At 50.5% G+C, this 143392-nt stretch overlaps 1 protein-coding gene across 1 annotated transcript in view; it reads right to left on the bottom strand.

The window, feature by feature from the left end:
- Positions 1-141665: 141665 nt before the first annotated feature.
- The window catches only part of LOC122235261, a 2021-nt gene continuing 294 nt past the window's right edge, over positions 141666-143392 (bottom strand). Inside the window, exons 1-2 of the mRNA XM_042973939.1 lie at positions 143248-143392; positions 141666-142660 (exon numbers count right to left, since the gene is read on the bottom strand). The exon at positions 143248-143392 is cut by the window's right edge and continues 294 nt beyond it. Of these exons, the coding sequence (XP_042829873.1) occupies positions 141666-142660; positions 143248-143392 (1140 nt within the window). The remainder of the gene's footprint in view (positions 142661-143247) is intronic.

Here is a 143392-nt window from a genome sequence, read left to right as displayed (position 1 = left end):
GATGACAAAGACCTAGTTTGTGAAACGGGTTAAAGAAGGTCCCAGGCCCAAGAACTCCTTACAATTTACCTTTTTAAAAAAAAAAAATTTTTAACGTTTATTCATTTTTGAGAGACAGAGAGAGACAGAGTGTGAGCAGGGGAGGGGCAGGGAGAGAGAGGGAGACAGAATCCGAAGCAGGCTCCAGGCTCTGAGCTGTCAGGACAGAGCCTGATGTGGGGCTCGAACTCATGAACCGTGAGATCACGACCTGAGTGGAAGTTGGACGTCCAACCGACTGAACCACCCAGGTACCCCTACTTTTTTTTTTAAGTCAACTCTACCCCCAATGTGGGGCTCGAACTCATGACCCCAAGATCAAGAATCACATCCTCCGCTGGCTGAGCCAGTCAGGCGTCCCTACAGTTTACCTCTTGTTGTCACTATTGCCAACCACGCAAACAAAGATGGAGGGAGGGCTGCAGCAGGAATGAGAAGAAAGTCTGTCATTCCTGTCATTCTAGGAGACCAAGGCCTAACCTGCCTGCCCTAGGAAACTCGGTGAGCAAACTCGGCAGGCAAGGCTGACGCCGTAATTTGTGGGGCTTAGTGCGAAGTGAAAATGCAGGGCCCTTTGTTTAAGAAGCCCCCAAAAAGTGCTGTTACAGTTATTAAAGCATAAATCTTTCTCCTTTAAAAACGTCTTCTTTTTTTATGTTTATTTTTGAGAGAAAGAGAGGGACAGAGCATGATCAGGAGAGGGGCAGAGAGAGAGACACACACAGAATCTAAAGCAGGCTCCATCCAGGCTCCTAGCTGTCAGCCCAGAGCCCAACGCGGGGCTCGCTCGAACCGGCCAATAGCGAGATCGTGACCTAAGCCGAAGTCAGACGCTCAGGTGAATGAACCACCTAGGCGCCCAAAAAATGTTTTCTTACCTGTAAAATACACTACGAGTGGGGCACCTGGGTGGCTCAGTCAGCTGAGTGTCTGACTTTGGCTCAGGTCATGATCTCGCTGTTCGTGAGTTCAGGCCCGGCATGGGGCTCTGTGCCGTCAGCGTGGATCCCGCTTCGGATCCTCTGTCCCCTCTCTCTCTGCCCCTCTCTGCTCTCTCTCTCTCAAAAATAAATAAACATTAAAAAAACCCACCACAATACGAATAACAGTGATACATGAATAACAACAAAACCGTACAAATTGCAAAACTATCTTTTTGGCGGCACGATTTTCTGCACTAAAATAAATAATACTTTATTAATGTGATATCATGGTTGACCATATTTTCTGGCTCACTTTTCTGCAAATTCATTTATTAGGTCATCAGAATTTATACTTGTAGCTACTTCATTTTCAATCAAAATAAATTGAACGTGACATCAGTCACCCTTGGCAAATGTGAGGTTGCAGGTAACTTTGGTAATTTTTAATTTTGAAAAGGATCTTTCTGCTGCTACAACTGTTACCAGATCTCTTTAGAGTCTTTATGGGACTCTGACAACATCGGGATACATTTCTGATGAATTATTTCAAAATATATTATGTTTTGAAGTTCAAAAATTTCAATATATCGAGAGCTGCGTCTCACAGAACATTTTTTCCAAAAAAATTTAACTATACAAATCAGTTTCGTCTAAGTCTGAATTTAATTTGAAATGTAAATTTATACAAAGGCATTTTAATATTTTCTCTGACATTTCCTGCAACTCGTGGAGGTCATAGAAGAAATTAAAAGTGGCTTCATGATTTATATGTAATTCAAAATGCTTGTTTATGCATTGTATTATTGTACCTTCAATTACAAGGAAAAATTAATTTTAAACTTGTCTTTGCTAATAATTGGTTCATCCGAAACTTCCTATGAAAATTGCGCTCTTTTCTGTTGAGTTTGATGATCTTTAAATTTAATTTCTGTTCCTAAGCCTGTGGATATCTGTCACACAGTGTGGCAGGGGTCTTCAAAACCTGAGGTTCTAGGGGCGTCTGGGTGGCTCAGTTGGTTGAGCATCTGACTTTGGCTCGGTACATGATCTCGCTGTTTATGGGTTCAAGTTCCAAGTTGGGCTGTCTGCTGTCAGCGCAGAGCTTGCTTCGGATCCTCTGTGTCCCTCTCTGCCCCATCCCCCTGTCTCTCTCTCTCTCTCCCTCTCTCTCAAGAACAAAAAAAAAATTCAAAGCCCGAGGTTCTAAACTCATGCAAAACCTCTAACTCCCTGATACGCTTTAGCGCAACGTCCACGGGTGCGCTTTTAGTTTCTACAAATTTATCGTCAACGTTTACCGTCTGAGCTCAGGCAGTTCCTGCCCAGGAGCTCAGGCTGGAGACCCAACATTTGTGCAGACGCCGCAGGGAAGAGGACCACACGTTGACGAGCACGCTGGCTTTCCACCGAGGGTCCCAGCGCCAAGTCCCGTGTGGAGCTCCTCTCTTCCTCCATGCAGCTGCCATCGGGATGACCGGTCTGGGCCTTGGGGCCCTGCTGCCCCCGGGACTACGTGTGCCCCGGTTTGCTAGGGAATCCCTCGGGTTGTGCTGTCTGCAGAGCCCGGAGCTGGCAGCCAGCCAGCGTCATCACCCAGCGTTGTTTCGGCCGCTGCTTGGGAAACCCAAGTTCAGAGATCAAGTTATTGAGGATTTCAAGACGGAGACAGCAGAACATTAGATCAAGCAGGGGGCCCCCCGTGGGAGCGGCCCTGGGCTACCGCCCAAGCTGTCCGAAGGCTCCAGGCTCTGCTTCAGCGGGTGCAAAACCCCCCATCTTGGTTTGGGTTCCCCTCAGAGCACAGGCCCCCCCCCCCCCCAGGCCAGGATGTAGGTGCGGGTTGTTATTTGTGCCGGAAGCACAGCGATGGTCGGTGGGGAAGTGAGAAAAGGGAAGTGGGGAAAGCCAGTTAAGGTCTGTTCCGGGGTGGATTACCCTGCGGGCCGCGGAGGCCCTCTGAAGGACTACGTAGAAGACACTGGAATATCTTCCTCCTGCGGAGAGGCCAGGAAGCTGAGCTATTTATCTTTCAATTCCCATTTCTCAGTGGTTGAGGGTGGTTCTGCACTTCCGAGGCATTAACCCTCGGCCCGCCGCCCTCCCTCCCCAGCCCAGCCCAAGGATGCCCCCTGGCATCTGGCAGAGAAACACAGGAAGCCACAGGGCCTGTGGGAAGTGCCTGCAGGTGGCTTCCCCCGATCAGCTAGGGGAGGTGGCTACCCAGTGCCTTTTCCCCCAGCTGTCCCACTCCTGCTCCCTCCACACTCGCACCCGGACCGCGTGGGCCTTTTCATTTATCCTTAACGCCGTAATTAGTGCTTAATTTCCTCCTTACATTAGTATTGCGAGTGCGTCCAACAACTTTATTTTCCTGCTTTATTTATACTGGTGAAAAGGCACTTAGAAGCAAATTATGCTTGCCTCCATATATCTCTCTACCTGTTTATCTCTGTGTTTATGGGGTGCCTATCACCATGGTATCTGGGCATTTAGACAGTCCCATTAGATCAAATTCATTACCTGAGAGAGGAAGGAAACCACAGTCCTCCGGCCCACGCGAAAGGCTCTCGGCTGCACACAGCGGGCTCAGGCTCAGGGAGACCCGCCAACCCCGGGGCCTTTTGTTTTCCAGCTCCAGGAGAGGAATCTTTTTGACAAAGAAGCGAATCCCCTCCTGGAGCTGGGCATGGAGAGCCTACGAGGTAGTTTGGAAGGTCTCTCCGAGGGTGGGTCTCAATATGTCGGGCATTTAAAATTTGAAATGATTTCAATTTCATTGCTCTCCAAATATCAAATTGAGCCCATTTTTCACAAATGCAGCTTTGCGCTCCGAGCGGCTCCACTCGAAGATTCCAGATGTTAACTCCTTCTTTCTCACTCGCCCTGGAGTTACAGAAGGTGCCCAGCTCAAACTGCACCAGGCAGCTCTTTGTGTCCCGGCCCCAGCGGCTGCTTTAAGGTCCCAGGTCCCCGTGCCAGCTGGGCTTTAGGACGGAGGCCCCCACTGCTCGAGCCTGCTGTCCTGTCCTGCTCTTCTCTTCCTTCTGGCCCCTGCCTTCTACCCTCGGCCTCCCTCTGAGTTCAAGGCCTGACCTTGCCCCTTGGACAATAGTGACTGCTATGACTCTTCCTCACCACAGCTGGGATTCTGTCTCACGGCTGCTGTGGCCCATCCTGACCAAACGCCCTGTCAACCCAGGATTCTCAGGGTCTCCCACTGTGGGCGTTTCTTCCTGGGGAGCTCACACAGGCACAGATGGGAACATCCAAATACCATTATAGGTGAGGATATACAGGTAAAGAAACACTTGCATTTAAATTTCTTTTTTAACAGTTTTCTTCATTTTTGAGAGACAAGCAGGGGAGGAGCAGAGAGAGAGGGCGACACAGAATCCGAAGCAGGCTCTAGGCTCTGAGCTGTCAGCACAGAGCCCGACTCGGGGCTCGAACCCAGGAACCATGAGATCATGACCTGAGCCGAACTCAAGACGCTCAACTGACTGAGCCATCCAGGTGCCCCTAGAAACACTTGCATGTTAAAATGACAAAAGTAATTTTAAAAAGATTTAAAAAACTTTTTAGTAAGTAGTACATGTTAAGTATATATATATATATTTTTTTTTTAAATTTTTTTAATGTTTATTTTTGGGGGCATGCGAGTGGGGGAGGGGCAGAGAGAGGGGAACAGAAGATCTCAAGTGGGCTCTGTGCTGACATCAGAGATCCTGATGTGGGGCTCGAACTCACGAAGCGCGAGATCATGAACTGAGCCCACATGAACTGAGAGAGAGAGGCAGAGAGAGAGAGAATCCCAAGCAGGCTCTGAGCTGTCAGCGGGGCTCCAACCCACAAACCGTGAGATCACGACCTGAGCAGAAATCAAGAGTCGGAGGCTTAACTGCCTGAGCCCCCCAGGCACCCCTACCGTGGTGCACATCTTATCAAACTCTCACCTCTGCAAATATATACATATAAACACATTTATTTCAACAGAATTAGGAGCTGCCATAGGAATTAATTCAGAAACTGCTCTATTCGCTTAGCAGTGGATTGTATTTTCCTAGATAAAAATAGATCTATGTTGAGTTAATGGTTACCCAGTGTTCTGTTGTATGAAAACGTTATCATTTATTAAACGTACCTCCTATGGTTCATTTGAAGTCGTTTGCAAGTTTCCACTATTATAAACTACATTGTGATGAGCTCACCTGGGTCAGGTATTCTACCTCCACTTTCGAGAAAGTCTTGACAGCTTTTGGCTTGTGGCCGAATTGCCCTCCAGAAAGTTTTCGCGGGTTTACCCTTTCCAGAGAGTGAAGGGAAGTACGTGTGGACAGCAGACGCCCTTTGACTCCACCAGTCCCTGTAACCCCTTCCTGACGACCTCCGTGACCGGCCTCTGCAAGCCAGACCAGCCGCAGGCACGATGGGGTGCTCCCCTCCTCCTGGCCCCCCGTGCTGTCACTCACCTGTGTGGGTCGCTGGCCTGCAAAGGGTCCCTGACACAGGGAAGTTCGCCTGGGATAGCTCCTTTCTGGCGCCCTGTAAATTCCTTTCCACCTCTGGCTCTGTTCCTGGGATTCCTTCCCAGAACCACTTGCCCCCACCCCTGCATGTCCCCACTTTGTTTTTTTTAATTTTTGAAGTTCATTTATTTATTTTGAAAGAGAGCGCGAGAGAGCACGAGCAGGAGAGGGGCAGAGAGAGAGGGAGAGAAAGAATCCCAAGCAGACTCCACACCATCAATATGAAAAGCCCGATGCGGGGCTTTGTCCCGACCTGAGCTGAAATCAAGAGTCGGACACTCAACCGACTGAGCCACCCAGGGGCTCCTGCGTGTACCCACTTTGAATGCCGCCTCCTCCATGGAGCCTTCCCTGATTCCAGACAAGAGCAGTCCCTCCGGCCTGAGTCTTGGGAACTCCTTTTCACAGACATTGGTGAGGCTGTGTTACTCCTGCTCCTAGTATGAGCTATCTCTTAAGGTGACACTGCATTTCATTTACCAAAGGCAAATATCACTGTGACCGTGTAGTTTCCAAGCCCCAGCCCTCCAAGAGGCCACATGGAAGACATCCTGGGCAGGAAGGAGGTGGGTGTCTGACCAGACAATGAAGAGGCAACAGAAGGAGTACTTCTAAGGTCCATATGGAACCTTCTATATTCTCCCCACACCACATACAGGACTCACCCCAGATGAAGCAGAATTTCTAGGAGTCAAGGGAGCCCAGACTTTGCAGTGACCGTGACTGTTGTGATATTGTGATTTATAAGAACAAATATATACTTGGCCTTCAACCTTGGAGTTCCTAGAACCCTTGAAGAATCTGGAGGTGAGAGCCTGAAAGGTGTCTTTTTGTTATGTTAATGAAGCGACTTTTGGAAACCTCAGGTTGGGGGCTGGTTGCCAGGGGAACCAACCCAGGGATTAGGGGGTTGAAACTTTCTGTCTACCCTCCCTGATGGGGGCGGGGGGAGCTGGAGGTTGAATCAGTCACCAATCACCAATGCGATGATTCCATCAATCGCGCCTATGTAACGAAGCCTCCATAAAAACCCAAAAGGATGAGCTTGTGGGTTGGTGAACACACAGAGACTTGGGAGAGGCAGCTCCGCACCCCTTTCCCAAACCCTGCCCTCTGCGTCTCTTCCCATCTGGCTGTTCCTGAGGTTTATCCTTTTATAATAAACTCATGATCTACTAAGTAAAATCTTTCCCCGAGCTCTGTGAGCTGCTGTAGCAAATTCATCAAACCCAAGAAAGGAGGGGGTCGCGGGAACCTCTGACTGATAGCCGGTTAGTCAGACGGTGACAGTCTGGACTAGGTGGGACTGGCATGTGCAGGGGTGGGTGCGTGCGATCTTGTAGGACTGAGGCCTCACCCTATGGGATCTGCCACCGTCTCTGGGTAGATGGTGTCAGAACTGACCAGAGGGCGTCCAGAGAGTTGCCTGCTGTTGGTGGGGGGAGCACCCCCCCTACTCCCTACACACATCGGAATTGGGTTCAGGAACCCAAAACACCCGCCATTCCGAATGACTCCGGGACAGTGAGGACTTCTGAGATGGGAGGCTGGGCCTCCGCCAGCACATTGGAGTCCAAAGGCTGGGGCGTTGGTGATGTCAGAGCTGTGACGACAGTTACTGTTACTACTCTTACCACTGCTATCCCAGCCGTGACTATTACTTCCTACTGAGCCTTTGCATGGGGGGGGGGGGGGGGGGGCGTGAAGGAGGGGCAGTTCGGAGGTCCTAACTGCTGTGACTCAAGGTACCCAGAAGCATCTTTCTTCCATTCTGGGCAGTGGCTCAGGCATCCCGTTTTCCCAGACACTCTTAGCGGCCCCCTCCATGCTTCTAGGCTGTGACGTCTCTAAAGATGAGAATTGCATTTTGTGTCTTACTGGGCCTGGTGTTCCAACAGGTGGAGCCCCACGACTGGCTAATAGTAAATGTTAATGAGCTATCATCGGCGCCGCTGTGCTTGACCGCTTATCCCCACACTACCTCGTGCAGTCCACACAGCAGCAGCAGGAAGGTACGCCGATGACTATGCTCGTTTGAAAACTGAGGCTACTGAGGCTCAGAGGGGGTGAGGGACTTGCCCGGGATCCACAGCAGAATCAGGTGGAATCCAGAATCAAGACTGCATCCTGCTGATGCTCAGCAACCACTGTATGAGTTCAGTAGAGCCTGCTGTCACAATGTACCACACATTTAGTGGCTTAAAACCCCACAAATTTATCACCTCACAGCTCTGGAGGTCAAAGTCCTGCATGAACCTTGTGGCCCTAGAATCGAGGTGCTGGTTCCTTCCGGAAGCTCCAAGGGGCAATCTGCTCTTTGCTCCTTCCAGCTTCTAGAGGCTGCCGGTTTTCCTTGGCTCATGGCTGCACTGCTCCAACCTCTGCTGCTGTGGTCACAGCCCTTCGCCTCCCGCTACTCTGACCTCCCGCCCCCCTCTTCGACGGACCCTTGTGATTACACTGGGCTCACTCGTATAAGCCGGGATGACGTCCCCAACGCAAGACCCCTAACTTCATCACACCCGCAAAATCCCTTTTGCCATATAAGATACCACTTCCAAGTTCTGAGAACCAGGATGCAGATACTTTGGGGGGGGGGTCCACTATTTGGTCAACTACAGCCACTCCCTGTGCCCACCTCCCTTATAAATGGTGATGGGATGAATTAATGAAGGGATGAGTGGTATGGGACAGTGTGCCCTTAGTCTGGGTGCTCCCAAAAGCAGACAAGGAATTAGGCACAAGTGGTTCACTGGGAGGTGATCCCAGGAGACCCCAGCAGGGCGGTGGGGAGGTGAGACAAGGAAGGGGAAAAAGCCAGCGAACGTGTATAGACGAGCTGGCTGTCCCTGTGGGCAACTGGGGCTCGATCCTGTTGGGGAACCTCTTGGGAACTGTTCAGAACCCATCTCGGAATCATCCCACTGAGGGTGGCTATATTCATGCCCTAGGGCTGCTGTGACAGAGTACCACAGACTGGGTGGCTTCCAACACAAACAGGCTGCTCACAGTTCTGGAGGTGGGAAGTCTTTTGTTTTTTTTTTTCTTTTCTTAATGTTTCTGTTTATTTATTTATTTTGGTGGGGGAGGGGCAGAGAGAGAGGGAGCCACAGAATCCGAAGCAGGCTCCAGGCTCTGAGCGGTCAGCACAGATCCCGACGCCGGGCTCGAACCCACAAACTGCGAGATCATGACGTCAGCAGAAGTTGGACGCTCAAGGGGCTGAGCCACCCGGGGGCCCCGGAGGTTGGAAGTCTGAAACCGAGGTGTCGGCAGGGTCGCTTCCTTCTGGAGACTCTGGGGGAGAATCCGTTCCATGCCTCTTTCCTAGCCTCTGGTGGCTGCCAGTAATCCTGGGCGTTCCTTGGCTCGTTGATGCGTCCCTCCAAAATCTCTGTCTCCGCCTTCGTGTCCCCTTCTCTTCTCTGTGTCTTCTCCCCTTGTTTTCTAAGGGCACTTGTCATTGGGTTTAAGGTCCATTTGAATAATCCAGGATGATTTTGAGATCCCTAACTTGATTATGTCTACAAAGACCCCTTTCCCAAATAAAGTCGAATTCACGGCTTCAGGGTGGACACATCTTCTGGGGGCAAGCATTCAATGCACTGCCAATGTGAAGCTGAAGTATTTATCCATAAATTCTCAACCCTTGCTGGCGAGGGTTGACCCTCATGATGTCAGAGCCTAGCACTGAGCCTTGCTCTCTACGGAGCTAGCTCCCGTGCATCTACAGAAAGCCCCAGACAGGGAGGCAGAGAGGAAGAGGCAGGCACTCGCGGTGAGAAGCAGTCGGCAGGCTCAGGCACTGTCCACCGAGGCTGTGGGTAAGCCCAGAGGTGGGCCCAAGGGACACGACATGCGGCATCATATGGGGATGTGTAGAATCTGTCTCAGAGGGGTGGATGACAGAGAGCCTTCCTGCGTCCCAATATTTGTCCCCCCTCTTCCTCCCGCCCCTTAGGTACCCTGGCCTGGCCTCAGCCTTTAGGGTAGATGAATCAGCAGGAAAAACTCTTGTTTGTCCAGAAAGTCCGAGAACGATCGAGACCCAGGGTGTTTCACTGCCCCTCCCACACCAGCAGGCCCGGAGTCTGGCTTCGAAGCAGCCTAGCCGGTGAGGCTGTACATCTTTCTGAGCAAGCCAAGCGGAAAGAGGGGCGGGGTGGGGGCGGGGGTTGGGGGGGGAGAAGTAATTAGTTTGATGAATCTTCTTTTTAAGTCATTCTCTACATGGGGCTCTCACGGCGTTATAGGCTCAGTGATGCATTTCCTAAGTTTTATGAATCCTTAAACATGGGCCATTTTTCAAAAGAGAAAGGTGAAAGTAATCATGTGTCGGCACAAACCCTAGGCGTCCCCGGTCTGGAACAAGGACACCCAATGAGGCCCCCAGGCCACAGAGGGCTTTGGAGAGTCCAGATGAGGTTTAAGTCATCTTGCTGCCCACCTTGGTGCCAGAAATGATGTGCGGTCAATACCCTCCCATGCACTCCACGAGCTTCTTCTGCATGGACGCCTGGTGCCGGGACCCGGGGCTGGGGATAGAAGTCCGATGCAGTGCTGTCCCGCAGAAGCCCACAGCCTGCTCAGATGTGTGGCTTGGGACTGTGTTTCCGTGGGGAAGTCCGTGCCAGTAGACCTCCTTGCTAGGCTGGGCGGCGACACCTGCCATGCCGCCTGTGGTGGACTGCAAAAAATGCACCCCAAATCCTTCCCTGCCCTCCCACGCTGACCTTGGACTTGGTCATCGACTTGCTCTGGCAAGTCAGGTAAGCTGAGGCTTAAAAAGCGCTCACATAATGGTGCTTGTCCACTTACTGCTCTTGGAATCTTCAGCCACCCTGAGAACAAGCCCAGGCCACCGGCTGGAGGATGAGAGCCGAGGTCCACTTAGCCCCTTGATCCAGGTGACAGCCAGCCCTCAGAAGCAAAACTTCCCGGGTGACCGAAGGGCCGAGGGCCGGGGATAGGAAGCGGTCCATAAAGGAAACGCCACCAAGCAGATCCCCACTGGGGGTATCTGGAGCCCAATCCTACGGGGGACACTGCGGGGAGTCGTTTCACTCTTTGAGGACTTCCTGGAGAAATGTCAAGTCGCCACCAGCCTGGCCCAGGTGGGGGCCAGTAGGCTCTGGAGGCCAGAGAAAGCCCGAAGGCCGAGAGTCACGGAGTCTGGCACGTACTAGGTGCTCAGTAAACACACATTCTCTCTTATCCCTCATTCGGTGGGAGGGCGCCTACTGAGTGAGCCAAACAGACGGTGGTGGTTTTAAGGTTTTAAGGTTGTTTGGGGATGCTTGGTCCCACAGCAAAAGCTAACTGACACAGTGTCTCAGCTTTTGGTGGTCCCCGTGAGGAGCCCCCACCCAGCTCCCGGTGGGGCTCCTCGTGATTTATTGTCAGGCTGATGCCCGGCCCTACGACAGTTCCCGACTTTGATGCTGATGTTCTGCCGGCACAACCAAGGTCTGTTTCCACTCCCCTGGGGGGCTTTTTGACGATGGGACTAACGAACGGAACTCAAAAAGCTCTGATCTCCTTGTTTCTCGTTTGAGGTCCGTCTCCAGATCACAAGTTTGTTTTAATGCATGAGGCGGCCTCCCCGGGGGTTGAGTGTAACGCAAGCAAATAGAGCAGACCCCTGCCCTGGGAGGGAGCTGGGTTTTGGGCCCGCGCGCAGGCTGAGCGGCTTCCCCTCTTGCTGGGCTTATGGACGTTATCCCTCAGCTGGCCCCACCTGGCATGTTCTAGACTCCCATGTCTGTTCTCCATCTCTATGTGCTGCCAGCCTGTAAACCACGAGGTGATCCCCCATTGGAGCCATCCAATAAGAGGAATCCTGGAACGGTAGGCTGTACAAAGAAAATGACCCATTTCATCCTCACTTATGCTGAGACACTGGCGTGTGGGGGTCCTAAAAGTGATGGCTCCTTTGCCCCCCTTTCCTTCAGTGACTACAACCTGTCTCTTTCACCTTGACCTTAGGCTGTCCACAGAACCACCAGCCCCCCGAATGCCCATTTCTTGGCTGAGGCCGGACTGGCAATAAGGGCCAGAGGGTCTTTGTGGGCAAGGCTGACCTGCCCGTTGGATAAGGTGGGGTGGCACCTGGTCCAGTAGCAGGGGCAGAGAGTGGTCCCGGCTATGTCTGCTGGGCAGACACATTTACCTCTGAGCGTCCCATGAGGAAGCACAGAGCTGGTTGGCAAGCACTGGCCTGGAGCCCGGAGCACTGGCCCTGCCCATAAAAGGCTGGTGAGTTCGAGCCCCGCATCCGGCTCTGTGCTGACAGCTCAGAGCCTGGAGCCTGCTTCGGATTCTGTCTCTCTGTCTCTCTCTCTCAAAAATTGAATAAACACTAAAAAAAAAAAAAAAAAAAGACCTTTCCTGCCAGATTGGATCACAGACACCAAAACAAAAAAGGTGAGGGTGAAGGAATGTGTGTGAGAACGTGCCGTGTATGTGGGTAATTTGTATGCTGTGCACAGATGTATTTAGGTGTGCACATGCATTTATGTGTGCATGTATGTTTGCACGTGTATTTGTGCACATATGTGCACGCACACGTGTCCCCATGCACGCTATGACATGTCTGGAGCCGAGAGAAGATCAATTGGGGGCTCCAGTCAGAACTCTCTAGGCCTAGGTAAAATCCGGAGGGTGGGGTCCTTGAGAGTTATGGAGTAATCCGTTTCCCCCTCAAGTCACAAGCAGGGGCCGCTTCCTTCTGATCACCCCACCTTGGTCCTTCCCACCTCCACCTTTGCCATGCTGGTCGGGGGTGGGGGAACCCACGTGCCAGCATCTCCATTGCCATCAACATCACCTGTCCCCACCGCCCCAGCCGAACTGCCACATCCTGGGGTTACCCAACCTGCCTCCTATCCCAAATACCCTACTTGCATTCACATCCTTATCTCGGGCTACCTTTGCCCGGCGGGGGGGGGGCGGGGGGGAGGGTGGTGGCAAACGAGGTGAGTGAACTATCTGATGAGTCAGGGCAAATCCGGGTCCAGGGGGCTCAGCCCCGTTTGGGTCCCCTCTGAGAAAAAGCACATCATCTCAGCTCTGTATGGTCTTCAGTTCTGCCTGGAGCCGAGTGGGTCAGATCAACGCTGGGGTGAACGTCAGCAAGACAATTGTTGTGACAGATCTCGAGCCACATCTGCCGAGATAGCCTTTTCCGTAATAAAGAACATCTCGGGCCTCACCTTTTGGACTTCCGCGTCTATTTCTCAATCGGTCGGGAGGAGAAGAAAAGAGCGTTATGAATTGACCCTCCGGAACCGCCAACATTTATCACGTATTCCCACAACCAAAAAGTGCCAGGGATATAACAGGGACTCATTGGCATTTGTTGAAGGGAAAAGAGTGACAGAGCAAGGTTCAAACCTATGTCTGTCTTCCTCCAAGGCCGCATCACTTTCCCTCCATCCTGTCCGACAGGGGACGGCTGGAGAGAGATGGGGGGGGGGTGGCGCAAAAGGAGTAGCGAAATGGCCCTGGACACCGGGCTCTTCTGCCCGTCTGCAGAAAGAACGTTCTCTGTGGGCCACAGCCCTGGGGCGAGGTCAGCAGTTCTGCCCCAGGGAAGCCAGGGCTTGGCCGGGGAGCGCAAATCCCTGCGCATTATCTTGCCAGTCTTGTCTAATCACAGCCCTGTGTGTTTTGACTGAGAAGCTCTACCTGCCTCTCGGGATTGATGTGAAGATTAATGCCTGTTTAGCAAATTACAGCTTCCCCATCACCTCCTGCTCCTGGGAGAGAAGGAGCCTTAGAAACGGCAAATAAAAACAAACCTCGCCGCTCGTGTCAAGGCTTGGCCACAGCAACGACAGCTGGGCCCAAGTCGACGGAGCGGAGCGTGGGGGCTTAGCAAAGCGAGGTGAGGTCTGGGCCCCCCAAAGCGAAGGCTCAGGGAATGCCAAGCCCACCCTCAGGCTCCGGGGCGCGCAGGGGCTGAGGGAGAGCATGGAATGAGGCAGGACGGTTCTGGAAAGACCGCCAAGGGCAGTTTGCGGCAGGGGCCTGTCTCCTCTAAAGGCCGCAGCGGGGTGAGTGAGAGCATTCCTGTCCCCACTCTCCTTTCTTCTCCGAAACTCAGAGGGAGAATCCAGAGGCTTATGGTGACTCTGCTCAGTTTGGGGTTCCCTGGGAAGTGGATGTGGAGGTTGGGGCGAGTGGAAGGTCAGCTGATCACGTGTGAGCAGGGCAGAGAGAGAGAGAGAGAGAGAGAGAGAGAGAAGGTCTGAGGGTAGGGAAGCGGCAGCAGGGTGTGGGGGTCGCCCTGTGCAGATGTCCCCGGCATTGCCAGGTTGGGCGCGTGCCAGCTGCGAGCTCGGGTGACCTCTGGCCAGAGGGCTCGCTCGAGGCCGCACGCAGGCTAGGCTCTCAGCCAGAGACCACAGGAGTTGGAAGATAATGACTCAGCTCCCTGGCCCCCCGAGGTGGCTTTCTTGGTAACGCTCCCTTCCCTTCCCCTCCTCACCTCCAATACTCCACTCCATTTCCTCCAAATAAACCACTTCTGCTCACGTTTTGGTCTCCGGTCTGCTTCTGAGGGAGCCCAAAGTAGGTCAGAATGGAAAGGAAGAAAGGGGGAGTCTGGAAAACACCCGAGGGGGAGCGTATACAAACCTGGTGGCTACCGCTTACACAGAAGAAAAAAGAGTGTTATGTTCACGTCCATCACGTTTTAAAAAAAAAAAAAAAAAAGAAACCTCCCGACTCCACCTTCTCTCCCTTCTGAACAGTCTGTTTTTCTAGAACAGCAACAACGTGCTAACAGAACTCAGCTGTCTGTGAGTGCAAAGATTTCCTGATGATAGGAGGCCCGCCTGGCTCTGCCCTCTTCAGCCCTGCCCTGCCTGGCCCTGCCTGGAAAGCGTCTCTGGCCCTGGGCTGGGCCCGGGACGGGGGTGGGCACCCGTGGACTGGGGAGACAGAACCTTCCCTATGATTCAGGTCCCCCCTCGCCCCCTCCACCCCTCTCACGGACATGTCGGGCGGTGATCTGGGATCTTCAGATTCCTTACACAAGAGGAGCCCTCCCGGGTGCATGGTCCTTGGCCATCTGAAGGACAGATTTTAAGGAGCCACCATCAGGACTGACTAGAGGGTGCTTTGAGGGGGCTGGTCTGGGCAGAGGGATGGGCAAGGAGAAGCTCCTGGGCTTCAGGGAGCACTCTGGGTGAAGCTGGGCAATTCAGCCTGTTTCCAGTGGTCTCCATTCTGCCTCCTCACCACAGGTCAAAGGTGAGACAGGGAGCCTGAGCAGGTGCTCCTCGGCAGGGGCCCTGAGGGACGAGGTGGAAAGGGCCATGGAGGGAGGGATGGGGCAACGGTGACTCCTGGGTGTGCCAGGGCTGTGCCATGTAACTCACAAGTTAACCTTGTGAACGGGGACCCGTTATTCCCATTTCACAGATGAGGAAACTGAGTCATTCAACCAAGGCCAACAAAACCAAGAGATGAAAAAGCCAGGTCTTGAACCCAGGTCTTCCTGGCTTCTGAGCCCAGGCCCATGCTTTGTGGGGTTTTTTTTTTGTTTTTGTTTTTTAAGTTCATTTATTTATTTTGAGAGAGAGAGAGAGAGAGCGAACTGGGAAGGGGCAGAGAGAGAACAGAGAGACTCCCAAGCAGCCTCCACGCTGTCAGCATGGAGCCCCACGCGGGTTTTTTTTTTTTTTTGGCCTGAGCCAAAATCAAGAGTCAGACGCTTAACTGACTGAGCCACCCAGGTGCCCCCATGCCCTTGCTTTTTGCACAAAATCTTACGCTGCCCCTCTGGGGGTCTGAAGAGCCAGATACCAAGTCCTGCGTGGACTCCGGGGGAGCTACAAATTGCCTCCCATCTTGGAAGCTCAGTGTCCTCGTCTGTAAAGGACTGAGCAGGACTTCCCGAAGTCTTCTGCTTCCAACCCTGGATGTACAGAAGATTCTGTGGGCTAGCCGATAAATGGCGTGGTGGTGGGCTAGAGGCCCAGGCCCAAGGGTGGGCGGGGCATTATTTCCAGGGACTTGAGACCGTTGGTTTCTGATGGATCAGCCTGTTCTATTTGGGATTCCCACTCCCCCCAAGGTCCCCCAATCCCGGAAGCATCTACATCAGCTGTCTGTGAGGCTGACTCTTATCCGACCAGGTTCTGGGCACATGGCTACTCCAGTTATCTATTTCTGCCTAATAAATCACTCCAATCCTGAGTGGCTTAAAACAACTGTTTTACTATATTTTATAATTTCATGGGTCAGGAATTCGGGTGGGGTTTGACTGCACACCTTTTCTCCTCAATTCATTGAGGGAGGTCTCGTTGGTATTCAGCCAACAGATGGATTGTTCTGGAGGCTTCACTCAGATATGTAGAAGTTTGGTGAGGCTGGCCAGCAGGCTAGGCTCAGAGTGGTCTTTCCTGTATGTGGTCTCAGAGTACTTGTATTCTCATGTGATGGCCCAGGGCTCCAAAAGTGAATGTTCCAGAGAACCGAGAAGTTGGTTAAAGCAGTCACAAGCCTGTCCAAATTCAGGGGGAGGCCAGAAATCCCACCTCTCATTGGAAAGAGTGTCAAAGAATGAAGGCCATGTTCTAAAAGCGTTGCAATGGCCCGGCTGTCCAAGTTTGCCCTCAGCCCTCCAAGCCCCCACTCCTTCTTCTATACTCCTTCTCCTCTACCCCCGGCCACACTCCAACCAGCGAGGCAGTCAATGCTCACCTCTCTCAGGAATGATCTGAAACCCTCATTCATCATAATTGTCGGAGTCCTCACGTGTTACTCCCCTGAGGGACATTTTCACTTGAAAACCTGTGGCCTGAGAATGGAGTGGCATAACCAAAGGAATGCATTGCTAATGGTGGAATTTCAGGCATTTACCACAGGCCAGTGGGGGATATATTTTTCGGCCAAGGGACTTTCCTGGTGCAGACAGCTGGCTGTTCAGTCTACTCTGAGCCCATAAACACCAAACTGTGATCACTGGGGCTCAGAAGGCAGCTTGGACAGTAGCTTCCACACAGTGGTTCCCCAGCCTTTACTGTGAATCAGTACCCAGATGATGCAGAAGGGGAGACGGTGATATTTCTGGGCCACTCTGGTGGCCAGCTCAGACTTACACAGATTTAGTGCTCTGCGGTGTAAAGGGGCAAGAATCAAGGGACTGGTGTGTACAGAACTCAAGTTTGCTTGAAAGTTAAAATATTTATGTAGCATTGGCTCCCTCAGAGCATCTCACCTTCTTTTCCTCGTTATTTTATTTCTTAGCACTAACCTGTATGTTAGAAACAAGGTATGTGTCAAAAACAGATTCTAGAATAATGATTTGATGTAGAATGAGGCAGGGGGAAAAACTTGCACAATTCCTGCTACACACACACACACACACACACACACACACACACACACATTTTCTCTCTTCCTGTATCACACCAGAACTTCGTTTATCTTATTAGTTTTCTTTGATTGGTTTAGCCTGATATCAGGATAAAGTGGATGTGGCCAGTCTATTTCAGTTTTTCAGATAAATTTCAGAAATTTCCACACCAGTTTCTTTTAACATCCCTCCCTTCCTGCCCCCAGTATTTTTAACCCAAAACTCATAGTCCTTAGTTTCCAGGGGAGAGGTAAAGAGACATCTGGGAAGTTTTGAAAGGAGGCACCAAAGACATCATGGGTAACTTTTTTTCTTTTTTTAAAGATAGAGGGAGAGAGAGAGAATCCCAAGCAGGTTCCACGCTGTCAGCTCCGAGCCTGATGCGGGGCTCAAACTCACGAACCATGAGATCATCATGACCTGAGCTGTACCAAGAGCCAGACGCGTAACCGACTGAGCCACCCAGGCGTCCCAACATCATGGGTAACTTTAAGTGAGCACTTACTATGTGCAGGCACTGTTCTGGGTGTGTTTCATGTTTTGACTCCATTTAACTGTCACAACGGCCCGGAGGAAAGTGCCAGAATTATCCCTACCTGACAGGTGAGGATTCTGAGGCATGGAGAAGTCAAGTAAACATACCAAAGACACAGAACAGGAAGTGGCAGAGGGGAGATTTGAACCCAGGCCTTCTATTTCTAGTGCCTCTTAATCCACGGGACCACATATTGGTTCTGGTCCTCTGCCTTTGGCCTATACTTCTGGGATAAACTCAGGTCAAATTTAGGCCAAGGTTGATCTCAAATAGGTGAGGGGGCCTTGTGTTGTGTGGTGAGGAAGAAGTAACTAAGTAAAGCTGGTTTGGTGAGTATGGCCAAGGGTGGCTCTCCTTTTGAAGGGTGAGGGGCTCTGGGCTGCTGGGAAAATAAAACTAAGGCCCTTTGTCGCAAAACTCAGGCCAGGAGTTTGGATGGTGACGACAGTGACCTTTGCTCGGGTCTCTTTAGCCTTTATACCTGGTGGACCCTGTAGCCATAAGGGAAGCTCCATCGGCCTCATTTTGTAGATCAAATGCTTCTAGGAACACTTCTCCCAAGCTACACAAAGGCTGCCCATGTCATCAACCCTGGAAGGGCCGGAGCCCGGGTACAGGCCCATGCTCTGTGGTTTAGCAAAGAAGAGTTTCTGCCCGGACTTCATTTTGCAAACAGTGTTGGTTGTTCAGTTGAGAGCTATTGGCAGGAGCCAGGAAATGGTCCCGGCTTTGCTGTAACTTGCTGTGGGATTTTGGGCATCTCACTTATCTCTGAGTTTCTGTTTCTTCATCTAGAAACTTCCATTATTTGATCTCCAAGATCCCACCAGACCTGAAATCTTATGATTCCTAGATGAATCATAAAGGCGAGTCAAGGGGCGCCCGAGTGGCTCAGGCGATTAAGCGTTTGCCTCCTGATTTCTGCCCAGGTCATGACCTCACAGCAGTGAGATCGAGCCCCTTGTCAGCCCAGCGCGGAGCCTGCTTGAGATTCTCTCCCTCTCCCTCTGCTCCCCCATCTCTAAAAAAATAAAAACACAAATAAATAAAGGTGAGTCAACAAAACCTCTCAAGTCCCAGGATCAAGTTAAGCTGGAGAGAATAAGAGCATACAGGGAAGAAGTCGACCTACGATAGACAGTTTGGAAACAGGACAGGTAGATGAAGTTGTGGTATTTCCAGTCTGTGCAACATTGTACCCACCAAAATGCCTCTCTGTTTTTATGAGAGTATGAGTCAAAACTCCTTTAATGGGGACGAATCTCTCATTGCATGATGATTTCCATCCAGAAAGATTTCAATGCAAACCCTCTTGGGAAAGACAATTATTTCATTGACTTAAATTTACACTAAGGTGTAAATGACTGACATGAGATTTATTCCAAAGAGTAGGTTTCAAAGGATGGAAGCCTGGGGCTAGAGCCCTGAAGACAGAGAGAAGAAAGACCACCACCAAGAGCAGGGGGCTACAAAAGAGTTCAATAACGCGATTAATCTGCAGTCCAACGTGGCCTTATCTACCACAGTCCCCCCACCCCCCCCACCCCCTTCCCCCTTCTGACGCAGGAGGAGCCGCGTTGGTGAGATTTCTGGTTTCAAGAACCAGAGGAGACGCCGATCAAGCTGAGGTGCTGGGGAGGTACCCGGAGAAGCTGTGTCTGCCAAGCCTGCCTCGCGCCCAGGTAACCAGCCAGAAAGACGACCTTGTTTCCTCAAGGGCTGGGGAGGGAGACACGGTGCCCAGCTGGCCCGGAGCCCGAGGCAGAGGGGCACACGGAGGGAGGCCAGGACGTGCTGAGCTGGCAGGCTGGGCGCTGCCCGCGCACAGCCCCGCGTACATTTTGTGCCTTCAACGTCCTCACCTTGTAGGAAAGTGCCTGTGTTCTAACCGGCTGTCCCTGTGTGTGATGTTTCACATGATTTACTAAAGGGGGAGAACATTTGTTTCTTAACACAGACGTCCAGGAGAGCCTCTGTGATGAATGGCAGAGGATTCGGCAGGGAGGCTGCTGGGAGCCCTGGTCCTGGTGGCGGCCACAATGCTCTGGGCCTCGAAGAGGGACGGAAGAAGGGGCCGGAGCCCAGGCGCCCCTGAGGGGAGACAGAGCCAAGGCTGGAGGAGGGACCGGGCCACTTGCGCTTGTCCCCATGCCCTGTCGGTCCAGATTCAAGCGGGGGACCCCCACCACTGGCGGGTCACAGAGATCCCTAGCAAGCCAGGGGCCAGGGTGGCCCGAGGGCACGGGCGGGAATCAGACCACAGGGCCTAACTGAGCGAGCCGCTCCAGCTGTGTTTCTGTTTTCTCACTTACCAGGCAGGGATCATTCCTGCCGTTGTGAGGCCTGGCGTGCCGATCACGTCGAGCACTCAGTACGCAGCGAGCGCGCAAGGGCTGAGAGCCGCAGCCACGAAGTCTCCTCGCCCACAGAAGGTCACGTGCTTCGGGATCGCGTGGTATACGTTACCCCCTCTGCCCTCCTCCTCCTCCCTTCCTCGGCCCCTGCCCCACCCCCTTGGCTTCTATTCCTCACCTTTTTTTCCCTCTGCACCCACTCGGAAACCCTGGCTTTGCCGCGTCTCCTGGCTGAGCCCCGGGGTGACGGCCCTCACCCAGCCCCGGGCGGCACACAGGGTGCTGGGACGGTTTCCAGGCAACACTGGCCTTTTGGGAGCCTGTGGCCGGCGGGCGGGGCTCTGGAGGGGTCCGGAGGCTGAGGTTTGATATGAGCCTTCTGCCAGTGCAGCTGTCAGAACCAGGGCTGGGGAACATCCAGACGGGAGGGCGAGCGTGGCCGGACCCCAAGCTCCAGACGCTTCCAGTCTCGGCGGCAGCGGCCGCGGCAGGTGCCGGGACGGCCAGGCCGCCGGGCAGGCGGCAGGGACCCACAAAACCTGGCTGCCTGAGGGGTGTGCCGCTGGGGATATAGAAGGGCGGGGGGCAGCAGGGCCCCAGGCCCCATGAGAGGAGCTCAAGACTCTGAAGGGTTCTGAAGGCACGCGGAAACCGAGTTGGCCCTCCAGTCCCTTTGGAAGTAGCTGGGGGATGATGTGGGCAGCACAAACACAGAACTCCCTTCAGGAGCTCGTGTCCGAGGCAGGAACTTGGTCGTGAAGACTCGTTTCCAGAGAACTGGGCTCAAGGTAGGAGAGACAGAGCTGGCCCCTGCCTCACCCAGGGGGGATGGCACCACGTAAGGGCAAGAGCTTGCTGACGGCCTGTCGGACGGAGGCGGACCTCTCAGTAAAGCCAGTCGCTGGCACAGCTCCAGGTGCACAATGCACGCTTAATAAATAAGCATCCACACCGGCACCGCGGGGAATTTCTCGAGAAGCACTGTGGTGATGTCACCTTTACCAGCAGACAATCCCACGGTTTTTAGTTTGTTCCCCAACCCCGAGGCCATGAAGTGCTCTAGCGCTCTGGCTTGGGAACTCCACGGACAAAGCAGAAAAACCTGGGCTTCCGTGGAGCAGAATTTGCCCATCCTGGATTATGTGGTTAGGCTTGCAGAACGAAAGGAGGATTCTTCCGTGGCAAGATCATTTCATATGAAAACAATAGCTCAAGTTTATGGTATTCGCGGTAACCACAGACACGTCACTTCTCCCCATACCCTCTCTCCACACACCTATAAACACACACACACACACACACACGCACGCACGTACGTATAAATATACTAATATTGAAGCACACATGCATATACATACACACACATAAACACACATGTGTATAAACACACACACAAATACACACATGCAAATATATACACATATACACATACACACGTGTAGAAACACATATATCAACACACACATATATAAATAGACACGCATATGGGGCGCCTGGGTGGCTCAGGCAGTTAAGCATCTGACTCTTGGTTTTGGCTCAGGTCATGATCTCACGGTTCGGGCCCCGTGCCTGGCTCTGCGCTGATGGGGCGGGGCCTGCTTGGGATTCTCTCTCTCTCCCCGTGTCTCTGCCTCTCCACTCTCTCTCTCTCTCTCTCTCAAAATGAATAAATAAACTAAAAAAATATATACACACATAAAAATGCACACCTACATGTAAATACACACATAGACACACACAAACACATGCATATATAAATCCACATGTATATACACATATACACGTATAAAAACACACATGTAAACGCATGTAAACACACACTCACAAACACACACACAGAAACGCATATACACACACCCAAACACCAAACACAAGTACGAACTCACAGAAAGGCACACAGAAACGCAGACACACAGATTCAGAGACACGCACGAACACAATACCACCCACATCTCTATGAAAATGTAGAGTCTTGGTTTGGAGAAGGAAAGCCGACTAACACAACCTGCTCTCTAGGAAGTAACTGTGGTTGGAGCCTCTCACTGGTACTGGGTCAAAAACTCTCAGCCCGGGGGCACCTGGGTGGCTCAGTGGCTCACTTGGTTGAGCATCCGCCCCCTGATTTTGGCTCATGTCGCGATCCCAGGGTCCTGGGATCGAGCCCTGCGTTGGGCTCCATGCTGAGCGTGGAGCTTGCTTGAGATTCTCTCTCTTTCAGGGCGCCTGTGTGGCTCAGTCGGTCGAACGTCTGACTCTTGATGTTGGCTCAGGTCATGCATGGTCTTACAGTCATGGGATTGAGCCCCCTGTCAGGTTCCACACTGAGTGTGGAGCCTGCTTGGGGTTCTCTCTCTCCCCCCGCCCCCGCCCTTCCTTGCTCTTTCTCAAAATAAATAAATAAATAAACTTAAAAAAGAAAATATTCTCTCTCTTCCTCTGCCCCCTCCCCTGCTCATGCTCTCTCTTTAAAATAAAAACAAAACCACCAACTCTCAGTCCAGTTCCGGCAGCTTCCAGCTCTTTTCTGGATTCCATGGGATAAAGGAAAGAGAGATGTTGGGGCGCCTGGGTGGCTCAGTCGGTTGAGCGTCCGACTTCGGCTCAGGTCATGATCTCCCGGCTTGTGAGTTCGAGCCCCACATCGGGTTCCGTGCTGACAGCTCAGAGCCTGGGGCCTGCCTCGGATTCTGTGTCTCCCTCTCTCTCTGCCCCTAACCCACTCGCATTCCGTCTCTGTCTCTCTCAAAAATAAAGAAAAACGATAAAAAAAATTTAAAAAAAAAAAAAAAAAAGGAAAAAGAGATGAGTCTCACTGGCCCTGCCTGGCTCTTCATTCCAAGACTTCAGAGGTAGTGGGCTGTTGGCAGAGGTGAGCTGGTGTGCTGACTGCAATAATTTACAATAAAAATAAACTCTTGCTACCGCACTGGCAAAAGAGAAGACTCTATCAGGACCAGTGTTTCTGTTGAACGGGGAAAAATGCAGCTGCCTCTGAGGCACTTCCATTTTGGGGATGGGAAAGGAATTGTACCACTCAGGGTTCAGTGCAAGAAACAGAAACTTCTCCAGGGGCACCTGGCTGGTTCAGGTGGTGGAGCCTGCGGCTCTGGATCTCAAGGTCGTGAGTTTGAGTCCCACGTTGGGTGTAGAGATTCCTTAAAAAAAAAAAAATTAAAACTTGGGGTGCCTGGGTGGCTCAGTCCGGTTAAGGGTCCAATTCTTGATTTTGGCTCAGGTCAGCAGGGAAGTTGGTGCTTACGGGATCATCCGAAGGTGTGTTCATTCCCTGAAACCACCAAACCAAATGACCACAGACTGAGTGACTTAAAACAACAGACGTGGATTCTCTGCACCATTCTGGAGGCCAGGACTCTGAAATCAAGGTGGGGCCATGCTCCCTCTGGAGGCTCTATGGGAGAATCCTTTGCCGCTCCCAGCTTCTGCTGGCTGCCGGCTTTCTTTGGGACTGCCTCACTCCACCCTGCCTCTGTCTTCACATGGCTTTCTCCTCTCTGTGTTTTCTCCCCATGTGTCTGCCATACGGGCTCCTGTCGTTGGGTTTAGCGCCCACCTAGGTAATCCAGGATGATCTCATCTCAGGATCTTAACTCGATCACATCTGCAAAGACCCTTTGGCCAAATAAGGTCCCAGGCACAGCTTCCAGGGGTTAGGACGCGGCTGTGGCTTTTGGGAGACCACCATTCAACCCACTCCCGAAGGGCTGTTGTGAAAACTCTGGTCTGGGTCTCCAGGAACGACTCCCAGAACCCTGCGGGATCACCAACGGAGACAGCGTGTTTACAAACCCACAGCCGTGAGTCTGGAATTGGGAAGTGAGATCCACTGCTCCAGCAACTGTCTCTGGACACTGACAAAACCAGTGAGCGGACACGGGAATGCTGCTCCAGAAAATTCTGTTTCTTGAGCCCATCAGTTGCCAGGCAGACTTGACTCCACAGAGCAGGTGGCTGTGGTGAGATCTTGATTGTTGTGCAGCTAGCCCTCACTCATTTAATTTCTAGGATAACCTGCCAATTTTCATTTGAGGAGCCACCCTGTATCGGCCATCGTCGGCTGCGTAACTATCCCCAAACTTCACGACGTCAAACAAATAACAACTCGTTGGTTTTTATGGTTCCGTGAGTTGACCAGGCTCAGCAGGGTGATTCTTCTGCTCCTCCTGGTGTCTGGGACATATTGCTGGGTGCTGGCTGGGAGATCAGCTGGGGATATTGGCCACAGCTCCTTGATTCTCCCCCACAAGGGGCCTCTCCACATGGCTTCTTGGGCTTCATGACAGCATTCCATGAGAGTGTGTCCCAAGTATGCACAAGCAGGGTCCACAGATTTCCTTAAGACCCAGCCTTGAAATTTACAGTGTTACGTCTACCATGGTTTTTTTTTGGCCAAAACGAGGCACAAGGCTGGCCTCGATTTGAGGGCACGGGAAACGGACTGTACGTCTCAGTGGGAGGAGTGGCAAAGAATCTGTGACTACCAGCGATTCACTACTCCCCCTGATCTGTTCTCAAGCCACGTGGTTCTGGTGGAGGTGACATCCCTACTTGGAGTGGCCCGTGACTCATGCCTGGCCTGTCAGAACACCTTTTCCCCAGCATCGGGGATTGGATGCGGGATGGCCACGTGATCCAAGCAGGCCAAAGTGGCAATCAGACTCACTCTGGGGGCTTGCTAGAGCTCTCAGGACAATATCGTCTTTACTTCCCATGCCGCACTTGAACCAGAGTGAATAGGAGGAGATACTGCCGCCATCTTGCTGTCACCAGGGAGTCTCAGAAGGAAGCCAGAGCCAGGAGGAGAGAGAGGGAGAAACTGGGTCCAGATGACACTGTTCACTTCCTGAACACAGCAAAGCTTCGTCTGACTTGGACAGCTTATGGGCATCCCCGAACTGATCCTGCCACCAGGAAAATGTGCCAGGGAAGTAGGTTGGGGCTCCACCTGTCCTTGCTCAGGTGGAGTCTGACCAGCTGTGTGGTCATTTACTAGGAAGCGGGTACACATACAGTGCCGTGACCTGTTCCTATAGGCTGGGTCATGTCCCACTCTGTCCTTGAGCGTTCCAGTGGGCGCTCTGCGTGCGGAGTTCACTCTGAGGCACACGCGATGATATCCTTGTGGCAGGGTCAGCCAAACTTCTGGGGGGATCGGGCACCACAGTCCTCTGAAAGTGGGGAGTTGACAGAGGACCAAATGAAATTCCAGATTAGCCTTGTGCCTACCAGGGCACGGAACCTGTAACCTTGAACCATATATCTTAATGTTTCCAAGATCTCTATGTTAATTAAGGGCCCCTCTGGTGTAGATTTAGGTAGCCATTTCTAGAGTGTAGGTTCCTGATTTAGGCTTTTCTTTTCAAGTTTATTTATTTTATTTTTGAGAGAGAGAGAGAGAGAGAGAGAGAGAGAGAGAGAGAAACAGAGAGAGAATGAATCCCAGACAGGCTCTGTGCTGTCAGCCCAGAGCCCGATGAGGGTCTCGAGCCCACGAACTGTGGGATCTTGACCTGATTAGGTTTTTCTAATTGCTAACTACTGCCCCTATAGTAAATATACTTACACACACACACACACACACACACACACACACACACACCACTCTGCACATATACAGATGTTTTAGAGTGAATTGTCTCACAAATAATATAACACCAGTCTGGTTTTTGTAACAAGCTCACTTTCTCCTTGAGTGCACTGAGTAGGAAAGGAGATGACTAACAATGAACTCTGAGCCAATGCCGGGAGGCTCTGCGATGTGAGGGACCCCCAATCTGGGATCCATGGAGAGGTGCCAGGGTATCCAGGAACCCTCCGAATCATAAGGAAACCTAATTGTATCGCTGCACATGTACATTTGGGGTGTGGAGGCAGGGAGAATGTGGCAGCTTCTATCAGATTCTTGGATTTTCCGGAGACCCAAAGGCGTTTAGAATCTCTGAACTAGGCACGGTCGGGGAGAGGAGGTATAAAGAAACAATTTGCCTGGAGACAGCCTGGGGAAACTTGAGCAGTTTCCTGGTACAGTCAGATCGAAAGGTCTACGACTCGTGTTCTGCAAAGAAGATTGCAAAATAATCATGGAAGGTCAGAGAGCGGGTTCAACCTGGAGCTTTTCAGAAGCAATGGCGTTTTTGGAATATTTTTATTTTTCATTTTTAAAAGTTTTAAATTGTAGGAAAAACCACATACTGTAAAATTTACCGTCGTAACCATTTTTTAATGTCACTTTTGACTGCCTTGTGTCTTTATTTATTTATTTACTATTTATTTTCTAATGTTTGAGAGAGAGCAAGCACCCGAGCAGGGGAAGGGCAGGGAGAGCCGGAGACACAGAATCGGAAGCACGCTCCAGGCTCTGAGCTGTCAGCACAGAGCCCGACCTGGGGCTCGAACCCACGAACTGTGAGATCATGACCTGAGCCGAGGCTGGAGGCTTAACCAACTGAGCCACCCAGGAGCCCCCCATCTTAACCCCCCCGCTACCATCACAGCCCTTGGCAACCACCCTTTTACTTTCTGTCTGTAGGAATTTTCCTACTCTCGGAGACCTCATATAAGTGGAGTCATGCCGTATTTGTTCTTTCATAGCTGGCCTATTTCACTTAGCAGAATGCTTTTAAGGCTTATCCGTTGTTGTAGCACGTCTCAGAAGTTTCTTCCTTTCGAAGGTTGAATAATATTCCCTTGTGCAGGTGACCACATTTTGTTTACCATTCATTCAACCATCGATGGACACTTAGGTCGCTTCTGCTTCTTGGCTGCTGTGAATGAGACTGCTGTGAACACGGGTGTGAGAAATATCCCTTTGAGTCTCTGCTTTCAATTCTTTTGGATAAATACCCAGAAGTGGAATTTCTGGATCATATGGTAGTTCTATTTTTAATTTTTTGAGGAACCATCATACTGTTTCCAGAGTAGTAGAAGCAGTCGTGTTTTTAGCTGAACCCAGAGCAGGGTCACTCAGAGAGAGTAAGGTGCGGAAATTCTGGTCTTTTTAAAAATAGCTTTTCTTTCTTTCTTTCTTTCTTTCTTTCTCTTTCTTTCTTTTCTTTCTTTCTTTCTTTTTCTTTCTTCCTTCCTTCCTTCCTTCCTTTTTATTTTTATTTCTTTTTCGTATGTGAAGGCAGTACGGGGTAGCGTTTGGGGGCAGGTACAGAGAGTTGGATTCTAATTTCCCTCCACGACCGACCAGCTGGTTCCGTGACAATGTCTTTCCTCCGTTATCTACTCAGCTATGAAGTGGGTAATAGCAGTGCTCAGCTCACGGGACTGTCCTAAAAATTACATAGGATCACGTATAGGTCGCCAAGGATAGAGCCCCAGGGGAGACGGTTCTCTTGTTCGGGAAAACATTTCCCTGTTTTCACGAAGAAGGCTCGGAGCCAGGCAGCGTCCAGAGCGGAGAGGTTGGGACAAAGGGTGATAACTTGCCTGGGAACAAAGTAATAAGAATTGTGAGTTTTCCACAGGCAGGCTGAGGCTCCCCCATGCTGGCCTAGGAGAATTGAAGGGAGAAAGGCCCCGGGAAGGAGGGGAAGGAAACCCCCAAATGGTGCCCCCCAGGCGGCTGAGAAGAGAGAAGGCCACGCATGGCTGCCTAGTGAGGGGAGACGGCTAGGAAATTGTAGGACCTTTCATCTGAAATTGCTCATGATGTAATTACCTCCCATCACTTCTAAACCTTCCATAAAAGGATGCTGCGTTCCATACGCAAGGGGGACGTGCAATCATGTTTTTTTTTTTTTTTTTTTTTAACAAGCATGTATTCGGGGCCGACCGTGTGCCAGACACTGGTACGATCGCTTCCCAGATATTGACCCTCGGAAGAACCAGATGAGACAACGGGGGCCCGGGGCAGTTAAGTGACTCCTGCAAGGCGTCCGGGTGGCTCGGCGGGAGGGCTGGGATCCCAGGGCAGGCCTCCTGGCTCCAGAGTCCCCACTCGAAGGTCCTCTGCTGATTCCGCCTTTCCAGACGGGGAGGCAGGAGCATGACGGATGAGAAGGAGGTGCTGCGGGGGGTAGAGGCAGCGGCAGCCAGGGAAGGGAGATGATGTGGAGGCCACGCATGTTCGGAAATCGTCTGGCGCGGGCTTCAGACACGGGGGCCCACCCAGATATGAAGGAGGAGAACTTGGGGCTATGTGATTACACGGGTGGGCCTGTTGGTCAGCACCGCCTTCCCCGGTCTTCTGATGACCCTGTCCCCTTCGAGCTGAACACCTTTGGCAACAAGGTCAGCATTCAGCTTCCCGCTCCCGCCGGGGTGCCTGGAAGGCTCCCTCGGCCACGTCTCTCTCCAGACCCCATAGCTGACGCCTCCAGGAGTGGGACCGCCCCCCGGACAGCCAGGAGAACTTCCCCACAGTCCAAGTGAGTCCTGGGCCCTCCCCGAGGGCAGGGGAGGCAGACCTCTCCCCAAGCCCACCCTTCACAAGTGTGGTTGCTGAGGTGCCCGACCGCCCTGCCTCCCCCCATCTTGATGCCCGTGGAGGGGCTTTGGAGTCAGGTGTGGTGTGGGCATCAGAGACTCTCAGCAGGGCTCACGTCCTGAACTGGTGCTTGTGTATGTGTGATGGAGAAAGAGAGACAGAGACAGACAGAGAGAAGGTACAGCATCACACATCACATCACATCCCTCCTCTCGGTCAAGGTCTCTCTTTGGACAATTCTTCACAGATTGCTTCCCTTCCCGGAGGTTCTATTGTGTGTGTCTCTTCTGCCTGTCTCCCCACCTCCAAAATGACAAAAGAAAACAAAGGAGGTGAAAAGGAAAAGCAAGAGAAAGAGGCAAAAGGAAGAGACAGGGAAAGAAGAACCCCTTCCCTCCCCTCGGTCAAGGTCAATACCCTTGACTTTCTGGGCGGTTCCGGCCGTTGCTGCCTCCAGCCTTTATCGTCTCGTCTCTCTGATGGTTCAAGTCCCCAGAACAAGGTCTGGGGCACCTTTCTGGGGCACAAGTGGGCAGCCAGCAGGCAGCAAAGAACTCAAGAGAGGAACAAGGAAGTATTTTGATGCTTTGAATATTTGATTTCAGAACAGACCGATGGTCAGGTAAACACTGTAAGTGTTCGCGAGTGGGCGGAGTAACCAAGTTCTAGAGAACACTTCCTGTACACTCCATGGGCCCGTTCTCTGTCTCCTCACTCAGTCCTCGTACCCGCCTCGCAAAGATTAATTTCTTGTCAACAGTCAGCCGGAAGATCTCAGGAGTGTGTGCTCTCGAAACGAGTTGTTTTTCATCTGAAAACTGGGGACTTTTGCTTGAAAAACAAAGGCCTACGTCACAGATGTGGCAATGGGGTGTGGGCATGTGAGGCGAGGCGTGGGGGGGTTCTTCTGGAAGACAGTAACTCTGAGGAAGAGCCCCTCTGCTACAGCGGACCTCTGCCCAGCACGCAGAGCACACGGATACCCACCCCCCCGCCAAATGCAGAGACCCCTGGGTAGAATCTTCAGGGGGGCAGGCCCTCTTTAGGCCTGCTTTGGATCCTCTGCCCCTCCCCTGCTTGCTCTCTCTCTCTCTCCCTCTGCATTAGTTATGGCGCACGCAGGCTGTGTAATCATCAACAGGCCTCCAATACGTGCTGATAGGGAAAGATCTCACCGTTTGAGGGGCATTCCTTCCCCAGTACCTCCAGCCAGCCTGAAGTGCCCGGGAGCATCTCCTTGGCCAGAGATCACGCTCACGCAGAAACATGCAGAGAGAAGCAGGCTTTGGGCGACAAGTCTGCAAGTGCGTCTCAGGGTGGGTGGGGGTGACGCAGGGAGCGTGAGCGAGCACGACAGCACCTGCTGTGGCCCCGTATTCGTGTATTCAAAAAATTTAAATGTACACGTATTATAGATGTGCTTGGAAAAATTCTAGGGATGTGGGCCCGGAGACCTAGGGCGTAGGTCGCCAAGAGGCACTTGTCACCTTGAACCCTTCTGCAGTATTTGTTTGCATTAAAAACAAACAAACAGACGCACGTATGACTGAAATAATCAAAAAACCGATTAATCATTTGAAAACTGCTCTCTGTACAGCTACCAAAGCCCCGACCTCAGTTTCTGCTTTCCTGGAGTCTCTTTTAGGATCAAACAATAATTCCTTGCATGTCTTATGTGCTGTCTGTCACCAAGCACATCACAAGTCACCCGACACGTGCAACGGAAGCCGAGCCCTGTGACAACCCAGGGAAGTGGCAATGAAGTTCCACCTTTTGAGAGGGGGGAACTAAGACTTAAAGAACATAACTTCGATTTGCTCAAGGTCAAACAAGAGTGTGGTTCCATGAGTGGAATCAGAATTTGAACCAGGACCACCTGCGTGGCTCAGTCGGTTATTAAGCGTCCGACTTCGGCTCGGGTCATGATCTCACGGTTTGTGGGTTTGAGCCCCGAGTCGGGCTCTGCAGTGCGCATGGAGTGTGCTTGGGATTCTCTCTCTCCCTCTGCTCCTCCCCAACTTGTGCTTGCCCGCTCTCTCTAAAAAAAAAAAAAAAAAAAAAAAAATTAGAAAGCAAGAAATATATGTTGAAGTCTGAACCCCTTAGTACCTCAGAATGTCATTTAGAGACGGGGTCTTTACAGAGGTAATCCAGTTAAAATGAGGTCATGAGGGTGGGACACACAGGGACAACGCCACATGAGGATGAAGGCCAAGATCAAGGTGACGCTTCCGCAAACCAAGGAACACCAAAAATTGCCCGCAAACCACTAGAACCTAGGAGAGAGACCTAGAACAGCTTCTCCCTAGTAGCCCTTAGAAGGGAGCAATCCTGCCGACACCTTGATGTTAGTCGCCCCGTCCCCAGAACCGGGAGACGGCACATTTCTACTGTTTCTTCGTTCACCGCACAGAGATCAAGATCTAGAACATCACCACCCTCTCAGATGGTTCCTTCCTGCCTCTCAGTCCACAAGTAACTGCTTTTCTGATTTCTGTTACCGTAGGTTACTTTAGCCTGGTTTTGGACTTCGCCCACATTCGGCATGGGAGAATTGTCTACTTCCTTTTTGTTTCTCGTTTGAGAGAAAGAGAGAGAGAGGGGGGGGGGGGGAGCGAGCGCGGGGGAGGGGCAGGGAGAGTGGGAGAGACAATCCCAACCAGGGTCTGCGCCATCCGCTCAGACACAGGGCTCGATCTCATGACCCCGGGGATCGTGAGCTCCGAAATCAAGTCGGACGCTTAACGGGCTGAGCCACCCAGGCGCCCCTGTCCATTCTGCTTCTGCTGAACGTCTGACTTGTCCCTAGTAACCAGTAGCATATGAAATTCAGTTGTTCCATATCCGTACCTGCGCTTAGTATTAGTTTGGATTTGTCTGGATGTATTAGTCATTCTGGTGGACATAGTGGTTTGAATTTACATTTCCCGGATGACCAATGCTGTGGAGACCTTTTCCCGCACTCACTGACTTCTCCTTCCTTTTGATTAGCACCGCATCCCCCCCCCCCCACACACACACTTACCTCTCTCTTCAAGCCCCTCCTTTTCTTATTTAAGTCACCCAAGCACAGGGAGAGGGGGCCCCCTTGGAGCTTAGCAAAGCCAAGCGCGTTCCCTTTTGCCTGTGTCTGTGTTCTGTCACAGTCTCGAAGTGCCACGAATGTCGAATGTCGCTGCCCCTACACAGATGGGCCCCAGCAGGGTCGCTGTGCGTGCGTATAAGGAATGCGGTTTTCTGTATGCTGGCCTTGCCTGGTCTGCCTACCTTGCAGAATGATTTTCCATTACATAAGACTCTGCAAAAGGCCTTGAGTTGCCGAGAGGAAAGGCACCGCATAAAATGCAAACTAACAAAAGCATTGATATCAAAGAATGGGGGAAATCCATCATGCCCCTGTCACTGGAAGAGGCCCATTATCTGATGGCTGCTGGCAGACTCGTCCCCACCTAACCTAAAAGGCAAGATCTGCAGGCTATAAACAGCTTCCTGGCCCCCAGCCTGGCCAAACACTCAATAATTTGCCTATCAATTAAGCCCAAGGAGAGGGGGAGAAAGGGTGTGAGCTAGAGAGACGGAGAAAGGCAGGCAGTTGAGCAGAAACTGCTGGTTGGTCGCAAACCCTCTTGGATTAACCTTATCCTAGGCTCTTCCTAAGGACTCATTTAGAAGTGTTCAGTTTGCGCGTCCATGAAATGGGCCTAATTGAACTGAAGAGCACTTAGCTCATGCTTTGCGGAGATGATAAAGATCAATTGCATAAAAAGCACAAAACGGCGGTTGGCAGTTGCCGAAGGAAGCAAGGGGCCAAAACCCAAATGCTCAGGTCAGATTTCACAGTGGGGCCAAGGCCAGCATAAGGAGCCTGTGATTTTGGAGGGATGGCCGTGGGGGTGTGTGAGCCTGGGGAGCAGGTGAGATCGATGGCCTCCCTAACTTCCAACCTGCTAAACAAACCCAAATCTAATTCAAATGTCTGCCCAGTTGGGAGGCAAATCTTTACCGTTCTAACCCAATCAATGGTAATCCGCCAGAAACTGGTTTTGGGGGTGGGGGTGGGGGTGGGCTCCCTTATTCCTGGGAAGGCAAGTCTGGAAACACCCCTGATATTCTGCAGGCCTAACCCGGTACAGCGGGACTTTTTCCTCACTGGTTAGTGCCCTGCTGTTGTTGAATGTTTTGAATATGATCTGTGGCTGGGACAGTTCTTCGCTAGTAGCAGGGTCAAGACGATCACAGAGAAGAGGGGCCTTGAAGAACCATCTCGGGGACCTCCCTGTCTGGGGGCTTTCTGCCAATCGCAGCCAAGAGCATCCTGAGGAAGCAGCTGCCTAGAGATGATTTTAGAACCAGAGCAGTTGAAAAGTCCCCCCAACTGAGGGCAGTTGGAACAGTAAGGCCTACCTGTCTTAAACCACCCGTCAGAGTCTATGCACAACAGGGTGCGGGCATGAACTGGTGAACAGAGCCCCCCCACTCCCCGGGGTTTGCCCGCTCCTGGCCCAAGGCATCTCAGGGCACGTGCGTGAGCTAGGGGTGGGGGCCCCTTCTCCCCTATCAAGAAGAGACCACTAGAAAAGCAGAGCTCTCAGTTTGGGTTTGGTGGAGAAACCGAAGACACAGAGATCCTGCTGGAGGGGGGACGGGGGGGGGGGCAGGGCCAGAGCACACGCGGGGGGGGGGGGGGGGCTCCGACGCAAGGAGAATAAACCAAGACTGAGACCATTCCGCAAGCACTCTACGTCGCCCTAACAGCCACAACCATGCGGAAGCTTTCAGTTCATACAGCACGTTTAACTCCTCGGTGTTCACGGATACGCACTGGCTCACAGCCTGCTAGGGTTTCAGAGGCCCGAGTAATGACCTTAGATGGGGAGATAGATACTCAGAGGGGTCGAGTTACTTCCTCTGTGTCACACAGCTAGGGAATGGCAGAGACGGGGCTCGAAACTGGGGTGCAGGGCTTGACATCCGACTCCCCTTCTGCTCCCCATGGGGCTGCGGGGCAGGGGCAGGAGGGCCATGGGAGGCGGGCGTTGGGAAAGTTATGGTCTTGGACTGGCTGACCAAATGGAGCTCACGAAGGGTGAATAAGTCCTAGAAGACACAAGAGGGAGTCTCAGAGGTTGGCCTCCTATTTCTGAAGGTGCTTCCTTCCCTTGTTCCTGGACTCTGGGCTGTAAGGAGACAGCACTTGGAAGGAGACAAGTACGGGGTAACTGCACATGTCACTTGTCTCCACCCGAGTCTTTATTTTGACTCAGAGCCAACCTTGACTTAAGGCTCAGCGTTCTTGGTGTACCCCAGAGAGACTCTGCTGGCTCCCAACGCATGTGTAGGCCATGCGGGTTGTAACAATGGATTTGCAGGAAGGTGGGGGAGAGGCTTACACTGCACATCCGGGGTGGGGGGCAACTTTAACACGGATACAGTGTGACGGGTACCCCTGGCACAATCCACTGCAGAAGAAATACAGATTCTCATCATAAACAGTCTCAGCAGACATTGTCAGGGCCCTGCCCACAACTCCTTAGCCACCCTAGAGGCCACCTACAGGCGGCTCCTGGACACAGTGACTGTCCTGGGTTGGTCACTGGTACAGAGTAGGGCAAAAGTGCTGGGAGCTTAACATCCTAGGATCAACTCTTTTTAAAAAAAAATTTTTTTTAATGTTTATTCATTTTTGAGAGACAGAGAGAGACAGAGCATGAGTGGGGAAGGGGCAGAGAGAGAGGGAGACACAGAATCCGAAACAGGCTCCAGGCTCTGAGCTGTCAGCACAGAGCCAGACGCGGGGCTCGAACCCACAAACTGCAAGATCATGACCTGAGCCGAAGCCAGACGCTCAACCGACGGAGCCACCCAGGCGCCCCAACTCTTTTTTTTTTTAATGTTTATTTATTTTAGAGGGAAAGAGAGAGAGAGAGAGCAAGCAGGGGAGGAGCAGAGAGAGGCGGACAGAGGATCCAAAGCAGGCTCTGCTCTAAGAGCTGAGAGCCCGACGTAGGGCTTGAACTCACAAACCATGATCATGACCTGCACCGAAGTTGGTCGCTCAACCGACTGAGCCACCTAGGCGCCCCCCCAGGATCAACTCTTTTTTTTTTTTTTTTTTAATTTTTTTTTTTTCAACGTTTTTTATTTATTTTTGGGACAGAGAGAGACAGAGCATGAACGGGGGAGGGGCAGAGAGAGAGGGAGACACAGAATCGGAAACAGGCTCCAGGCTCCGAGCCATCAGCCCAGAGCCCGACGCGGGGCTCGAACTCACAGACCGCGAGATCGTGACCTGGCTGAAGTCAGACGCTTAACCGACTGCGCCACCCAGGCGCCCCATAGGATCAACTCTTGATTGATGAGGGAAGGAAGTTAGTGCATAAATAGCATAGCTTCACTGTTCTTGGGTCAACAACTCTGGAGAAGGACCCCCCTCCCCCCCAGAGTCTCCTGGGGGCTCTGGCACAATCAAGCTGCAGATGCCCACCTGCTCCTCCACACGCCCCTTATTTATGTGTTTCCTTCCCCTGCCTGTGTCTCTTCCCCAGCCCCTGACTGCGCTTCTTGGGGTCACCTCCCCAAAGCACCTACACCCAAGTCTTTGTGTTAGGCTCTGCTTTTAGGGGAGACTGAGACTAAGACAGTTTCCAGGTCCTCCCTTCGCCTGACAACTGCCAACAGCACCTTCCCCCCCATCACCTCCCCGGCCCACAGAGCACCCCTCCCTAGCCCCAGTCATCTTAGGTGCAGCTTCTTCTCTCCTGGATCTCACCCCCCAGCCGAAGTCCCCTGTTGACAGCAATCCTGCCCTGCCCGGTTCTCTCCACCACCCCCATCCACCACCATCACAAGGGCAGAATTTCCCTCGAAACTTAAGGAAATGGGGAAGTCTACCCTCAGATCTCCCTCTCATCGCAAGGAAGGAGTCTAGACGTTCCCCTTCCTTTTCCTTTTTTAAGTTTATTTATTTATTTTGGGGGGGAGGGGCAGAAAGAGAGAGTGGGACAGAGAGAATCCCAAGCAGGCTCCACACTGTCAGTGCAGAGCCCAGCTCAGGGCTCAATCTCACAAGCCGTGAGATCATGAGCTGAGCCAAAATCAAGGGTCGGACGTTTAACCAACTGAGCCACCCAGGTATCCCTAGACCTTCCTCTCCCTTAAACCTGGGTGAGCTCTGTGACTTCTTTGACCAATAAAATATGGCGGAAGGAACACTGCACCTTAAGAGCCTGGCAGGTTCCACTTCCTGTCTCTTGGAATACTCACTCTTAGAGCTGCCACGAAAGAAGTCCCCCCGCCCCCAGACACACTGTGTGGAGAGGCCCTGAGGTGGCGTGAACAGGGAGAGCAGCCCTGGAAGCCTAGCCTTGTGGACTTTCCTGCCAAGGCACCAGACGTGGTCCACCTTGACCCTCTAGACCAGTCAAGTTGCTAGCAAATACCACTGAGCGATCGCAGCAGATGCCGTGAGAAGCAAAAGAATCACCCCGTTGAGCCCTGCCCAAATTCTGACCCCCCAAGTTGTGAGCTGTGATAAAAGAGTCTTCTTTTGAAGCCACTAGATCTGGGGGCGGGGGGGTCACTTATTATGTAGCAATAGATGCCTGGAACAGCAGGCATGGAAGAAATTGATACTGAATGAAAGAGAAGAGGAAGGGAGGGGAGGACAGGGTGCAGAGAGGAGAGGGGGAGGAAAGAAAAGGCAGTGCCTGGCCATGCGCGTGAGGCTGTAACGGGGCTGATTAAGTGGCAGAGACTTGCAATGCTCATGCCCCCATTTTGAGAAGAGCCAGGTTCCTTTTGCATAAGCTACCACCTGTTTTGTGTCATTGACCTCTGTTATCCTGTTAGCATTGATTAGATCAGGAATCCGCACCCTGGGAAAGACAGAAGGTGCCCTGGCTTGAGAGATCTGTCCAGCCCGAGCAAGGCCAGCGGGCCCATGCCGCGTGGCGAAAAGCCCAATGGATCAGATCGGCTCTGGGGCAGGTTTCCAACTCTGGACACCCTTGAGAGGGAGTGCTGGGAGCCAAGAGAAGCTGGGTCTCAGGGATGGAGGCAGCCCCAGAGTCTGGAGCAGCCAAGGACGTGGCCAGATGACAAGTCTGGCTCTGGCTGCTGACATTTCCAGAACCAAGGCGGGAGCTTTTGCTCACGCTCAGCCCCCCAGGGGCTTCTGTAACCCCCAGCACCTGTGCTAGCCTCATTGTGTCTCTGTGCTGATAACTTGGGAGAGCCTAAGAGGATGACAAAATCAAGTGAGCAGCACGTCTGCCTGCATATGCTTCAGAAGTGCACTTGTAGGTTTCCTCTTAGAAAAGACACTTTCTTTACAATTTCCCCTGGGGTGGGGCAAAGAGCTGGCCACTGTTGTTAATTGAAGACAGTGGTTTCAAAATATTTCTAAGCCTCATAGCCTTTGTTTCAAACAGAATGTTAGTGAGAAGCCAATGAGGTAAATCACATAAAAGCCACGAGGCTCTGGTTTGGGTGGGGGAAGGGACGCAGGGGCACAGAGCCTAATCACAGGTACCCTTGGCTTTGAGGGGGCCCCAGGGGGTTCCTAAGACTCTGTGGGGTTCAAAGGCAGAGAAGAGTACCCTGAATGAAACTGGGATTCCTGGATTCTAGGCCCATCTCTGCCACTAGCTCTATGACTCAATCTCTCTGAGCCTTAGCTTTCTCAATTAAATGGGGATTGCACCCATTAGGATGCTCTCGGCAGAGGATCCAACAAAAAGTAATTTAAGCAATAAGGGTATATTAATATCTCATATACAACAAGAAACTCAGAGGCAGGTGGTCTCCAGTTCAGTGGCCGAAGAGGTCATCAAAGACCCAGGCTCTTTCTACCTTTCTGTGCTGTCATCTCCTCATGGTCACAAAATAGCTGCTGCTGCTCCAATACCTCATATCCTTATAGCGGCTTTCAAAGGCAGAAAGAACACGGATGGGTGAGGGTGGCGGCAATCTCCTTAGGCATTTCTCTTTCTTCGGGAAGAAAAACATTTCTTTTCGTCAACTAAAAGGGCTGAAGGACTCTCGGAACCAATGTTGTGCTCTAAGGTCTTGGGCATTGCGGTTTGCCTCACACAGATGAGTATATTACTACTGGCTGAGAACCATCGCTTTCCTTAGTGATACTGACTCTGCCCCTGAGGGCCAGGCTGAGGGAGAGAAGCTGGAACTCAAGCTGAGAATGTAACCCGCAGCCCTGGTTCTATTCCTCACAGGCAACCAGGAATCTGAGCCATCAGATGTACGTATCTAATCTAATCTCCTCCTCAACGTGCTGCACGTTGATTATCTAATTGCGTGCAGGATGTGTGTGTGTTTGGCCTGCTCCTAAACTAGCTTCATCGCGGCATCGTCCATCCTGAATTGTAAATGTGGAGACATGAGGGGCCACGTCCATACAGTTCGGTCCACACTGCGTCTGCCCCAGCGCTCAGGCACACCAGCCCTTAATAAATACTTCTACTGAGTAGTGAATGCCAGGGGCTTCCTTGCTGAGACATCGAGAAATACTAGAAAAGCTGTGGACACTTCTGAGCACTGATTTTTTTTTTTTTTTTTTACCCCACCCCCGGCCCCAAGACATCAGTCTCCAATTTGTGAATCCAACCTGTTTTGGAGTGGTTTAAGAAAACAGGGGCACCTGGGTGACTTAGTCGGTTGCGTGTCCGGCTCTTGATTTTTCAGCCCAGGTCAGGATTTCACGGTTTATGAGATGGAGCCCCACGTCGGGCTCTGTGCGGAGCCCGCTTGGGATTTTCTCTCTCCCTCTCTCTGCCCCTCCCCTGCTCACGCACTCGCACGCGCGCTCTCCCACTCTCAAAAATAACGAAATAAAATCTTCAAAAAAGCGAAATACATATTTAAAGAAAACAATACTTACAGTTCTTGCAACTTCTTATGACAGAGGACACAAGTATTGGACCCTGATCATACCTGTGAGAACACATTGAGGAACACAGTGGTTATCAATGGGGGGACGTGGGAATTCACAGCTGATTAAGGTTTTATAGAGGATCTGGGGTGGGATTTTAGGCTGGTGCAAGTTGACCTAAGCCAGTTTGGTCTTGCAAAAACGATTAGGCTCTTTTTGGAAAATCTCTGTAGCCTTAAGTAGTTAGAGGTGGGTGAGGGCATAGCGTCCCTCCCCCACCGTGCCACCAGGTTACCATGAAACGAAGTCCTCAGCCAAGTTCGGAGCAAGCTGAGCAAAGCAGTCATATCACTTGTTCTGGAAATCCCGTGACGTTCCCGCCCTCTTTTTAAGAGCTCCAACTGCGCCAGCCTCTGCCTCGCAGAAAAGCCTGCCTGAGGCAACTACGAGGGGATTCCTGCGGGCGGGCTTCTCTAACCTTCTGGTCGAACTCCAGGGGCGCAAAGTCCACCAAATCCGCGGCTGGATTCGCGCAGGATCACTTAGGAATCAAGCCCGCGTGCCATTCCTACCAGAACAAACCGCAGGGCGGGCCAGATTTTCCACCTCTGCACCTGCACCGGCTGGAGCCCCGCTCCTGTTCGCAGCCGATACACCCCTCTCGAAAGCCACTACTTTGACGAGCGCGAACTCATTCCTAACGCGCTTTATGCTAACGAACAAAACCTCTGGGGCTGATCGAAGCACAGGTCACGGTGTGCGCCCGAGAGTGTGGACTTGTGATAAAATGCTAACTGGCCGTTTCCTAAATGCGTGTCCCCAATTAGGCCCACCGCCGTCTCCTAAAGCGATGAAACCTAACACTTAGCTACCTACCTACCAAATGAGCCACGCGGAATTGGCTTTACATTACGCCCCACATAACGACCATGCGTTTCCTGCTCCTGTTGACACAAATAAAACAGAAAGCACCTACGACAATTTAGCACCCCCTGTGGTGAAGTTTGGAAGCGCCCAATTAGAGAGGGGGAAAAAATGCTCCTGGTTCAGCCAGCCAGCCAGCTCTTTACGGATTACAGAGTGTTTTATAGCAAGACAACAGTGGCCCGAAGGAGGGGCTTCCTGACCCTTCCACCTCAATTAGGGCACTTCGGCTTCCTTGTAAACTTGCACTGGCCCCACCAGATTGGAAGGCCGTTAACACTTTGTAAACCTCTGTGATGGCTGCTGCATCTGAGGGACGGCAGGAAGAACAGGAGGAGGGAGGGGAGGAGGGAGGAAAGGAGGGATGGGGAGGGTGGGGAGAGAGACGGGAGGAGGCTGGCAGGAAGGATGGGAGGAGATGCTGCAGGAAAGGAGGCCAGGCTGGCCTCTGGGGAGGCAGGAATCCTGAGGAATGCCCCTGTCGTGCTCCCGGGAGGCAGGATGTTTGTGGACTGCTGTGCTCAGAAGCACTTACACCCTCCGCTGCGGAGATACCGTCTGAAGCTTGCCCTCAGCTGTCAGCCCTTCGCCTAGGCTGACGGAACCACCGTGCCCAGGGTCATGCCAGCTTCTGGAGCAGCACCCCCTGCCAGGGGCTGATCCACGCAAGGCTCGTCCCTCCAAGCCCAACTCAGAACTGCTCTGAACAGGCACCCGAGCTCCAGAGCTCCCCGTGGGGTCAGCTGAGGCTTCGGTCAGTCGGGCTAGCATTGCAGTTCAGTCTTTGCCTCTGCCCGCTTCTGCTTCCAGTTCCTTCCTCCTCTGGGTACTGATCCTAGGAGTGCTCCCCCCGCCCCCCCCCCCCAATTCCCTGCGTGCCAGTCTCTGTCTCAGCGTCTGCTGCTCCGGAAAACCCACCTGCAGCATCAGGGGGTGGGTCACTCTGCCCACCTGAGATTGTGGAGCTGGGACCGAGCAATACTGCCACTGGAGCCCAGGACCCCCGAGGGGGGAGAAAAGGGGGCAATAACCAGCTTTAACGACCAGCCAGCACAGCTCCACCTGCCTCTCCCTGTTTCCCACCACTTCCCCCCACCACCCCCCCCCCGTCCCCCGCCCGCGGGCCGGTTCTGCAGGCATTAGACTTAGGTTTCTGGCTGTGTGCGTTCTCAAATCTTCCTTTTCCCTGTGAGCACAGCCTCCCACATCCTGTGGGTCTGCCGGCTTAGAACCCGAGGGGGCAGGGAACAGAGGAGAAGGCAGACACAGAGGGGGAGGGGCAGGCAAGAAGAGTGTGCCTGTGTCTAATATGTAAAGAATGGTCCCTCTTACATGCAAAATGTGACAACTGACCCCCCAAACAGCTCCCTCCTGCCCAGAAAGTGTTAATCCACCTCGCAGGGGGGAGGCTGGCCTCCCCACAGGCTATTTCCCTGGGCCTGCCTGGCTGGGGATCAGGCCCATTGTTAATAAGTAATGACAGCCCAGCTCCTCCGTGGATTCCCCTGGGGTTTTGTGTCAGAAACGTCTTCCCTCGCTGCCGCTCGAGCTGACAGGCTCCGGCTCCCGGCAGGCAGCTGTGAACACAGGCTAGCCTCCGCCAGGATGCCCCACGTCATGGGGCCCAGAGCCCCAGGGCAACAGAGAGGGCGATCCGCCCATCCCTACTCCCCTCTCAGGTGAGCATGACCTCAGCTGCCTGCAGGGACGGCGGCGGTGGCCTGGCCGCTGGGACCCTCGTGGCCTCCTTCCACAAGGGGCGGGGACGTGCCCTGGTGAGTGGTGAATTCCCAAAGCCCTCAGCCTGCGGGAGACAGCTGATCGCCTCAGTCCCTGCCTCCGCTCCGTGGGGAATTGGCTCACGAGGGTTGTTGTTGCTGTTGACGACACTGTTTTCAAGCCGCTCCACGCACAGTGTGTTTCAGGTGGCCTTGCTTACTAGCAGGAAGTTCTCTCTTGTGTCTGACTTAAGGAACAAGCACGTTTGGCACTTCGCGTTTGCCCAGGAAGAGCTCACGAACTAAAGCATTCTGGAACCTTAGGGAGAAAAAGAAAATGTTGGTTCCACCTTGCCAGCGCTAGGTCCTGTTTTGAAATATAGGCTTTATTATTATTCAGGTGTGGTGAGGCCAACAGATCAGGAGGGGACCGCCATAGAGAAGAGAATTGGTCGTGCTTACAAATCTCAAGAGGAGGAGGCTCGCCAGGCCCCGGGGGCTGCACGGGGTGGCACTAGGGTCTGTTAGGAGGCTGAGGGAGGGGGGGATCCCGTGGGCAAGAGCCTTTCATGTAGTTTCCGAGGGAAGGAGCGGGCGAGGCGGGGTAAGCAGGTTTGGGGCTGGCTAGTTAGAATAATCTCAGTGGGCTCTGGGGCACAGAGGGGTCCCTAGTTGTCTGATTAGGGTAGGTGGATGGCTCCCAGGAACGTGACAGCCTGATAGAGGAGGTGGTTAGGGGTGTGGGGTCTGCGCTGGTTGGTTTGCATTTGAAAGGTGCACTCCAGGGCGAGTTGTCTACCATCTCCAGAAATTGGCTAATCCTGGGCCAGGGAGTCCCTTCCTTCCAGGTCAGCACGGCCCCAGATATCAAAGCATCAGAACACAGGAAATAAAAGGCATGACTGACACGGGTTCATGGTTTATACTGCTTGGAATAACGTTCGGTTCATTTGAAATCCATTTATGTCACCTTCCCAGCAGCATTATTAGGAACAAGAGAAAAGAGGAACGACGCAAATGTCCACCAGCAGAAGAATGCTTAAGCAAACAATGGGCTCACCATAGTATAGCGTAATATACAGCAAATAAAAAGAACGACATGCCAGAGCGCCTGGGTGGCTCAGTCGGTCAAGCATCTGACTCTTGATCTCGGCTCAGGTCATGATCTCACTGTTTGTGCGATCCAGCCCCACGTTGGGCTCTGCGCTGACAGTATGGAGCCTGCTTGGGATTCTCTCTCTCTCTCTCTCTCTCTCTCTCACACTCGCTCGCTCTTGCTCTCTGCCCCTCCCCCACTCCCTCTCTCTCTCAAAATAAACATTTAAAACAAAAAAAGAAAGACGTGCCTATGTGCACTGATATCTACTGTTCGTGGAGATGTGCTACAATTTTAAATGGCAGGATGATTCACATACACAATACGATCCCATTTGTGTCAAAGCGAAAGGACTGACAACAAATCTTTATGTGGTATATGCACACACATGCGCACAGATGAATAGGAAGACGTGTGCGGAAGAATCCACACCCGGGAGCTAGAAGTTGTTACCTCTGGGAGGTGTTGCAGGTTGGGTTCCCAGGGAGGCAGGTGCTGAGATGGAGTTGGGAGCGCCAAGGGTGTACTGGGAGGAGCACCCGGCAAGGGAGAAGGGCAGAAGCGGGACTGGGCAGGGGGAGCCGGCAGGTGGCAATGCAGCTCTGAAAAGTCTCTGGGAGCCCAGAGCAAAGGGTGCCATTGGGGGAGGGCTTGCGTTCCCGGGGAAACGGGGAAACGTCCAGCCCCGAGTGCCACGGTCTTGCTCAGCTGTTGGCTGGGTGGGCGGTGGAGAGGGGGTGTGGGGGGGCTGTCGACTGTGGGGGGTGGAGGGGGAGGAGGGGATCAGAGCAGCTCAGGCACGCATCAGCCACGGAGGACATGGAGTGTGGGGAGGAGGAGATGACAGAGAAACTTTTACTTTCCTAGCCCTTGACTTTGTACTGGAGACTGTATGCCTCTGTGTAAGTTATAAACAGAGGGACTGACGAATATTCTAACTGGCTCGCGCCTGTGACTCCTCCCCCTCAAGGCAAGTCCTCGCTTGCCCTCAACAGCTGCAGTGGCCCAGGGACCCACCCAGCTGCAGCTTTTACCCAGTTTCTTTTCGTCTGGCTTTAGCTAAGAAGACCATATGCTCGTATGCGCTTTCTCCGTTTCCGACGATGCTGTCCCAATATTAACGTTCCTTTCTAGGAACGGGATTGTGGCGCTTTGCAGATTCGGTGTGTCCAGTGCGATACTAATGCTGCGGACAGACGAAGCAAGAGCTTAGGTCCTCCCAGGGGAGATGGAGAGTCACATTTGCAGCTGCACGCTTTTTAGGGCGGCCTGTGCTCCTTGCCGAACGAGAAGTTCAAGTAAGGGGCCTTAGCATCCAGAGGAGGGGGGCATGGTTGTGACCATCTCAAGCATGGTTCACATCAAGGCAAGTTTCTTAGAGGGGTGGCGTTTGGACTTGGCCTTGAAAGATGGAGAAGGAAGGGAAGAGAATTCCAGTCAAAGGGAACAGCATCAATAATAAAAGAGGCAATGTGCAGTGTATTTATAGGCTCCAACATAATTCAAAAGTCCCAAAGTCAGATGGCCTTCAGACAAGTCCCAGTCCCGTGTCTCCCGTGTCTCCCAGGGTATCTTGCCACACGGCCCTGCGTGGTGTTGGCTTCATTGCCAAATTCCAAACAATGGCTCCCCTCCAGCTGTAGATTGCTTACAAAATGGCTGCCACCCTTCCAGACCTCACATCCTCACACTGGCCAGGGGAAAAGGGACTCACTCCTTCCGATAGCTACCAAGGAGGGTGCCGTTAGCCTCACTTTCCCATAAGGCTCCAGCACATGCTTCCTGACATCTCACTGGCTCTACTTGGGTTACATACCTATCCCTAGAGCAATCACTAAGGTCAGGGTAGACTTCTAGGCCCTGCAAGGACTTGATTGGAGATAGTTTCAGGTTAAAGACAACAATGCCAATTCCTGTGGTGGCAAAAGGGCATCAGAATTTACCATTTACTCCTAAGGCTAGAACAGGAGTCGAGATACAGATGTAGCGAAAGCCTTCAAAAGCATCGTTAGAGGGAAAGACAGGACAACACAGAGATCTATAATTTTTTTTTTCCTGCTACACTTTAATTGCCCTTCTCTGGCATGCGCCGCATAAATTAAGAGCTAGTTAATGCTGTAATGCGTAAAACAATTTCATGCATCTTAAATATTGCACTTGTACTTTAATTCCACATTAAGTGGTCCCCTGAAATTTTTAAATTTACAAAGTCACTGCCGTGCTACATGAAAAAGGTGCTAATTAAGTGTTAATCAGTAGCCAGATAACCTTCCCTGAACCCTGCCCAAGGTCTCCAAAATGACCCATTGCCAGAGCATGTGATGTGATGGCCACAGAACAGAGAACGAAGACACAGACGTGAAATGGTTTCTTAGCCACATCCCAGCCAATTAAGGCAGATTTGCCTATTATGCCGTTCTAATTAAATGACATCTACTATAGTGGACACGAGGCTAATAATAATAATAATATTTAATGCTGGCAGAGCTTTCCATATTCAAAACACTAGCTAATTAACAAGTGGGCATCCCTTCCTGGGCAAGGAGAGGGCTTCTTTCGGGTGGTCCTGCTAGAAATCTGAAGGCACGCACAAGGATGGATACGAGAAAAGTGGTTCCTCCCTTTAAGGGACTCACCATCTTATAGACGAGCGGTACTCAGAGTGTGGTCTGTGGCCCATGCTAGTCCACAGTAAGATAAGCGTAAGAGTAGCCATTCTGAAACCTTGAAAGCAACTTGACCTTGTAACATCCAGGCCGGTGATGAGTGGACTCTTATTGAACAGGAAATTAAACACACACACACACACACGCACACACACACACACACACACACCCCACACGCACATTTTTCACCACAGATGGTCTGAGAAGCACTGTCACAGACCTATTGGTGTAGAATAAGGGGATATGGATTTAGCTGCATTCCCACGAATAAAAGAGAAGAGGCTTAGCAGCATGCTATCTCACACCTCTATATTAGTCTGCTTGGAATGTTCCGCACCCCCAGCTCTTCCACGTTCTGTTCAACCTCTCTTTCACACACGTCAAGGCATCTCCGTTCCCGGACCGTCCCGCGAGGACACTACTTCCTTCGGGAAGGCTTCGCTGTGCCCCCTCCCCTCTCCCCTGCAACGGAGCCGCCCTGCCGTCCTCCTCCCTCAGCCGGGTTATTTCACTTTCCACGTGGCACCGACTATGTTGCTTTGCCTGATGGGACTGACCGGTCCTTGAAGGTAGGGCTGATGCTCTATGGCTTTGAATTCCTAGCACAGGGCACGTACTACATGCTCACTGAAGGTTTACAGATTCAGTTTTCAGAAAATGGTGGAGGGACCCCAGAGGGGGAGGGGCTCAGTCGAATAAGCGTCCAACTCTTGATCTTGGCTCAGGTCATGATCTCGTGGTTTGTGAGCACGAGCCGCTCATCAGGCTCTGTGCTGACAGTGCGGAGCCTGCTTGGGACTCTCTCTCTCTCCCTCTCTCTGCCCGCTCCCTCTCTCTCAAAACAAACTTTTTAAACAAATTGTGCGTAAAATACACATGACATGAAATTTGCCATTTTAACCATTTTGAAGCGTACAGCTCGGTGACATTAAGCGCTTTCACATGGTTGTGCAACTGTCACCACCATCTCCAGAACTTTTTTCATCTTGCCAAACTGAAACTCTGTCATTAAACACAAACTCCCCATTCTTCCCTCCCCACCCAGGCCCTGGTGACCCCCATTCTACTTCCCATCTCTATGAATTTGACTACTTTAAGTACCTAATATGAGTGAAATTATATAACATTTATCTCTTTGTGATCAGCCTATTTCACTTAGCATGTCTTCAAGGTTCATCCATGCTATAGCAAGTGAATTCAGAAGTGAATTCAATGGTTTTTATTTTTTTTTATGTTCATTTATTTTTGAGAGACACAGAGACAGAGCGCGAGCAGGGGAGGGGCAGAAAGAGAGGGAGACACAGAATCCGAGGCAGGCTCCAGGCTCCGAGCTGTCAGCACAGAGCCCGACGCGGGGCTCGAACTCACAAGCTCTGAGATCATGACCTGAGCTGAAGTTGGATGCTTAACCGACTGAGCCACCCAGGCGCCCCAAATTCAATGTTTTTTAAGTTTATTTATGTTTTTAGTAATCTCTATACCCAATGTGGGACTCGAAGCCACAACCCCGAGATCAAGAGTCGCACACTCCTCCAACTGATCCAGACAGGCACCCCGTGAACCCAGTTTTAAAATCCTCCCATTATTATACGGTTTTGCAATGAGCAGGGAGGGCATCCCCCCTCCCCACCATCCCATTCTGCTTGTAGTTGAAGCAGAGCCGAGCAGAGAGAGGAAAGGGGTGATGGTGATCCAGGAGGTGGCAGCAGAAAACAAAGGGTCCCCGTGCTCCAGCAGAGTTCCTGGGCACCCATTCTGGCCCGTTTGCTCAGGTTCCTGGCCCAGCTATTTAGCCTCTTGAAAGTTGGAGTTCCCAAATCTGGACAGTAAGCCCAGCAAGGAACAGTCCCGAGAGGCCTTCTGACAATGGGCAGTGGAGTGTAAATGACAGTAGGAATGGATTCGAAGTCCTAGCTGTAGTTCTACCAGTACCCGCTGAGTGACCTTGGGCAATTCACCTAACCTCTCTGAGCCCGGTCTGTAAAATTGGGAAGATACTGCAGTGTACCTTTCTTTTCTTTAAAAAAAAAAAAGTTTACTTTTTATTTTGAGAGATAGAGAGGGGCACGGGGACTGGCAGAGACAGAGAGAAGGAGAGAGAGAGAATCCCAAGCAGGCTCCCAGCTGTCAGCACAGAACCCGATGCGGGGCTTGAACCCACGAATCGTGAGATCATGACCTGAGCCAAAGTCAGATGCTTAACCGACTGAGCCACCCCGGCACCGCAATACAGTGTACCTTACAGGGTCGTTGAGGGGATCTGATGAGATAACGCATATAAACCACTCGGTAAACTTTAAAGAAGTGCATGTGCCAGCTATGGGTATTTTTATTACCAGTACAAAGGCCGCAATAAAGAAGACGGTAAGGCTCGCTGTGCACGCTTCCTGCTGAGGATGTGAAAGATAGCTAGGGCGTGATTCGGCCTTCGTCTTTGGAGCATTTCGGATTTCATTCTTTTTTCTTTCCTCCTCCCTCTAAACCTTTGCCTTAAGAATGCGAGGGCCACCGCGCTGCCAATGCGAGAAAGAAATAGGCACCACGGAATTCACGAGGGCATCAGCAGGCGCGGGTGGGAAGCGTGAGCCGTGCAGCGGGTCGCGCGCTCATAACAAAACGCCAAGGGGCAGAGGCTTACCTTGGAGGAGCCCACGGCGGGCTTGAACCCATGAGCCATGAGATCAGGACCTGAGCGGAAAAGTCAGACGCTTAACCGACGGAGCCACCCAGGCGCCCCTCTGCTCCTTCTCTACTCACCTCTGTCCCCCTTTGCAGTTTGGGTAACCATGACCTCCTCCTGTTCCTTTGGTCCAGGGTGGTAACAAGTCGGGTGCTAACAGTTTCTGCTTCTTGGCTAACCCTGTGGTTACCCTACACCCACATCTCTGTTGATGGGCCCTTTGTACATAAATACTTCTCAAACTATCCTAATTGCTTCCTGTTGAGACCCTGCCTGATCCACGTGCCTGTGGTCAGGGCCATTCTAAGCAGGGTAATTGTCGCTGCCCGATGTCCCGCAGCCCCCCTCCTGCCTAGCTCTTCTCATTTTGGGCCGTGGTTGAAGGAAACAAAGGAGTCGGGCTACATCCAAGAACACGAGAGTTGAGGGTGGGGAAATGTCCTGGATGTTGGGAGAGACCGGGCTGAGCTTTTTGGGTGAGATCCCTGGGCCTGGGGGGGGGGGGGTGGGGTGGGGAAAGGCGGTGGTAGGGTGGAGGGGAGCGAGGGAAGCACAGAAAAATCTCTTTTTAGGAATGCTGTTTGTCTGTGGGAACACACACCTCGCCCCTTGTGGCCTCCAGGGAGGCGTTTATTGGCCCCCATTAAAGTGGAGCCTGACCTCACCAGTCTCTTTCCGTTCCAGGCAGATCAGAGGCCTTCGGCTTTTCTGGAACATCGAAGTGCGACAGCCACCACATTCCCTTCTTCAAGAACCTGCTTAGCCCCCCTTCCCAGAGATGCTGCTTCTCAGTCCCCTCTAAGGGGCCCCGAGGGCACGAGACCCTCCCCTCGGCCACAGGGGTAAGGGTAAGGGAGGGGCACCTGACCCAACCAGACCAATTAGAAGCCCTCCCAGGAACTTGGCCGGGGCGGGGGGCGCACCTAGGCAGTTCCAGGCAGTCTCCGTGGGCTACTTGAACGCTGTGCGCCAGGCACAGTTGTGGGCTCAGGGGAGGGCGGGGTGAACGCAGCGAGGAGGGTCACCCGAAGCAGCCACCTTCCACCTTGGGCACAGAGCAGCACCGGGAGCTGGGAAGGAAGAAGGTCCTCCTCGGAGGAAAGCAGCCATCAGAGAGCTCAGAGCCTCCGACACGGAGCGGGAGAGAAGAGGGCTGCCAAGGTGCCTGCCGACCCCCCAGTTGCCGGTTCCCTTCCCCAGAGGCCGGCCGCGCTTCCTGCCCTTGAATCTCCGAGGTAGCCTCCTGTTCTTCCCATAAATTCTCCCTTTTTACTGGAGCTCGCGCAAGTGGGCTTCTGTTTTGTGCCGCTAGACCGTCCCTGCCCGAGGCGCACCACGTGATACAATTAGCTCACGGTCCCTCAGGGGCAATTTATCCTTTCTGCAGACTGTCTGCCATAAATTTCGAATCTCCACCTGGCTTCCCCTTGCCGACCAGTGAGTGTCCTTCTGGGTTCACTTTTGTTCTCGCGGGCCGCCAATGAGCTCGTGTCACCGGATCCGATGGCCTCTCCGTGCCCCGTCCCCTCTTGTCTCCTCACTGTTCCACATGGCTGACCGCCCCCTTCCTCCCCCACACTCCGCCCCACGTGGCTTCCCTGCCACCCCTCTCCCCTGCGTCTCTCTCTTCCTCCCTCTCCTGGTCTTCATTTGTCTCCTTGTCTGGCTTTCCTGGCGCCTCGAGTGCCCCACTTTGTTTGCCCCGTCAGCCTCTTCTGAACGTTCTTTCTGGCTCTCTTGGCAACCCCCCCCCCCCTTACTGTGCTTTTTATCATCACCTGTCTCCAGACGCAGGTTTGCACCTCGGCCCCCGGTTCCGTCCCAGCTGCTGGAAGCCGCACGTGGGCCCCCCCACCAGCCCTCCGACTTTGTGAGCCCCGCAGTGGTCTCCGTACTTGCCCTCCCGGCCTGACCCTCTTCTTGTGTTCCCTAGTTTGGTTAATGAGGCAGAAAAGTTTCTGTGCCCTTCATCCGTGACTCTCGGAGCCGGGAAATTTTGGCAGGGAATTTTGGCCAGGCTCCGCGTCGCTTTGCCAGGAAATACCCACCTTGGGCCTCACTCAAGTCGTGATTCCAATTCCTCTGACTTTCTCCTTGCTGCTCACATTAGAACGAGTTACAGGAGCTCCTTGGAGCTAAGGTGCTCCCTGTCTCTCACACTCAGGTCCGGCCTGAGGCCCGTGAAGGAAGGGAGCCCCATGTAGCCGCTGTGTTATCCACACCGAGGAGGCTGCTCTGTCGGCCTTTGCCCCCCGGCCCTGAGGGATTCATTCCCTGGTGGGCATCAGTTAGAGACCTTCCATTCGGTGGCCTGGGAGAGCAACGTGAGGAAGGCCCCGTATGCTGACACCGTCAGTTCTGAGCTCAGCTCACTGCCTTCACCTCGCGACCGCAGATCTCAGATGACAATTCACAAGGCCACGTGTCCCTCTCTGGCACTGCCAGAGTGACCCCACTCCCCGCCGGCCACAACATAAGGACCCGTGCAGAAGGAAATGTGTTTCCTTGGGGGTGTCGCGGTCAGGGAAAGACGGGTGGGTATTCCCGAAGGACAGGCGGCTCTCCTCTCTAGAAGTGATTCAGGGCCCCACGTGCCTTCCATCTTGTTGCTCTGACGGGTTCGTTGGTACCAAGGTGTGGAAGGGGAAGGAACTCATGGGAGGCTTCTATGGGCCAGACCCGGCTGTGACATCCACCCTTTCTGTTCGCATGCCATGGGCCAGAACGAGGTCGCCTAGCCACACCTGGGAAACATAGGCAGAACCAGTTAGGGAAGCGATTAACTCACTTCTGACCCAGGGCCTGACACACTGAGCACAGTAAACCATTGGTCTCAAGGCAGCATCGGCCGTTGCAGAGAGAGATTCTGAGGGACTGGGGCACAGACCAGGACTATCTTGGGGCAAGAAGGTGGAGGGTGGAGGTCTACCGGGAAGAAGCAGGGCTGGACCTCTGAGGAGGCCCCCCAAATCAGAGAGGTGTGCCTGAATTTGAGGTTACGACGGTCTCTGGCAGGACCCCCGCCTTCCACCCTCTTTCCCCAGAGGCCTTCCCACCAAGATAGTCCTGGTCTGTGCCCCAACTCCTGCTACACGTAAGCCCTTGCATGGAGACCCTCTGAGCGTCAACCCGGCCTGCTCCTGGCACAGCTACTCGACTTCCAGCGAGGGCCGGTCACCCCAGTCCCTGTGCTGCTGCGCCCCATAGCTGGGCAGTGACTGAGGAGACAGCCTCTGAGACAAGAAAGAGACAACCCAAGGCTCTGATGCTCACAACAAGAGACTCATCTATAAAAAGAAGTAATGGATCAGATAATCGAGTGACTGTGTCGTCCAACTCAGTAACCACTCGTCACGTGTGACTATTTACATTTAGTAGATTAAAATTAAATAAAATACAAAATTTAGCTCCTCGGTCACGCCAGCTATGTTCCAAGTGCTTAATAGCGACATGTGTCTGGTGGCCACTGTACTGGACAGCGAAGATGTGGAACATTGCCAGCATCGCAGAAAGTTCTATTGGGCAGAGCTGATCTGAAAGGTGCCTCACAGCGCTGGCGCCCCATGACTTGAGGAAAAACAATGCCCAGTAAAAATGTAACGTTTGGTTAGCCCGAGCACTAGACAGGGAGAGAGGGACGTAAGAAGGCTAGAGGAGAAGCAGAGGAAGGCACAGAGGAAACATCTAGAAAGGAGAAATGCCCAGATGCAAGACGCAGGGCGTCACAGACACTGGGGGTTGTTTACAAGATCAGAAGAGACTCAGGTGTCTCAAGCAAAAGGGGTTTGGTTGTGAGGCAGCAGAGGTCTGGAATTGAATAGATGGTGGGCTCTGAGGGGGTCCTAGGAATCTCTCTACCTCTCTCTTGTTCTGCTTCTCTCTGTTCACCAGCCATTCTCTGCTGTTCACAACTTAACCAGCCCCGGGAAGACTGACACTGCCTTCTGTCCACGCCTGAGTGGCTCAGATTCTCTGTGTAGCTAAGTGAAACATGGCCCAGTAGGGAGAACGGGACGGGCCAACTCGTCTTTCCTCACCAGACCACACGATGGCCATGGTTCCCAGATCAGCCTCTGATTGGCTGCTCCTGGGTCAGGGGCCCTTTCTCGCCCAATCGGCTGCAGTCGGTAGAATGGAGTGGGATGGACTACATGGAAAAGAATATGGCTACCCAGAGGGCAGGACGTGAAGGGTGGACAGGTTCCCTAAGAGGGGAACATGGGGGTGCAGACATAATGAAGCTTGGCTGGCCAGGATAAAAGGGAACCACATACCCATCAAAGATGAGTAGATAAGGGGGCCCCTCCACCCTTCCTTCCCCTAACAGACATTGTGCACCTATTATGGGTATCATTCTGTACTCAGCAGAACAGGAAAGGCCCAAATGAAACAGAAATAGAAATAGTGTTGCCTCTCCAATCCAGGCTCTTCTAGTTAGCTGTGTGACCTTGGGCAAATTACTTCCCTTCTCTGTGCCTCAGTTTTGCCGAAGATGATAACAGCACCTCCTTCATGGGGTTGTCGTGAGCTGCTTGGAACAGTGGCAGGCAACGTAGTGAGCATTATGTAAATATGGCTACGACTATTATCAGCCTGCGGGAGTTTATGGTCCTGTGTGGACCGCAGATGAGTAAATCAAATTGTAATGACACGTGATGAGTGCGATAACCAAGGTCGGGGAGAGACGTGCCTGGGTTCGAGGGCTAGGCAGTCCGTTCAGGCTTATAAAGAAAAAGCAGCAGCCTCTTTGGCTCTACCCCAATTTCTGCTACCCGGAAGGATCCGCTTTTGACTCTCTGATCTATTTATTTCTTCTCGTATTTACCTTCATACTTCTAAAGAATGTGCTTGTGCTGTTATTTCTTGATCTATTAATCCGAGACATTATCCATCTGTTATGGGTTGAATTCTGTCCTTCCAAAGGATGCTGAGGTCCTAACCACCGCCCCCCTCCCCGTACCTGTGAAAGTGACCTTGTTTGGAAATGGGGCCTTTGCAAGGTGATCGAGTTAAGATGAGGTCATTGGGGTGGGCCCTAATCCAATATGACTGATGTCCTGAGGAAAAGGGGAAATTCAGACCCAGACACAGACACGCACGCAGGGAGAACACCACGGGAAGATTGAAATTATGCCTGCCACAAGCCAAGGAGTACCAGAAGCTGGGAAAGAAGCCTGGAACAGATCCTTCCCTAGTGTCTTCGGAGGGAGCACGGCCCTGCCGATACCTCCATCGCAGACTTCTAGCTTCCAGAACTGTGAGACAGTACATCCTTGTTGTTTAAACCACCCGATCTGTGGTACCTTATGATGGAAGCCCTAGAAAACAAACCCATCATTGATTGTTTTTACTTGAAAGTCAAATTTGACTCCCCCTCTCCAAACCTGTACTGTCTCTTGCCTCTATTATCCTAGTAAAATTATATCACAATTTTTTTTGTTAAATCAATATACAGTGTTGATAAGTATGTAAATGTATTCACTGCCATGTCGTGTAGTGTGCTTAGAATACCCGTCCCTTACCGTACAAAGTTTTGTTTTCCTTACGGTTAATATTTATCTCTCACCCCCTTTTGGTTTGTTCAGCTTCTGGATGCATTCCGATAACCGTCCCCCCACCTAGCTTCTTTGCTTTTTTTCTTTGAGACCCTGTTCCCGAATCCTGCACGCCGCTGCTGTGGTCAGCCTGGGTTCCGCTCCGGGCCTGTGGCCCAGCGATCCCCCTGGGATCTCCGCTCACCATCCAGGTGAGAATTCTTGCCTCTCTCCAATATGTGAGATTTCCAGTTTTCTGAATCCCGCGCTTTCCATGTCTATCGTCATTTTTTCTTTGGTAGCTGTCTATTGCTGCATAACAGATCACCCCAAAACTTCGTGGCTTAAGACGACAATCATCACTTAACTCCCTTTCCAGTAAAGCCCCGCCTGCTTTCGGCATGGCGCCCTTGCAGCCAGCTGAGCATGGTGTCCTGAGTCTAGAGCCCTGTGCATTCAATCTCCCCCAAGAGAGAGTGAGCTCCTAGGCTCCGCCAGGGCGGGAGATGGCGGATGGGCGTGAGGTCACCTGGCTGGGAGAGGTGGAAGTGTCTAATTGCTTCTTTCTTTTTTTCTTTTATTTGTTTGTTTGTTTGTTTGTTTGTTTTAGAGAGAGAGTGAGCACTAATGAGGGAGAGGGGCCGAAGGGGAGAGAGAGAGAGAGAAAGAGAGAGAGAGAGAATCTCAGGCAAACTCCACACTCAGCATGGGACCTGACACGGAGTTTGATCCCATAGGAGGACCCTGGGATCATGACCTGAGCCGACATCCAGAGTCAGATGCTCAACTGACTGAGCCACAAGGCACCCCTCGAACAGACATGCCAACAGTCCTGTTTTCAGCCCATCTGTACCTTCCGCAGTACGTGGGGCCTCTGATTCCTTAGCCTTTCTTGGGTTCTGCTGTCTGAATCACCTTGATTCTTGCAGCTTCTACCTCCATAGGCACTGAGCTTCCAGCATTTTCTGGTCTGCTAAGTCAGTTACCTTTCGTCCGTTTTCTTTCTGGCATCCAAGATGTTGACGACGTCTTTCTTTTTTAAAAAAAATTTACTTATTTTGAGAGAGAGAGAGCACCAGTTGGGGAGGGGCAGAGAGAGAGGGAGAATTCCAAGCAGGCTCCGTGCCGTCAGCTCAGAGCCCGACACAGAGCTCAAACCCGTGAACTGTGAGCCCGTGACCTGAGCCGAGATCAAGAGTCGGATGCTCGACCAACTGAGCCACCCAGGTGCCCTGACAACCTCTTTCAACGGCTATATTTTCTTCTTTCTCTCTTTTTGTCCCTGTGGATTTAGATCTTTTTTTTTTTTTTTTTTTTTAAATCCTGTTACTGTTGTTTTCTTAGTGGTTTGGGGGGAGACAGTGGAGACACTGTGCCCAGTGAAACGAGTGCTCCAGCAGAAACCGTGGCCTGTATTTCTTAGGTACTCTCTCTACAATAAATACTTACAGATTTCTGCCGAATCTTAAACTGGCGGGATGACAGTGGTGAGATAGTCAATTTTGAGGAGACATCTGAGGTGGACTGCCAGTCTCCACCAACCCTCTCTAGGATCCCTGCACCCTCACATCTTTCCCCTTGCTTGGAAAAAGTTCCCTGCTTCCTACCTCTGCCTTAGCATTCGGGGGCCCCGGGAGAGTCATTTGATGAGTGACTCATTCACTCACGCCTTTGTTTCTTTGTGTTTCGTTTCGTTTTGTTTTTAAACTAAGCTTTAGGCCCAACGTGGGGCTTGAACTCAAGACCCTGAGATCAAGAGTCGCATGGTCTACCGACTGAGCCAGCCGGGTGCCCCTCACGCCTTTGTTTTTAGTACTTCACTTCCTGTTGGCTTGAAGATACGAAGAAGCATCCAGGACCTCCCAGAGCAGCCCACGGACAGGTTGGCGGAACGCCCCTTCTGGAGAGGCCGTTTGTTTGCGGACCTGCGTGTGCCTGTGGTGGGCGGGTTATATGGAGGGGGAGGTAATTCAAGTTGAGAGGGAGAGGGACAGGTCAGGCAGGGAAAGGAGAGAGACTGAATCACAACACTGTGTTCAGGAACCCAAATTAGCAAAATTTGGGAGTTCCTAGGGAAGGCTGTGGTCAAGCAGCTAGAGCCAGCTTTTTTAGAAAAATTTATTTATTTTGAGAGAGAGAGAGAGAGAGAGAGAGAGAGTGTGAGCAGAGGATGGGTAGAGAGAGAGAGGGAGAGAGAGAATTCCAAGTGGGTTACACACTGCCAGCTCTAGGCCCGATGTGGGGCTCGAACTCACGTACCGTGAGATCACAACCTGAGCCGAAACCCAGTCGGAAGCTTAACCAATTGAGCCACCCAGGCCCCCTATAGCCAACACTTTGCTACACAGAGGAAGCAGTGGAGAAAACAGCAAAGGTGGAGTCGTGGAGCGTGAACACGGCCTTGGCTCCCGCTGCTGCCCACACCCTGACCCGTTGTTGAGGGTTGAGGCACCAGGGGAAGGGTTAGTAATTGGCCCGACGGCCTTCTGGCTGCTCAAGGGCAGCCCGGATGGGGGCAGGGGACTGAGTTAAGGGACCAGGTGCCAGCAAAGCCTCCTTTTGAGAATGCAGCTTGAAATCCTCAGTACAGCTGGAACCCGGCTCCCTGGGCTAATAAACACCCAGCACTTACCTCCTACTTGTGCAGCAGGATGTGTGTCTGTGTGTGTGTGTGTGTGTGTGTGTGTGTGTGTGTGGTGGGGGGAGGGGTTGGTAAGCGGTTCATTTTTTTTTTCTTTTCATTTTTCTCTTGGCGTGCACAGATCTTAAATGTGCCGGAATGGCTCAGTTGGTTAAGGGTCCGACTCCTGGTTTTGGCTCAGGTCACGATCTCGTGGTTTGTGAGTTCGAGCCCCCACATTGGGCTCTGTGCTGACAGTAGGGAGTCTGCTTGAGATTCTTTCTTTCCCTCTCTCTGTCCCTCCCCCAACTCTCTCTCAAAATAAATAAATAAACTTAAACAAAAACAAAAAGCAAAAAATCATACAGCTCGGTAAATTTGTGTGTACGTGTGTTATATATATATATATATATATATATATATATATATGACCATCACCCAGATGGAGCTATACAACAATTACAGCACCAGCTCCAGAAGGTTCTGTCACACTCTCTTGTCAACACCCGCGGAAGCAACCACTCTTCTGACGTCTAGCGCTATCGATTAGTTTTGCCTGTCCATGAACTTCTCATAAATGGAATCCAACAGCATTTACCCTTTTGTGTCTGGCTTCTTTTACTCCTCATAATGTCTGTAAGATTCGTTCCTGCTACTGAGGCCTCAACAGTTTGTTCTTTTATACTGCTGCGTAGTATTCCGTAGCGTGACTACACAATTTGTCCGTCCTTGCGTTGACGGGGATGTGCGGTTTTAGTGGACTCATTCACAACTTCGCCAGAGTACTGACACAGAGGCCCCCAGTGCCCCAGCAGTGTCTTAGGGTGGCAGGGTCCTTCCCTCGGAACCTCACCACACTTGCTGCGGGAGAAGTGGCCAGAAGATGAGGCCGTGGGTTCCTCGCCTGGGACAGCGACTTGTGTCTTAGATTCCCCCACCCGAGTTTCTTCTGCAGCTAACCGCAGAGAGGCCCCCATCGCATATCAGGCCGATGACCAGGAACAACAAAAGCAGGAAAAGCCCCAGGGACGGGATTCCGAGCAGCTGACACGGCTTTAACCTCCTCACCCTGCCATTGTGAGGCCAGCCGGGACTGCGCTGTACTTAGTCCAGGCCTGCAGGCCCTTTATGAGATCTGCCTGCGGAGCAGGGGCCCCAGACAAAGGCCAGAGTTCTGCTGAGCTTATTGAAAGGAGAAAGAGCCCATTGATATGCGTGGGAGTCCCTCTGCCCCCCCCCCCCCCCGTCACCCTCCCTCCCTCCTTCCCTCCCCCTGGCCGGGGTGGAGGTCAGCTCAGCACAGAGCAGGCTTTGGGCAGGGCTGGACCAACTCTGAGGCAGCGACCCCTCCCAGGATCCACTTTCCTAGAGCGCTGGGTCTGACCTGCACCCCGCCCCAGACTCCCCCCACCCCACGCTGGCTGTGAGAAAACAAGAGGAAGTTCCCTATCCCTGCCTCAGGCAGTGGGGTCTGCCTTCTACCAGACTCCTTGGAGGCCCCTGCCTCCTCCTGGGTGTTGATACCCTTCAACGAGCCCCCATTCAAGTTTGGCCTTGGTTCCAGCCTTGAACTTGTTGTGCCTTCTGCCGGGGAATGCCTTTCCCCTGCTCTTTGCTAGTCTGCCTCTTCCTGTCATTCACATCTCCACTCAAATGGCTCCAGAGAGGCCTTCCCTGGTCACCCTGTGGCTCAAGAGGTACCTCTGGGACACATCGTCTGTTCCATTTTCTCCATAGCATTGCTCGACTGTCTACTTTGGTGTTTATGTGATTATGAACTGCTCCCTCCATTAGGCATATAAACTTGCTATGGGCTGAATGCCCATGTGTCCATCCCCAGTCCCGCCAATTCCTATGTTGAAGCCCTAAGCCCCAATGTGGTGATATTTGGAGGTGGAGCCCTTGGGAGGTAATCAGGTTTAGCTGAGGTCATGAGGGTGGAGTCTCCACAATGAGATTAGTGCCCTTGTAAGAAGAGACACCAGAGAGATGCTCTCTCTTGGCCGTGGGAGGGCCCAGCAAGAAGATGGCCATATGCAATTCAAGAAGAGAGCTCTCACTAGAAACCAAATTCACTGGAAACTTGAACTTGGACTTCCCGGGCTCCAGAACCATGAGGAACAAATGTGTCTTTGCCTCAGGTCACATCTGTGGGTTCAAGCCCCACACGGGGCTCTGTGCTGACAGCTCAGAGCCTGGAGCCTGCTTCAGATTCTGTCTCCCTCTCTCTCTGCCCCTCACATTCTGTCTCTGTCTCTCAAAAATAAATATAAAAAAATAAAATAGCAACAGTCTTTTTTCTTAATGCTTCAAAGTTTCTGTGTGTCATGAATTCAGACAAGGTATAGCAGGGGCACCTTGTCACCCTTCTAGAATGACTGGGATCTCTTTTGGGAAGACTCCAAAGGCTGGTGGTGAAATCGGCCGAAGGTCTGTGCACTTCCCTGAGACCCAGTTGTACTGTCAGCCTGAACACCTACGATGCGGCTTCCCCAGGGGCTCTCTCCACATGAACTAGCTTGGGCTGCCTCACAGCATGGCTGCTGAGTTCAAAGTGGGAACATCCCAAGACGGTAGAATAAAATGGTGTCACCTTTCACGATGTGGGCTTTGAAATCAAATAGTGTTACTTCTGCTATAGTTACACACCCACCGGGATTCAAGGAGAGAGCACAGGGGGTGCCTGGTGGCTCAGTTGACTCAAGCGTTGGACTTCTGATTTCAGCTCAGGTCATGATCTCACTGTTTGTGGGATCGAGCCCTGCTGTCACCTTGGAGCCTGCTTGGGATTCTCTCTCCCTCTCTCTCTGCCTCTCCCCGTCTCTCTCTTGTGTGTGCTCTCTCTCTCTCTGAAAATAAATATATATAAAACTGAAAAAAAAAAATGGGGGAGAGAACATAGACCCCCCCCCACCCTTGATGGGGGAAGTCTCAAAATCACATCGTAAGAAGAGCTTAGGTTAGGATGTCTTGTGGTGGCCATATTTGGAAAACAGAATCTGCCACAGCACTGAGTAAATATTTGTTGATTAATGGCCACTTTGTGCTCTCAACTTCTTTCTCCACCTCCGTGCTTCGTTACTTTACCAATTACATGACTCGGGAAAACTTACTGTATCAGTAGGTTCTTCAGAGAAATCAAACTAACAGGATACAAATATATATGTATGTGTATATATATGTGTGTATATATACATATATATGTATGTACATACATATATATACATATATATGTATGTACATACATATATATACATATATATACATATATATGTATATATACATATATATGTATGTATATATACACACACACATATACATATTATATATATGTGTGTGTGTGTATATATATATATATACACATATGTATAATACACACGCACACATGAAGACATTTATTTTAAGGAATTGACACATACAATTCTGGAGGCTGGCAAGTCTGAAACTTGTAGGGCCAGAAACTCAGGCAAGAGTTGATGTCACAGCCCGCAGTTTGAAATTCACAGGGCAGGCCAACAAACTGGAAACTCAGACAGGAGTTCACGTTGTAGTCTTGACATTGAAATCTTTAGGACGGGCCAGCAGGGTGGACGCTCAGATAGGATTTCTATGTTACGGTCTTGAGGCAGAATCCCTCATCAGAATCCATGCTCCTGTGTAATCCCCTCCCCTTGAGTGTAGGTAGGACCTGTTGACTCACGTTTAATGAACGGAAATAGAATACAGAATTAGGCTATAGAAAGACTTGGTTTCCATCTTGCCCACCCTCTCTTGCTTTCTTGCTCAATCGCTCTGAGGGAAGCCAGCTGCCATGTCACGAGCTGCTTCTGGGGAGGCCTATGTGGTGAGGAAATGTCTCCAGCCAACGGCCGGTGAGGACCTGAGGCCACTAACAGCCACGTGAGTGAGCTTAGAATTCCCCCACCCACCCACTCCCAGTAAAGCCTGTGACTCTGGTCAACGTCTTGACCACAGCCTCACTGGAGACCCTAACTAGAGGTACCCAGTTAAGCTACACCTGGATTCCTGACCTGCAGAGACTATGACATAATAAACCTGTGTTGTCTGGGGCACCTGGGTGGCTCAGTCGGTTAAGCATCCGATTTTGGCTCAGGTCACAATCTCGCGGTCTGTGAGTTCGAGCCCCACGTCGGGCTCTGTGCTGACAGCTTGGAGCCTGGAGCCTGTTTCAGATTCTGTGTCTCCCTCTCTGCCCCTCCCCTGCTCATACTCTGTCTCTGTCTCTGTCTCTCTCTCAAAAATAAATAAACATTAAAAAAAATAGGGGCGCCTGCATGGCTCAGTCGGTTAAGCGTCTGACTTCAGCTCAGGTCATGATCTCGCAGCTTGTGGGTTCCAGCCCCACATCAGGCTCTGTGCTGACAGCTCAGAGCCTGGAGCCTGCTTCTGATTCTGTCTCCCTATCTCTCTGCTCCTCCCCTGTTCACTCTCTCTCTCTCAAAAAATTAATAAACATTAAAAAAATTTTTTTTTAGTAATAAACATGGGTTGTTTTCAGCCTCTAATTTGTGGAGGTAATTTGTTATGCAGCAATAGATAACTAACACATTATATGGGTGATAAGTGCCTAGCACACTCCTTGGCATACAGTAGGTGCTCCATAAATGCAACTGGAATCTGATTCTTTAAAAAAAAATTTTTTTTTTTAATTTTTAAGTAATCTCCACACCCAACATGGGGCTCAAACTCACAACCCTGAGACCAAGATTTGCACACTCTACCGATTAAGCCAGCCACACGCCCCTGGAATCTGATTGCAACTGAGCTGTGGCCTCAAGTGAAAGTTCTTCCCGAGCAATTTGCACCTTCACAGAAAACCCCATTCCAAAGGCATTTTGTCATGGAATTTTCCAGCAAGCTAATGGGAGGGAGATTGCTTTTGAGACCACTTGAGGTGGTCCTCAGTTTTGATTCCAGGCAAGGTAGCTTTTCTCTCCCTCTTGTGGAAGAAACTACTAGCTGAGGGTGTCTCTGATGCAGGGGGCCCGGCACCTGCCTCAGGATAAGAATCTATATTGACAACAACAAATACCTACAGAGAAGGCTCTAGAGATACAGTGGGGAGCAAAAGCCCAGTGTCCCTGATTTCAGAGCCGTTACAGGCTCTGAAGAAGCCTGTAGAAGAGGCTAGTAAATAATGCTGCCAATGCAAATATAATTACAAGCAGACACCAGTACTCTGCAGGGAAGGAATCTGTAAACTAAGAAACTGACCTAGACTAGAGGGCTCAGGGGAATTTCTTGGAGGTAGGGGGACACATAAGCTGAGATATAAGGACAAATGGGCACGAACTAGATGAAGAGGGGAAGGGAAAAGCATTGCAGACGGAAGGAGCAGCATGTGCAAATGTCCTGCGCTGGCAGGTAATATGGCGTACTTGAGAACTGATAAAAGATTGGTGTGTGACTGGAGGACAGACAGAGAGGGGGACAGGGTGAGAGAGGGGCCGGGGTGGTCTGGCCTTGTACTAAGTAAGTTGGGGTGAGGGTTTGGATCTCTATTCGGAAAACAATAGGAAGCCATTGGAGAGTATGAGTGGGGATGTGCAGCAGCTGGGACCAGAGAGAAAGCTGTGCAGGTGAGAGACGGGAGGCCTCAAGCTGATGTAGAAGCGGCCCCCCCTCCTTCCCAGTGGAGACGAAAGCCCAAAAGCATGAGCTAATGGAGGTGATATAAACAGATCTAGGGTCAAGTTCTGGATGTGCTTCTTACCAGCTGTGTGACCCGTGGCAAGTTTCTAAACCTCTCTGTGTTTCAGCCTCCTCATATGGCAAGTCCTACCTTTCGGGAGTCTGGGGCAGATCACGTGAGAGAGGCCTGGCCAGTGCCAGGCCTAGAGCAGGACAGTGTGCTGCCCTCCCACCCCCCAGGTCCTGTGCGCCCCCGCAGACGTGCGATAAAATTCTGACCAAGATGATTTACTTTTTGCCACAACCGACACAGTGTGCCACAGAAGACAAGAAAGCAGCGGGACGGATGAAATTTGTCATTGATAAGGAAGTTCGCAAGCCGGGAAAAACGTCAGGCAGATAAGGTAGAGCATATGGGCGAACACAGAGAGAGAGAGGTGGAAGGAACGAGAGATTCCTAATATTCATGAGGCACTAAATATACAAGAGGCATGGAATATTCATGAGGCACTAAATATATTTCAGGCACCTGAGGCACTAAATATTCATAATAAACTAAATATACATGAGGCATATGAGGCACTCAATATTCAGCCACCCATTGGTAGCTCTCATTCTGGCCCCATGTGTCCCGTGCCCAAGAAATGCAAATAGCCTCCCCGGCCGCTCCTCAGGCTAATTGAAGACGCACAGCCGTGGCCAGACACGCTGTTTCTGCGCCTCTCTGATAGAGCATGCGTGCGCGGTTGGCCCCAGGCACCTTCCAGACTTCTGTGCACCTCAGGCCTCCACCGTGGTCTCGTACCCACGCAACCAGTGGGGAAGGCCGACGGGGGCGGCGGAGAGAGACAGAGCATTGCCTGCACTCAAGCAGTGCGGTCCTTCTGTCCGCTTGGACCCTGTCCTCAGTATGTGAACCTACCCCATCTCTCTCTCTCTCTCTCTTTGCTCCTCACTGTGTGTGTTTCCAGTTGCTTTGCCACACCGCCTGATTGAAGCTCTTTATCTTGGTTCGTGAGCCTTTCTTCCCTGTGATCTGGGGACAGCTTGCTTGGAAGTGTCCTCGGGGGCCACGGCTGCCTGGAGGTGAGTTCCCACCCGGCAACTGAGTAACGACGGCCGCGTGAAACTGTCCCGGCTCCGTGTCAGACGGAACGTTGTTCTGAGCAGGGCAGGCATGGAGGTTAGAGGCTTGGGAGGGAGGTGGGGTGTGCATCGAGCCCGCTCTCCGGAAACCACGATTCTCCGCCATGGGGGAGCGCTTACCGATGCAAAACGCGCCGAGGGTTGAAGAGCGGTAGCCGGAGGGGCCTTGAAGACCCCCCCCCCCCCCCCGGCAACTGGCGTAGGGAACTACTTGTGCCCACTGTGGGCTTGTTTCCTGTCGTAGGAGATTTCTAATCCCTTCAAGGATGTTACCAAGGATTCCCAAATTGGAAAACGGACCCGAAACACCAAGAGGTTAAGAATCACTGGGGCGGGTGCCTCTATTTACTTATTCTCTTGTTTCTCTTTATTATTTGCCTCTATTTATTATTATTTGTCTGTTTATTTCCTTTTGGGATTTTTAAAAAGCTTTTTAAAGTTTATTTATGTATTTTGAGAGAGAGAGGGAGGGGCAGAGAAAGGAGAGAGAGATTCCCAAGCAGGCTCTGTGCTGTCAGCGCGGAGCCCAACGTGGGGCTCGAGCTCATGAACCGCGACATCATGACCTGAGCTGAAATCAAGAATCTGACGCTCGGGGGCGCCTGGGTGGCTCAGTCGGTTAAGCGTCTGACTTCAGCTCAGGTCATGATCTCACGGTTCATGAGCTCGAGTCCCACGTCGGGCTCTGTGCAGACAGCTCAGAGCCTGGAGCCTGCTTCGGATTCTGTGTCTCCTTCTCTCTCTGCCCCTCCTCTGCTCACTCTCTGTCTCTGTCTCTCTCTCACTCTTTCAAAAAATAAACATTAAAAATAAAAAAAAAAGAAGCTGACGCTTAACCAACTGAGCCACCCAGGCGCCCCGATGGGCCGCTATTTAGACTAACATGGCCGTCTATCATCTATTGTGACAGAGGGAAAACAACTTCACCTCCTGGTTACAACCAATCAGTCACACGGCCCCAGTCAGCCTCAGCGGGCCAGGAAGTGCAGTTCCCCCACGTGCCTGGAAGGTGGGCAGCCGGAAACATCCAGCGGACATCTCTGATTTGACTTCCAGAGCGCCTTCGCCCGTGCGTTCAAAACCTCAAGGGCACAGAAGGGTTTGGCGATGAGGGAGTCCACGCTGGGCTGTAAGGCCCGGACCCCTGAGACCACGTTCAGAAGACCCTCCGAGGTTCTCGGACACCACAAACGTCCCTGCAGACTTCCTTCTGTGTCTTCCGCCTCCACCAAGGCATTTATCCCAGGCACAGTGGAGACGGTGGCTGATGGTTATCAAAAAAGACAGTCTCTGTCTTCTGGAGTGACACGGGCCGTGGCCAGAGGGGAAGAAAGGTTCTGGGGAGAAAGGTGACGAACGGAAGGACGGCCAGGCAGCCGCGTCACCTTGGCACGACCTTTCCAATTCAACTCGGTGATAGGTAAGCACTTTGGGCTTTTTCAACAGCATTTCTGTTGCCTCCTAATTGGTGGTTTGCAAGTCAAGAAGTTTAGGTGGAGAGAGAGCTAAAGGTAAAGGTGAGAGGAGAGAGGGGCTTCTCGTTTTCTAGAATGAGCAATTAGTAATCCTTCACTGGAAAGCAGGGGTGCCTTTCAAGGTGGAAACATTCCCCTGAGCAGTCATCCGTGACTGGATGCACTCCTATTACGCTTGACGCAAACACACACCCAGCTTGCTTTCGCAGGTGGCTCCTGTGGCTTCGGGCCAATAGCCCTTTCTCTCCAACCCCCACTGAGTCCTGGACCAATGATACTCTACAAACCCCTTTCGGAGGCTTTGCCCACTTGCCCAAGCCTGTTCCGGCATGTTCTGTTTCATCTACGGCCTTGCTAAAGAACACTGTGAAGGCAGAAGTTGCCAGATCCTTGGGAGTGTCCCGGGTTTCTGCCCCCTGGGGAGGGGAAGAGTGCCAGCCTGGAGAGCCGGCTCCAGTCAGATGGAAGGGGAGAGAGTTGGTTTTCTAGGAGGTCGCCGAAATGTTAGCCCCTGAGCTTGGGAATCACTGAGACTTGGGTCCGAGTTCCAGCTCCTGTGCTGCTATCTGTGCGACCTGGGGCTCGTTATATGTCACCTCCCCTGCGCCCCCGCCCCCCGAGCCTGTTTTCTCACACTGTGAGTAAGAGAAACTTTTCCGTATCGCGTTCTTTCAAGAATAAATGAAGCCATGTGTGCTAAGTGCTTATTAGCACTTTGCCCAGCACGTAGGAAGTGCCCATTAAATGGCATGATTATAAACAAATATTGGAGTAATTAGATGAAAGTTAAACCCTAAGGAGGTCTTCAGCACAAGCTTAAATTTGAAGCTAGACCCCTCAGCACCTGCCACCAGGAGAACTGATTCCCCTGGGCACCTAGAACGTAGCTGGCTTTGACAGACATTATCTAGCTCCTCACGAGAGCCTGGAATGAATGTGCAGGTAGTCTAGCACAACATCTTTTTTTTTTTGTAATGTTTTTATTTATTATTTTTGAAAGAGAGAGAGACGGAGTGCAAGCGGAGGAAGGGCAGGGAGAGAGCGAGACACAGCACCCGAAGCAGGCTCCACGCTCTGAGCTGTCCGCACAGAGTCTGACGCGGGGCTCGAACTGATGAACCGTGAGATCATGACCTGAGCCGAAGTCGGACGCTTAACCGACTGAGCCACCGGGCGCCCCAATCCGTCACAACATTTTCAACAACCCTGTGGATTGTGGAAGGAACTTCAAAACAGCCAGCGGGCGTCTCCTGGTCTGTTTCTAGACCTAGGAGGGTTTTCTGACCTCAGCTTGTTTTAGACCCGTGTCCTAGGAGGATCCTGGCAGTCCCCAGTCAGCCCTTGGGCCTAGGTACCCAATCACCTGGAGATTTTCTCTTGTGGCATCTGCTATTTGTGCTGGTTAAGGTGACATTCAGTTGCAAGTAACAATGACCCAAAGTCACGGTGGCCTGAACAAGATAGTTTATCTGTTTCATACACAGAGGTCCAGGAGAATGAAGTCAGGGCTGGTGTGGTGGCCCTGTTCCACTTTGTCCTCAGCTCTCCAGGTTCCTGTTATCTTGTCATTCAGCTGTGTGTAGTCTCCATTTCCAAGGTCACTTCTTGGTCCAAGATGGCTGCTCCGGCAGTGCCAGCTTTCATGTCCACATTCCGGCCAGCGGAATGTAGAAAATGGGGCAAAGGACACGTGTTGGCTGTATTCGAAGGAAGGCTCCTGGAAATTCGTCACATGGCTTTTCCCATTACATCTCCGTGGAGTCGTGAGGCCACACCTGGCTGCCAGGAGGCATGGAGAAGTGGCTGGTCTGCAAGGGAAGGAAAATCGAAGGAGATCCGCAGAGTAGAAGTGAGAGGTGTGTGCCTCTGTTTGGAAAGTCTCATTTGGGGTTTCAGTTTTCTAGACTTAGTTTGTAACTTGCAACCAAAGAACAACTGAGACGATCATTGTCAAGATTGTTTCCCTCAGCCTGCACTAATGGAATTGCCTACAACAATGCCTAAGAATCAAGTGGAGGTGGTTGTTTAAAATATTGATTTTTTTCTGGGGCACCTGGGTGGCTCAGTCGGTTAAGCGTCTGACTTCGGCTCAGGTCATGATCTCTCGGTTTGTGGGTTCGAGCCCCGCGTCGGGCTCTGTGCTGACAGCTCGGAGCCTGGAGCTTGCTTTGGATTCTGTGTCTCCCTCCGTCTCTGCTCCTCCCCCACTCAAGCTCTGTCTGTCTCTCCCTCTCAAAGATAAATAAACATTAAAAAATTTTTTTAATAAAATAAATATTGATTTTTTTTTTTCCTGATCTTATCCCTCAGAAATTCCAATTCCTTGAATCTGGAGTAGGGTCAGGGCTGTGTTTTTAGCAAACCTCTCTCCCACCCTCACCCACCCTGTTGTGGGAAATCCAAGGACTACAGTGTGAGAAAATACTGGTTTACAACCAATTCAGAAGGGTGTCAGTTACCATTGTTATATAACAACCAGCCCCAAATTTGGTGGCTTAATACGGTAACCATTTTATTTTGCTCACAGATTTTGTGGGTCAAGAATTTGAAAGGTTATAATAAGGACAGCTTATCTCTGCTCCATAATGTCTGGGCCCTCAACTGGGAAGACTCGAAGGCTGGGGGCTGGAACCATCTGGAAGCTCCCTCAGTCACCCGTTTAGGGGTTGATGTTGGCTGTTGGCTGGGACCTCAGTAGGGTCTACTGAGTGGAACACGAACACGTGGGCTTGCCCATGTGTCTTGGGCTCGCTCATGGCGTTATTACTGGGTTCCAAGAGGGAGAGACCCAAGAGAGAACCCTGAGGGCATTTGCTGGCCTTTAACGACCAAGCCTCAGAAGTCAGACAGTGTTACTTCTGCTGTAGTCACAGGTCAGCAGATTCAAGTTGTGGGGGGGAACATATATCCCACTCCACCTTACATTGTAGAAGGGCTTCTGGGATGAATGGGGGTTGTTGTCGTAGCCATCTTTGGAAAATATCATCTTCCACATGATTGAAACCCGTGCATCTACAGAGGGACCTTCAGAAATGGCAGGCAGGCACGCTTCTGGTCCCCACTCGGCCAGACCCAAATCTTTCCCTCCTCCCAACTGTTTTATGTGAGGTCCTTTATTATCAGCCAAGATTCTGCCTTTCCCCCACGTCCTGACCTGGAAGAAGCCTGAGGCTAGGGGAATGAGGCCAACCTTTTCACATATGGCTCCACCTGGTGCTCAGGCCTCCAAGAGGCACCTGTGCTGTCCTGGTCCTGTGGTACCCTTGGCCTTGCAGAATCCTGTGTGGGAGTCTCGGGAGCGAGCTGATCCAGGCGTGGAAAAAGCCTCTCACCGGGATTCCATATGGGGTGTTTCAAGGAACTCCACTCAGGATGTAAAAAAGTCATCTGTCAAGTGGCTCTCTTTGGCCAGCTGAGAACAATTGCCAAGTTTCCTCCCCCTAAATTGCACAGAAGGTGCAGAAGAATTCTTTTTTTCTTTCTTTTTCATTTTAATAGTAACTTGAACGGTGCCCTGGGATGTGATTTTTCACGAGGGGAACACTCCCGTTGAAACAATAGTGCCGATTCCTGGGGACTCTGTGCACTCTGGCTGAGAACGTCCTCGGACGTGTGGCATTTTGACAGCAGGGCTGGCTTGGCTGGTTTCCTACCCAGGCCCATGCTGGCAGGCTTGGCAAAGCCCTGCCGAGCTGAAGGATGGTCCCCCTGTACTAGCCAAACTCCCCCTGACCTACTGGATGCCATTCCTTTGGTTAATATCAAGGAGTAACCTCAGGCTAATCTCAGAGACCTTCATCTGATGCTCTCATCTTCCAGATGAGGGAGCAGAGGCCAGAAAGCCAAAGTGAGCCATCTAAAGCTACGTGGCTAGCCAAACCTTGAATCCCAAACAATATTTTCCTTCCTTCCTTCCTTCCTTCCTTCCTTCCTTCCTTCCTTCTCTGTCTCTTTTTCTTTCATTCTCTCTTTCTCTCTCTCTCTCTCTTTCTTTCTTTCTTTCATCTCTATACCCAATATGGGACTCAAACTCACAACCCCGAGCTCAAGAGTCACACACTCTCCTGACTGAGCCAGCCAGGCACCTGCCCCCCAAAACAATTTCTGACTCCTCCTAGGGCTCTTTGATGAAAGGGGGCCTTGAAAGGGGGGGCACTTCTCCCATCTTGCTAATGAGTGAAATGTCTCTCTCACCCTCTCTAAACCATTCCTTCCTTTGCTGTGTATACCACCGTCTGGATTTGCTGTTCCCATCAACAGATGGAACAGACGTTTATTTGAGCTGATGTATGCATTAAGCTTCCTCTGGAATGAATTTGCTGCTGGTGGCTGTCCTGGTTCAAGCTGTCACTCAAATAACGCGTGACTCTTAGATCTGGGCTTTTCCCCTAATAAACTCATCAATGGTGCTGTTAGGAACCCTTGGGTTTCTTTTTTAATGCTGCCATCCAAAAGTCTCCAGTGTGTTACAGAGGGCAGGACTAGCTCATTGACACCATCCAGAGCAGTTTTAACCAAACCTGCACATTTGGGAGCACTTCTCCCAGGGAGAGGTAGCATCTATGCCTTTGCCCCTTGAATCTGAGATGGCCTTGTAACTCACTTCTAACCAACAGAATGCAGTGGAAGTGACAGTGAATGACTTCCCAGGCTAGGCGAGCCAAGGCCATGAAGCTTCCACCTAAGTCTCCCTCTTGAGACCCTCGCTGTCTGGATGTCACCTCCAGGGACATTTTACTCTCAGAACCCAGCCACAACGCTGGGAGAACCCAAGCCACATGGGAGGCGTCCCATACATACATAGCATGCCCAGCACCAACGACCTCAGGTAGAAAACAAAAGTGGGGCTTACACCAAGTCCCTAGGTGAACTCCCCTGAGGTCCCCCTGTGACAAAACGGAACGAGAACACTGGAGCTGGGCTGTGGCTTCGCACCTTCTGTTCCCTCCACCTGGAATGCCCCTCCCTACTCCTCTGCCTGGCCAACTGCTAGCTACCCATTGCCCAAGACTGATTCAGTTACCAGCTTCTCTTCGGGGGTGGGTGGGATGCTTTCCTGACGTCCTCCCACTGCACACACTCGTGTGTGCTCACACTGACACACCCAGAGGCTGGGGGGAGACAAGTCCCTTTTGTGGACTCCATACTGGGCTATGCCCGCCCCTATTGTAGCACTCACCGTAATGTATTGCAATTGTCTGCCCAATTAGGCTGGGGGTTTCTGGAGGTTGGGATTACCCATTCCCTCTCTTTTGGGGCTCAGCTTAACCTCCCTGCACTATGGCAGATTGAACCCTGTGTCTGCTTCTCCTGTTTTGGCTTGCACCGCTTTTGTGGTTAACAAGGGATGGTAGAGCCCTTTCCGGAATCTTCTCCGGGGATCTCAAACTGAAGACCAGACCCCAGGAGGGTGTGCACTCCACGCCAAGAGGCTAGCCCCACCTTCCATCCTGGCCCAGAAAGGTGCGGCAGCAGGAGATGGGCAGGGTAAAAGAAGGCCCTGTGGGGCCTGATCTGTCTAGAAAGTGTCACTGGCCTTTCCCACACTGAGTCGTGTCACAGAAATTGTTGCCGACAGGGGTCAGGTGGTCTAACACTGAATTTGGAGGGCGGGGATCAGTGTGAATGGTGCCTTGCACTGAGGAGGGGCCCAGAAGGCCCCCGGGCTAATGAGGGCGGCCAGGCATTGTGATTGGCCTGAAGATCACTTGGGGGCATGGGGGGGGGGGCGCTGGGAGAGGTCTTAGCCCGAGGGGGAAGAATGCCCACGTCAGGGAAGGCAGGCTGAGGGGCCCTTCGGTAACTCTGCAAAGGCTGTCAATCAGGGGAAGCTGGCGGTGAGAGAGCGGGCCACCAGATACAAAAGGGGACGTGTTTGATGAGCTCTGGGGGCTGGGCTGGACTAGAGGGAGGCTGAGCCAGAGTCGCTGGGAGCCTGTGATTCACAGGAGGCACCAGGGTTTTAACTGGGGACGTTTTAGGTCCAGGCATGGGTTTATTGTAGGGTGTCTCTCCTGGTGAAATTGTCAAAAGGAAACTGACTTGTCAATGATGTCCGTGCCAGACCCTTGGGCCTGCCTTGGTTATTCGAGGAGGCACTTAGTCACAAAGGCAGTGCTCAGATGATGACATTGTGTGTGCTGGAGAGACTTTGCCGTGGGAGGGGGCGGGGGGGAGGGCGGTTGGCCGTGCCGGTTTTATTGTGCAAAGGATTCAGGACAGGCTAGGTGCTGAATAAATATTTGATCACTTACGCATATGGCGCCAGTGCTCCAAATTGTGTTTTTAAAATAAAACCCCAACATTCTATTTCCTAACTTTGAAGATTAATTTAAATTACTTGAACGTAGTCAATCTAGAAAATATTTGGAATATATGGATTAAAGTACCGAATGGTGGGGGAGACTCCTTTTCCCACTGAAAGTCGGTCATTGCCAGCCTTATGGTATATTTAGCTTCCGTGTTTTTTAGTCTACATGTTTTAAAATATAATTGTGATCAACTGTACACACAATTTGGTAATTTGCTCTTTTCTTGCTCAACGTGGTGATACAAGCATTTTTCATGTTATTGCAAACTCCTGGTAAACATCATTTTTAATGGCTACGTAATATGGATTGTATTTTCAATTTTCATTAAATTTCTGTTTTATCTTCAGTCTGATTGCTTCGAGGGGCCTAATTTCTGCCAGTCCTAATCTGCTTATCTGTTTATCAGGAGTCACGTTTCCACCATGGCTATCCCCTTTTCTGAGAGGGAGGCGGGGTTCGAGAAAAAGGGTTCCAAATGAGACAAACGCGGCATTTTCATGGGGTCACTGGCAAGCCAGAGACACTGTCAGGGCCGGACCACCATGGGCCCTGAGTGTCCCGCGGTCAGTCTCAACTTCAAACATTTTGTCTTGTTGTGTCCATAAGCACACTGGTTCTAACAGAGACCACGTGGCCCACATTGGATGAAAAAATATGGTCCCCACACGTACGGGCACATTGTGATAATAAAGTAAAGGTTGGGTAAAGTGTGACGGAAAGGAATTATGGCGTCCAGGTGTCGGTGGGGGGGGGGGGTGGTGGTGGAGGCAGGGAAGTTGTGTACAAAATATTTAACCTCCAACTTCTATAGGTGATGAATACGTCTGTCCAACACCAGTGAATGTATCCAATCTCCCTTCTGAAAAGAGGAAAGAAATCACGACTCCTTCAAACAGATAAATGGTACTGGGTGTTTAATTCATTAAGGGACATCCCTCCCCCAAACGTGTGTGTGTGTGTGTGTGTGTATACAGTTCTTTTTTTTTAATGTTTATTTATTTTTGAGAAGGGGGGAGGGAGGGGCAGAGAAAGAGGGAGACACAGAATCCGAAGCAGGCTCCAGGCTCTGAGCTGTCAGCACAGAGCCCGACACGGGGCTCGAACCCACCGACCGTGGGATCATGACCCGAGACGAAGTCGAATGCTCAGCAGAGCCACCCAGGTGCCCCATCACATGCACAGAGTCTTGTAACCACTACCACAATCAAGACACAGAACATCTCCGTCACCCCAAACACCTGCTTTGGGCTCCTCACTTGTAGTCAAGCTCTACCTGCCCCCCTCGCCCCCAATGTCTGGCAACCACCGCTCCATTCCCCATCACTGTAGTGTCATCTTTTCTAGAACCTCATACAAATGGAATCATGCAGCACGTAAGTTGTTCAAGACTGGCTTCTTCCATTCAACGTCATGCTTTTGAGAGTCATCCAAATTGAGTATGTTAATGGTTTATTTCTTTTTATGGCTGACTGGTTTTCCCTGGATGGGTACACCACCCTTTGTCTAACTTCATTCACTCATTGATGGATGTGTCCAAGTTTGGGGTGATTGTAATTTTTTTAAATGTTTTATTTATTTTTGAGGGAGAGAGAGCAGGATCAGGGGAAGGACAGAGAGAGAGAAGGAGACACAGAATCCGAAGCGGGCTCCAGGCTCTGAGCTGTCAGCACAGAGCCTGACGCGGGGCTCGAACTCACTAACTGCGAGATCATGACCTGAGCCGAAGTCGGACGCTTAACCAATTGAGCCACCCGGGCGCCCAGTTCGGGGTAATTGTAAATAATACTGTTATAAACTTTCTTAGACAGGTTTTTGCATGAACCTACGCTTTCATTTAATAACAGGCATGGGATTGCTGGGTCACATGGAAATTGTACATTCATCTTTGTAAGAAACTGCTGAACCGTTTCTCAGAGGTTCATTCCCACTAGCGACATGTCAGGGTTCCACGCGCCCCGCGTCCTCGCCAGCACTTGATACGGTGAGTGTTTTTTTATTTTAGCCATTCTGATAGGTGTGCAGTGTGTATCTCATCGTTTCCCTCATGGCTAATGATGTTGAACATCGCTTTTGGTTTATGTGCCATCTATTATCCTCTCTGGTGGAGTGCCCACGCCTTTTGACCGTCTTTCATTGGGCTGTTAGTTTTCTTACTGTTGGGTTTTGAGAACTCTTTACACATTTTATAGACAAGTCTTTGGTTGGATACACGATTTGCAAACATTTTCTCCAGTCTGTAGGTTGCTTCTTCATCCTCCTAATTGTGCTTTCACAGAACAAAAGTTTTCCATTTGGGTCAAGTTCAATTCAACGATTTTTCTTTCATAGGTTATACTTTTGGTCTCATGTCTAAGAACTCTGCTGAATCCGAGGGCATAAAGAATTTCTATGTTTTACACTGTGCACTTAGACCTGTGATCCATTCTGAGTTAGTTTTTGTATAAGGGGTGAGGTTTAGGTTGAGATTTATGGGATTTTTTTTGCTTCAGACGTCCAATTACTCCAACACCATTTGAATTGCCCTGTACCTTCATCAAAAAAAAAACAAAAAAAAAAACAAAAAAAAAAAAAACGATTGGCCACACTTTGATGGGTCTATGTGTGGACTCTCTATTCTATTCCATCGATTTATAGGCCTATCCCTCCACCAATATCACACTGTCATACTGTAGTAAGTCTTAAAATCAAGTAGTGTAATTCTTCCAATTTTCTTCTTTTTCAAAACTGTTCTGGCTATCCTAGTTCCTTTGCTTTTCCACATACAGTTTCGAATCGGCTTGTCTATACCTACAAGAAATCCTGCTGCGGTGTCAATTAGAATTGTGTTAACCATATCGATCGATTTGGGAGGAGACTGGCATCCTGGCCATGTGCAGTCTTCTAATCCATGAACGTGGTATGCCTCTTCCCCACCTTGCTTAGTTTGTTTGATTGATTTAAGAATTTTCCCTCCCCTCTGGGTGAAAGCACATCTCAACATGTTGGCCTTCAAGATGAAAAGAGCACTATCTGGCATGGATTCTTTCCTTTTACCCAGACACATCCTACTTCCTTCAAACCCGGTAGACACGACTTGACATTCACTGGCAATTTTACACCTTGGGGGAAGGGGAAGAAGAGAGTCTTACGAGACCCATTTGTGCATCTGTTAGAGAATCGTGTTTTGGTGTATACACGGGTGTCCTCACGTACACGCATGTGCACATCTGTGGGCATCCAGGATGCCCACATGTATGTATACACACATACATATGTGGGTTTCTGCCCTACGCACACATATGCATACATAGGTGTCTCTCTACATGCACACACGGCCCCGCACAGGCAGCCTCCGCCCTCCTCCCCACTTTGAGCGGTCACGTGATGCCAGGCTGAGAAGAAGGAAGGCTGCTTGCCTCACATTCCGAGAGCTGGTGGAAACGTGACCTTGAAAGAAACAACACAAATGCACATATAGAGAGCTCCTTAGCAACTGCTTGCTGGAAAAAAGAAAGGCATCGGGGAAAAGAGCCAGGAAACAAGAAAGAAGGGGAAAAAACGGTGAGAGAAAATAAGCATGACCCTGTAAGAGAGGCAGCTGGACCCCATAGGGTTCTTGAGAGGCTTTCTCAGACTCCTGAAAGGGAAGGGGAGAGAAATGGGTGACACTTTTAGTCCTCAGGCTGGGACAGTGAGCCACGGTGACGTAAACTGAGTCAGGAAGGGAAGGAAATGCCACAGCTCGTGTGGCCACTATATTAACACAGTGCTGGCATTACCTCTAACAATCTCGGCAATCCCGGGAGTTGGTGTCGTTAGCCCCATTTTACAGAAACAGGCCAGGAGAGGTTAAGGAACCTGCCCAAAGTCTCAGGAAAGGGCAGAGTTCGGCTACAAACCTGAACTGCCACCCTCCAGGTTCCTCCCTCTGTGGCTGGATACGTTTATCATGAAGCACTCGGGCTGTGAAATGGCCGAGGTGGTTACTTCGGGCTGTTTCATGAGCCATCCGGAAAGCCCTGCGGAATCACAGGACCCCCCCGGGCAACAGACACGCTCGAGGCTATACCTCCCTCTCAACAGCTGACAAAACCCAAGTGCAGAGGGATGGCCACACGGCCTGCCAACAGCCAGGTGGACCTAGAAGCCAGTTTGCTCACCTTCCAGCTTCCACGACATCACCAGCGGTCTCAGGTCACTGAGGTTTGAGAGCCCAGCACGCGGCCAGGCAGCCCTGGAGAATTCTCAGTAATCCTTGCACGATGGGGCCTGGATGGTTTGGATGGGAAGCACGAGTTAGTGGCATGGCCCAGGACCTACGCCTTCTCGGCGCATTCTCCCACGCTGAATCAGCTGAGGAAGTCTTTGAATATGCAGAAGCTAAGGAGTCAGAGGGCAGGAGAACTAGTTGTTGAGGCAGGAGGCCGTTGGAGTCATACTGCCTGGGTGCAAGCCCCAACTTCCTAATTAAGACCTTGTGCAATGAATTCGCTTCTCCGTGCCTCAGTTTCCTTATCCGTGAAATGGGGATATGTATTAGAGTTCTCCAGAGAAACAGGATATATCTTATATGATACAGATATCCTATTGGTGTGTGTGTAATACATACTGGTGAGTGTATAATTCCTATTAGTACATATATTGATACATGTATGTGGATGTGGATATATATATATACATATATATATATATATAACTGACACACATTAGAGCAATTACCTAGAGCAGCCCATCAAAACATCTACGAGTATGCTGATGAAGAAGTGTGTATACATAGAAGCGTCTGGGTGGCTCAGTCGGTTAAGCGTCCGACTTCGAGTCAGGTCACGATCTCACGGTTTGTGGGTTCGAGCTCTGCATCAGTCTCTGCACTGACAGCTCAGAGCCTGGAGTCTGCTTCGGATTCTGTGTCTCCCTCTCTCTCTGCCCCTCCCCCCCTTTCTTTCTCTTTCAAAAATAAATGAATATTAAAAAAATTTTTAAAAGAAGTGTATATATGTATATGTGTGTGTGTATATATATATATATATATATATGGAGAGAGAGAGAGAGAGAAAGAAATATTATAAGGAATTGGGAGGTGCCTGGGTGGCTCAGTCAGTTAAGCATCAGACTCTTGATTTCAGCTCAGGTCATAATCTCATGATTCATGACGTAGAGTCCCAAGTCGGGCTCTGCACTGTGTCAGTGCAGAGCCTGCTGGGAATTCTCTCTCCCCCTCTCTCTGCCCCTACCCCACTCGTGCTCTCTCTCTCTCTCAAAATAAATAAACTTAAAAAAAAAAAAGGAATTGGGTCACATGATTATGGAGGCTGAGAAGTTCCAAGATCTGCAGTCAGCAAGCTGGGAAGCCAGGAGAGCCCGTGGTGCAGTCCTAGTCTAAGTCTGAAGGCCCGAGAGCGAGGAGAGCTGATGCTGTAAGTTTCACTCTGAGGGCAGGAAACCAATGTCCCAGTTCAACAAGCAGGCAGGCCAAAGTTTCTTCAAACTCAGACTTTTGGTTTTATTCATATCTTCAACTGATTGGATGAGGCCCACCCACACCGGGGAGGGCAGTTTGCTTACTCAGTCTACCAATTCAATTGTTAGTCTCATCCAGAAACATCCTCCCAGACACACACAGAATAATGTCTGGGCACCCCACGGCCCAGTCAGGTTGCCACATTCAATTAACCATCACAGAATGCTAATAGCCAAAGGATCGTCTTGGGAAATAAATGAGGCATGTAAGGCATCTGGAATAATTGCTGGCATATGATAGGTATTTCACAAGCGTGAGGGAAAATGACGTTGATCAGCACTGATGACGGCGGTGACGAGGGTGGTACTCGATGTCAGGCCAGGCCTCTCAGCCTTCCAATAAGTGACTTAGGGAGTGGCCGGGAATGGTCAGTGTTCTATGGGTGACATCCAGAGTTCATTACAGAAGCTGGAGGCTCTCTTTCTTGGAAAGACAGATGGATGGAAACAACTCCTAGCGTCCGAACGACACAGAGCCGTCGTGGTCCACCGTTGACTCCTTCAGGAAGATTGTGTCGGGGCTTCCTTACCCCTGAGGACACAGCACAGCTTCCTTCACCCTCCCGGCTCAGTAGCTATGCGATCTACCCACTGCCCAGGATGAACAGAGCCACCCATCAAAGCAATTACCCAGAGCAGCCCGTCAAAACACCTACGAGAATGCGGATGCCGAGGCCCGTCTCGGGCCCATCCCAAGTGCACGCACACGTTCCCATCATGGCCGCTCACCCCTGCGCCCCAGGCATCAGGCCCACTTGCCGCCGCAGGCCCCAGACACGGGAGCTCAGACATCAGAGGCAAAGCAGCCCTGCCCCTCTTGCCTCCTTCCGAGCCACCGCCTTCTGGGCTGTTTTCCCGAAGCTCTTCTCCCACAACAGCCGAGTGGGCTAACCTCTACCCTCCTGCCCCCCCCCCACTCTCATTCCACCCGTGAGGAGATCCCCGCAAGTAGCTATTTTCGCCTGAGAGGAGAATTTCTCCAATAGAAGCTGTCAGCAGCCGGGGTGGCTGTGAGAGGCCCCGCCAATGTTTTCATGTCTCGCACACAACCCCATCTGGCGCTGGCTCACTATAAATCACCTCAGCGGAGAGAGAGGCCGGGAATATGCTGAATCATCTAATTGGCCACGAAAGACAGTGATAGAATGATTACCTTCCCCCCTCAGCCGCACAGAAGCCGGCCGCCCGCCGAGGACGCCCAATTGTCTTTCGTTTTCATGTTAATCAGGATCTTCCGGCCTTGGCCAAGGACGGGGCTGACACACACGGGCCTGTCTGCAACCCAGCCGTCCAGCCCTCCTCAGGACAAGGCCTTCTGTTCTGGCCGCTCGGCCCCTGCACCCTGGGGGGGGGGGGGGGGGGGACTCGGGCGACCCCCTCCGGAAAATTCAGCCTTGCCACCACAGGGGGCTTTGAGAGTCTCCCGTGAAGGCCACGTTTTCAATAGACCTACAATTCAGTGCAATTACAGGATCCCTGCCCTGTTCCGGATTTGTCCCGATTCTGTTCCGCACGCAACAGCCCTCGTCCTACCCCAAAGTCACATTTCTGAGGTTTAGACGGGAGCTGGAGAGCTATTTAGAGGCTTGTGCTCTGTACACAGCGGCTTTTCTCCTGGGTCCTTGGTTTTTGTTTTCCTTGGCACGGTGTGTTCACCGAGACCAGGCTAGCAAAACTAGCCGGGAAAGCAGGCCAAGAATCCTATGGAGGAAGGTTGCCTTCCTGCGCCCCGAACGCTTGCCCCTCACCCCGTAACATGAAGAAGCCGCCGGGAGTCCCTCCTTTCTCTACCCCAGCTGCTGCGACAAAAACAAAAACAAAACAAAACAAAACAAAAGAAAACAAACCCCAAAAAGCAAACCTACTATAACCTCCGGCAGAGCCTGTTTACCTGGAGGAGACTTCAAGTCGTTCAGGGACAAGGCTGGGGTTTGTGGGGAGAAGGGAAGGTCTTTGCAGGGTTGCTGGAGAAGCCTTCGGCTCAGGAAAAGTCTGTGTTGATTAGCGCCCTCATGGTTTTTAGCGCCCGCCCCTCGCCCCCAGCAGGAGAGCTCTGCTGTGGAAGAATGATGCCCCAGAGCTGAGAAACTTGCCTCTTTGCCGCCCTCCATTTTGTAAAAAAACAGAAAACAACCGGGAAGATGTGTCTGGCCCGATAATGATAACGATGGAATTAATGCTGAGCTGAGGGGACCCGCTTTCTGCTTTGCCTCAGGCCGTCAGCTTTTCCTGTAGTCATTAATCCTTGGGAAGTGCTTAAGTGGAGGCCATGAATTAGCTCCCCTGGCCTCACTGAAGCCACCAAACTAGGATCGTGGCCCTGTGTTTTGCCCCTGGAGTTGGTGGTTGTCTGGACCCTGGGCCCAGTGACTGCCGAAGGCCTGTGTCTGCTCTAAGTTCTGTGACCCCTGTGGGCCTGGGTCGTGCCACAGGCCTGCGTTCACCAGGGGCCTGGGTCTCCTTGAGTCTTTGGTATAGGCCCTGCAATCACCATGAGCTTCTGGAGGGGAAAGGAATCACTAGAAGGGGGGGGGGGGGCATTGCTTTTGTAAAGGCAGAAGTGAGTTTAAAAGGGATTTTTAAAAGCTTTGGGAAGACCATGAAAAATTGTCCCATAATAAAATGCTTCAGCAAGAAGAGAGAAGGACAGGGGCGCCTGGGTGGCTCTCGGTAGGTTGAGCCTCTGACTTCGGCTCAGGTCATGATCTTGCTGTTCATGAGTTCGAGCCCCTCATCGGGTTCGCTGCTGTCAGCCTGTCAGCGCAGAGCCCACTTCAAATCCTCTGTTCCCCTCTCTCTGCCCCTCCCCCGCTGGCACGCTCCCAAAAATAAATAAATATTAAAAAAAAAAAAAAAAAAAGGAAGAAGGGGCGCCTGGGTGGCTCCATCGGTTGAGCATGCGACTTCAGCTCAGGTCATGATCTCGCAGTCCGTGAGTTCGAGCCCCGCATCGGACTGTGTGCTGACGGCTCAGAGCCTGGAGCCTGCTTTGGATTCTGTGTCTCCCCCTCTGCTCCTCCCCCGCTCATGCTCTGTCTCTCTCTCTCTGTCAAAAATAAAATAAACGTTAAAAAAAATTGTTTTTTTAATTAAAAAAAAAAAGAAGAAGAAGAGAGAAGGATACATTTTGTCTTTTGAAAAATCAGTTCTTTGAGGACCTCCGAATGCGACTATATTTGGAGCTAGGGGCCTTTAAAGGGCTGATGAAGTTCAGATGAGGCCCTTAGCGTTGGCCCCAATCCAATATGACTAGTGTCCTTAGAAGAGGAGGAAATTTGGACACAGACAGGTACAGAGGGAGGACCCCTTGAGGACACAGTGGGAAGGCAGCCATCTGCAAGCCAAGGAGAAAGGCTTCAGAAGAAATCAACTCTGCCAACACCTTGATCTTGGACTTCTATCTTCTGGAGCTTTGAGAGGGTACATTACAAGGATTGACTTTCAAGATGGCTCTGTCACATGACTGGCAAGGTGGCACTGGGTGTTGGCTAGCAGCTCAGCTGGGGCCGTGGTCTGGGAGCCTTGGTTCCTCTCCGTAAGGTGCTTGAATTTCTTCACAGCGCGATAGCTGCGTTCCCAGAGCGAATGTCCCAAGAAAGAAGGCAAGAGTCCCTTACATATTTACGACCTAGCCTCAGAAGTCCTAGAGCATCACTTCTGCCACACTCTGTTGGTCAAGGCAGTAACAAAAGCCCACCCTGGTTCAAGGTTGAGGGTCACAGACTTCACCTATCGACACAAGAGTGGCAAGGATCTAGAAAAGCACATAGGACAGGAGGTATTGTTGTGGCTGTCTTTGGAAAATACCTCCTGCTGCAACGGAGTTTGGTATTAGTCAGAGAAGGGCTGAGTCTAGAATTGATGAAACTAAGCTCAAACTATACATCTATAAAGAGAAGTAAGTTCTCATAATTCCTGATGCTCCTGGGACCCCTATCCTTGACTCTGTTTCTCTGGTGTAGGTGATTCTTTTTCACTGAATATACTCCTCCAAATGCATCAGTATTACTGTGGTTTGACCGTGCAAAAGGTGGACTCCCCATTCCATCAGTTAGGATGCCCGACTGCAAACAAAAGTCCCAGTCGATGGCACGGGGAGGGGGAGTGTTGGTCTTAAAGGCATAAAAGCCTTTTAAACTAACTGGAGGAGTGAATTCCTAATGGCAGAAGGTCGGGCATCAGGCCCGGGGAGCACATGAGCATATGAGAACTTCAGAGCCACACCCCGAACTCACAAGGCCCACCCTGCTTATCCTGAATATGTGGATTCCCCAGTGTTCTCAGCTCTTCAGATCTATTCTACTAGGATCTTGCTGCTCAGAAATCAGAGAAGTTATGGAGCCTGTGCAAAGAATTCTCTCTCCCCCATAGAAGAGTCTGGGATCTCAGTAGGGGATTTCCAGAGGTTGAAGGGGTAGCCGTTCTTCCTCCAAGAACCATTTCTTAGAATAACCACCTCCCTGCCCACACCCCATTGTGTAGCAACCCTGCAGTTTGGGTGGGTTTGAACTCATCCCTACCTCAAGGGTTTAAGCCAATCACAGCGATTCCATCTCTCGTCATTAGCCGGTGATGATAATATCAAAGAGACTCTCCAGACTCTTGAGGGAAGGAAATGCTTTTTTGTCTTTCCTTGGATGTGACTGAGGAAGCATGCAGCCCTAGTTTCTGTCAGCGACCATCTAAGGGAGGTCAACCTGAGCATAGAACCAATTCTTCGAGAAGGGCAAAACTGAGAGAGGTACAGGGAAATGAGCCAGAACCTCAAGAGAATCATGCCTGAAACCCAGAAGACTTGTACTGCACGATGTAAGATCAACACACGAAAATCAGTTGTATTTCTGTATACAAATTGTGAACAATCCAAAAAAGAAATTAAGAAAACAATGACATTTATGATAGTATAAAAAAGAATAAAATACTTAAAAATAGGTTTGACCAGGGGCACCTGCGTGGCTCAATCGGTTAAGTGTCCAACATCAGCTCAGGTCATGATCTTGCAGTCTGTGAGTTCAAGCCCCAGGTTGGGCTCTGTGCTGACAGCTCAGAGCCTGGAGCCTGCTTCGGATTCTGTGTCTCCCTCTCTATCTCTGCCCCTCCCCGCTCACACTCTCTTTCTCTCTCAAAAATAAATAAACATTAAAAAAAAAATAGATTTAACCAAAGAGGTGCAAGATTTGTATACTACAAAACAAATGGAAAGGCATCCCATATTCATGGCTTGGAGGACTTAATATCGTTAAAATCGGGCTGCCTGGGTGGCTCAGTCGGTTAAGCATCTGACTCTTGATTTTGGCTCAGGTCATGATCTCACAGTTTGCCAGATCAAGCCCTGCATCAGGCTCTGTGCTGCCAGTGCAGGGCCTGTTTGGGATCCTCTCTCCCTCTCTTTTTGCCCCCTCTCACCCCTCCACTTTCTCAAAATAAATAAATAAATTTTAAATATAACTATATACATATGGCAATGCTCTCCAAAGCAGTCTACAGACTCAATACAATCTTTATCAACATCCCCGATGTCCTTTTTCCAAACTGAAAAAGCAGATGCTGAAATTTGTGTGGAATTGCAAGGGACCCCAAATAGCCCAAATGATCTTGAAAAAGAAGAACAGGGATGCCTGGGTGGCTCAGTCGGTTAAGCATCCAGCTCTTGGTTTCAGCTCAGGTCATGATCTCATGGTTTGTGAGTCAGCCCTGCATCAGGCTCTGTGCTGACAGTGCAGAGCCTGCTTGGGATTCTCTCTCTCTCCCTCTCTCTCTGCCCTGTCCCCACATTCTCTTGCTCTCTCTCTTCGTCTTTCTCAAAAATAAAAAAGACAGAAAGAAAGAAAAAGAAAGAAAGAAAGAAAGAAAGAAAGAAAGAAAGAGAAAGAAAGGAAGGAAGGAAGAAAGAGGAGAACAAAGTTGGGGGACCCACACTTTGCAATTTCAAAACTTACTATAAAGCTATAGTAATCAAAACAATATAATATAGGCATAAGGATAGACATATGGATCAATAGAATAGAATCGGGAGTCCGGAAACAAACCCACGCATCTATGGTCAATTGATTTTTGACAAAGGTGCCAAGGCCACTTGATAGGAAATGAATAGTCTCTTCAACAAATGGTGCTGGGACAGCTGGATAGGCACACACACACACACAAAATGAAGCTGAGGGGCGCCTGGGTGGCTCAGTCAGTTAAGTGTCCGACTCTTGATTCTGGCTCAGGTCACGATCTCACGGGGCCCTGTCGGGCTCTGGGCTGATCGTGGAGCCTGCTTGGGATTCTTTCTCTCTCCCTCTCTCTCTGCCCCTGCCCTGCTCGATTTCTCTCTCTCTCTCTCTCTTGAAATAAATAAATAAACGTTAAAAAAAAATGAAGTTGAATCCCTCCTTCAGACCATACACAAAAATTAATTAAAAACGGATCAAAGACTTAAATCCTGAGTCATGTACGCCAACATTTCAAGGCACAGTCTACTTGCCTTTACTCACTCCTTATCCTGACCATTTGCCCTTTAGATTTCCCTGAAAAGAGGGGGTTTGAAAAGCCAGTACTCCACAAGGCTGGCACACCAACTCCTTTCATATCTTACAGCACTGGAATAACATTTTATTTATTGCCATTGTTTAAAAAAAAATTTTTTTTTAAATCACAGTCTTTGAAAAGGGATTTTATTAAGAATCTCATTATGGTGTCCCTTGCCCTCATCCCACATCAGATTATTAACACAGCCTTTGTGGACTGAGGCTGTGGGCGACGGGCCATCTTCTCAGCAGGGCTGTGCTAATCTTCACCGCTAATCCACATACCTGCTAAACCTCAGCAAGCCCAAAGAAAAGATTTCTGCAGCGAGGCACTTAAAGAGAGGTTCGGGCTTCCAGGAACTCCTTCCCATGGCTCAACTCTCAGCAGGGCCCTTATCAGAATGTGCCGGGTGAGATCATCACCATTTAAAACTAAACTGCCCACGTCAAACTAAGTGAACAACAACACCACGAGTGTGGCCTGGCCCTCTGCTCGTGCTCCTCATTTGCTTGAAATATGTGGGCGTTTGCTCGTCCCGTGAATCAGGGGCCCCCGTGTCTGATCCAGGCGGCGGGCAAAACGTGGGCAAAGACAACTGGCTCTGCACGTGCAAAAGAAGGCAGCCGGACTCCTACCTCCCAGCAGGTACAGAAGTTAACTCGAAGTGAAAAAAGTTCCACGAGGCCAAAGAAACCTTCGGTAGGAGAGTCAGGACCCTCAACGGGCACCAAGTGCCGGAAGTCCCAGGCTCACACAGCTGCCTGAGGCCTGGCAGAGGGAGCTGGGCAAAACCCGTGGTCCTCCCCACCAAATAGGACTCTCCGGCATGGTCTTCCACCCAGCCACGTGGACCCTTCTACAAACGTTCCATACATTTCCACACCGCCTGGACTTCGTTCTGGCTTGTCTCTCTGTTTTAAACACCAGGCTCAAATTCAAGACCAAGTGAAGGGGCGCCTGGGTGGCTCAGTCAGTTAAGCGTCCGACTTCAGCTCAGGTCATGGTCTCATGGCTCATGAGTTCGAGCCCCGTGTCGGGCTCTGCACTGACAATGCGGAGCCTGCTTCAGATTCTGTCTCTCCCTCTCTGTCTGCCCCTTCTCCTCCTCAAGAATAAATGAACGTTAAAACACGCACACACACGCACACACACACACACGTTAAAATTTCTACCTCTTCTTCCATGAATCTGATTAAGATGTCCTCATCAGAAATCCTTGCTCCGCTCCCAGGCCCCATATGGCATTTTCCTTCTAGCTCTGGTGTGGCTCTGTACCTACCATTGCCCTCTGTTTTCCGGGCTGGTCTTAAGTTCAAAAATATTGGCACATTGTCTCCATACACCATGTAAACGTTTTAGAAATTCCAGTATTTCAGCATCGAAACTACATCTCTCACATTATTTCTCATAATTGGAAGTGACCCTGTAATCTTCTATTTGGGCCCCACTCCCCATTTTTGGCTTGTAAAGTATGATCACTGTGGTTAGGCCACTTATTTCATCCTGCTTTGATTATAATTATACACTTCTTTGTCTCCTCACTAGATTGTGACCTCCTTAGAGAGACATACTGTATTGATTAGGATTAAATGTGGCTCAAAGCAACAGAGACTCAAAATTGCAGTAGCTTCAATGTGATAGAGGTTTCTTTCTCATTTGTGAAGGTCCAGAGGTCGGCAGTTCATCATGGGAACGGCTACTGTCCTAAGAAGACCTCAGGGACCGAGGCTTCTTCCGGTTTACCATTCCACCATTCCTAAGGTGAAACCCTGTACTCATGGCCCAGAATGGTGGCTAGAGCTCCAGTCATTACGTCTACCTTCCAGGCAGCAAGAGATGAAGAATAAAAAGAGAAATGGTCAAATAGCAACTATCTGTTTACAAAGGCTGCTGGAGGGATGCCTGGGTGGCTCAGTGAGTTAAGCATCCAACTTTGGCTCAGGTCATGACCTCGTGGTTCATGAGGTCGAGCCCTGCATCGGGCTCAGTGCTGACAGCTCAGAGCCTGGAGCCTGCTTCAGATTCTGTGACTCCCTCTGTCTTTCCCCCTTCCCCTTTCTCTCTCTCTCTCTCTCTGTCTCAAAAATAAACATTAACAAAAAATTAAGGTAAAATAAAATAGAATAAAAGGGTTCCTGGAAGCAGCCATGTGATGCTTTCACTTATAGCCCAATAGCCTAATTTTAATCATGTGGCCATACCTACCTGCAAAGGAGGCTGGGAAATGTAGTGCCTAGCTTAAAGTCAGAGTTTGATTACCATGTTAGAAGAAGAGGCAGTATATTGGGAAATAGTCTCTGCCAGAGACGGTCTCGTGCATCTCAATATTCTTTTTTTTTTTAATTTTTTTTTTAACGTTTATTCATTTTTGAGAGAGAGAGACGGAGTGCGAGTGGGGGCGGGGCAGAGAGAGAGGGAGACACAGAATCCGAAGCAGGCTCCAGGCTCTGAGCTGTCAGCACAGGGCCCGACGCGGGGCTCGAACCCACGAACCGTGAGATCATGACCTGAGCCAAAGTCGGCCGCTCAACCGACTGAACCACCCAGGCACCCCAGCATCTCAATATTCTAAATGACCCCAGCATAATGCCTGACGCGGAGCATCAAGGAATGAGAGATAGGCTAGCATACGATTGCAGAGTTCATTAAAATATCCAAAGTGTCTTTCAACAACATCATTATCTCACTTGATTTCTACAAGGAGAAAAGGCTCTCCTAACCAAACTAATACTGTAAATACGATCATAGCGGAATGAAGGCTTTTAAAAGTCATAAGCACACTGTATGCAAACGAAATCACTATTAATTATAAATGAGACTTAGCTGGTCAGCAAGACAGGTTCCTCAGCTGGCGACTACACCTGAACATGAAATTCAAAACAAACAAACAAAAGCTCTTATTCAACAGGCCACTTCCTAAACCTACCGAAATAAGTACAATTTGCAGTATTGAATATCCAACTTTTTTTTTAGTTTAGTCATTGATTTACAGAGAGAGTGCACGAGCAGAGGAGGGGCAGAGAGAGAGGGACAGAGAGAGAATCCCCGGCAGGCTCCTTGCTGTCAGCTGTCAGCACAGAGCCTGACACAGGGCTCTAGCTCGCAAACTGCGAGATTGTAACCTGAGCCCAGATCAGGAGTCAGACGCTTAACCGACTGAGCCACCCGGCGCCCCCTGAATATCAAACTTTCTACTGTTTATACATTTCCACAATTTTCAGAGCGGTCCATGAGTTCGAGCCCCGCCCCAAATTCTTTGATACCCCTCCCATCAAGATTTGGGGTCTGAACGGGCTGGTGACTCCTTCAACCAGGAGGGTATGGCACCTGTGACAGTGTGTGACTTCTGTGCTAGGTCAGAAAGGTCCGTGTGGCTTCTACCTGGGTCTCTTGGGACAGTTGCTGGGGGGAAAACCAGTTGCCACATAAAATGTCCAACCACCCCAAGACTGCCATGCTGGGGTCGCACTCCAGGTGACAGCTTGTCCCTGCCCCGGCTCCCGACGTGTGAGCGAAGACCTGCCTCGAGGTGGTCTCGGTACATACAACGAGGAGCGAAAGGATGGCCTGGCTGAGCCCTGCGCCAATTCTTGACCCACAGATCTGTGAGCTTAATAAAATGGGTATTGTTTCGTGCCACACGCTCGGGGGTGGCTAACGTAGCGGGTAATGTCGTTAAGTGGGCACACGGCACTCACACACACGAGGACTTGCGTTTAAATCCTTGCTCTGCCCCGTGCTAGCAGGCGTGACCCAGGCCGAGTTGACTGATCTTTCGGGACCTTAGTCCCCCAAGTGGGGACGACGCTACATCTTTCCCAGCACCGGCGCCAGGATGTGGTGACCTGACCCCGCAAAGCGCCTGGCACGCGGCAGGTGCCCTGTAAGGTCCCGTCCTGGGTTTTCAATGAATGTCAAACATTCATGAGTCTCCATTTTGCTCCAGAACACATGCTCTTTGGCTTGCTCCAGGATGGCCCCATTCAAGTGCTAAGATTTGGCTGAAAGGCCGCAGACGCTATTAAAGGAGACTGGATCATTCGATTCGTGGCAGCCTGTCCTCACAGCCTCACGACCCCCTAATCTTCGCGCTGGCAGGCCGCCCTCGCTGAGCCACGGTGGACGTCAGTGGCGGTAAACCCTGGGCCACGTGTGGTTCGGCTCTGATCTGGTAAACACAAGTCTTGCCAAACCTGAAACTCAAGTCATGGGTGAGCGGTGAGCTCTGGGTCACGTTCTGGTTTTCCTCATCCAACAACTATAATCACGTAGGTTGTTAAAGGCGTAGATATATATATATATATATATTTTTTTTTTTTGGAAGCAACTTTGGAAGGGGCTGAACCAGCGGAACAGTTTACCGTAATGTAGTTTCCTCCCTCTAATCCCCCCATCCCCTTCCCCACCCCCACCCCTAGAAAAATCCCAACACTGCAGAGGCTACAAAGGACCCTGTTGCCTAGCAACAAGGGTGAAGCTAATCAACACAGCTCTGAATATTAATATTTTTCCAAAACACGACTTATCCTGAAATTGTGTGGCAAACACGAGGCCTTCCTCTCAATATAAACAGTCATTTAAAAAAAAAAAAGCCATCTATAATTAATTTCGTGATGTGTGCTCATTTCCCTCACTGGTGGATTAGCCTTGTTAAATAATAGTGGTAACACCACCAACACTAAATTTTGTAATTCTGCCAGCCTCGGAAGTCACGATGGGGTGAATGGTGTTTTAAGCTCATTCTCGAGCTGGAGAAATGGACATACGGAGGTTAAGTGATTTGTGGCAGAATCCGAACGAACGTACAGGCTTTCTGAATCCAAACCCAGGGACCTTGGCCCTAAATCGTGTGGCTTTTCTCTTATTCGATGATCTGCCTGTAACTCTTGGTGGAGCCTTTGGTGATTCAACCACTCTGGACCTCGGTCTCCTCTTCTGTGAGCTCAGGATAGTGAGGGGGTTGGATTGGATCAGTCCTCATGCCCTTGCAGCTCCAATATTTCTAATCCAGTCCAGAAGATGGCCGGAATAAATCTACAGGCCCTTTGTGGTTTAGAGGGTCTGGGGGATGTATTCTTTTTTTTAATTTTTTTTTAACGTTTATTTATTTTTGAGACAGAGAGACAGAGCATGAACAGGGGAGGGGCAGAGAGAGAGGGAGACACAGAATCTGAAACAGGCTCCAGGCTCCGAGCTGTCAGCACAGAGCCCCACGCGGGGCTTGAACCCACGGACCGCGAGATCATGACCTGAGCCGAAGTCAGACGCTCAACCGACCGAGCCACCCAGGCGCCCCTGGGGGATGTATTCTTAAAAGTAAGCACGGAGGGCAAGACAGGGAAGGGAAGGAACAGAAAAGATACGGCTGATGAGGGAAACAAGGCCTTCTAGAGAAACAAGAGCTGGATGTGAGGGAGGAAGAGCAGAAAAAAACCTACGAGGAAGATGGGAAGCTAAGGGCTGGGCTGCCAGCTGTCAGCAGGGGGCAGAGGTGACACCTCAGAGCCACACCCCGGAGCCCCGATGTGCGTGAGAAGCCTGCTGCGATGGTTCACTGCCCTCCGGGCCAAGGAGCCCCTGTTTGCTCAGAGATTAAAAAGGGGGTGTCTTAGGAGCAGCCCTCCCTTTGAGTTTAGTCAAGGTTTGAGTCTTGTAGTTCTGAGGCAGCTCAGCCCTCACAGACTTTGCCGGAACTCGGAGTCAGTTGGGGAAGGGGTGAAGCTGAACTAAGCACCGTCTTTAGGCTCTTTTTTCTCCCCCGGCTCTACTTCCGGGAAAACTTGGTTGTCAGACGGGCGCTTCCCCGGGGAGGCCTCGTACAGCTGTGGAACTTTCTTCGTCCTGACAGTTTGGGCGCTTTCAGTCCAAGCGTGTGTTGGCAGGGAGGGGTCTGTCCTTGGGGCCGCTGCCCAGCGCTGAACCAACTGCTGTGACCGAGAGCATGGGGTCTTCTGATGGGTCACGCATGGGCCACAAGCCCTCCCGTAGAGGGCTGACAGATAAAATACGGGATGCCCAGTCACATTCAACTTTCAGGTAAACCGTGAATAGTTTTTCAGTCTACGTATGTTGCAAATAGGGCACGGGGCATACCTATCCTATCAAGATTGTTCACTGTTCATCTGAAATTCAAATTTAACTACGTGTCCTCTGTTGTTCTTTGTTAGATCCGGTAACCCTCCTCTCACGTGCCCTGGGGAGGGGTGCGGGGCAAGGGGGCAGGTCAACCCAGCCTGAACCTCTTGCACATCCCTGATGTGAAGAGAATTGTAGTTGCTTAAGGCTTGTGGGCTCCCGAGAGGGCAGTGGAGGCCAGGCCACCCCGGCGGAGCAGAGCGGACTGGGTCAGGGAGGCCCTGGGACCCTTTCCAGCTCCATGGACCCTGGCTCGAACCTGTCTGCTTTGCTGAGCATGAGTCAACACCCCGGGGAGGCACCTGTCTTCCATTAGGGGGAAAGTGACTGTCTGAGTCTGCTCAGGCCGTCACAGGCTGGGTGGCTTAAGCCACAAAAATTTGTTTCTCATAGCTCTGGAGGCTGGAAGTCTAAGATCAAGATGCCAGCAAGGTCGGTGTCCGGTAAAGGTTCTCACCTTGGCCTTCTTGCTGTGTCCACACTTGCCTTTCCTGGGTGCTTGCATGGACGGAGGGGGGTAGGGAAGGGAAGGAGGGGGAGGGGAAAGTGGGGGTAGGGAGAGAGAAACTTTCCCCTTCTTATAAGGCCACCAATCTTATCAGATTAGGACGTCACCCTTATGACTTCACTTAGCCTTAATTACCTCGTCATGGGCCCTGTCTCCAAATACAGTCACATTGGGGGTTAGGGCTTCAACATATACATTTTGGGGAGACACAATTCAGTTCGGAGCAGCAACAAAGTTCCAGCACGGAGGACTGGGTGGTTTTTTAAGTGAGGGGGACCCAACAGTGCTCCAAACTGTCCCATAAGCTGGGACAGTGCCTGTCCCCTCTGTGAGCCCCTCCCCGCCCCCGCAGTCAGGCAGACCCCTTCACAGTCTCCGAACAGGCTGTAATACCTTCCATTGTTCTCTCTTTGTGGGACGCCTACCTATCATTCAAGGCCCAGCTCAAATCACCCTTCCTCCAAGAAGTCTTCCTTGATTTCTCCCAAACCCAATCAATGTTCACCACTCGTTAAGCATTTATAAGTTACCTTTTCATGTCTACAGATCTTACCCCCAATTAGGCAGTGAGCTCCTTTGAGGTAGTGACCATGTTTCTATTTACAATAATTCCACGATGCCTTGCACAATGTAGACACTTGATCAATATTTGTTGATTGATTTATTGATCAACTGATGGAAAGTTAGCCAGGCATGCACACGGACCATTTCCAGGAAGTTTGCTGCCCTGGATGCAAAAAGAAAGCAAACATTTCTTTTTGATGGCATACAGAATAGCGGTTCTCAATGAATGTGTCCCCATCAGCTGTGAGTGGCCTCGCACAAAATTTGTTATTAACGATAAGATACACAAATGTCAAATCATTTGCTTAAAGAAATTAGACTACATTCAAGGGTATCCCTGTAATAACATCACTCTCACTCACTGGTCTTCCCTTGTGCTTTCTTGAGAGGGAAAGAATGTTCTAGAATGATAGTCATCAAGTCAGCAGTCAGGCATAACCCTGGGTTCACTTTCTGGGGTGGGGGGGAGAGTTGTGTGGGTTGACATTGGCCGTCTATGTCCTCCACTGGGAACAAGGACCACGTCCTTGAATTGTGGTCGGAATGGAAGGAGCACATCACAGATTTCAGATTCTCCTTAACTCACTCTCCATGCTGCCTTCTTTCTGGTAACGGTCACTATGTCTCCTTTGGCTTTCAGGGTCGGAGATCTTCTGCCTGAGTGGGAGAATAAGAAAGAACTGAGAAGGAAAAGAAATGCGTAAATAACTCCCGGGGGAACACTAATGCTATTTCGACTTGCAAACTGTTCGAGAACAGCTGAGCTGCCGGTGGAGGCAGATGAACATCACGGTTGGGGGCAGGGGCACTCAGGAACCTCCCCGATGACGGAATGGCAGATACCTGCTGTAGGGACACTCTCCTCCTCCTGCCTGTATGCCTGAGGGCCTGCCACTGTAGCACACACCGGCCAAACCCACAAATGCCAGAATCTTCACCTCTTTTGCCCGAGGACTTGCTCTTGGGGCTGGGGCCTGCTCTGCTCTGCTGAGGCTGAAAGTGAAAGTGACAAGGAATTTACACCCACTAGGACAGCTGGAGTATAAACACCCCAGCACCCTCGCCTCTCGGGTGAGAGAACCGTGGGACGTGTCCTGCGTTGCATCCTAGACAACCCCAGTGGGATTAAGCCCACGCTGCCTGCAGAGGCAACTTGCTTCATCAGGTGCCCTCCATTTTCTGCCCGTCTCATTACCCCTGTCTCATTCCCCCCCAATTCTTCCAGAATCTCCCCCACCTTTCCCCATAAACTTTTTTGCACTCAAATTGCTTGACTTGGAATCTGCTTCTGGGGGATCCCGAACCAAGACACCTGCCGCGAGGCCTTTCTTTGAAGAGGGACGAGGGCCAACCGTGTGTCCTTTGGAAAGGGCTCTGGAAGCCCTTAGAGCTGCCGGGGGGGCACATCCTATCCACGGACTCCCACCCTGAACCTTCGAAACCCTGCCGCCCTTGTTGAAGGTGGGACCTAGGAATCAGTATTTTACTGTAAATTCCCCAGGCCTTTGGATATTCATTCCGGAAGCCACTATCATGACAATGTCAGTGGGACGAAGAGAAAACCCCATGTTTGGCTGGGGACGAGCTTTCTCCAAAGCCACAGATTTGGAAAGACAAGACGTGGGTCCGGGTTTCGACCCCACCAGTTCCCAGCCATCGTGTGATCTTGGGCAAAGCACTTTATGGAGCCTTTTTTCCTCATCTGAACCCCGGAGGCCCAAATCCTATCGATCTCACTGGGTCAGCTAGGAATAAAAGGGATGATGTGGGCGGAAGTGACTTGCAAACCGAAAAGGGCGGTCCGGGCTCTGGGTTTCCTCCCAGGGAGCGGCGGGGGGAGGGGGGGGGCAAGGTTGCTCTCGAGCGCAAACCGACACCTGTGCAACGCTGGTGTGGAGCACAGCCCTCGTTCAGTGTCAGAAGGGGGACAAGCCACTGCCCCAATTGCCTTCTGTGCTGTGCATTTTGGCTTTTCTTCACCTCATTTCACCCCGCCACTCCTCATCACCCTACCTCACCCCCTGGTCTTTTAATTACTGAGCACGTGGCAAACGATCAGTACTCTGGGCCTGTTAGCATGATGAATGAGCAATTAAAACTACATAAGCAATTACACCAGCTCCAAATGTTCCCCGTTCAGCCCTGGCCGGGCTTCTGTGCTTGGCCGGCTCCTCAGCCAGAGGGCTGGGCCCTTCTGCCGGACAGAGGAGCCCTCTCTGGACCCGCAGTTTCACGAAACCACTGGGCGCCCGGGGCTCGCACCTGTCCTGGGCGCAGCAGCAGAGAAAGCCTGTCCACCGTCGCTCAGTCCCAGCCAACAGGCTGTGCTGACCCTTCAGGAAAAAAAACCCAGTTTGCATTAATTCCAGCCCATTGGCTGAATTGCCTAGCAGAAATAATCTACCAGAAAGCGAGGGGGAATCGTCGGTCACGGTTAAAGTCTTATAAGAAAGTCTCTTCACAAGAGGTACAGTAAAAACATAATAAACATTTTAAGTCTGATCAATGCTGGCGTAAAGGGCGCATATGTGTGTATGTCAGGGAGGGACAAGCCCTATTGTCAAGAGCTCTGATCTTAGGGGCGCCTGGGTGACTCAGTCAGTTAAGCGTCCGACTTCAGCTCAGGTCGTGATCTCACGATTCGTGGGTTCAAGCCCCGCGTCTAGCTCTCTGCTATCAGCGCAGAGCCTGCTTCGGATCCTCTGTCTCCCTCTCTCTCTACCCCTCCCCTGCGTTCTCGCGCTCTCTCCAAAATAAATAAACATTAAAAAAAAAATCTCTGATCTTAGATTCTGGGGGCTGGTGGGGATAGATGTGGCCACTTGCCAGGGGGTGGCGGTTATAAGGAGTCCACTGATCTTTATTAAAGAAGAGACATCAATAAGGGGAAGCTATGGGGCTGAGCACAGTGGGACAAAGGAGAGGAGTTTTTCTGCATTGAAAGTTTTCAAATGTGTTCCCCTTGCAGCTGAGGTATCCCTTGATAGGGCCAAGTTAAAGGAAAAGGTTTAACAATAAAATGCCACCCTAGGCTGACACCACCCTTCATCACAGACTGACTCCACGGAGCTTTGCTCTTACCCTCTGGAGAGACCTGGCCCCCTCGGCGAGCTTGACTTTGACCTTGAAGATAAACAGCCAACCCTGAACCTGAGGCCCCACCCACACTTGCAGAACCAGACCGCTCAGCAGAGATAGGCAGAGGGGTTCTGCTGGGTCCTGGACAATCCTGGGTTTCCTGCCAGCCTGGGGTCCTCAGGACAAAAGGACTTGCAGCCAGCAGAGTGAAGACAGTGAGACATTTGTCACCATCGGGGCAGAGGTGCACGTCAGTTCTGTTCCGAGGCATATAGGCGGCGGACGGACCGGTCAGATCATTTCTTCCCTCTGTGTACAAGTGGGAGTGCAAACTGTCTTGGACATTTGTTTCTTGGATTTGAACTTAGCTGAGGCAGGCGGGTCTCAGCTTGGATCAAAACAAACCCTGCAACAGATTCAAGTGCAAGTACTTTATTTGGGAGGGAAATGAAACAGAGGAGGGACTACTGCCAATACAAGGTCATTAATCAACTCATTTAGCACCGTGGGCAACTGGGGCTTAGCCCCCCTGGGGAACTCTGGGACCCACAGGAGCGTCTGCTATCCCAACAAGGGGTGAGGCACCCCCTCAGTTTGTTAGTTGGAGGGAAGCGGCTGGGAGGGGGATCTTTGGCTTACCACCTGCTCACCAGAGCCGGGCCAGGGGGCGGGGTGGGGGTGGGGTAGGAGTTGGGGGGGGGGGCCGAGTAGGCAGCAGAGCTCCTTTGACCAGAAATAAAAGACCTCAGGCAGAGAGTTGCAGGTGTTCTCAGTAAACAACCATCAGAAGCTCTGTGCTGGCCAGTAGGTAGCCACTAGCCATTTAAATCTAAATCCATTAAAATGAAACGCAAAATTCCATTTCGAAGTCACCCTGGTCACAGTCCAAGTGCTCAATAGCCACATGTGGCTAGTGGGCACCCGTCGGACAGTGCAGAGAGGGAGCATTTCTATTATCACCGAAAGTTATCTTGCACAACACTGTGTTGAGTGCAGGGATGGGCACTGAGGGGGTACCAGTGGGCAGGGTACCAACGGTGTCCACTAGAGGCAGCCAGAAAGGAGCAACAAGTCACAAGTGGGCACGAAAGCTCATGAGATCCTTGGGCTCAGCAGAACCCTAAGAGGTCCTGGAGCTCGGCAATCTACTGCCCAGAGAAGAGGACTTAAAACCATCCCACCCAGACGGCTTTCCTTCTCCAGCGATGTCTGCCTCTTCCGTCCCCATTCCAGACAGACTCTACACGAGGACGAATGAGGTTTTCTCCGACACCTCCGGTTCCCGTCAAGATGAGGAAACACCAATCAGCCTTCTTTGCTTTATACACACATTGAAGCGGTTGGCTACCCCCACCCCCCACCCCCAATTTTCCTCCACGTTATAAAGTATAGTCTAGTGGTTCTCATAGCATTTATGTTTTCTCTCTCTTCCCTGAATCTTTCCAGACCTCCTTCAAAAAACTGCAGCAAAGGCTTCTATGGTTTACACGTGACAGTGTAGTGGCTAATGGTATGGGCTGTGGAGCCAGCCTGCTGGGGTTCAAATCCCAATTCAGCTCCATCAATTACTAATGTGTGACCTGGGGCAAATTATTTAGCCCCACTGTAAACACCCAATGAGCATCTGCCATTACTTCAACTTTATCTTCCACTGTTACTCAGGATAAATCATCGTGTTCCCAAACACGAGTGGGTCAATTCTACTCTGCCTTCAGTCACAAGTTTTCCCCTTCCCAGTGACCAAGACTGTAGACACATACTACCCTAGTGCAGTGTGTGAACCTTGTTTCCCACCCCCACAAAGAAAGAAACCAAAACTCTAAAAGACTTTTGGGGATAACTGGGGAAACGTGAATGTGGATTAGATACTGGACGATGTATTAGCTGTTTAATTGCTCTCTAGAGCTAAGTAACAAATTACCTCCAATATTTAATGGCTGAAAATAATCACAAACATATATTATCTTACACAGTGCCTGTGGATCAGGAAATGAGAACCGTTTTGACCGAATGGTTCTGACTCAGGGTCTCTCATGAGGTTGCAGTCAAGATGTTGGCTGGGGCTGCAGTCAACTGAAGGCTTGACTGGGGCTGGAGGATCTGCTTCCAAGTGGCTCACTCACATGGCTGGCAAGTTAATTCTCACTATTGACAAGAGACCTCAGTTCTTTGCCATGTTGGCCTCTCCATAGGTTACTTGAGTGCCTTCACAATATGGCAGCTGGCTTCTTCTAGAGTGAGTGAGCCCAAGAGACAAAGAAGAAGCCACAATGTCTTTTATGACCTAGCCTCAGAAATCACGCTCTGTCAGTTCCTCAACATCCTATTGGTTACTCAGGTCGGCCCTATTCACTCTGGGAGAAGAATCCACAAAGGTGTGAATACCAGAGGTGGAGACCACTGGGGGCCATCTTGGAGACTGGCTACCACGTATATGAAATGATGTTAATTTTCTTAGTGTGATCATGGTATTGTGGTTTTATAGGAGGATGTTCCTGTTCTCAGGAGACGCATACACAAGTATTTAAGGGTGAAGTGTACTGGCATCTGGAACTTTCAGGTGAGATGACAGAAGCATAAAGTACTGACATCCATATGAAATTTCTGAGGGTCAACCATTTTTGATCAACACAAAAGGCAAATTCATGTGGTTCAGCCTAATATAAATAGAGCAAATGTGGCAAAATGTTAGCGATTGTTTAATATGGCGGGGGTGGGGGGGGTGGGGGGGTAATTAGGTGTTTCCTTGTAACGGCCTTTTAACTTTCTTCTATGTTTTAAAATGTAATTACTTTAAAAAAAAAAAAAAAGTAGTGTTTCCTCCTTTCCAGGGAAGTTCTAACAGAAATTTGCACTCAGTCTCCACAGACTGTGATCACAGAATTATTATTATACTTCATTTTTAATTTTTTTACTGTTTGTTCATTTTTGAGAGAGAAAGAGAGTGAGCGACAGAGTGCGAGCAGGGGAGGGGCAGAGAGAGGGGGAGACACAGAATCTGAAGCAGGTTCCAGGTCCTTCTGCTCTGCCTTTTCTGCCTAGTCAGTCACTGTGCAGGTCTCCCCGTTTGCTGATGACCTTGGGAGATTGCCACTGAGCTGGACATGGCTATATTATGCTGATAACTGTTACAGTCTGCCTCCTCTACCTCCCGACAGAGAACAGGGACCTAAATCGATAAATACTCCATGAATGAATGACAGGTCATGACCCTCCCTAATTCCCCATGGCACAACTGAAATCCGGTTACACAGTCTAAGAAACATTTAAGAGGGCTTGCCTAGTTCACGATAAAGCCTCTCAGCAAGCTAGAAATAGAAGGGAGCTTTCTCGATTTGATAAAGGGCATCTACAGAAAACCTACAGCTAACCTCATACTTAATTCTGGAAGACCAATTGCTTTCCCCCTAAGATTAAGAATAAAGCAAAGACATCCCTTCTCCCCAGTTTTATTCAATGTTGTACTGGAGGTCCTAGCCAGTGCAATAAAGCAAGAAAAAGCATAAAACTTGGACGGGAAGAAGTAAAACTCTCTTTGTCCTCAGCTGATATAATCGTGTATATAGAAAATGCAAGGAAATCTATAAACAAACTACTAGAACTGATAAATGAATTTAGTAAGGTCATGGGATATAAAGTGAATATTCAAAAATCAATTGCATTTCTCTGTGTTAGCAACAAAAAAACTAAAAAATAAAAAACAGGGGCGCCTGGGTGGCTCAGTCAGTTAAGCATCCGACTTTGGCTCAGGTCATGATCTCCTGGTTTGTGAGTTCGAGCCCTGCATTGGGCTCTGTGCTGACAGCTCGGAGCCTGGAGTCTGCTTCGGATTCTGAGTCTCCCTCTCTCTCTGCCCCTCCCCCACTCACGCTTTGTCTTGCTTGCTCTCAAAAATAAACTTTAACATTAAAATTAATTAATTAATTAATCCATTAATTAAAAAAACATTTGGGGGCACCTGGGTGGCTCAGCTGGTTAAATGTCTAACTTTGCCTCAGGTCACGATCTCACGATTAATGAGTTCGGGCCCCGCGTCGGGCTCTGTGCTGACGGCTCAGAGCCTGGAGCCTGCTTTGGATTCTGTGTCTCCCGGTCTCTCTGCCCTACCCCACCCGCGCTCTGACTCTCTCTCTCTCTCTCTCTCAAAAATAAATAAACATTGAAAAAGTCAAAATCAAAAACATTTTATAATAGCATTTACAAAACATCAAATACGTAGGAATAAATCATCTCCTGTCATGTTGACATACCCTCTGCTTGAGCCTTCCTTTGCAGCACCCCCAGTGTCCTATCGGTCTCTGCCTCTGTTCATACTGCACCCCCAGGGTTCGCCCTGAATCTCTCTGCCAGGACAAAGGGACCCCACCCTTTGCGTTTAAGGCTCTACCTTCTCTCTGGCTTTCAGGACACCCCTTTGGACCCTTTGTAGATTAGAACTCTATAGCACTAACCAGAGCGGAAAAACAGGGGGCATGGAGACAGCAAGTCTTTGCTTCAAATCCCAATCCCGCTACTTCATTGCTGCGGACGCGGGCAAATTATAACCCCCTGATTGTCTCCTTAAAAAGGAGACTAGTAATGCTCATCTCTACACGACGGCTTTGAGGCTTGAACACTATAATGGAGGGGGGAAAGTGCCTCACATGGTGACGGATTCTCAAAGAATCCGAGTGGTTGTCCACGTTACTACCATTTTTTAATTTTTCTTCCCAGCGGGACCCAAAGCTCTTCAAAGGCAAGGCTAGAATCCGGCTCAGGGTCTTATGCGCAAAAGGTCCTCAGTACCAGTCTGCTAACTATCCATGCCTTCACCCCAAAAGGGTGCACCGGTCCACCAGAAGGAGAAATCCATCCTTGGTAGGTGAAGCGTTAGGGTGATAACTCGAAGTTCATCTGAGGGGGACAACACTCCTTCGGCCCCACCTCAAGGCCCACGCCCACTATCCATAGCATTTCATAACTTCTTCACATTATGCTAACATCCCCAGCATCCTTTGCTTACTTTCTCCATCTTAAAAGCATTTCTTGGGGCATCTGTGTTTTCAGTCGGTTGAGTGTCTGACTTGATTTTGGTTCAGGTCATGATCTCACGGTTGTGGGACTGAACCCTGCATCAGGCTCCGTGCTGAGAGCGGATTGGGATCTACCTCTCTCTCCCTCTGCCCTTTTCCCTCTCAGACTCACGCAAGTGCTCTCTCACTCTCTCTATATATAAATTTTTTTTTGAAAAAAGCGTTTCTTAGCCCTTTCGAAGAACCCGTGTTCTTTTTTTTTTAACATTTATTTATTTTTGAGACAGGGGGAGACAGAGCATGAACAGGGGAGGGTCAGAGAGAGGGAGACACAGAATCTGAAACAGGCTCCAGGCTCTGAGCTGTCAGCACAGAGCCCGACGCGGGGCTCGAACTCACGGACCGCGAGATCATGACCTGAGCCAAAGCCGGCCGCTTAACCGACTGAGCCACCCAGGCGCCCCAGAACCCGTATTCTTAAAAGTAAAGTATGCACCTTGGAATTCCTGGTATTTACCACAATCCCGGTTCAGTGCCTCACCTCGGTGCACATGTCTATAAAATGGACGTGAGAATGATGCCTGGAGGGTTGTTATAACACCCGCGATAGATCTGCGGATCCTTTGTACAATGGAAGACCCTTGCAGCCAATGGCTGTTGGCTGCCAAAGCTCAGTAACTACATTCTGAACATCTTTGAATTATACTGGACTTCCGTTTTCTCACTTGTAATGTGGGGAGGAGAATAGTATCCACCTGCAGGGTCATAATTGAAGCTCAAATGGGACCATTCATATCAAAGGCTTAGCCCGGGACCTAGCATTTATAAGCATTCAATAAATATCGGCTACAGAAGTAGATTTACTGTGAACCCAGTAAAGCACCGAGGCACCTCATTCCCACACACGGGGCCCTTCCAGGCTTGGCTCGGGGGGAGCAGGGTGCTTCCGTTTTGTACAGACCATCGTTTGTTTCCAATTTGACTGCCGCTTAGTCATACCTCCCGGTGAGTCTGGTGGTGTAGGAGTAGCCACGGGCATATTTGGGATTTGGCTGTGGGGAAGTCGGAGCGAGGATACAATTCGTTTTTGCAAAGCTGGTGTTAGCCAACACACCTGACACAAATTTGGGAACATTCTTACTGGGCTCCTGGGAGCCCTGGGAGTGGAGGGTGCGTGCAAGAGGTCGTCTCACAATATATATGTCTGTTCTCGGTATCTGTTACAACCTAGTAAGTCACCCCAGAACTCAGTGGCTTAAAACAACGGCAATCATTTGTTTTGCTCACAGATCCGCAGTGGGCGGGCCTCAGTGGGACGGCCCGTCTCCGTTTCACACGGCGTCGGCTGGGGTGGCTTGGAGGCTGGGGGCCGGAATCGTCTGGAGGTTCCTCACTCCCAAATGTGGTGGTTGACGCCGGCTGTTGGCTGAGATGTCGGCTGGCCGTGGCCTCTCTGAGTGTGGCCTGGGCTTCCTCACGGCCTGGCGACTGAGTTCCCAGGGCGAGTGTCCCGAGAGGGCCAGGGAGAAGCGGTATCACTTTCTGTGACTTAAGCTTGGAAGTCACAAACCGTCACTTCTGCTGCAGTCACAGACCCGCCCAGATTCAGGAGGAAGGACAGACCCCACGCCTCAGTGAAAGGAAGGCCAATGTCCCGTTGCGAGAAGAGCGTGTGGATGGCAGACCTTGTGACCAATTTGAAAAATACGATCTGTCACAGGGTCCTATGGCTCCCACCGCCCTGCAGTCACCCCCCCCCCGTCCCCCCCAAGCAGGTAGGTAGCGGAGAGAAACAAAGCCGGAAATGTATGGTGCCAGAAGCTGGTCTGTGGGAGATCTTCCAGTCATCGGATGTGGAAATTGTAAGTGACGAATCCCGTTCTCGTCGATGCCTACTCGGAATGGAAATTCGCTGCTGTCAGGAATATACTCAATAATGCAGTGTCTGCAATTAATAACGCGCCATTTAGTTTTATTTCCTTTCTGATGGGAATTGCACAAAACAGGATTTATCGGAATCCATGTGTTTGTAGGGCACAGAACTAAAGCAGTCCTAGAAACACAAGCCCGTCTGCTACACGAGCAGGAAGCAGCCCAGCCTTTCCGATTGCATTTTAGCGTATCTGACGCATCCTGTCCTGATGAAGTCTGGGGGATCCAGAAAAAGCGGCACACAAAATTGCTACCGATGCAGCGAAACAGCCGAAAGAAACAAGTGCTCAGGTGACAAAACTCGCGTGTTCATCAGCACGTCGATGCAGGTAGTTGAAGAGTAATTTTATTTCATTACGCAATTCTACAGCTTAATGTTTTGTAGTGTTTATGTATTTTTGAGAGAGAGACAGAGACAGAGAGACTGAGAGACAGAGCACAAGCAGGGAGGGGCAGAGACAGAGGGAGACACCGAATCGGAAGCAGGCTCCAGGCTCCGAGCTGTCAGCACAAAGCCCGACGCGGGGCTCGAACTCACAAACCGTGAGATCATGGCCTGAGCCGAAGTCGGACACTTGACCGAGCGAGCCACCCGGGCGCCCCGCAATTATGCGGCTTAATATGTACACCTTAATGTCACATTAATTGTGTGTGTATGTGTGTGTGTGTGTTTAGAATGACTCATCGCACCAAAACTCAAAAAGGACAGGAAGATCGAAGTACCTCGGTAGTGAGACCAAAAAACAAACAAAGGAGACGTACGGATGCTTCAGAATGTCACTCTGGGGTTACATCACAACGGAAACTCACTGCCAGTGACAACCTGTGAACCCCAAAGGAACTTCACAGCGGCGTGATCTTTCTATTGTCTCCATAGAAAACGATATTAAAGCATCGCTACCGTATGAGAAGCAATCAAAGCCGTGCAGCCCAAAAGAGGAGAAAAAAAGAATCACAGAAGTGTTTCAGACAGTTAATTAGTAAATATATTATTGTTTTCCCCCTGGATGTTGTGAAGTTTGAGGCCTTCGTGAGCTCCCAAATGCTGTAATTTGTTGTTTCTTTTCACACGTAAACATTCACGTTCATACTAGGTTTTGTGTTCTTGGTTTATACGAGAGTCCCCCCAAAATATTTCATCTTCAGACCCTGCTATTAGCCACAATCAGCTCCTGTTGGCTCTTATTATTAAAACGTCCTTGTAATAACAGGGCCCGTGCATTTGGCAGTTTACAGGCGTGAGAAAATGGATGATAAATGCCAATCCACTCGAGCTGGCATCCTTCTCTTTTCGGCTTTTTTCTTTTCTCAGGATGAAAGCTCAGAAGGGGGTCGTAGGGGCTGTCTCGGTGTCCTCGGGACGCCATAAGAGAGTACCACACGCTGAGTGGCTTTCACGACGGAGCTTGATGGTCCCGGACTTCTGGAGGCCGGAAGTCCGAGATCAAGGGGCCTCCAGGCTGGCTTCCCCTGAGGTCTCCCTGTGCGGCTTGCAGATGGCTGCCCTCCCACGGTGTCCCCGTGTCCCCACATGCTCCTCCCTCTGGGTGTGTCTGTGTCCGAACCTCCTCTTCTTAGAGGGGACGCCAGTCAGGCTGGATTAGGGTCCCCCCCACCCCCGTGTGACCTCATGTTAACCTAATCACCTCTACAGTCACCTTCCCAGTTAATGCCAAGTAGTCCTATCAAGGGGAGCCAGAACCATGGCAGGAGAGGGAAAAGCCCTCAGCGACTTTGTACCGGCAGCAGGAGTCCTTTCAGCTTTATTTTGAGAAATTTACGTGTTTTTTTTTTTTAATGTGTATTTACTTTGGAGAGACAGAGCATGCGCGTGCATGTGCGCGTGGGGGGAAGGCAGAGAGAGGGGGAGACAGAGGATCCGAAGCGGGCTCTGCACTGACAGTGACAGCAGAGGGCCGGATGCGGGGCTCGAACTCACGAACCGTGAGATGGTGACCTGCGCCGAAGTCAGATGCTTAACCGACTGAGCCACCCAGGCGCCCTTATTTTGAGAAACTTTAAAGCGCTGCGCACGGGGCTCCCACCCCAGAAAGGACATCTGGCCGGTCCTGCCCTGAGAGGCCCCACTCTGATTAAAGTGTTGCCAGTATTTCCACTGTGCTGTTCGGCGAATGTTTAATATCCACTGTGGTGGCCTCCCTCCGTGCTGAGCCGCCTACCTGGGTGGTCCCCGTTACCTCTGCCGGGACTGATCAGTTGGCTACCTTAGGGGCTCTGGTATGATCTGGAGCATTACTGGTCACCAGGAGTGACTATGACGGGTGAGACGGAGAGAGGAGGCAGCTCCTGACCCCAGGGAAAGCTAGAGCAGGACCCCGACCCCCCGCAGAAAGCCAAAACACACCGGGCAGCGCCGGATACGTCCATCTCTGTGCCGGGACCGTGACCCCAAGAGTCTGGCCCTCATGTCGCTCTCGAGAAGCGACTCATCCCCCACGTTACACATCAAGCAAGTTGGGCTCAGCGATGGCAAGCGACTTATTCAAGGTCACACGGCTTGTTATGGCAGAGCCGCGATTCGAACTCCAGACATCACGATGACAAAGCCCTTGGCGTGTTTTTTCCGTTAGTTTCACGTCCACACGATCTCAGCTGGAAAGGACTTGAGAAGCTGTTGAATCTAATTCTTTTATTTTGCAGGCGAGAGAGAGAGAGAGAGAACACAAGCACACAAGCAAGCGAGAGAGCACTCTGGTGTCTCTTTTAAAGGTGCTAATCCTATCATGAGGGCTCCATCTCACGACCAATCACTTCCCAAAGGTCCCATCTCCAGATGCCATCACACTGGGGACTAGGGTTTCATCATAAGAATCTGGGGTAAGGGGCGCCGGGGTGGCTCAGTCAGTTAAGCATCCCACTCCGGCTCAGGTCATGATCTCGAGGTTCGTGGGTTCGAACCGTGCTGACAGCTCAGAGCCTGGAGCCTGCTTCCAATTCTGTGTCTCCTTTTCTCTCTGCCCCTCCCCTGCTTGCTCTCTCTCTCTCTCTCTCTCTCTCAAAAATAAATAAACGCTAAAGAATCCGAGGTCGGGTAGACACAGACATTCAGTCCATAATGCTTAAGATCCCAGAGACGAAAGAAACTCTGAACGCACATCCCGGCTGTCAAAGTAGTGGGGTCCTTCTATTCTGGCCCTGTGCCCACCATGCATTTTGCAGAGAACGTAGAGCACAAGCGGGGACCTCCAGTGGGCCCTGCATTTACCCTACGAGTCCCTCTTGCTGAAGCGGTCCCGGGCTGCGTGCCCCGTAGCTCCAGTCTTCAGGGACATTCGCCTCCTCTTTGGGAAGCGTGTCCTAGTGCGGCAGCCGTACTGTAAGAGGAGCAGCCCTCGACAGGAGGATGTCCAGAAAGGAGAAGGACGTCAACGGCAGGCCAGCCAAGGACCGGTTAGTGGAACATGGAACATGTAGCTCGGAGGAGAGAGGAATCGGGGGGATCGGGAGGGTGTTTTTCAAGCATCGAAAAGAAGAGTAGGAGCTTCCTCGTCGGACAGGTACTAAAGGACAGGATGAGGACCAATGGTCGGAGGAACCAGAGAAACTGGTTTGGGTCCAATCAATGAGGAAAATGTATGGTTCTGTGAATCTCTTACACATAAGAGATACCGCACGGGGTGGAGGGGAAAGAAGGCCAGATTCGGAGTCAGAAAAACTAGATTCAAAAGCTGCTTCCTCCCTCCGATGGCAAAGTCACTGTAGCAGGAACGAGTAATTCTCCCCCGATATATGTTCTCCCCCTTTTCATAGAAATAGAATCCGCGATTTTTACCTGGAAATGTGATCATCTGGAGCAAAGGCTACGTTTCCCAGCCTTCTTTGCAGTTAGATGACTAAATTCTAGAGTGAAAGCAGAAGTGGTGAGTGCAACTTTCGGGAAGCGTCCTTAAAGGGAAACGGCATGCTTTCTTCCCCCCTTCTTATTCTTCATCCATTCTTCCCTTCTGCTGCCTGGGATGTAAATGTGATGGATGGCGCTCCGGCAGCCATCTTGGAACATGAAGGTGAAGGACTACATCTGAGGTTTGGCGAAGCAACAGGTGGATCTCTGGTCCCTGTGACTTTGTGGAACAGAGCTGCCTGTCCCCCGACTCTCATGGGAAAGAAAAGTAAACTTTCATTTTGTTTAAGTCACAGCTATTTTGAGTCGCTGTATCTAATCATGACTGAAGCAGGTACCTATTCTGGGGCTTTCTGAGCCTCAGCGCGTAACTTCGTCTGTATAATGGGAATCGAATGCTCACCGCACAGACCTCCCGATAATGGGCAGGTAAACGTGTTGGTGTTTGTGAAAGTACTGAGGAAACTAGACAGAGTTACAAAAATGTAAGACATTTGTTGCTGGGCCCCAGGAAAAGGCGTGGCGGGGGAGGGGGTGGGTGGTTGGGGAAGGGAGATTGTGTCAAAGAATCATCAATATTTTCCCCCTTCCACAATGCTTCCTCAAGATTCTGCGTTCTCTGGCTGCATACAGCTTGATCTCACAGGTCCGGGCCTTGGTGGGAAGGTAAGGAGAGTGCACGGGAGGCTTCACCAGTCCCTGTGAGCCTTTCAGAGGATCTGGGGCGGGCTCTGCGCTTTCAGGCTGACAGCAGCGAGCCCGATGTGGAGTTCGAACCCATGCACTGTGAGATTATGGCCTGAGCCAAAGTCGGACACTCATTCAACTGAGCCATCCCGGCGCCGTGGTCATAAAGGTTCTTTGAGCTCCGGCCCAGACAGGTCAAACCCAGAAAAAAGAATCCCACCACGAATGGAGATGCTGAGTACCGAGGTGGCCCCCGAGGGGAGTGTCACAGGCTCTGCTGGACGTCCCTCTTATCTCCACATGCTTGGAGCAGTCCTGGATACAGAGGAAGTCCTCTGGCAGCTGTTCAGTTGACTTCAACATCCAGGGGCCCCCGGGTAGCTCAGTCAGTTAAGCGTCCAACTTCAGCTCAGGTCACCATCTCACCGTTCATGAGTTCGAGCCCCACGTCAGGCTCTGTGCTGACGGCTCAGAGCCTGGAGCCTGCTTCGGATTCTGTGTCTCCCTCTCTCTCTGACGCTCCCTGGCTCGCTCTCTCTCTCTCTCTCTCTCTCTCTCTCTTAAATAAATAAATAAATAAACTTAAAAAAAAAAAAAAAAAAAAAGATGAAAAGCCTCTCTGGCCCTGACCCAGCTCAGGTCTGAGGACTGAGGTCTGTCACCATGGGGCCTGCTAAGCCGTGGCCAGCAGCACCAGCTGCCCTGGTCACACCGCTGGAAGGGCCACACGGGGTGTCGCAGACAATGGTGGTGCCCCACCCTTATCCCAACAACACTACTCGTGCTCGTAGGTGCCGACCACCGCGGACCCAAAAGCACCTGCCGCTTGCCCTCCGCCAAGGGCTTTCCCTGGCCGGTGAGGGAGGCAGGCTGGAAACATGGGGAGTACAGTCTCCCGGGAGCAGCCGTCCGTCAAGGGCAAACAGGGGTTGCTGGAGGATTACCCCAGCATCCCCGCCCCTCCGTGGGGCCAGTTCTGAGAGGCAAACGCGCGACCCGCATTCACATCCTTGTCCCGAGATCCGCTGCCGGGGGTGGCCGAACTGAGACCCAGGGTTAGCAGATGAAGGCGACTGGAGCCCTGACAGGCTCACACAAGAGTGTGATTACGACAGGGGACCAGCGCGCAGCCAGGCCTGGCAGCCCGGGAAGGCCGAGGAAAGAGGCCGGGGTTCCAGGCTCGCTGAAGGGTGGCTGTCTCGGCCCAGCACCAAGGACACCCGGGAGGCAGCCCCCATCCCTCATAGACTCCGAGCTTCTGGAGGAAGGGCAGGGTCCCAATGCGCCCCACCCACCATACGCCCCCCACCCCCGGCCCAATGCCTGGCACAAAAAAGGTGCTCGTTGATGAACTTGAATGGACCCGAGGCCAATATCAGGAATCCTTCCACTTGCCCGTGAGACCATTCTGTCTCCTGGTTGCCCTTCCCCTACCAAAGCACTCTACTCATTCACGCGCTCCTGCATTCATAAATGCGCACCAACGTGCCGGGCGCCTACCACGCGAGAGGCGCTAAGCAAGTTCCAGCTTCTCCTCTCTACTACCTTCGCCTCCCATTCTTCCGTCCATCAGTCATTGAGAATTCTTGGCATTTAAAGCAATTTTTATTTTACTTTATTATTATTTTTTTTTTAATTTAAATCCAAGTCAGTTAACATACAGCGTGGTATTCGTCTCAGGAGTAGAATTTGGCGATGCATCACTTACATACGACACCCCAGTGCTCGCCCCAGTGCCCAGTGTCCTCCTTAATGGCCCATCGCCCGTCTAGCCCATCCCCCCACCCGCCTCCCTCCACCAACCCTCTGTTTGTCCTCTATAGTTTAGAGTCTCTTTTGGTTTGCCTCTCTCTCTGTTTTTATCTTATTTTTTTGTCCCTTCCCCTATGGTCATCTGTCGTGTTTCTTAAATTCCACATATGAGTGGAATCATATGACACTTGTCTTTCTCTGACTGACTTACTTCACTTAGCATAATACATTCTAGTTCCATCCACGTTGGTGCAAATGGCAAGATTTCATTCTTTTTGATCGCCTAGTAGTATTTCTACATCTTCTTTATCCATTCATCCGTTGAGGGACACTTGGGCTCTTTCCATAATTTGGCTATTGTTGATAGTGGATAATTCTTTGCATTTTATTTATTTTTAAATGCTTATTTATTTTATTGATTTTATTTTTTTAATATTTATTTATTTTTGAGAGAGAGAGACAGACCACAATCAGGGGAGGGGCATAGAGAGAGGGAGACAGAATCCGAGGCAGGCTCCAGGCTCTGAGCTGTCAGCACAGAGCCCAACGCGGGGCTTGAACCCATGAAACGTGAGATCATGACCTGAGCCCCAGTTGGATGCCCAGCCGACCGAGCCACCCAGGCCCCCCCCAATTCTTTGCATTTTAAAAGAGGCAATGGAGGGGCGCCTGGCTGGCTCAGTCGGTAGAGCATGGGACTCTTGATCTGAGGGTCGTGAGTTCAAGCCCCAGATTGGGCATGGAGCCTACTTAAAAAACAAAAAACAAAAAACAAAGGCTATGGAAGGTAGTACATTTCTTCAAAGAAATGGCTTTCTAATGATGAGTGGACAATGACAGTTTTTGATATCTTCAAGAAGAGAGAAGAAGCCCGAAACTCATGCCTCTTAAGTGGAGTAATCTGCTCTGCCTCAGGTTAATGGGCAGTGGGTCTAGCGTGCAGACCCTACGCCCGGCATCAACACACATGTCCACACCACTGGACTCGGTTTCCCATGCTCTGTCTGCAAACATGTGCACAGACGCCCTTATAAACATCCATGCAAAAACACACACCTGAACATCAACACTCCCCACAAGCCTGCTGTGTGCACACACGAGAGCCGTCTCTCCTCCCCCCACAGCTGGCCTGAGACTAGTCCCCATTGAAAACGCAGCCGCTGTGTGATTGACGGGCCAGCCGGTAGCTTCCTTCAGTTGGAATCCAAGATGCCATTACCATGGCGACTGCAGTCCCTTGCAGCTCTGTTGTCTTCCATGCTCCTGGGAGTTGAGGGTGATACCTGGGAGGCTTTCCTTCTGGAAGCCACTCCTTCCTCCAGGAGTGGCTTTTCATTTTTCCCTGGGGCCGTGCTTCTTCGGAAGGCGTAAGCTGATGTTACACCTCCCTCTGGCTCGCCCTCTGCTAATGGTGAGGAAGGTTTTACGGAGAGTTGTTGTGCTTTAATCAAGCTTGTGGTCTCCTGGAACTTTCCAGCTACTCTCCTGAGGTGTCTGATGTCATGCTTAGCTAAAGGGAGTAAGAAATCCACCCCTTTCTTCACAGGTCACCCTGGGACTAGGGCTATGACAATGGACTCTCTGAGCTGGGAGGGAGCAGCACTCAGTGGGGCGCATGGTTCAGATCCCGTTTCCCCCTCCCCCCCCACCGCCCCGCCGACCCTGCCTCCTCAAGACCGAGGGACCCATTCCTCCAGCTACTGGGGTGTCAGCTGTTGCCAACTCTCAGCTGATTCCTTCTCCAGAAAGCGTCAAAGAGATCTGCCTCACTCAAAGTCTCACTCTCCTCCCTGGCACAGACCACACTCAACGACTGGCCAATTGGGGTACAAATACCCGGGATTCATTGTCTCGCCGCTTCGAAGAATGAACAGGTGGACACAAAGTGAGCTCTAAGTCTAAGAAACTAGGAAAGCTCTCTTTGCAGAGAGGGGACATTCGAAAGTGAATGCCCGAGGACTACAGGCGAGGGTCCTCGTTTCATAAGGTTCTGGTCAACCCGCCCTCCCTCCCTTCCCCTTGGTCCTTCTCAGGTCCCGCCCTTATTGGCTTGATAGCTATGGACGCTGGGTTGTCCATTCCTGTTTGGCTCGTTTCCGTTGTACGAGGGGTGGCCTGTGGCCACACTTAGGTCTTTTGTCAAATTCCGGGGGGGAACCTGAGGGGGAGTAGGCGGGGTCTGTGACATTCCTAAGAGGAACCTTAAGCCTGAGGGGGTTTGCTGTGGTCACACACTCCCAGCGTTGTTCCAAAATAGGTGTTTTCTCCCACGCAGGGACCTCGGGCCCTAATCTTTCCCTCTCTGCGTACTGAATCCTATCTTCTCCGATCATATAAAGGCTCATCCCCTCCCCTCAACTCCGGAAGGGCCATACTAGTTCCAAGGCTCCCAGGGGATCATGGGAACATCACAGTTCAGCCCCTCTGTTCAATTCCGCTTCCCTACCACTCTTACAGATGTTGACCCTAAAGGCAGCCACCCCCCCCCCCCCCGAAATCATCTGCACACAAATTTCCATCTCGGAGCCTGTTTCCAGGCAACTCAACCCAAGACAAAGGGTCTGGAGCTCATCTGACACTGCCCTCCCCTTCACAGATGAGGAAACTGAGGCCCAGAGAGGGGCTGGGTACCGTTAAGGTTACTCGGGGAGTTAAAATGAAATGGAGTTGCCTGACCCAGACTCTCGGCATTGGAATAGACCCTAAAGGTCCCATAATCTAAGCACAGAGAAATGCATAGAGAAAGCATAGAGAAAGAGAGAGGGGGAGGCAGAGAGAGGGGGGAGAGAGAGAATCCCAAGCAGGCTCCGTGCCATCAGCACAGAGCCCGAGGCAGGGCTTGAACCCACGAACCATGAGACCGTGACCTGAGCTGAAATCAAGAGTCGGACGCTTAACCGACTGAGCCACCCAGGCGCCCCAGCTAACCTGCACATGAAAAGTGCCTGGGAGCTTTAAGATCCCAATGCCCAGGCCACAGCACAGGCCACAGAGCAATGAAATCACAATCCCTGGAGATAAGATCCAGGCATTGGTAATTTTTTTTTAAGCTGTTAGGGTGGTTCTGATCAAAAGTTGCGACCAGTGTGGTAGGGAAAACCAATGATGAGAGATCTGAGGAATCTCTCCTTTTCGTTTCTAGTGGTATCAGATAAGATTTGATCAAGGAAGCAGAACTGCTCTGAGTGATCCAGAATAAGGGTTTATTGTGGGGTTGGGCCTGACTCCGTTGTGGGAGCTGATTAAGCTGCCCCCGTGAGCGGTGACCTGTGTCTGAGGGAAGGCCGAGGGCAGCAGGGCCAGAAGTTGGGATGAAACCAATGCACATTGTAGCAGTTATCCATTGCTGTGTAACAAATCATGACAAAACTTGAAAGACGATTTGTTGTCTCACAGTTTCTGAGGGTCAGGACTGGAGTGGCTAAGCTGAGCAGCTCTGGTTCAGGGTCTGTCATGAGGTTGCAGTTAAGGTCTCAGCCTGTGGTCATCTGAAAGCGTGAACGGGGCTGGAACCTCTGCTTCGGAGATGGCTCGCTCACATACCTGCTGCTGGGAGGCCTCCATTTCTTACCACACGGGCCTCTCTAGAGCAATCCTCCGGACATGGCAGCTGGCTTTCTTCGGATCCAGTGACCTCAGAAAAAGAGAGGAAGAGAGTCTACGATGGAAAGTGCAGTGTCCTTTAAATTTTTTTTTTTTTAACGTTTATTTTTGAGACAGAGAGAGACAGAGCATGAACAGGGGAGGGTCAGAGAGAGGGAGACACAGAATCTGAAACAGGCTCCAGGCTCTGAGCTGTCAGCACAGAGCCCGACGCGGGGCTCGAACTCACGGACCGTGAGATCATGACCTGAGCCGAAGTTGGCCGCTCAACTGACTGAGCCACCAAGGCGCCCCAGTGTCCTTTAGAACCTAATTCAGGGGCGCCTGGCTGGCTCAGTCAGTTAAGAGTCTGACTCTTGATGTCGGCTTAGGTCATGATCTCAGGTCGTGAGATTGAGGCCCGCGTGGGTCTCGGCGTTAAGCGTGGAGCCTGCTTGAGATTCTTTCTCCCTTGAAGCTCCTGAGTGACTCAGTCGGTTAAGCGTCCAACTAGGGCTCAGGTCACGATCTCATGGTTCATGGGTTCGAATCCTGAGTCGGGCTCTGAGCTGACAGTTTGGAGCCTGGAGCCTGCTTCGGATCCTCTGTCTCCCTCTCTCTCTGCCCCTCCCCTGCTCTCTCTCTCTCTCTCTCTCTCTCTCTCCCCAAAATAAATAAATAAACTTTAAAAAATATATGAAATAAAACCAGAAAAAAAAAAAAAGGATTCTTTCTCCCTCCCTCTCTGCCCCTCCTCTGCTTGCTTGTGTACATGCTCTCTCAAAAATAAGATAAATCGGGGCACCTGGGTGGCTCAGTCGGTTAAGCGTCCGCCTTCGGCTCAGGTCGTGATCTCGCGGTCCGTGAGTTCGAGCCCCGTGTCGGGCTCTGTGCCGACAGCTCAGAGCCTGGAGCCCGTTTCAGATTCTGTGTCTCCCTCTCTCTCTGCCCCTCCCCCGTTCATGCTCTGTCTCTCTCTGTCTCAAAAATAAGTAAACGTTAAAAAAAAAATTAAAAAAACAAATAAAATAAAAAAAATTAAATAAATAAATAAATAAAACCTAATTCATAAGCGGCACCCCATTGTTATTACCCTTCTCACGCTGGCCACACAGATGAACTCAGTACAATGTAGAAGAAAGGACTCAGGGATATGAATACCGGAAGGCAAGGCTCACCGCGGGCATCTTGGAGGCCCGTGTGGGCAAGTGCAGAGACAAGCCAGAACCCTCCAGGCCAGTTAGAGTCCACCCTTCACCGCCCCTAACCTCTAAGGTCTGGGTCATCTGCGGGAAAAGCTGGCACCCTCAGCCACGACTGCAGAAGCACCTGCCCCAGGACCTGGAGAAGTCGAAGGAGATGATCCAGAAAAGGCCGAAGCAGCCATGGGCCTGGCACGTACCCTAAGGCCCAAGAGGGGAGCCAGCAGATCAGCAACAACCAAAGGGCTGGAGTGTGTGTGTGTGGGGGGGTGGGGGATGGGGGCAGCCAATGAAGGAGGTGCTCAGAAGGAGTTTTGGGTTTTTTTTGTGTTTTTGTTTTTCTCCTTCTCCTCCGGGCTGGAGCGAGGAGGAGCGAAGACGGCCGTGGGTGGGCCAGAGTCTGACAGTGAGAACACAAGAGACCCCAGACTCCCCAGAACCTCAGGGAAACCCCTGGCCCCTGTTCCCTCTTGAGACTCATGACAGGCCCACCGTGGATTGAGCCTCTTTCATTCTGTAGAGGGGAGGGAGCGGGGGAGAGATGGCAGATGGGTGATTTGAAAGCTGATTCCATCTCCGCTGGAGTGGACAATAATTTCTCCCTACTTCACATCAATACCTCTAGACAGCCAGATGAAAAGCATGCTTTAATGGTCTGGTCACATCTAACAACATGGCCACTCATACTGTTAGCCCGATGGCTCTTGGCTCCAAAATATCTCACACTAATGTTCCCCCGACATTACAAAATGGCACACACACACACACACACACACACACACACACAAAAGGTACAGAAGACCTGCCTGGTCTGTCATTTCAGAAACCCTAAAAATATTTCTCCCACTCGCCTACTCGTGCCTGAAATTCCCACATCACGGCATTAACCCTCCAGACAAAAGCTTAAAATTTGCTTTAACACGTAACTACCTATAAGAGGGGTCATGTTTTAGGCTATTATCAGCCATTTACATTCCTTACCGCAAATGAAATCTGGAGAGGCGTGTGACATAGGGGATAAATGAGAGAGCGTTAGACACTTGACAGGAACAGATAAACAAGAGTGGAGAGCCTTGAAAAGATATTTTTTTATGTTTTAATTTACATCCCGGTTAGTTAGCACGTAGTGCAATGATGACTTCAGGAGTAGAACCCCGTGATTCATCCCCTATGTATAACACCCGGTGCTCATCCCAACAAGTGTCTTCCTTCGTGCCCCTTGCCCATTTAGCCCATCCCCCCACCCACAGCCCCTCCAGCAACCCTCAGATGGCCCTCTATATTAAAGAGGCTCTTATGGTTTGTCCTCCTCCCTGTTTTTATATTATTTTTGCTTCCCTTCCCTTATGTTCATCTGTTTTGTCTCCTGAATTCCACATATGAGTGAAGCCATATGACATTTGTCTTTCTCTGACTAATTTCACTTAGCATAACACCCTCTAGTCCCAACCACGTTGTTGCAAATGGCAAGATTTCATTCTTTTTGATTGCCAAGTAGTGTTCCCTTATACATATATATCTTCTTTATCCATTCATCTGTCGATGGACATTTGGGCTCTTTCCATACTTTGTTGATATACACCTTGCTGTTATACACCTTGGGGTGCACGTGCCCCTTCAAAACAGCACTTGTATCCCTTGGAGAAATACCTGGTAGTGCGATTGATGGGTTGCAAAGTAGTTCTCTTTTTAATTTTTTGGAGGAACCTCCCTACTGTTTTCCAGAGTGACTGCACCCGTTTGCATTCCCACCAGCAGTGGAAAAGAGATCCTCTTTCTCCGCATCCTCACCAACATCTGCTGTTGCCTGAGTTGTTCATGTTAGCCATTCTGACAGGCGTGAGGTGGTATCTCATTGTGGTTTTGATTTGTATTTCCCTGATGATGAGTGATGTTGAGCATTTTGTCATGTGTCGGTTGGCCATCTGGATGTCTTCTTTGGAGAAGTGTCTGTTCATGTCTTTTGCCCATTTCTTCACTGGATTCTTTGTTTTTTTGGGTGCTGAGTTTGATGAGTTCTTTATAGATTTTGGATACTAACCCTTTATCTGATCTGTCATTTACAAATATCTTTTCCCATTCTGTCGGTTGCCTTTTAGTTTTGCTAATTGTTTCCTTTGCTGTGCAGAAGCTTTTTATCTTGATGAGGTCCCAACAGTTCACTTTTGCTTTTGTTTCCCTTGCCTCTGGAGACGTGTTGAGTAAGAAGTTGCTGCGGCCGAGGTCAAAGAGGTATTTACCTGCTTTCTCCTTGAGGATTTTGATGGCTTCCTGTCTTAACATTTAGGTCTTTCATCCATTTTGAGTTTATTTTTGTGTCTGGTGTAAGAAAGTGGTCCAGGTTCATGCTTCTGCATGTTGCTGTCCAGTTTTCCCAGCACCGCTTGCTGAAGAGACTGTCTTTGTTCCACTGGATATTCTTTACTGCTTTGTCAAAGATTAGTTGGCCATATGTTTGTGGGTCCATTTCTGGGTTCTCTATTCTGTTCTATTGACCTAAATGTCTGCTTTTTGTGCCAGTACCATACTGTCTTGATGATTACAGCTTTGTAATATAGCTTGAAGTCTGGGATTGTGATGCCTCCAACTTGGGGTTTTTTTTTTTTTTTTTTTGTCAGAATTGCTTCAGCTATTTGGGGTCTTTTCTGGTTCCAAACAAATTTTAGGATCGTTTATTCTAGCTCTGTGAAGAATGATGGTGTTATTTTGATAGGGATTGCATTGAATATATAGATTGCTTTGGGTAGTATTGACATTTTAACAATATTTTTTCTTCCTATCCATGGGCATGGAATCTTTTTCCATTTTTTGTGTCTTCTTCAATTTCTTTCATAAGCTTTCTATAGTTTTCAGTGTATAGATTTTTCACTGCTTTGGTTAGGTTTATTTCAAGGTATTTTATGGTTTTTGACGCATTTGTAAATTACAAATTGTAAATGGGATTGATTCCTTGATTTCTCTTTCTGTTGCTTCATTATTGGTGTATAGAAATGCAACTGATTCCTATGCATTGGTTTTATATCCTGCGACTTTGCTGAATTCATGGATCAGATCTAGAAGAAATAATCTTATATATTCACCAACTCCTGTTTCATTTTCTTCTTTCTGGAGTCACAGAAAGACAACATTTCCCAGCCTCCCTTGAAGTTAGACTGAGGTCATGTGATAGGATTCTGGCCAAGGAGATGTAAGCAGAAACAACGCAAAGCACTCCTCCCAGGCTTTGCCGTTAAAAACATCTTGTGCGATCTTCACTTTCAGCAACAACCAGAGAGGCTGCATCACAAGATGGTAAGATAGAAGCGTCTGGGATCCTAGATAACTGCTCTGCCTAACTCATGCTGGGTTTTGCAACATATAAACCTCTGTTTGCTCAAGCCACTGAGATTCGGGGGCTAATTCGTTTCTGCAGCATAGTCTACCCTATGCTGACTGATATAGAAATTGGTATCAGAAGTAAGGGTTTGCTGAAATAAAAACCTAAACTATAAGGTCAGACAGAAGGAAGTGAGGAATGTGATACCAGCAGCTGATAAGACCGTGATGCATGTTATGCAGGACAAAATACTCAGTCAAATTTTCTGTTGCACGTAGAAAGAGATGGGAATGGGAAGACCTCTGAGTCACAAAATGACTCAAAGTAAAGATCAGGGGCACCTGGGTGGCTCAGTCGGTTAAGCGTCGGCTCAGGTCACGATCTCATGATTCGTGAGTCTGAGCCCCGCATCAGGGTCTGTACTCTCTCCCTTTTTCTCTGTGCCCCTCCCCGACTTGCGCTCTCTCTCTCTCAAAATAAATACATAAACTTAAGAAAAAATTGTTTTGAAAAGTAAAGAGCAGACTAACGGTGTGGCCTTTCCACAAATTCCCAGATGCTTTAAGGGGCCTCCCATTAAGTGCAGAGAGCGAGGTTGTGGGGGTGAGAGAGCAAAGAAATAACTATTATTTATTATGTGTCGGACTTTGAGCCAGAGGTCAGCTATTGTGCTCAGCCGCCGAGATGCCGAGGGTCGATCTGTCACTGAGCCTCGCCTACCCTACCCTTTCAGGTCTAAACACGGGAGGAGCCTGAAAGACTTTACGATTTCTACCACACAGGATCTTTCCGTCAGCGGAAGTATATGGGCGTGTGCAGCTGTGCAACGCGTGCACCTGTGTGCTTACACATAGCTCTTTGTCACCCGTATGTTCTAGCAACTGCTAATCTATTTGCCCAAAAGGCCACAAATGCTAAAATGCAAACGTTAGCTTGCGTCTCCATTCTCAGCCCTCATCAAAAGAGAAGAGCGATAGATGGTTTAGATTTCTGTCTTCACTGCTCTAAAAAGGGGCGGCGCCTGGCTCTATCAGTCGGTTGAGCGCCCGACTCTTGATTTCGGCTCAGGTCATGATCCCAGGGTCACGAGATCGAGCCCTGCGGTGGGCTCCACGCTGAGCACGGAGTCTGCTTCAGATTCTTTCTCTCTCTCTCTGTCCCTCTCTCTGGCTCACGCTCTCTCTCTCTCTAAAAATAAAAAAAAAAATTAAAATTAAAAAAAAAAACAAAACCAAAACCAAACAAAAAAAAAAAAACCCAGTAAGAATTGATTCAGTGTAAAGAAAGTCCAGCAGGAAACCAGAAAATAAAACTCATCCCTCACTCCTATCAGCCTCACATCTGAAGCACCAGCCTACTAAATATGCTTCAAAAATGTGTCTCCTCATGTGACGAAGCACGTCCCTACACAAGCATCTACTCGCTTATTTATATTGACTGTTATGGCCTTCTGCCAATTTCCCCATAGATGAAAAAGTTACCAAATACACAGTGGTAAAGAGAGAAGGACCTTTCCAGAACACTAAGGATGAAAAGAAACAATGGTTTGATCCAGGCTGGAGATGAAGGAAGGAGCCAGAAACGAGGGGATGAGGGCTAGAGAAGTATCTGTGAAAACCAAGAGACAGGGGCGCCTGGGTGGCTCAGCTGGTTAAGCATCCAACTTCAGCTCCGGTCATGATCTCGCGGTCCGTGAGTTCGAGCCCTACACGGGGCTCTGTGCTATCAGCGTGGAGCCTGCTTCGGATCCTCTGTCCACCCCTCCCTTCTCTCTGCCCCTCCCCTGCTTGTGTGCACAAGCACACCCTCTCTCTTTCAAAAATAAATAAACATGAAAAGAAAAGAAAAGAAAAGAAAAGAAAAGAAAAGAAGAAAAGAAAAGAAAAGAAAAGAAAAGAAAAGAAAAGAAAAGGAAAGAAGGTGCACCTGGGTGGCTCAGTTGGTTGAGTGTCCAACTTCGACTCACGTTTCGTGAGTTCAGGCCCCACGTCGGGCTCTGGAGCGAGAGCTCAGAGCCTGGAGCCTGCTTCTGATTCTGTGTCTCCCTCTCTCTCTGCCCCTCTCCTGCTCACTTTCTGTGTTTCTCTCTCTCTCTCTCTCTCTCTCAAAAACATTAAAAAAAGAAAAAGAAAGAAAAGAAAAAAAAAAAACCCGGAGACAACCTTAGTTGTCATCCAAGGGTGATCCCGGAGCCAGGCTTTGTTGGGCTCCTGGACCCAGTTTCCAAAATGCGTGTGTTGGAGGGGGGCTTCCCGGGACACCAGCTGGGTGTCCTGTAATCCAACTCACTTCTGGCGCTGTCTACCCCGGGGGGTGCCTGGGTGGCTCAGTCCGTGGAGAGTGACACTGTCTCCCCGGAGACAGCATCAGGTTCCACGGGGTAAGGGTCCGTCCTACCAGACTGCTCCCATGACTTCCTCCTCCTGAGTGGCTCCCAAAACTCAGGGAGACGTTTTCCTCACAAGATCACCGGTTTATTACGAAGGTGTAGAACTGAGGGGCAGCCGGATGGAAGGAGATGGCCAGGGTAGGGGAAGACGAGGGGAGCTTGGGCGCCCTCCCCAGGCCCGCCACTCTCCCCACATTTCCACGTGCTCACCAACCCAGAAGCTCTCTGAACTCCGTCCTTTTGGGGGTTTAGGGAGGCTGCATCACAGAGGCGCGACTTGATGAACTCTTTGGCCATTGGTGATAGAACTCGATCTCCACTGCCCTCCCCTCCCCCAAAGGTCAGGGGCTGGGACTGAAATTTCCAACCGGCCATTCAAAGCCGGTTCCCCTGGCAACCAGCCTCCATCCTCAGGTAGGGGTCCAAAAGTCACCTCAGGAGCATAACAAAAGACTCTCGAAATCCCAAGGGTTTTAGGAGCTCTGAACCTGACACTGGGAAGAAGACCAAATACATATTTCTTATTATAAATCACAGTATCGCACAGGCAAAAAGGGCAGACTCTCCTACGGCAGGGGCGGGGGGGGGTTGGGGAAGATCACCGTGCTTGGTCATCTGCATTCCAACTGAGTCCAGCCGTCACAGAATTTCCTGTGTTTCCATGGAAAAACGGAGAAAGTCCATTTTCATCACGTACCCACCGTGTCACATAGGTAAGTCACTTAATGTCTCTGGGTCTCACACTGTCCAGTGGAACTAATAATACCCTCTCAGAGGGCTCTGGGAGAATTAAATGAGATCAGGAGCAGGAGGCATGGAGCAGGCACCCTCCTTCCCACCCCCTCCTACCACGATATAGATCGAGAAAGTCACCACCAGCATGTGAAGGATTTTGTGCCAAAGCAGCTGTGGGAGGCTGAATAATGCCACCCCTCAAAAAAAAAAAAAAAAAAAGGTATCAATGTCCTAGTCCCTGGAATCTTACCTTATGTGGCCAAAAAGTCCTTTGCAGAAATTATTAAGTGAAGGATTTGGAGATGGGGAGATTATCCCGGGTTACTTGGACGGACCGAGAAAATGCATCCTTAAAACAAGCGTCCCTATAAGAAGGGGGAGGCAGGGGCGCCTGGGCGGCTCAGTCGGTTAAGCGTCTGACTTTGACTCAGGCCATGACTCACAATTCGTGGGTTCGAGCCCCGCGTCGGGCTCTGTGGTGACAGCTGGGAGCCTGGAGCCTGTTCTGGATTCTGTGTCTTCCTGTCTCTCGGCCCCTCCCCTGCTCGTGCTCCCTCTCTCTCTGTCTCTCAAAAATAAATAAACATTAAAAAAGAAGAAGAAGAAGAAGAAGGGGGGAGGCAGAGGGAGATTACAGAGGCAGAGACTGGAGTGAAGGAAGGCCACAGCCACCAGGAGCTGGAAGAGACAAGAAACAGAGTCCCTCCTGGAACCTCCAGAGACGGACACCTGGATTTCAGCCCAGTGATTCTGCCTGGGGACTTCTGAACTGTGAGCTACCAAGTTTGAGGTCATTTGTCACGGCAGCCACAGGAAACCAATACAATGGCCGACTGAGTCTGTGCCCCTCAAAGAGAGAGTTAAGAAAGGAAAGGTCTGGGTTCCAAGCCCTGACACTCTGAAAAGAGAACCCTTGGTCCCTTGAGCGGGGGCTGCAGAAACCAAGGTCTCTCTAGCTGGTATTGCCCTGGGTGGTCGTCTTTTTTTTTTTTTTTTTTTAATGTTTTATTTATTTTTGAAAGAGAGAACGTGAGCAGGGAAGGGGCAGAGAGAGAGAGAGAGGAGACAGAGGATCCTCAGCGGGGTCTGCGCTGACAGCAGCAAGCCCGACGCGGGGCTCGAACTCACAAACCATGAGCTCACGACCTGAGCCGAAGTTGGACGCTCAGCCGACTGAGCCACCCAGGCTCCCCTCCCTGGCCACCGCACGGGAGGCATCCAGACAGGGGAGCGAGGGAGAGGAGTCGGGCACCTGAACGAGTTCCACACCTCATCCCTGGCCGCATCAAGGGGACCCAGGGGAGGACAGAAGCTGCGCAAGTGGAGCACGTGGCGTCACCCTGCCGACGGCAGCTCCCCCTGGCTTGGGGCTCACAGCCCTAACCCACTTCCCGGGGACGCCATGACGGCTACGGTTTGGACAGAACGCAGCCACGGAAGGTGCTCAGCTGCACCCAACGACCCAGTGACAATTTTGGCCCCGGGAAAAGCAGTCATGTTGAAGACTAATTATATTGCTACCTATTCAACGTGGGCGTGGGAATGGATCGGCCTCGCAGACCGCAAGATTGCCATTTGCAGCACAACCAGACCCTCTGAGGTGGTCCCTCCCTGCTCACCATCGGATTCCCCTTTAACGGGTTCCTGTGGCTGCCCGGTGGACCCTCCACGATGCCATGCCCCCAACCTGCCCTGAACCCTGGAGTGTTCAAGACTGTCCACCGGCAGAGGCCTGGGCCACATGGACACCCTTGACTTGAACACCATGGACCGCTCAGCAAATGAGACTTAGGTTCACAAAAGGCGGCGGGGGGGGGGGGGGGCACCAGTCCCTCCCAGACACATGCCAGCCAAGATCAAAGTCTCTCTCAATCCCAGGGCCCTGGAGTAGCCCGCCACCAAAGCCATTTCCTTCCAGCTGTGGCGCACAGCTAGACTACATTTCCCAGTCTCCTTTGCAGCTAAAGGTGGCCATGTGATTGTTCCAGCGAACAGAAAGTAGGCAGAAGAGATGACTGGCCTGGCCCAGAGAAGCGTGCCATGCCATTCTCCTCTCTCCTCTCTCTCTCTCTCTCCTTTTCTGTCTCTCTCTCCTCCTCCCAGGCAGTTGGATGTCAATCTGGGCAACCTTGGAAATAGATGACCAACTGTCCTGCTTTGCCAGAAACTGCCCCACTTTCAGCAGAGTCTGCAGCCTGGGAAACCCTCCACTCCCAGACAAACAGAGACGAGTGGTCACCCGCCCCCCCCTTGAAAGGCACATATGGAAGATGGCCGAGGCTCCATCTGCCTGAACCCCTGAATGTCTGCACGGAGCAGAGCCCCCACACCCGGCCACCTCCCACCGCCCGCCGATCAGCAACGTGTGTTTAGGAGCTTATGTGAGTGAAAAATACACTGAAGTCCACTACTTGGTGTAACCTTAGCTGCTGCACCATCTAATATTTTCAGAGAAACACAAAAATATCCTGTGTTCCCTCAGCTATTTTAAGCAGACAGAGACCAGTTATAAATAGAAAGACTATATATTATCTGGGATAGTCCTGGCTTACACCTGTTGTCTGGGCATAATTATTAATAGCACCCCCTCCCGCCTTTTGCTCTCCAAAGTGTCCCTGTTTTCACAATATCTACTATGGTTACAGCTAATTTCTAGCGTGAATGCACGCCTAAACTGTCGTAGAAAAATTGTTAATTGAATCCTACTTTAAATGCAATTATTTAAGAAAAAAGCCTTCTGTAATAATAAAATAATTTGCGGGGCACCTGGGTGGCTCAGTCGGTGGAGCGTCCAGCTTCGGCTCCCGTCATGATCTCGCAGTTCGCGGGTTCGGGCCCAGCGTCGGGCTCTGTGCTGATAGCCTAGAGCCTGGAACCTGCTTCGGATTCTGTGTCTCCCTCCCTCTCTGCCCCTCCCCTGCTCACACTCTGTCTCTCTCTGTCTCTCAAAAATGAATAAACATTAAAAAAAAAAAAAAAAAAGAAGGTACAAAAAAAAAAAAAAGGAATTCGCCTCAGAGCTAATACTGTAAATTCAACTCTCAGGATGTCAGATGCTCTTTGTTGGACATGCTCTGTACATTACCTAGAACTGTCCTGAAATCTATATTTTTTACACACTTTATGTTGGGAGGGTTGCCGTTCATCTCGTACTTCTGGTCTTTTCCACCAATCCATCAATCACCAATGTTATCTATGGAATGGTCCATCCAGACCATGAAATATCATACAGTGATAAAAAGAAATGAGCTGTCAAGCCATAAAAGGACACGGAGGAACCTTAAATGCATGTTACTAAGCGAAAGCGGCCAATCTGACAAGGCTACAAACAGTAGGAATCCAACTACAACGACGTTCTGGAAAAGACAAAACTGTGGAGACAGTAAAAAGACCAGTGGTTGCCCGGGATTGAGGAAGGGGAGGGAGGGACGCATAGGTGGAGCATGGGGGCATTTAGGGCACGGAAATTGTTCCGTGTGGTGCCGTAATGGTGGGTACGCGACATGATGCATTTGGCAAAACCCATGGACCCGGATGACACGAGCAGGGAACGCTAATGGAAACCCCAAACTTTACTAAATTGACAAGGTACCAATCTTGGCTCATGACTTGCAACAAAGGTGCCACACTAAGGCCAGACGTTAATAACAGGGGGCCTGTGGGGGAGGGGATGAGGAGGGGCATGGGCCCTCCCTGTGGTTTCTGTGCAATTTTTCCGTAAACCTAAAACTGCTCTAAAAGAGTAGTTTAAAAAGAAAACTTAAGGGCGCCTGGGTGGCTCCGTTGGTTAAGCGTCTGACTTTGGCTCTCTGGTCATGGTTTGTGAGTTCAAGCCCCGTGTCAGGCTCTCTCCTGTCAGCACAGAGCCTGCTTTGGATCCTCTGTCCCCCTCTCTCTCTGCCCCTCCCCTGCTCTCTCTCTCTCTCTCAAAAATAACTATTTTTTAAAAAGGAAAAAGAAAACTTAAGAGTAAGAAAAAAAAAGTTATGTCTGGCCTGTTCCCACAGAAGAGACCCAGGATATGCCCCTTCTAGAAGGCAGCTGGTGACAGGCTGCCTCCCACGGTGGAGCCAGGTGGACGTGCACCGTATGAAGGCGCCAGGGCAGGCATCCAAGGGAAATGCCCCCGGTGTGGCGCAAGGAGGGACACGAGCCAGGTGGCCAGGTGGGTTTGGGGTTGAGGCCTGAGAACAAAGTGCGTGGGGACGATCAAGGATCGAGGGAGGGGAGGCGCAGGGAAGCACTCGCTGGGGTGGTTGGACCTCCCCCCACACCCCCAGCCACGCGGGAACAATCCAAACAGGAGGCTGTGGGGCCCCAGCTGGACGCTGCTTACCACACAGTTAAGTGAGAACAAATCCAGAGCAAATACGTGCGATATTTCAAGCTTTAGGGCGCCCATGTTTTATTCATACACATTAGCATGGGGTCTGCAGGCCCCTGGAGTCTGAAGGAAATTAGAAAATCACAGAATGTCAGGGCTAGAAGAGGCCTGGGGGGTGATCTAATCCAGGCCTTCTTTTTGCGGAAGAGGAAATTGAGGCCCACAGAGGGAGGCGACCTGAGGTTACAGACAAAGATAGCTGGTGAGGCCTGGGCTTCTGGCACTCCTGGCCATGTGCCTGCCTTCCTTCCTTCCTTCCTTCCTTCCTTCCTTCTCTCTCTCTCTTTCTCTCTCTCTCACACACAGAGTTTTGCTCCCCCTCTTGAGTTAGCATGAACTTTGAGTTCCTGGACAAAAGTATCCTTGACCTAGGCCTAACCCCAACCCTAGTCCTGCATTGGACCCTCGTAGCACAGACCGACTAAAATCGAGGGTGACTGGGCCCCTGGATGTCCAAAGAGAGTGCCCTCCCAGGCCTTCAAATGCTCCCTGGCAATAAGAAAGGGGCTGGCCCCGAGGGCCCAGGGAAGAGCCCTGCCTTCTGCTGACATCTGGGCCCAGCAGGGTGAGCAGAACAGGAGGCTTAATCCATGTCCAGGCTCTCGGGTCTGAGGGCCAAGCTGGCAGGTGACAGAGTAAGAGGGAGGACTCAGGGAGGAAGACCAGCTTCTTAGTTCGGGAGGGCTGCTCGGCTTCCGAGGCCCCAAAACCTGTAGCTCGGGGCAAGGTTTTAAGCTCTCTCCCGCCGCACTGGGTACAAGGCCTCTCTCCCGCCCTGGGGCGCGGATGCTGGAGGCAAACTAGGTTCTGGCAGGAAGCAGGCTGTATTAGTCAGGGCTCCTCCAGAGAAACAGAACCAATGAGATGTGTACATATGGGGAGAAAAAAATGTATTATAAGGAATTGGCTCATACGATTATAGAGGCTGGTAAGTCCAAAATCTACAATGTGGGTCGGTGGGCCGGAGCCTGAAGAAGAGCCAGTGACGCAGTTCTAGCCTGAAGGTTGTCTGCTATAGAACCAAAAAGAGCTGATGGTACAGATGAAGTCCAAAGTCCGTCTGCTGGAGAATTCTCTCTTGTTTGGTAAAGGCCAGTCTTTTGGTGCCACGCGGACCTTCAACTGATTAGACGAGGCCCACCCACGTTGGGGAGGACCGCGTACCTTCCTCAAAGTGCACCCATTTAACTGCAAATATCATCTAAAAATACCCTCACAGAAATGCCCAGAATATTTGACCACATATCTGGGCACCCTGTGGGCCCAGCCAAGTTGACACCTACAATTAACGACCGCACAGGCCTTGCTCCCATAGCTCTGAGACGCACAGGCTTCTCCCTCCTCTCCCTGGAGGGCCCAGCTCTCCCAGCCCAGAGCGTGGGGAAGGCTCTCTTTCCTCTCTGCCTGTCCCTGGTGTTTCACCCCTGCACTGGCTTTCTAAAAGCTCCCTCAGGGTGGAGAGAATTTCTTCAGCGGCCTTAAGTTTTGGAGAAACAAACCCTCAGCCAAGATCCTCAGAGGCCACGAGGTAGTGAAGGGGAAGGAGGGAAATTCGTGGGAGGACACACACACACACACACACACATCGACATATACACACCACACACATCCACATCACACACACACAATTCAAAATCTCCCCAGATACTACGCAGCTACAGGGGCAAATGTTATTCAGATGCTATGGCCACCCACTGGCAAACGCTACTGTGGGATTGTTCAGAGTACTTTCTTGTGAGTCTCCAGAGAGGCAGGGTTATTTATCGGGGCTCGGGTGACCCCGCTCTGCACCTGGCTGGCTGCCTGACCTGAGCAACAAATTCTCTAAGCGCCATTTCTTCGTCTATAGAATGGGAAGCACGGCTCCCACCCCCCGGAAGGTCGTTGCACAAGAAGAATCTGCTTGTTCATTACATATTTTCTAGGCGCCTGCTCTGTGCCAGGCACCGGACTGGGATGCAGCAAGGACAGGGTCAGCGTGGCTTACTGTCACGCGGGCGGTGGTCAAGGAGAGAAGACAGGCGGGTAAGACACCCTACGGTTGTCAAGCCGGGTGGCTGCATGGGGGTCAGCGGGTACTAATGGGGTTTTGAGCTACTAAGCCTTTTGACTTTCTCTGTTGGCAAAGGACTTTTTGTGTGACGGGAACACAGACAGACTGCAGAAAGCCCAGTCTGGGGGTAGTCGGAAGGAGGGAGAGAAATTCTCCAAGGGAGAGGGCAAGGCGGCCGGGTCAGCGCTGAGATGCTCCAGCTCAGAGCCTCTGGCGACTACCACAGTCGCACCCGTGGGAGCCAGCAGCCAGCCCCTCGGGTGAAACGTGGAGGGTGGGCTTCCGGCCGACTCCTCCCCGCAAGGCAACCAGCTCCGGCCTCACCCGGAGCGGCAGGGGCCACTCAGGCCCTTTTCCACCATTCCCTCCTCCTCCCATCGGAGGCACGGTGGCCAGGACGGGCCTGGGCCTCATCTGCCTTTGCTGCGGCCCCATCTGTCTGCCTAGGTGTCCCTGTTCGTGGGGCCGTCTTCTCTGGTTGTGATTAAAGCATGAGTTCCATTGATTCATCAAGACACATGTACAAGCGGGAGGCTCTTTGTGGACTGTGGAGCCTGCTTGGCGTCCTCTCTCTCCCTCTCTCTCTGCCCCTACCCCAGTTAGTGCATGTTCTTGTGCACTCTCTCTCTCAAAATAAGTAAACATTAAAAAATATATATATAGGGGGCACCTGGGTGGCTCAGTCCGTCGGGTGTCCGACTCTCGATTTCGGCCGATCATCATCTCATGGTTTGTGAGGTGGAACCTCGCGTTGGGCTCTGTGCTGACAGTGTGGGGCCTGCTGGGGATATTCTCTCTCTCTCTCTCTCTCAAAATAAACAAATAAACTTTAAAAACATTTTTTTTACCGAGGTACCATTCATATCACGTCAAATTCACCGTTCGGACCATGTTAACGTGTATCATTCACATTGCTTCTTAACATAAGCCCTTCACCCAACGTGGGCCTTGAACTCATGACCCCAAGATCAGTAGTCGCACGCTCTACCGACTGAGCCCGCCAGGTGCCCCGTAACGTTCACATTTCAAGGGTACAATTCCACCAGTCTTCCAAAGCGGTTACTCTTACGTCACCCCCAAACAGCGTATAAGAGACAGTCCCCTCTCTTCATCTGTCCTTCTTCGCCTGGTTTGATCGTCTTTCAGTTTTCAGCTGACACACACCTCCCGCCCTGGGAGCCCTTTCCTGGACCCCCAAAGCCGGGGACGGGGCCTCGGCCAAATGGCCCCAGACCCTGGGCTGTTATCACGCCCGTCACAGCTTGTAGTCACTGGTTTAGTGTCTTTTCTCCCCAAGGCACACCGCTCTGGGCACTTGAGGGCAGGGGCTGTGTCTTCCTCTCCCGGTCGCGGCATGAGCCTAGAGTTGGCCCCTCATCACTGAACACATATTTATTGAGCACCTACTGTATGCCGGACACTGGGCCTCCAGCGGTGAAGAAAGCAGGGTTCCCTGTCCACCTCATGCTGCCAGGTAGATTTGTTGAATGAATGAATTTAGAGCCACCAAAAACCCCACAGAAAACATCTCTGCCTCCCGGCTCCCTATTCCCCTCCCCACTAGGGGCGCTTGGTAGCAGGAGCTTGTGAAATAAAATACAAGAAGGCACCTGCTCCTGAGAAAATGCCGGCGGGGAGACTGGGGCCAGGGCCAGGGCCAGGGCAGCGGTGGGGGATCTGGAAGGTCCCATGCACCACCCGTCGGACCCTAGTCCCAGAGGCTCCCCCCCCCCAATTGATTTTCCTGGGGATCTGCTGAGATGGTGGAGATAATTCCTGCTCTCTCTGAGGGAGGCCCACGCCACAGCTCAGCTTCTCCACAAATGTCAACCTACCTCATCCCTCCGGTGCAGACGGAGTGTAAAGAAAACAATGAATGTGCAAGCAAAGTTCATGCTTAATTCAGCATGGGGGGCGGGGGCGGGGCAGGGAGGAAGCTGGGATTTCTCCCCAAGCCTTCCACACGTCTCCCACGCGTCTCCATCCCCATCGAACCCCCTGGGCTGCGGCTCTCAACGTGTGTTGCTCCTACAGAAGCACCAGCAGCACCTGGCAGCTTGTTAGAAATGCAAATTCTCAGGCCCCAGCTCAGACCTAGGGAATCGGGGGCTCTGGGGGTGGCGCTGTCTGTCTGCGCTTTAACAAGCCCCCCAGAGGGTTCGGATACCGGATACCTGCTAGCTGGCGGCGCGTGGAATCACCTGGGAAGCTTTCAAAGTTGCTGCCGCCTCTGCATCTCCCACCTCTGGGGAGTCTTGAAGTAATTGGTCTGGGAAGAGGCCAGGCGATTGGGCTGTGCACCCAGAGGGCAGGCCTGAAATCCGCTCCCCTGGTTCTGTGATCAGGGCGGAGAAAAAGAACTTCTCACCTACAAGGCGTTTGTTTCCGGGCTGGCCTGACCTAGCGAGCGGTGTTTCTGGAACCTGAGTGCATTGGAATCCCCCAGAGGCTTGTTAAAGCGGCCGGGTTTCTGATTTCGCAGGTCTGGGGTACGCGGCGAATTTGCATTTCTAACTGGTTCCCAGGTAATGCTGATGGTCTGGCGACCTGTCTGAGAAACCACTGCCCTAGATGATCCTTAGAACAACACTCTGAGCGGGGCGCTGGGTGGCTCAGTCGGTTAAGCATCACGGTCTGGCATTCGTGAGTTCAAGCCCCGCTTCCGGCTCTGTGCCGACAGCCCGGAGCCCGGAGGCTGGAGCCCGCTTCGGATTCCGTGTCTCCCTCTCTCTCTGCCCCTCCCCTGCTTGCACTCTCTCTCTCAAAAATAAATAAACATTAAAAAAAATACTCTGAGGTCAGCAGCAACCCCCCTCACCCCCCAAATGGGGAAAGTGAGGCTCGGGGCAGCTGAATGACTCCCCCACGTTCCACGTTCACATAGCCAGTGATGGTGCCGGATCCAAAACCATTCTGTCAACCCCGGAGCTCATGGTCTAGCCAAAACCCCCAAACCCTCCACCCTTGATATCTGATCAAATTTCTCACCCTCACTATCCTATCACCCTGGCCTGCCTTCAGCAAAAATCCCATCAAGTTGGTGTTTGGCCAGGATCTCCTTCACCCCTGACATTTCCTCTTGATAATTTCCCGTCCAGTGACTCCCACCTTGCTCCTTGGCCATAAATGGCTACCTGTCCTGTTGTATTTGAAATCGAGGCGATTTCTCTCCCCCAGGGCAAAACCCCATTGCAGGGGACCCTGTGCACATCGGGATGGTCCGGAATAAAGTCTGCCCTACCATGTTTTTAACGTTTATTTATTTTTGAGAGAGGGCGCATGCACAAGTGGGGAGGGGCAGAGAGAGGGAGACAGAGGATCCGAAGCAGGCTCCCCACTGTGAGCGCAGAGCCCGATGCAGGGCTCCAATTCAGAACTGTGACATCATGACCTGAACCAAAATCAAGAGTCGGCCGCCCAACCGACTGAGCCACCCAGGAGCCCTGAAAGTCTGCCATTTTTAACAAGTGTCGTACTTTTTTCTTTAACACTGCTCACCTTCCTCCAAGGTCTCCCGCCCCCATCCAGCCGCTCAGTGCCTTCGGATTCTCTGGCGCCACGTGCAAGCCCGGCTCCCCTAGGCTTCCCTGAAGTCCCCTTGGCTTTGACATCGCACCCTACCCCCTCACAGACCCGCAGCATCCGACAGCTGTCACCCACGCACTAGGCACAGTTGGCTACTGTCCGCCCCTCTTGGGCACACCTGCCTTCGACACGTGGAGAGCTTATCAAAGTTAGCAGACCTCTCAGGATGGAACTAAAGGTTTTAATGTCAGAACCCGAGATCACTCATCTATGCATGCATTCATTCAAACAGCCCTTCATTTCAAGTTTATCACATACCTTCTACATAGCAGGTCCCATGCTGGGTGTTGGGGACTGAAGTTTATGGAGGACTGTCAGCACGACCTTAGAAAGAAAAACAAAATCAAAAAATCCAAGGAAACAGGGAGACAAATGCTTTTAGGAGACCAAGGAACGCAAGCCAGGGATTCGGTCTCGTTTGTTCATTGCTGCCCAGAATGGAACCAGGCACATAGATGCTCAACAGGTATTTGACGAGTGAATGAATGAATGAATTGGATGCGGAACCTGCCTGAGGGATCGCCCTTTTCTTTCTCCCCAGGTTGTTAGCCCGAGCCCAGAAATGTTCTAGCCTGTTGATATAATGATGTGTCTGTTTTGGGGTGAGGTTCTGGTCGACTATGGGCACCCAGAGGGCATTGATGGTTCCTGCTCAAAAAATGCCCAATTCATAACCTTCACGGCATTCTCTCATCTTCCCCAGCCCTGACGCTGGGCTCCCCTAGGGTGCTCCACAAGTGCTCATGGCCCCCAAGGAGACAAGGGAGGTCAAACAAAAGCCATGCATGAAATGAGCAAACCACCGGAGGAGAAAGGAGAAAAAACGCTAGAGGGGCAGCCGATGGACGAGTCACAGCTGGGGAGACGCCACCAGCTGGGCAGAACCCAGATCATTCTGAGTGTTGCAGTAAGTCCAGAGGCCCAGAAAACCCTCGGGCCTGGTGCTCCTGGACTCCAGTTCCCCAGCTGCTGGGGGGAAGAGACAGGGTGGGGTCTGGGCCTACCCTCCGGGGAGAGGAGGCCTGGGGGAACCGGAGAGAAAGAATAAAAGTGTAAATTCTGCAATTACTTGTTTACATGCCCGAAGCCAGGGCCTGGATCTGGTTCAACTCCAGATGACCCGCGAAGGAGGCAGCCCCTTTGAGGTTTCAGATTCTGGATGGTTTCAATCTTCTGAGGCTGCATTTTCTCAGTTGTAAAATGGACCGATTAACAGTACTTTCCTCACAGGTATTGAGAGGGTTAAAGGAGAGAAACGTGAGCTACTCAGCACCCTGCTGGGCACATAGTAAGTAAATTGTTTGTTGCTCACCCTTGATGGCCCCTCTTGATCCCTGATGAAAAGAGTGCAGTAAAAGGCTGGGGGATTGGTGACCTTTGTCTCAGGCCCACAGCCCCCTCTGAACTCCTGCTGGGGGAGGGGCAAAGTACACAGGTCTTCCCCTTGACCTTTATTGTTTATTTCTTTATTATTTTTTTTAAATTTACATCCCAGTTAGTTAGCATATAGTGTAATAATGATTTCAGGAGTAGAATTTAGTGATTCGTCACTTACATAGAACACCCAGTGCTCATCCCAACAAGTGTCCTCCTCAAGGTCCCTTGCCCATTTAGCCCATCCCCCCACCCACAGCCCCTCCCGCAACCCTCAGTTTGTTCTCTGTATTTAAGAGTCTCTTCTGTTTTGTCCCCCTCGCTGTTTTTATATTATTTTTGCCTCCCTTCCCTTATGTTCATCCGTTTTGTATCCTAAATTCCACATATGAGTGAAGTCATATAATATTTGTCTTTCTCTGACTGATTTCACTTAGCATAATACCTTCTAGTTCCCTCCACGTAGTTGCAAATGGCAAGATTTCGTTCTTTTTGATTGCCGAGTAATACTCCATTGTGTGTGTTTGTGTGTGTGTGTGTGTGTGTGTGTGTGTGTATATATATATATATATATATATATATATATACCACATCTTTATCCATTCATCTGTCGATGGACATTTGGGCTCTTTCCATCCTTTGGCTATTGTCGATAGTGCTGCTATCAACGTTGGGGTGCATGTGCCCCTTCGAAACAGCACACCGACCTTTATTTTTTTATGTTTATTTATTTTGAGAGAGAGAGAAAGCACATACACAAGCGGGGAGGGACAGAAAGAGAGAGGAGAGAGAGAATCTGGGAGTGCAGAGTCCGATTCGGGGCTCGAAGTCACAATTTGTGAGATCATGACCTGAACCAAAATCAAGAGTCCAATGCTTAGCTGACTGTGCCAGCCAAGCACCCCTTTTGACCTTTACTGCTGGCATTAAGGAAATCGGGGAAGCAGGCGTTAATCTAAAAGGGAGCCAGCCTGGGGCGCGGATGGCCTAGCCGGTTGAGCGTCCGACTTCGGCTCAGGTCATGGTCTCACGGTCTGTGGGTTCGAGCCCCGCGTCCGGCTCTGTGCTGACAGCTCAGAGCCTGGAGCCTGCTTCGGATTCTGTCTCCCTCTCTCTCTGCCCCTCCCCCGCTCATGCTCTGTCTCTCTCTCTCTCTCTCTGTCAAAAAAATAAACAAACATTTAAAAAAATAAATAAATAAAAATAAAATAAAAGGGAGCCAGGTACATCTATAGGTAGGTGAATCTCCCGCCAGCCTGGCTTCTCCGTTCTGTGACCTCCACTCCTCCACTGCTCTGGTCCCCGGCCTCCTTCAGCCCCCTACTGCTACAGCAAGACCTTAGGCCTATACCAGAAAATTGCACCTTCTCCTCCAACTCAGCGTCGCACGTCCCTCTTTCTGACTATGGCCTCCTGACTCTCCAGCTCGTGCCCCAAAGACTCCCACTGCACCATATTTCCAGTGTCACTGGCCCTCTGCCTTTCCACTGTCCCTCCTCCTTTCCACCGTCCCTTTGCCGCCTGACGGCCTCTGTTTCCACCTTAGGCTGCTCAAACGCCATGACTCAGGATTGCTGCCACTCTGGGGCAGACCCCTCCACCCAGTTACCTCTCTCCACGTCACTGTGCTCATCGCACAGAAGGACAGCCCTGCTCACGCCCGGTTCAGCATCTACTCTGGCCTGCATGCATGTGCAGGGAAGCCCCCAAGCACATTGACTGGGCCCACTTTAAGTTAATGACCGTGAATTTCATTTGCACCCTAAATGCTGCCCCACTCATCATCCCACGTTTGCCCAGTCCATTTGCCCCTCCACTTTCCTCGGTGCCAATTTCCCACCTCCTGTGATGTCCTCATTCCTCCAACACCTGCTCCGTCCTCGCTCGAGGCCGATGGCCTTGCCCCCTGGCTCGTCGAGCCAGCTGAAGAGGACTCCTGGAGCCTCCGCCACCACAGCTAGCCAGGGACGGTCTCTGCAGTGTCCGCCCAGCTGTTTTGGACGGACTGTCCCCTGCTCCCACTTCAAGCCAACTGCAGGCCCTTTCATCCACACGAGGAAGGGGCTCTTATCGTCTCTCTCCTGTGGTGTTAATCGGTCCCTCGTGACTCCATCAGTCTCATTAGCGCCCAAACATTAGCGCTCCCTCTCGCAGCTTTCGCCCCGTTTCTCTGCTTCCGGTAGGAGCAAAATATTCAAAAGGGTTGTCTATCCTTGCTGCTGACTTTAGGTGACTTTAGGTGTGGCAATAACTTTTTAGATACAACACCAAAGGCACAATCCATGAAAGAAATAATTTTTTTAAGTGTATTTATTTATTTTGAGAGGTGGGGGGAGGAGGGGGAGAGAGAGAGAATCCCAAGCGGGCTCTGCACACAGTGCAGAGGGGCTTGATGTCAGGAACTGTGAGATCATGACCCGGGCTGAGATCAAGAGTCGGATGCCCAACCGACTGAGCCACCCAGGTGCCTCATGGGAGAAATAATTGATAAGCTGGATTTCATTACAGTTAAAAACCTCTGCTCTGCAAAAGACAACGTAGGGGATAGCAGACAAGCCACGGACTGGGAGAAATGTTTGCAAAAGACTGTTATCCAAAATAGGGGCGTCTGGGTGGCTCAGTCAGTTAAGCGTCTGACTCTTGGTTTCGGCACAGGTCATGATCTCACGGTTCGTGAGTTCAAGCCTCGTGTCTGGCTCCTCACTAACAGCAGGAGGCTTGCTCTCTCTCGCTCTCTCTCTCTGTCTAAAAAAACAAATCAAAACAAAAAACCGCTTTAATAAAAAAAGACTGCTATCCAAAATATACAAAGAACACCTTTTTTTGTTGTTGATTTATTTTGAGAAGGAGAGCAAGAGCGTGAGGGGGGAGGGGCAGCTGTCAGCGTAGAGCCCAACTCAAGGCTCGGACCCACGAACCACGGGGACGTGGGGGAGGATGGCGACAGTGGGATAAGGTTCCTGTCGGTAAATCCGCGGTACTCAACTGAGGCAAAGGTAGACCCGTTTACCGGAGATAAGCAACTTGAAACGCCCATGCTATAAATTGCCTGGCCAAGATCTGAGCATGTGACAGCACGATACGAGCAGCAACAACAAGCTTATCAAGTGACTGTGAGAAGCCTGGGTGGCAGAGTCGGTTAAGTGTCCAGCTTCGGCTCACATCATGATTTCCCAGTTTGTGAGTTCGAGCCCTGCACCGGGCTCTGCGTTGATAGTGCAGAGAGCCTGCTTAGGATTCTCTCTCTCTCTCTCTCTCTCTCTGCCCCTTCCCTGTGCTCTCTCTCTCTCACAAAAAATAAATAAATAAATAAATAAATAGGGGCTCCTGGATGGCTCAATTAAGCATCCGACTTCAACTCAGGTCATGATCTCGAGGTTCATGAGTTCGAGCCCCGCGACAGACTCTGTGCTGACAGCTCGGAGCCTGGAGCCTGCTTTGGATTCTGCCCCTCCCCACCTTATGCTCTGTCTGCCTGTCTCTCCCTCTCTCAAAAATAAACATTAAAAAAAATAATAATAGTAAATACATAAATAAACTTAAAAAGAAAGAAAGAAAAAAGTCCTGTCTCTGGATTGGTCCTGCAACATTCTTGGCCAGGATTTCACGGCCCTTCTCAAGGAAAAGGAGGTGCGTTTGTTGAATAGACTGCAAGTCCTGGTAAGTCCTGGCATGTATCAACAATATCGGTGTCATTTCAATACTAAACCCTATTCTCATGTTTCCCTGATAAAGGTACTGTGGCCAAGGTAACAATTTGACTAATTGCAACTTTGCAATACTGGAACAGATGTCAGTTACCAATTATTGACACATTAAAACTTGGGTTGACCTTCAGCTGGCACATTCAGCTCTTATTGAAAACTGCAAATACTTGGCTCGATCTGGGCAGAACTCGGTAAAACAGACAGCAGCAACAAAAACCATGGCCATCGTTTTAGAAGTCAGAAGCTGGTTCTGTGAAGGATTTCTTAAAAACAGACCCCTGGCAAGCATTATCCAGAATAAAAGAGAGACGATGTGAATACATAAAATACAGAACGATAAGGGAGAAATAACTATAGATGCAAAAGTAATGATTAAAAAAGACAAAAAAAGCTGGGGCGCCTGGGTGGCTCAGCCGGTTGAGCATCCGACTTCGGCTCAGGTCATGATCTCCTGGTTTGTGAGTTCGAGCCCCACATCGGGCTCTGTGCTGACAGCTCAGAGCCTGGAGCCTGCTTCAGATTCTGTGTCCCCCTCTGTCTCTACCCTTCCCCCACTCGCACTCTGCCTCTCAAAAATAAAGAAACAGAACAAAAAATTTTTAAATAAAAAAAATAAAATAAAAAAGAAGAAAAAGCATTATAAGTAATTGCACTAATAAAACAAAAAGCAAGGGGCAACGGGGTGGCTCAGTCGGTTAAGCGTCCGACTTCGGCTCGGGTCATGATCTCACGGTTCGTGAGTTTGAGCCCCACGTTGGGCTCTGTGCTGACAGCTCGGAGCCTGGAGCCTGCTTTGGATTCGGTGTCTCCTCTCTCTGCCCCTCCCCCACTCGTGCTCTGTCCTGTTCTGTGTCTCAAAAATAAACATTAAAAAAAAAAAAAAAGCAAAAATGAAGTAAGTCCTAGAAATATCTAAAATGTCAAAATTTGATAAAGAAGATGACTAATTCTAGGCCACCAAGTCTGAAGAGTTTGAAATGGTCGTCAAAGATGTCTCCTCCCCCCAAATTTCAGGCACTGGTGGTTTTACAGGCGACTTCTATGAAATTTTCAAGAAATGCTTACTTCCTTTTTTACACAAATTGTTTCAGGGATTGGAAATGGAGTGAAAGCTGTCCAGCTCGTTTTTTTGAGACCAATCTAATCTTAATTCAAAAACAAGTTAAATGATGAATTTAAAAATAGATATATATTTATCAGGCCTTTTCATTTATGAACACAGATGTACAAATCCCAAGCAAAATATTAGGAACTGAATTCAACAGGGTTTTTTTTTAAAAAATCTATCGTGATGAAGTTTTTATCCCAGGAATTCAATAATGGCTTAATATCAGTAAACCTAGAAAATTAGGAATATAAGAAACTTCCTTAACTTGATAAATGTTATGTATCAAAATGTATAACAAATATAGTTAATGGACAAATTTTTGACACATCCCCTTTAACATTGTAAATAAGACAAGGATGTCCTCATCACTACTACTATTTAATATGGCATGAAAGTCACGGGAAATGGTAGGAAATGAAAATAATTAAGCCGTTATATTAGTCAAGGTTCTCCAGAGAAACAGGAGAAATAGGATGTGGATGGTTAGAGAGATGGGAATAGAGGTGGATTTTAAGAAATTGGCTCATGCAATTGCAGGGGCTGACAAGTCTGAAATCTGTGGGGCAAAGTTGGCAGGCTAGAGACCAGGGAACAGCTTATGTTGCAGTTCAAGTACAAAGGCCATCTGGAGGCAGAATTGCCCTTCCTTGGAAGATGTCAGTCTTTTTTCTCTTAAGGCCTTCAAGTGATTAGACAAGGCTCACCCATATTATGGAGGGTAATCTGCTTTATTCAAGGTCTACTGATGTAAATTAAAAAAAATTTTTTTTTAACTTTTATTTATTATTGACAGACAGAGAGACAGAGCATGAGCGGGAGAAGGGCAGAGAGAGAGGGAGACACAGAATCCGAAGCAGGCTCTAGGCTCCAAGCTGTCAGCACAGAGCCCTGACGTAGGACTCGAACTCACAAACAGTGAGATCGAAGTCAGACACTTAACCCACTGAGACACCCAGGTGCCCTGATTTTTTTTAAATATAAACTCTACACCCTGTATTAAATACCTTTCTGCTTAAAATATCTGGAGCAATTTCTTTCCTTTTTCTTTTAAGAGTTTTCATTTTTTTTTAAAGTCATCCGTACGCTTAACGTGGGGCTCGAACTCATGACCCCTAGATCAAGAGTCACATGCTCTCCTCACTGAGCCAGCCAGGTGCCTTATACTGATTTAAATATTAACGTTAATCACATTAAAAACTATCTTCACAGCAATATCTAGATTGGTGTTTGGCCAAACAACTGGGCACCATAGCCCAGTCAAGTTGACACATAAAAGTAACCCTCACAAAGGTATTATTACAGGAAGAAAAAAGGTGAAACTGTTATTTGCAGGTGATCTGTCGAGAAATAAAAATACAATCAACAAGGTCTTAACGCTAATAGGAGAGGTATATAAGGTTTCCAGCTAGAAAATCAACCTAGAAAAATTGGCAACAGTTCTTTATCCCCCGAAATAACCAGAAATTATAAAAATGTAATAAAAACAATAAATTATGTCAATTATCATTTATAATAACTATAAGGTTATACGGTGTCTAACATGTAACTTAATCAAGAATACCCAAGGACTATCTGGGGAACACAGTGAAGTCCTAGCACAAGAATGGATGAACTGACCAATGGAAAAGAACCGAAAATCCAGAAGCCAACATACATTCCAGGCCACCTAACAGCATGACACTTGTGTGCCATGGGGGAAAAAAGAGACTCTTTTAAATAAATGGTATTGGGTTGATTTTATATCTAATTGGAGGGAAAATAAATTTGGATCCCTACCTCACACCATACATATAAGCCAGATTCAGAAGAATTGTAGATCTAAATATGAAAGATAAAATAATAAAGCCCTTAGAGGAAAACATCTTCATGGTTTGGTGTGGGCAAAGATGTCTTTGAAGATGTCTTTACCAGAATACAACAAGCATCATTGCACTATCAGACTACTTGAAATCAAAAGACTGAAACACAACCTACAGAATTGAAGAGAATATTCTCAGTACATATCCCAGAAGAAAGATTCATATCCAGGCTATAGAAAGAACGTTCACAAATTAATAAGAAAAAGACAGACAACCCAAAAGAAAAACAGGCAAAAGTCTGGAAAAGACACTTGAAAAAATATATTCGAGTGGCAAGTAAATATCTGAAAAGGTGCTCAATTTCATTAGGCAATAAGGAAATGCTAATTAAAAGCACAAGATACCATTACACCCCATCAGAATGGCTAAAATGAAAAAGCAATGGAAAATACTAAGGTTTTAATTTTATGTTTAATATATATTTTTTTAATTTTATTTTAGAGAGGGGTGCCTGGGCAGCTCAGTTGGTTAAGCGTCCGACTTCGGCTCAGATCATGATCTCACAGTGAGTTCCAGCCCCGCGTCAGGCTCTGGGCTGATGGCTCCCAGCTTAGAGACTGTTTCAGATTCTGTGTCTCCCTCCCTCTCTCTCTCTCTCTCTCTCTCTCTCCCCCTCCACCACTCGTGCTCTGTCTCTCTATCTCTCTCAAAAATAAATAAACATTTAAAGTTTTATTTTAGAGACAGCACATGAGCAGAGGAGAGGGGCAGAGGGAGAGGAAGAAAATCTTAAGCAGGCTCCTTGCCCAGCACAGAGCCTGATCCAGGGCTCAATCCCATGACCCTGGGATCATGACTGGAGCTGAAATCAAGAATCAGATGCTCAGGGCACCTGGGTAGCTCAGTTGGTTGAGCGTTCAAGGTCTGACTTTGGTTCAGGTCACGGTCTCGTGGTTTATGAGTTCAAGCCCCACATCGGGTTCACGGCTATCAGCGAGGAGCCCGCTTTAGAACTTCTGTCCCTCTCTCTCTGTCCCTCCCCCACCTAACTGTGCTCTCTCTCCCTCAAAAATAAACAAAAACATTAAAAAAAAAAAAAGAATTAGACAGTCAACCAACTGAGCCATCCAGATGCCCTGAAAAATACTAAGAATTAACAAAGATGTGGAACATCCAGAACTCTCATACCATTCTATGGGAGTGTTAATTGGTACAACCACTTTGGAAGACTGTTTGCCCAAAGCTACTAAAAGCTGAACATATACATACTCTGTGGCCCAGTGAAAATATATACATTAAGTTCACCCAAAAGTGTGTATAAGAATTTTCATAGCAGCAATATTGTTTATAGTCAAAAACTGATGTAAAAATTTAGAGAAAGAAATGTCATTTAAAATGGAGTCAGGAAGAGTGGGGGCTCTCATGCCCTACCACTCACCATCAATTGCAGACCCCAACAGGAAGAGATATTCTTGGAATTCACAAGAAGAAGCTTATACAGGGGCCCCTGAGTGGCTCACTGGGTTGAATGTCTGACTTCAGCTCAGATCATGATCTTGTGGTCCATGCATTCAAGCCCCGTGTCGGGCTCTGTGTTGACAGCTTGGAGCCTGGAGCCTGCTTCTCATTCTGTGTCTCCCTCTCTTTCCCTGCCCCTCCCTGCTCACGCTCTGTCTTTCACAGCAAAAAGTAGCCTACACAATTGAATCTTGAACAACATGGGGGTCGAAATCCCCATATAACTTTTGACTCCCCAGAAACTTAACTACTAATAGCCTACTGTTGACCAGAAGCCTTACTGGCAACATAAACAGTTGATTAACACATGTTTTGTATGTCATATGTATTCTATACTGTATTCTTACAATAAAGTAAGCTAGAGAAAAGAAAATGCTATTAAGAAAATCATAAGGAAGAGAAAATACATTTACAGTACTGCACCATATTTATCAAAATAAAAAAAAAAATCTGTGTGTAAGTGAACCTGCACAGTTCAAATCTGTGTTGTTCAAGATCAAGTGTACTTTACTACCTGAGCTGGAGGAAGAATGATTTTCTCTTTGCCCAGCCAATGGGAGACGGTCACAGCTCAGCCAATAAGCCACTACACTTTGAACTCCCAGTTTACTCTAATGGAGTTTTTGTTTATAACGGCCCCTCCCACCTGCCCCCTTTCCTCTACAAAAGAGCCCTTCCTCCTTTGTTCTCTGGATTTGCCTGTGGTTTCGCCATAACCTGCATGTCCAGAATTGCAATTCTCTGCTATTCCTGAAAGAAACTCGTTTTTTGCTGGTGAAATAACTGAGAATTTTATTTTTAAGTTTAACCCTGGAAACGATCCAAATGCCCATCAATAGTGCAATGATTCAATTGTGGTATAATTATGGAGGCATCACAATTCTGGACTTCAAGTTATATTCCAAAGCTGTAATAATCAAAACAGTATGGTACTGGCACAAAAACAGACACATAGATCAGTGGAAGAGAATAGAAAATCCAGAAACAACCCCCCAATTATATGGTCAATTAATCTTCAACACAGCAGGAAAGAATATCCAATGAGAAAAAGGCAGTCTCTTCAAAAATTGATGCTGGGAAAACTGGACAGCTACATGCAAAAGAAACACTTTCTTACACCATACACACAAATAAATTCAAAATGGATTAAAGACCTACATGTGAGACCTGAAACCATAAGAATCCTAGAAGAGAATACAGGCAGTAACTTCTTTGACGTCGGCCATAGCAACTCCTTTCTAGATATGTTTCCTGAGGCAAGGGAAACAAAAGCAAAAATAAACTATTGGGACTACATCAAAATGAAAAGTTTCTGCACAGTTAAGGAAAAAGTCAACCAAGCTAAAAGGCTAAATGGGAGAAGATACTTGCAAATGACATATCCAACAAAGAATTAGTATCCAAAATATATAAAGAACTCATACAACTCAACACCGAAAAAAACCAAATAATCCAATTAACAATGGGCAGAGCACCTGAACAGACATTTCTCTGAAGAAGACATCCAGATGGCCAACAGACACATGAAAAGATGCTCATCATCTCTGATCATCAGGGAAATGCAAAGCAAAACCACAATGAGATACCACCTCACACCTGTCAGAATGGCTAAAATCAACAACAACACAAGAAACAACAGGTGTTGGTGAGAACGCAGAGAATGGAAACCCTCTTGCACTGTTGGTGGGAATGCAGACTGGTGCAACCACTGTAGGAAACAGTATGGAGGTTCCTCGAACTACTAGCCCAGAACTACTTGGGGTACCTGGGTGGCTCAGTCAGGTAAGCGTCCGCCTCTGAATTTCAGCTTAGGTCATGATCTCACGGTTCATGAGTTTCAGCCCTGCATCGGGCTCTCTGCTGTCAGCACGGAGTGGTTTGGGATTCTCTGGCCCCCTTTCTCTCTGCCCCTCCCTCGCTCCCTCTCTCTCTCTCTCAAAAAGAAATAAACATTAAAAAAAAATTATAAAAGTTCCTTATGATCCAGCAATCGCACTACTGGGTATTTACCCCAACAATACAAGAACACTAATTCAAAGGGATACATGCACCCCTGTGTTTATAGCAGCATTATTTACAATAGCCAAACTATGGAAGCAACCCAAGTGTCCACTGACAGACGCATGGATAAAGAAGATGTGGCATATATCTCTATCTCTACGTCTGTCTCTGTTTCTGTCTCTGTAGATGCATGGATGAAGGTGCGTGTATATATAACGTATATAGTGTAATGGCCCCGATTTTGAATCTGAGAGACCACCAAGGAGCCGATACCGATGCAAACGCACGAAGGTTTATTTGCAAGCTCGAGCTTGGGCCCAAGGATACCCGACACAGCGGAGCAGGGACTTGGACCCCTAGGTTAAAAGGCGTAGCAGTTTCATAGGGGCCAGTGGCCAATGAGATTGTAACACACACAGAAAGTTGCATAGTCCTGTCAGTCCACACGCAGGTGGCCAATTGAATTACAATTTACCCTGTAGTAACTGTTTGAACTAGCCTATCACTCTGGTCAGAATTGGCGCGCAAGTTTGGCGGGCAAAAGGCAGGGTTCACGTTCTTTGGCGGTTAGGGGTTCCACATTCCTCTATGAGCCGGTTTCCAGTAAGGGTGTGCTCAGCGGCTTGACTAGGGTGGGGGAGTGTCTTAAGCAATAAGTAGGTCATGTGGGGGTTATACATGAGATGGTGGGTGTAGCACAAAATGGAGTTAGTCTTGCTCTGCTTGTCCAGGGGTAGGGGATTTTTGTTAAATTCCTTGGGTCCCACATTCCCCCCTTTTCCAGAGGATCCTGTGCAGGACCCAATCATGGGTTAGAGCTTGGGGTGATGACTTGCCAGGTTAGATTAAGTGGTCAGTGGGGGTTGGGGTTGGGTTTAGCCGCGAGGGGATACAGCGTAAGTAATATTAGCGGGGTAAGTGGGAGCGACGCAGCCTTAGCTTTAAGGGATTGTCTTTGTCGGGCTGACTCTTCCATTCCGGAACAAAGTCCTTGAGGACGGCGTGTGGATCAGCTGGCCGGACGTGGGTGTAGTGGACCCAGGGAGTTATTCCGTCAACCTTGAGAGTGGTGGGCGTGGTCAGGATCACCATGTAGGGTCCTTTCCAGGGACGTAGGAGTGTCTGCTTTTGGTGCCTCTGCACGTACACCCAATCACCTGCTCGATACTGATGGGGGTCAGGAGGCGGCCCGGTCTCGTACCGTAGAGGGCCTTCAGCTTAGGCCACACCTGCTCATGGGCTCTTTGTAACATTCGGAGGGAGAAAAGAAGCTGTTGGTCATCGAACTCAGCAAGCACTTCGGGTTTCAAGGCAGGAACGATAGGTGGGGGTATACCAAACATGATTTCATAGGGAGGCAGTCCCATCTTAGATGGTGAGTTTCTCACCCTATATAGGGCAAAGGGGAGGAGAGTGACCCAGTCCCCGCCAGTCTCCAAGGCTAATTCAGTTAAGGTCTCTTTTAATGTCCTATTCATCCCCTCTACCCGACCTGAGCTCTGGGGTCTGTGAGCACAATGTAATTTCCAATCTGCCCCCAGTACTTGTGCTACTCCCCGTGTTACCTTAGAAATGAACCCCGGTCCATTGTCGGATCCGATCCTGGCAGGAAATCCATACCTTGGCAGAATGTCCTCCAGCAGCTTTTTGGTCACGATTTGCGCTGTTTCGTGCTTGGTGGGGAATGCCTCCGTCCACCCTGAAAAGGTATCTACGAAAACTAGCAAGTGCTTGTACCCATACTTTCCAGGCCTTACCTCGGTGAAATCTACTTCCCAGCATGCTCCTGGGCGGTCTCCCCTGAGTCGGGTTCCGGGGTTAGACCCATGGGTGGTGGCGTTGGTTAGCTGGCATGCATGACCGCTTGCCACGATCTGCTCGATCTTTGCTCGAGAGTCCTTAATAATGACCTTAGCATGTCGCATGAGGTCTTCCATCTTTCTTGTTCCCATGAGTCCTCTGATGCATTTGGGATAGGACTCGTCGTCCTAGTTCCTCTGGCAGGATGATGCTGGACTCTGCGGCCCTCCAACGGCCACACAAGCATTGGGTCATAGGCGAGCGTTTAATCCATTGTAAGTCGGTGCCAGTATAGTTGGGGGTGTCCGGCAGGGTCGGTGCCCCCGGATCGGGTAGCGTGGTTGTTAAAACCTGGGTCACCGAAAGGGCCGCCTTCTTCGCTTTTGAGTCGGCTAGCTGGTTTCCCCTGGCTACTGGCGTGTCTGCTTTTTGGTGGCCTGGACAATGGATGAGATAGCTAGCGCCTCGGGCAGCCAGAGGGCCCTTAGGAGTTCAAGAATCTCTGTTTTGTTTTTATAATAGTCTTTCCCTCTGCTGTCAGAAGCCCTCGCTCTCTGTAAAGGGCTCCGTGGATATGAGCGTTGGCAAAGGCGTGCCTGCCGTCGGTGAACATGTTTACCCGTTTACCTTCTTCCCATGGTTAGTGCCTCGGCCAGGGCGATCAGTTCTGCCTGTTGAGCCGATGTTCCGGCTGCCAATGGCTCTGCCCAGATGATCTCCGTCTCTGTGGTTACGGCTGCCCCCGCATATCTGATTCCTCCTCGGACAAAACCGCTGCCGTCCGTATACCGGTATATGTCCGTATACCGGTATACGTATGCCGTGCGTTCGGCAGCGGCCGGTCCCGGAGATCAGCCCTGATTCCGTGCACCTGTGCCAAAATCTCTTGACAGTTATGCAGAGGGGGGGTCCCAGTCTGGGTTAGGGAGTAGCGTTGCTCCCTATTCAGGGTTGTAGGAGGCTTGAATAAAATTCCGGTGGGGTTTAGCAGTAGGCTCTGATAATGGGTCAGACGAGCTTTGCTGATCCAGCGGTCTGGGGGCTGTTTGAGTACCCCTTCAATAGCATGTGGGGTGGTAACATATAGCTCTTGCCCCATGGCTAGCTTGTCTGCGTCCTTGACCATAGTGGCCACCGTGGCAATAATTTTTAAGCATGGGGGCCCATCCAGCAGCCACCGTGTCCAGCTTTTTAGAGAGATAAGCTATGGGTCTTTTCCAGGGGCCTATGTACTGGACAAGGACCCCTTTTGCCACCCCGTCTTTCTCGTCTACATACAGGTAGAAGGGCTTGGTTAGGTCAGGCAACCCGAGAGCCGAGGCAGACAGCAAGGCCCGTTTAAGGTCATTAAAAGGCCTTGTTCATGGCCTCTGTCCATTCAAAATTTTGTTGGTGCCTGGTGGCTTCACAGAGGGGTCTGGCCATCTCGGCAAAACCCGGAATCCATAATCGACAGAACCCCGCCGACCCCAGGAATTCACGTGCCTGACGGACGGTTGGCGGCTGTGGGATCCTTAGGACGGTTTCCTTCCGCGCATCCGTCAATCATCTTTGTCCGTCCTTTAATTTGTACCCCAGGTAGCTCACCTCTGCTCTGCAGATTTGGGCCTTTTTGGCTGAGGCCCGGTATCCTAGAGCCGCTATAGTCTGGAGTAAGTCCTTGGTGCCTCACTGGCAAGTGTCCTGGTCCTCCGCCGCCAGCAGGATATCATGTACATATTGCAATAAGGTCAAATGAGGGTGCTCAGAACGGAACTCACCCAAGTCTTCGTGTAAGGCCTCATCGAAGGTGGTTGGTGAGTTTCTGAATCCTTGTGGTAGTCGAGTCCAGGTGAGTTGGCCGTTGATGCCTTTCTCAGGGTCCATCCATTCAAAGGCAAAAAGGTCTTGGCTCTTGGGTGCTAAAGGCAGGCTGAAAAAGGCATCTTTTAAATCTAATACCGTATACCAATTTTTGTCTGGAGGCAAGGTGGAGAGGAGGGTGTATGGGTTTGGGACCGTGGGGTGCACATCCATTACTCGCCGCTTGACTTCCCTTAAGTCCTGGACTGGCCTGTAATCGTTACAGTGCGGTTTTCGCACCGGCAGCAAGGGAGTGTTCCATGCCGATTGGCAGAGCCTTAATATGCCTGAGTCTAGCAGTCGCCGTATGTGGGGCGTGATTCCCGTTCGCGCCGCGAGAGGCATGGGGTATTGGCGGACCCCGACAGGGTCTGCCCCTGGTTTTAGTTCTATGTATATAGCCGGTCGGTGTCGGGCCAGCCCAATTCCCCCAGGTTCTGCCCATGCCTGAGGAAATTCCTGTAGCCAACGGTCAACGTCAGCCATTGGGGCTGGGGGCGTCTGGTGGAGACGATATTCGTCTTCCAAACTCAGGACAAGCACCTGAATCGGTTGCCCTTCTTTGTCTAGGATTTTTGTCCCTCCGGGGCGGAAGCAAATTTGTGCCCCCATCTTGGTGAGCAAGTCCCGACCTAACAACGGGTAGGGACATTCAGGGATGACCGTGAAGGAGTGGGCTACCCGGCCCATGCCGAGGTCCACAGTTCTTCGGGTAGTCCATGAGTACTGTTTGGTCCCCGTGGCCCCTGGCACCCATGAGGTCTTGCTCGCCAATTTCCCCTGGGGTTGTAATAAGACCCAATGTTGTGCCCCAGTGTCCACTAGAAATTCAACTGGTTTCCCCTCCACTCTGAGAGTTACCCTGGGCTCGGGGAGGGGTACCGAACCCCGACTCCCCTAGTCGTCCAGGTCCTCCATCTCCAATATCTTGGCAGGGGCGTTAGATCTTTTGTCAGGGCAGTCTTTCACCCAGTGGCCCTCTTCCTTGCAATAAGCACACTGGTTTTTGTTTAGCTTAGGGCGCTCCCGTCGGGGACCAGGGCCATCCTCCTTACCTGTCCCTGAAGTCAGCTTCCTGAGGTGCCTCCATTTTTCCTGTGGGTCATCCATGGTTGTAGCCAGAAGGATCTTAGCCAGATTTCGGGTGTGGCGGTCTCATAGTTTAGTCTGTTGCTCCTCCGGGCTTTGTCTATTATTGTAAACTCTTTCTGCTACTGTTATTAAGTCCTGCAGGCTCTTCTCTCCTAGCCTCTCCACTCTTTGTAATTTCCTTTTGATGTCTGGAGCGGCCTGATTAACAAAAGCCATGATAATTGCGGCTTTTGTTTCTGGGGCTTCTGGGTTCATCGGGGTGTACTGCCTAAAAGCCTCTGTGATTCTAAGAAGGCTGCTGGACTCTCATCCTTACCTTGTCTTACATCATATACCTTGGCCAGATTAGTAGGCTTGCGCGCGGCAGCCTTGAGACCTGCCATTAGAGTCTGGCGGTAGACCCGGAGTCTCTCCTTACCTTCAGCCGAGTTGTCGTCCCAGGTAGGGCGGGATAAGGGGAA

Source organism: Panthera tigris, chromosome X (assembly GCF_018350195.1).
Source record: "Panthera tigris isolate Pti1 chromosome X, P.tigris_Pti1_mat1.1, whole genome shotgun sequence".
Taxonomy (NCBI): domain Eukaryota; kingdom Metazoa; phylum Chordata; class Mammalia; order Carnivora; family Felidae; genus Panthera; species Panthera tigris.
The sequence above is the reverse complement of the archived record's forward strand: the minus strand, read 5'-3'. Positions and strand labels throughout refer to the sequence as shown.